General features: G+C 42.0%; 1 protein-coding gene across 1 annotated transcript; it reads left to right on the plus strand.

The window, feature by feature from the left end:
• Positions 1 to 327: 327 nt before the first annotated feature.
• On the plus strand, positions 328 to 104,774 carry LOC123815851 (cytosolic beta-glucosidase-like). The gene is made up of 4 exons (XM_045834543.1): positions 328 to 645; positions 45,157 to 45,956; positions 46,707 to 46,830; positions 104,097 to 104,774. Exons 1-4 carry the CDS (start codon positions 594 to 596, stop codon positions 104,270 to 104,272), a joined length of 1,152 nt encoding a protein of 383 aa, XP_045690499.1. The 5' UTR covers positions 328 to 593; the 3' UTR covers positions 104,273 to 104,774.
• The last annotated feature ends 39,405 nt before the right edge of the window (positions 104,775 to 144,179 follow it).

Below are 144,179 nucleotides of genomic sequence, written 5' to 3' on the forward strand. Positions count from 1 at the left end.
TAGGAAGTGAATTTATAATTGCAGTTAGAATTATTGAAATATTAAAAACAGCTTGATGACTCTCAGGAGTCCAGGGCCCTGTTTGGAAAGCACTTCGGTAAGTGCGCATCCGCCTTCGAGATCCGACTAGATCTTGTTGGCGGAGGAAGAGAGTCAAGATGAATAATCCATTGCGAAACCAAGTGCAGGGAGGGTGGGAGGGGCGAGGATCTGCCCTTCGGTGCCTCCCCCACTTGGCCCTCCTTCTCTTTCCCTTTTACTTTCTTTTTCCTCCAGTGACATATCACCAAAGAGGCTCCCCTGCTGGAGAAAAGTTATTTGAATTTGTGAAACTTTTCCCGTGGCCTTTTTATGAAACGTAGTCATTATTCAGACAGCGTCTTCTTCAGCAGCGCCCGCATTTCGGTGGGTTAGCCACGTAAACATTCAGACCATGGTCTGAGGTGGGCTGCTTGTGGAGTTGGTAGGGGCCGGGGCTCCAATGCGGTGGTATGGAAAACAGGCTCCTTCCACCAGGGAGTTCCTGGGGCCTCTGTTTGCCGGAGGCGCCTCTGCATCCAGCCGGTGGATGAGAGGGGACAGAGGACAGAAGGATGAAACACAAGTGGCAGTGCGGGCAGATTCCAGCGACCCTGCCTGGAAGTGGTATGTGTTATATTTCTCTGCCCACACTCCTGGGACTCGGTCACGTGGTCACATCTAACCACAGGGGCTGGCAAGTGTGGCCCAATTGTCGGCCCAGATGGAAAAGGAATTAGGACTTGGCTCTTGGCTGTCCTCGCTGCAGACAGAGACATGCTTATTTAGAACTGTGCTTTTCTCCTGACGCAGGTAGACGGGAACATTTTGAATGCCAGGATTTCTGACTCTCGGCATTTCAATTTGGGAGGGTCAAAGTCAGGACTAATGGGGCTGAATCTTTATTGAATAACAGCTTGTTTTGCAGGTAACAAAGAAAGGTTTCTGCAAGGTATTCAATAGATATTACCCCAGAGAACACTGTATTTCTAGTCTCTTAGCACTCCTAGGACTTCTAGAGGGCATACCCATTGTCGAAACTATAAGGTAAGACACTTGTGTGTCCATCCAGCTTGGGCTGTGGGTGGTTGTGGCTGTCAAGGGTGGCAGCGTTTGCTGTGCCATTCCCAGGCAGTGCCCTGGAAAGTGATTTCAAAGAGATTGCCGTGTGTTCTGGGGGAGGGAGTTGAACCCAAGGCCTCAGCTTTGTACCCTGGGAGGACCCCTGTGCCTCACAGCAGAGAGCCAGGGGACTTGCAGGGACCAGGGCAGGCGTGGGGGTTGGAGAGCGGGTGTCTGGGCGCTGATCAGTATGGGCCGGTGCTGTGAGATGAGGGAACGGGGGCACCAGGCATCGTTCCTCAATGCGGTCTTCGTAAGACGGACGTTTTCTTGTACGGCCCTAAAAGGGGTTGGAGGGGATTGAAACAACGACATATTAAATTACCAGCCAGCCTTGCTGGGCAGGACCATGATATCAGACATCTTTTTGTAGAAAGAAAATAAAGAAACAAAATAATTTTTTCTTGCCCAGCATGGCGGCTGGCAATTCATGTCTTACAGCCACGAGGGCTTCTGTGTGGGGAATGTTAGCGGAGCGACATCTCTGTACGAGAGAAGGTGCCGAGGGGCGGCGGGCAGCCGTGCGGGGGCCTGCGGAGCGTGCCGGGACAGCGAAGGTTCTGCTGGGGCTCCCGAGACCTCTCGGAGCGCCCACCGGGTCAAAGCTCTTTCTGTCATGACACTGAGACCCATTTGCCTTTTTCGCTCTCATCTCTTGCTCTGTGAGTAGGCAGAGGATGCAACGCAGCACATAAGAAGCAGACAGGAACCTCCACCTGTCTCCTAAGCCAGGCACGAAAAAGATTTGCAAACATGTAAAAACTCTCCTCCCACTAAATGTTTTTTTTTTTTGTTCTGGAGTATATGATTATTTTTTCATAAAATGTTATTTATGTTCACGTTTTTAATGCTATTGAAAAAGAAGTCATCACTAAATATTATTTTTAAATCTTAGTTTTAGTTTTGAATAGAGTAAACATGGCTAAATATAACCCACATTTCATCCTGGCTGGTGTTGCTGAGTTGGTTGGGCCTCATGCCACAAAGTGAAAGGTTGCCAGTTCGATTCCCAGTCAGGGCACATGCCTGGGTTGCAGGCCTGGCTGGTCTCTCTCTGGTTGGGGTGCCTGCATGAGGAGACTGACTGATATTTCTCTCTTAGATCAATATTTCTTTCCCTTTCTTTCTCTCTACCTTCCCCTCTCTCTAAATAAATAAGTAAAATCTTTTAAAAAATATAACTCACATTGAAAAAAAATCTCTTCAAAGGCCTCAATTATTTTTACGAGTATAAAGATGTCCTTATGCCAAAACTCTTGACAAGTCTATGCTGGAGAATTACATCAGAGCTGAGAAAAATTACGTTCTCGCATTTGTGGTCAAGGAACTTCAGAGAATGGGGAACGCTGAGAGGGCAGAGTGATCTTTCTGAAGAAATTCAGTAGAAGAGCCATAGCAATTAGCTAGGGGTTGCTGGGGCAGCTGGCCCCTGGTGGGATAACTAAATCTTAGTAACACTCTACACAGCAACTTGTAAACCTAAAAAAGTTGCAATGCTGCCATCTAGTGGTCCACATGAAAATAATGTAATATGTGTTTTTCATTGAAGTTAGTAGATTGCTTCAGAACTGAACAGCTGTGAGGACTCAGCTTAGTAGTATGCCCTGTATGTTTTATGTTTATATCCCTAAACATGTACCTTTAAATGCCTTCCTCCATCTCCTTTCCTATTAACATCTTTCCTCTTGGGGTTAGGATAACCAGAGAGGATGAGATTTCCACCTCGTTGTACCTTGTTCCAACCTTGAGTTCCTGTCAGGACAGGGTAGGGTAATTTAGTGCTGACGTGGGGGAACTGAAAAAGCAACTCTTCTCGCTTTGATTTTGCCTAAATCTTCTCTTACGGGCATTTAAAAAGGTGAACTTTTTCACCCTGGCTGGCATAGCTCAGTGGATTGAGCGCGGGCTGCAAACCAAAGCATCTCAGGTTCAATTCCCAGTCAGGGCACATGCCTGGGTTGCAAGCCACAGCCCCCAGCAACCGCACATTGATGTTTCTCTCTCTCTCTCTCTCTTTCTCCCTCCCTTCCCTCTCTAAAAGTAAATAAATAAAATCTTAAAAAAAAAAGACTAACTTTTAATTGTGGATCTGCGCTGGAGATACAGAAAAGTTACAAAGACAGGACAGTGTGGCCCTCGCCCGGTTTCCTCTGTGGCCAGCATTCCGTGGCACTCTGGGTCACACACTGTCTGGGTCCCACACCGAGTGCCTGCCGGGTGCGTCCCACGTCCAGGCACCAGACTGAACCCGCAGAAGGAGAAGCTTGGGGGACACAGCAAGGTTGTCGCATAGAAAAGGTCAGGACTGGGATTGGCATCCGTCTTCGCAAGAGCCACATCGGAAGCTAGAAAGCCAGGAATCCGTGCTTTCCAATTTCTGAGCGAAAATGCTGTCCGTCACCAAATGCCACGATACACAAACACAGATCAAGCACGATGTTGGAATAAAGACGATTCCAGAGCTACAGGGTTTCAAAAAGTGTACCTTCCACGCCCCTTTCATCAGAACGTTATGCGAGGATTTGCTTCTCTGAAGGGAAGGAGAAACAAAGAGGGGGAAAGCTCAGGAGACAGGGAAGGAGGCAGCATCCGAGGCCACTAGCTCAGTGGCTGCCGAAAAGCAATCAGTGCAGAACGGAGGGGGGAAATAGAGGCGTTTAAACAACCCGGAGATTTATAGTCTGGCCAGATTGTTTGGGGATGAATTAGTTACAGGTATAGAAAAATTAAATATAAAAACCAGGTAGTTGATTAGCCTCAGAGAAAGTACAAAGTTACATGTAAGCAACATTTTATGCACGGCTGAATTTTGAACCATGTATAGTCATAGGAATGTAAATAAGTATTTCCTTAAACAGAAAAGGGAATCTTATCCTGTTCGGTGAATGGAAAAGAGAGAGAGAGTGAGGGAGAGAGACAGAAATTGAAGTAGGATTTTCTACTCATATCTAGAAGTCCGTGATCATCATGGGAAATCTGGAAACAAATTGAGAAGCACGAGCACCAGCCTGTTATTTAAACCGCGTCGAAGTAAACACAGTGTTCTCTCCTTATCCGCAGTTTCACTTTGCCTACCCACAAGTTTATGCACAAGTTTAACTTGTTTCAGTTAGCTGCCGTCAACCGTGGCCTGAAAATACTAGGTCAAAAGTCCCAGAAGTAAACAATTCATACTTTTTAGATTACACCCCTAAGTAGCAAGAAGAAATCTTGCGACGTCAGGCTCTGCCTCGCCCAAAGGCAGACTCACCCCCTTGTCCAGCATCTTGCAGTGTAGTCGCTCTCAGACCGACTGCCGTGGTGCCACGATGCTTGTGTTCAGGCAGCCCTTGTTTTACTTAAAAATGACCCCCCAGGCAAGAGTAGCGCAACGACGCGCCACAATACCTGTGGCATCCACTTCCTCGCGTCATGTAGACTTTGTAGGGCCTCACGTCATCACAAGTGGGCAGGGGAGTCCAGTAAAGCAAGGTGTTTTGAGACAGATGACACTCACGTACTGTTATTACAGTGCATTGTTGAAATTGTTCTATTCCATAATTCATTATTGCTGTTAGTATCTCACTGTGGCTGATTTATAAATTAAACTTTATCATAGGTGTATGTGTGTGTAGTATACATAGGTTTCAGGCATCTGTAAAGGCATCTTGGAATGTGTCTCCCTCAAATAAGGGGGGGGGGCGCTACTGTACCAGAAGAAATAGTTGACAATAGTTACTACTAAGGAGTGTAGGTTAGGAACTGGCAGGAATTGTTTAAGGGAAAATGCTAGTAGGATTGTGTGGCTGTAAAAAACAATGCCCATTCATTTCATTCAAAGGCAAAAGATCCGATGACTGGGCGACCTGTGGAAGCAGGGACACATTGGCTCCCAGCCCACCCCGCTCTGTCAGGAGCAGGGAGTGGTGGCTTGGAGGAAAAGTGCAGTGGCCAGCCTGCTCCACTGGTCCAAAGTTTCTTCTCCTTAGTAAGGCAGTGGCCCATCAAGTGGGAGCCTTTAATCTGGCCCTGTCTCCTCGGCATACACAGTTGGATTCTGTGACCCTTTCCCGGGTAAGGGTTTACGTCTTGTTGGTGCAGGGGCTGGGCTGCTCAGACTTTTAAAGGGTGCAGTGCTCTCGTTGACTGTGTGTTCCAGGTTGCCAGCTGTCCTCCTGCAACTATGGCTTTCCCTGTGGGCTTTGGCTGGGGGGTGACCACCGCAGCTTACCAGGTGGAAGGTAGGAGAAGCTCCTTCTCCTTTGCAGGGCTGGGATGAGTTATTTCTAGAGGGTTCTGCCTGAAAGGGGCATGGGGTGGGGCAAGGAGGCAGAAAGAGGAGGAGGAGGATGCACAGCTTCTAACTGTGTGAAAGAAACAGAGTCCTTTTTCACACTGCAGGGGCTCACGGTCTGTGGTCCTCTGGTGAGCCCCAGGGTGGTGGCGACGCGGGCTGAACCCCAGGCTGCTGCAGTGTTTCCGCCAGTCCAGGCGTCCCCTCAGACATCTGTGCGCATCTGTTCGCCGGCTGCTCTGGATGTCAGTCCCTGGTTTCTTCCTCACATGTGCGCCGGCGCCCCTAAAAATAACATTTTTTCTATTGGCTGGAAAAATGTTGGGTAATTAAAGAGGCTAGCCCTCTAGGAATGAAAATGAGAGAGACGACCAGGAGAGAGGTCAGGCAGATCAGAGAGGGGGGTCACAGAGAGGAGAGAGAGAGAGCTGGGGGGACGTGAATAGAATCGGGTTCTAGAAGCAGTGCAGCAGGGTGACAGTGATGATGGGCTCTGGAGCCAGACTCCCTGGACTTGGGGTCTAGCCTGACCTTATTATTTTTATTCTCACCCAAGTGTATGTTCGTTGACTTGAGAAAGAGTGCAACAGAGAGAGAGAGAGAGACAGAGAGAGAAAGAGAGAGAGAGAGAGAGAGAGAGAGAGAGAGAGAGAGAGAGTGACAGAGAGACAGAGAGAGAGACAGAAATGTGAGGGAGAAACATCTATCAGTTGCTGCATCTATCAGTTCAAACCTGCTGTTGTGCTGCTTACCCTCTATCAGCAGCTTCTAGGGAGGGACTTGAGCCCACGTGCCTGCTGTCTGTTAACTCACACAATGACTTTGATATGTTTGCCTGTTTCCCCCTCTTCCCTATCCTTTTGTTCTGAATCCCAGCTCAAGCACTTACTCGCTGAGTGACTTTGGGCAAATAACTTATTCGTCTGTTTCCCTATTTGTAAAATTAGGGAAGTGGTCATATCTGCTTGTTGTGGAGATCAAACCAGTTAGCCTGTGTAACTGGAGCACAAGAATGCCCAGCACCCAGCACCCAGTAAGCAACGACAACAACATCATTATTATTAACTCTAGTACTACTGTAACTATGACCAATAACAGTATTATTGTTGTTCTTTTTGCTGGCTAGAGTCTCTCCTACTCTGCACTGACAGGTGAGTTATTTGTCTGTTCTACTTTGTGCAAATGCTCATTTCTGCTTTGGATTGAAAATCAGAACATCTCCTTCGTTGCTCCTTCTCCCAGCAGCTGCTGGGAGAGTTGCTGTTTCAATCCCCTTCCACCTTTGCACAGACCACACATGCAGGGTATCAACATGTGGCTTTGTTAAATCGATGCAGCCTGGGAATCCTTGAGAATCTTTGAACTTTTGGGCCACCTTGGCCTCTGAGAGGCTGCAGAGTCTTTGGAGGTCCCAGACACTCAGCAGAACTGAGGACCAAACATGAATTGTACTGGTTGGAAAGCAGAAATATAACGTTATGGTGATGTGTGACAATAATGTCTTATAAAACATTATCATGCATCTTTTCCCACTGATTTGCAAAACACAGTTGTCTGTGTAGGTATCTTTGTTTGCAAAGATACCCTCTCCAGAGCCCTGAGTGATGAACTAGCATGCTCCACTACTTCCCCACTCACCTGTGTACCCGCACCACAGCCCTGGAGTTATCTGGGCTCCGTCATGAGGAAGAGGACGCACCGCCAGGGTCTTCACGGGTGGGGCTGGCTGAAAGGGGCAGGACAGAGTCTTCTGATCATTGGGTCCCCTAACACACTGACCACTTGGTCGCGTAGACCCATGGTTCTCCAGACCCATGGTTCTTCCTTCTTCCTGTCCTTGCTCATATCCTTTCTGCCACCACGCAGGTGACCTCTCTGTTTACAGTTTTAAAGATGAGTTTCACATAATGCTTATTACATAAGAGTTCTGTGTGGGACCTTGAGCCTTTTGGAGGAAAGCACAATATAATCTAATAAGTATTAAACACATGGTATAAGAGGAGGAAAATTACATGTTTTAGGTGGGTTGTACAAAACATTGTAAAACCTGTAAAAATCTATTTATTAGATTAGGAGACGGGGAGAAAGTGCAGATAATCATCATTTTTATAGAAGTGAGTCTCATGTAATATTTCAAGGTACAGAAAAATTCCCATGATTTTTAACCCTTGGCAAAGATGACTCCACCTCTGCTTGTGGCTGGAGGGTATGCGGGGCACAACACAGCAGGTAGCTCAGTGGCATTTTATCTACTTTCTCCTTGGTAAGCCAGGGAGGAGTTACGAAAATGACATTTAGGACCCAATTCTACCGCCCTTGTGAGCTTATAACTGCCAGTGATGACAGGAAGGGCTCCAAAGGGTGAAAACGCTCTGCAGATCTCCACAAATCCTTCACAAAGTCTCCGCTACCATGTCGGCACTTCCTGGTGGAATCTGGACTCGTGGTTCCCAAGGAAGCAAAGCCCTCAGTTTTATGAATGCCATTGTCAACCTCGAAGCCGCGGTGGATACCAATCTCATGTTTGGACTTTGATTTAACTTTGACTTTGGCTTTACATGGGCAGAAATTGGGGTTGACCTCAAACTTTGGCTATCTATCCGTCTTGGTGTGCCAAAGATGAAATTATATAGTTAAGAAATTTAGGCTTAATTTTGCACTGAAAAATGGGAGAAGAAATAGGGCAGCTGAAATAGTTGGTTTTGGGTCCAGTCTGTGGTGATTCCATTGAGGCGGTTTCTTCCCTGGGGCCTGTTCCAAACTCAGCCGGCCGCCCCAGACCCGAGCTGGAGGCGCACTGCACCCGCCTGCAGTCGCTGTCAGCACGGGCCTCATGTTTCTCCAGGCTGCTTCCTGTGTGCTTCTCCCGTTCAACCAGTCTTGGCTGTGCTTCTTCGTTCCTCTACTCTGCTAAGCCCTTTGGATTTAACGTCCCAGTTTGGGACTTGATCTTTTGGCTACCCTTGGTAGACTTCTCGAACAGGGCTCACCTATTCTTTGTCTCAACCGCCTAGGAAAGAAGGAGGGAAAACACTACGAGCATGGTGGGCAGGGAAAAAGAAAGAAGAGAGGTCAACATTTTTTTTCCATAAAATTTCTCAGAGCCTTTAAAGTTGCTATGGCGGAGACCACCCTCATTTCTCCCCTCCAGCTTCAAATTTGAGATCCACAAAAAATCCTCAAATATCGGCCCCTTTCTGATTGTGCAATGAAATTATGTGGCTTCATTGAAAGAGAATGGGCTAAAGCAGGGATGATGTTTAATATCTGTCAACTGATACAATGACCAATCAGATGCCAACTGCAAACCGTAGGTGTAGAGTAGATGCCAACTGTAAACCCGCATTGTTTAGTGAGGATGGATGCCCTCTGTGAACAGCCCATACGGGATAGGCTAGCGGACCCACTGGCGGAACACCTCTGCATCCTTACCAGCCACCTTCAGTGTGAGAGTTTATGTTGTGATTCTTTGTTTTACTTTATCAGACAATTCAGTACTATGTTCTTTCAGTTATCTAGAAATTATTTAGTAAGTGTGTTCTACTGGAACTTTATTTTTTTTGTTTTCTGCATTGCTGTGGATTCTTTAAAAAAATCACTGCCATTTCAATGGCGTTGTGAGAAGGAGAAGAATGAAACGTGTGTACTCTGTTCCCATCTTGAACTGGATGTCGTTGTTAACACGTGAAATGTATGGAAGTGCCTCATGAACCACGAAGTATTATTGAAAGCTAACAAATGAACCCTCCCCTCTCTTCTTACCATTATCATCCTTCTGATCATCTCTACCACATCCATCCTCTGGATGTGAGACCTGAATGTTCTAGTCCTATGCTTTCGGAAGGGGATAGACAACATGGGATTTCAGACACTGTAACAAGAGAAAGGGGGATGTTCAGACAGCGAGAGGAAAGCCACAGTGAAGGGAGCCTGCGATGACCGAGAAAGACGGCGTGTCCAGGCATCTGCTTCTGAGGTCAGCTGCTCTAAGCCATCTGCACTTTTCATCCATTTCTTGCCTCCTTTAATTCTCGACACGCAGACTCTCCATGTACCACACGTTCCCGTATCTCAGCTGGCTCCCAGGGCAGTGCTGAAAGGCATCTACTGCCAGCACTATCATCAAACGTGGGTTCTTCATCGGTGAGGGTCTCCCTGCTATGTGTCCATTTGTATCGGCACAGTTCTAAATACAAAGTGGATACCACATATTTGGAAACAGTGTTTGTATTATGAAGGCAATTCATGATAATTGTACAATATTAAAAACATATAAACAAAGAAGAAATAAAATTTAAAAACTAGCCAGGGAGGTACTTTCAAATTTTGAGTATGTACTTCTTGTCTTTTTCTATGCCTTCACAGACTTGCAGGCACATATACCCTTTTATTTTTGATTTCTCTAAGAGGAAGATCCTATAAGTGGTCTTCTTTTCTTTAAGATACTCATAAACATCTCAAGAAGCTCTAACATGTCTGCCTCCTTTCTATTCTTCTGGGGCCCATTCTCCCTTACCTGTCTCTCTATAGTTACACAAGGATGTGACATGAAAAGCTAAATGTGAGTCCATATATTTAACTTTGAAAAACAAGAAAAAAATCTTCCACCTCTCAGTAATTTGGAGTGTTGGCTCTATGTATTGTCCTATGGATTTGTACATAACTGGTTTACTTACCACTAATTTCATCAGCTAAGAGAGGACATTTGTGTATTTGGATATGTGGCAACGTTATACTGGGAAACAAAAGGCGTTACTTGGGCTGGTCCTTCCCGGGCCTATGCACCTGGTAGGGTTGCTTTCCAGGTAAGTTCACAGATGCCCAAGGTTGAGTGATTCTTTAAAAGTTATCAGGCAATCACATAATGCCTAAGCTAGAAACATGGACTCTTGTTAGTCTTTTCCTCTTATTCCCTCCTTTATTTAACCAATGCTCTTATTCTATGTTCTCTAAAACTCTTGATTATATCCCTCTTCACCATTACTATTGATTTCCCTTTAGTTCTGAAACTCACCATTCTGTGGGTTCCTAAAGTCTGCTTCCCTCCACTCCACTCTGCTTCCGTCTCTCTGGCACACTGCTTTGAGCATGGTCTTGCAAAATTCTGACCACATCCATTTTTTGAGATAGAGAATAAACCTTGAAATGAAACAGACTAGGTCAGAACCCTGACTCCTCTACTTGCCAGTTGGGTGGTCTAGAAAGGTATCCAAGCTTTGCGTGCCTCAGTTTCCTCATTTGTAAAATGAGAAGAGTAATAGTGCCTATCGCAGGGTTGTTGTAAATATTAAATGTGTTTATGAACATCTAATGCTTGGAGCAATGCTGGACAAACTGTATGTATTCAACACATTTTAATGATCATTAAAAAAATTATTTTCTTCTTGCATGGCATAAAAAAAAACCCTCTTTTACTTCTGACTACATCCCAATTTTATGTCTTGCTTCTTCTCCATCTGTTCTTTCACCAAAACGAAGTACATGTGGTTCTTTAAATGTGCTGTGACCTTCAGGTGCTGTCACACACACTGCCCCCTCTGCCTGACTGCACACGCGGCTGTCCGCCTGAGCAGGGACCAACAGCGGACTGAGATCCGTACCTCCTGACTCCCAGGCTGAGCCTTCTCCTGCTCCAGCACACTGCCTTTTGCATATCTGTCCTTCCTGCCACTCCTGAGTGTGTTCCTGTGAGCTCGGTAGAGGTACTAGGGGTTGGGGGTGAGGTGGGGCCAAGGGAAACCCCAAAGAAGCATTCAGTACATGTGAACAGTCTATTCTTACCTTAACTATTTGGAACAACATGGATAATGTGCTTTTTCACCCGAGGGCATTTGGAGGTAACTCCACGCTTCTAAAGATGACTCATATCAGCAAAGGGGCTGATGTGGACATTGTAGCTGAGCGTCCGTGTTTTGGATGTCATGGGTGGTCACCTCAGGCAGCAGCTGGGGCTCTGTTGTTTTCCGGCTGCTGTGCTACAAGGGCCTCTGCCTGGAGGGGCCCTGAACCAGCTGAGCAGGTCCAGACTGGCTTGGGCTCTTTCTCCAGGTGCCTGCCCTTCCTTTCATTAGTGTGAATAATCAGAGTGTGATTGTCAAGTATGCCTGGGCCAAGCACAAGGGCTTTTAAAATTGTCTGCTGTTTCCAACGATCCAGGCCACTGATCCCCCTTCCTTAGCATGGATAATTGAGAGTGGACTGGGCTGAAGAATGTTAAGCAGAACCAATTGACAAAATAAATGAGATTTTAAAAATCCTTTACATTTTAATAATAGAAAAACTCTAACCGAGTGTACTTTTTATTTTACATCTAAGAAGCCTATTTTATATTTTGAAACTGTAAATTTGTTTAGTTTTACGTTGATTCAAAGGAAGGATATGTTTTCTATGATGCAGCCATTTACGACCTATTTAAAATGTATACTAATTACAATATGTAATTAATAGAGGTAGGGGAAATTTTCAAATATAGACAAGAGGTTGGCCAGTTTCACATTCAATGTCAAATCTTCTTATGTTTCAACTAGGTTAGCAGGAGAGGATAGAAGTCACTTCAAATTCTCACAATTTCTGTCTTGTTAGTGGAGATGACAAATCTTTGCCCCTAATGAGCAATCATCATGAGGAGAAGGGCATTTTTTGAATGTATATATATGATTAACAGGATCCTGATTCCTGGGGATGTCTGATCTCATTCACTTCTCATTTTCGTCCTCTCGTCTTTCTCCATGTGTCTTTGGATGCAGGGAGAGCTGTATTTACATGGCACTTGGCTGGGGATCTAGGGAACGTTTTGTCTAAGGACCAATCTTGTAAATAGGAGTAGGTATCACTGAGTGTCCTTCAGGTGTGCACTGGGATAAATCACTTTGGGGTTTGGCTTGGGAAATTGGAACAGATTGTAAGACACAATGGTGAGTTTGTGGGCAATTGACTCAGAAACAAGGCTTTTGAAACATCACCTATTTTTCTGTTGGGAGTTACCAACCTAAGGCTTAAAGTCTTCCCCAACACCCCTGAATAATCATTTAAATACAGGTGTTGAGACGGGGAAGAAAGCACCCTATTTACTGTAAGGACAATGGCCTTCCTGTGCAGTCAGTGCAGTCCATCCTGCAGATGCACACTTGGGGGCCGTTGAAAGAGTAACATTTTCTTGGGACGGTCTATTCCTTTATATATCTTGTAAGTTACTATCCAGGTGTAAATTTCAGGCACATGTGGGCATGCACATGGGCCCCTCCGTCTACGACTCTATCACATGGGGAAATGTTATGAATGGGCTTGAGCATTGCCTACTGTGTTTGTGTAAAGAGCAAGATAAGGGGGTGGAGCTGATGGGGACTCTAATGTACCCTCTGGGTCCTCACCATGCCACCAACTTGGCAAATGTGGGCACACAGTAAATTCTTGTCACCCAACTGATTTGCTGAAGTGAGAATGGGGGGTTGGTTCTCAGCATAGATACTACACAGCTGAAGCCAAAACATCTTCTAGAGCCATTTCAGGACATTCCCTTTGGCTCAAATAAAAGCCAGGTACAACCATACTAAGACTATGGTATGGTTGGCTTGCTGTTGATGATGACTTTTCTCTTGATGGGAGAGAAATCATGTAAGATTCAGAAAAGGTCTGTCTCTATGTTGCACTGGAAGACCTGGGTTCTCTGGCTTGAGTTAATAAAAAAATTCAATGAATGTTTATTTGAATTACTACTATGTAGCTCATCCTCATTAGGTATTTATTTCCTGTGGATAATAGAGCCTGGTGGTATAAGAAGTAAATAAATCGATCATTGGAACTCAATATTCTAGTGAGGAAGACTAAGATATAATGTAACAGTTCTAACAGTAGACAGTCAAAATGCTATCAGAGGATATGTGGGAGGGGTGAGGATACAAGAATAACATCAGGGGTATCTTACGGGCATCAGAGTTGGGCTTTGAAGAAGTTTGTTTTGTTTTCTTCCCAAGGAAAGACATAAGGAAGGGCATATATGCAGAGGAGACATTTTGAGCCAAGGCACAAAAGCATGAATACTTATGTTGTATTTGCAGAATGATATGGTCACCTCCAGGGAAATGATTTGAATTCCTATACTTTAAAATGTATTAGAATCACCTGGAGCTCTTGTTCAAGTGTAGATTTGAGGGGCATCCTATGAGGCTATGTAATAGCGGTATTTACAGATGGGACCTAGGAATTTACATTTTTTTTTTTACAAGCGCTCTGTGTGGTTGTGAAGTAGATGGCTCTTGCTCTGAGGAAGCCTGCCGCAGGCCTTGTTTTCTGATGACAGGGAGACTGGCAGGGTTTGAAGGTGGAGAGATAGAACAGGTCCAAATTGTGATGTATGTAAGGTACCAGGCTAAGGAGATGATATTAGGACATGTGCAAGAAGTTCTTGGTAGCCATGAAGTATTCTTAAGCAAAGAGAATAATATGATCAGGTCCGTATGTTAGAGTTTGCCTGCAGAGTGGAGGATGCACTGAAGGATGGAGATGGGGAGGCTAGGGAACCGTTCTCAGGTGACGGCAATAGAGGAGGCACACAAAGATGAAGGTCAGCACTTGGGTGGAGGGAAAAAAAAACATAAAGAGGCATCACTGAGGAAGAACCAGGATGTGTTCATGAGAGCAATGCAGGGTGTGAAGAAAATAGGAGGAAGACTAAGTGACTCTTGTGATCATAAGTTAGGTCGCTGGCCGGCTGACGGTGCTATGAGCAGGAATAAAATACCCTGGAGATGAAGCAGGTTTGGAGTGTGTGTGGTTAGGTCCAGTCTGGTTTGCGGTTCCCTTAGGGCATTTAAGTGGAAATGCCTGGGAGGTGGCTGGAAATTTACATCTCCATTCCTGGATGGATCTGCTGGCAGTCACGTTTCCAGCTGAGAGTCGAAGTGAGAATGGAAGACAACACTTGAACTAGGGTCCTAGAGGAATATGAAAAGAAGAGCAGAAGTTGCAGATTCTGGGTTAAAAGCTGAAAAGAATTGAAAGACTCAGAAGGAACCCACATGAAACCAACATTCTTTTAGGATATCGAAATGACTAGAAAGAACTTTAGAAACCTTACAGTCCAGTGACTTGAAAACCTTTTTTTTTAATCCGTCAGACCTAGGTTTCCAAGGAACATGTAACTCAGATCTCGAACAAAACAGATGCAAATGGAGCGTCTGTGGCTGGAGGGGAGGGCAGCAGAACTTGTGCCCATTCCCCCAGCATTTCCCTCTCTATCGCTTTTTTCCCATGTGGCAATTCTCAAGTGCTCTCCAGGGAACATGGTTTCACAGCATGGACACACTTCCCTTATTTCATAGAGGCAAAGTGATGGATTGACATGATCGACGTCACGTAACTTATTAGTGACAGAGGGGCAACATGATGTGAAAAGCCTCACAAGAAACAAAGCAACAAAAGGCAACATGGGACCCTCAGCCCAAATGAGTGGGGCAGAAAATCCGGGCTTCCCAGGGAGGGGATGATTCTAAGTAGTGCCGCCCAGGCAAGGAGTCACAGGGGCGCTCAATTTTAGACGCAAAGGGGACATTTAGGGATTCAGTTTCTGGCCCATCTAAAAGTCAGAGCTGAAGGTTTGGGCTGGGTTGAGGAAAGAGAGTCTTTTCAACTTCTGTGAAGTGGAGGCAGTGGTCAGATGTAGTATATCCCAATTACCGCTCAAACCCCATCCAAATTCCAGAAGGGGCACTTGAAAGATGGGGCAAGGGGAAAAGTCAGAGTGAAGGACAGAGTAGCTTTCCTTCCCATGCAGGAGGGACTTGTGGGACGGCAACTTGTTTGGGAGGCAATATCTTGGTAACTTGTCTTACAGTTATATTAGCAAAGCAAGTATATTCTTCTCCTTAGAATGCATATTTATTTAAGAAAGCTGCTTTGTTTGGGGAGAGTTGTTGATGGAACACCCCTCTACACTGCCGGTGGGCATACAGTAGAAAACTATTGGTACCTATCAGTCAGTCTTTAACAGGAAAAGTCTGGACAACTGTATTTAGGGGGTTGTTTTGAGACATCAGCAGAAATCTGCCAAAACTGAAGATGGACCTGGTGATTCTTGGGGGACCTTGAGGAAAGTCAATTCATTTATGCTTCAAAGGAACCTCAAATTGTTCTAAATGGCATTTGCTGTTATCAGAGAGTTCTGCTCTTGAATCACCAAACTGCTGCAAGTTCCAAGCTGATGTTCTTTCTTAGAAAGATGCATATGGGATATAAATCTTTTTAAGTGCATTTCATTGTACCAATTGTTTTGTTTAGAAAGAAAGCCCATTAGGTTGTTATTAAGTGGGCTATTTAATAGTGTCAATAAATTCTAAAATCGGAGATTGGTATTGTTATTTGGGACGTTTTAATGGTTCCGATTGTCTAAGTTACTTGGCTTTGTCTTGTTTGACCTTTGTTTGTTTTAATGGCTTGGAAAATTTCCCCAACTAAACCAAGTTTATGGAGTGACTCTCCATATATGTGATACAAATACGGAAAATATTTGAATAAGTTAACTAATGGTATTTGAAAGATTGGATCAAACCGATATAAGCAAAGTGAAATAGATAAGTGCAAATTTTAGAGGAACCAAAAAGTTTAACTAAAAATTTATTTAAAAAAAATGCTTAACTTATGATGTTTATTATTTTAAATATAATTATAACCATGTAATAATGATTCAGAAAAGAAGACTGGAAGATTAGGCTGTAAAATGTTAATAGAGTGGTAATATCATCTAGTAGTTGCTAGCACCTACGAACAACTACTGTCCTAGGAAAAACAAGACTTCTAATTTGACTTTCACAAACAATTGATCTTGATTTTTTTACTTACTTTCTCTATGACTTACTTCCCTCTACCTTTTAGAGGTTATTGGGAGTAGAACATAGAGTCATTTAAACAATGTCTTAGCAGAAGGCCTGGAATTTTTTTAAGGAACTCAATAATTGTTAGTCCTTCTTATCATTATCCTCACCACCATCACTGTCACCACGACCCTTGTCATCACTGTCATCACCATCATCACCATTAGGTGGTGTGTTTGTCTGGGTCTATGCCAGGATGAACCCATGCCAGGATGACGTTGGACATGCATGTGTATCAGGGGAAATGCCCATGAAGAAACAAGCGGGAGCCAGGAGAGGCTGGGACGCAGATATGACGAGGGACGAGAGCAGAAAGGGAAAAAGGAAGTTGGGGGGAGCGTTTAGACTGAGGCACAGTGCAAAGGAAAGTTCACAAGGTCTTTGGGGGAATCCTTGATCCAAAGGCACCTGTCAGAAGACTCACAACTTCCCGGGACCGGCTTGTCCTAGCAGCTTTGCCATGCTGGGCGCTGGCTGGCATCAGCCCGGGGAAGTGCAGCCCTGTGAGCACCCTGGCACTGTCACGATTTCTGGGCTCTGAAGCTGGGGCCATCTGCCAGTGACACTCCCCGAGGTTGGGGGTTTGCGATGTGTGTTCATTCCTAAGTCTGTCCCGGGGGTGAGCGATTTTAAAAATCTTCTCATTTTTCAGTATTTTGTTAATTTTCTATATTTACCATGCATCCTGTCAATATTTGGGGGAAGAGGTAAAATGAATTCAAACTGTATTCTCTTGCTTGGACAAGCTGAGCCGTTTGAGACCGGCCCAAATCTCCCAGCGATTCCCTGCTCATCACTTGGCTTAACTGTGTTGCTCTGCTGTTACTGCCATGAAAAGTTTCCCTTTTCTGATCCAACTTTCATTTCTACTTAGAAAATGGATTTGATTAAAGAGTAAAAGTTTAAGTGTTTGTAGCGGGATTCAATTAAAATAGGTCATTCTTGGGGCTCCGAGAATGGTAACTGGCCTTGGGCAAATTGGAACAAAAGTGATAAAATTCAATTGGGTGCATCACCAACATTTAACATCTTTAAGGGGGACGGTTTGCCTAATAGATTCAATTTGGAAATATTTAGTGCAGGTCATCAGCATAAGCAGCCAAAAAATGTGCTTGTTTGTTTGCTGCCCCCTTTAAGTTGTAGCCAAGATCACGGCACCTGCACTCTAATCTGCAAAATAAACAATTTGTCGTGGGACCTTGGAGAAAGTCAATTAGTTTCTGTGACTTTACCAGTAGGTTAAAAAGGAGATTGCAATATTGGTGAATAATGTCCTTAGAGATGTTTGCATAAAAGATGCGTTGCCATTGTAAAGTATTACTGAATATTTATGGTCTACCAGACTGAGCCAAATGGCCCAGAGGAAAGAAAATACAGTCAGATTTATGTAAACCTTGTTCAGTGCCCCAGATACTTCAGGATGGGTGCTCTATATATGAATGAATAAATAAACTCTGTAAACATTATTTTAAATTTCGAAGGTGCATCAATATTATCTGGGGTGTTAGCCAATGTGGCTGACCTATGGCATTCAAATGAAATGTCTGCCTCCAGGCCACTATTTCAATCTTCTAAATATTTTTAAAGCCAATGGCATTGACAGCAAGTAATGTTTTCCTCGAGTTTGGTGTCTGCAAATAAATGCAAATTGTGTCTTTATCTAAAACCTCCAAGATATTGTCTCTCATCCACGGAGTTGCTCTGAGAATTCCCAGACTGAAATTGTGTATCTTACGCTTTTCCTTCCCCATTTTTTTTATAAAAGTGTTTTCCTCGCTGTCTGCACAGTAGTTTTCTCTCACTTTATTGTGAGAAAGCTGAGCCTCAAAGAAATAATTAAAAAAAACAATAAAGCATTAGCCGCGAACACCGCCGGAGGACTTCATGGATCTCACCGAGCCTCACAATGCGGATGTATTGGGATGTGAACAGGGGGTAGGAGACGAGAGGCGCAGAAGCAATTCGTCGGGATCGGGTCACTGCTTAGCCCAAATGGGTTCTGCAGGAGAATTCGTGGAACGTGACGGTGGGCCAGGAGAAACGCGCTGTGACATTTCAGATTCCCCCGCCTCTTCTAATGAAGCATTTCAAGTATATAAGGAAACGTAGATCGCATACAGATGGGTAAGACCCATCGGTACCGCGGGCAGACCCGTGTGCGGGGCATACAGGGTTCTGCTCTCCTCAGGCTGGACTCTGACTCAGCAATACCCCAGGCTGGGCGCTTAATTTCCGTGATACATTGATCCTGAACAGCATTTTTTCTAAAAGACAAAGACCATAGCAGAGTGGTCTTGTGACATAGCCTGTCATTAAATGCATTTGGATATATGACACGGATCTAAATATACCTTAGCAAGTCTCAGAAGGTATTTGAAAAGGTAAAAATTACGTATAGGAAAAGCTTGCTATCATAGGAATGAAAAGAATAATACTTCCCTGGCTGGTGTGGCTCAGCGGATTGACTGCCGGCCTGTGAACCAGAGGGTCACTGGTTTGGTTCCCAGTCAGGGCACATGCCTGGGTTGTGGGCCAGGTCCCCAGTATGGGGCATGCAAGAGGCAACCACACATTGATGTTTCTTTCCCTCCCTTGCTCCCTCCCTTCCCCTCTCTCTAAAAATAAATAAATAAAAGTCTTTAAAAACAGAATAGTACCAATAGCAATGAAAGCTGCCTTTTTGAACAACTACTATTTGCCACCATGCCAGATATTTCACCCATTTCCTATGTAATTACTCCATTTTTACAGATGAGAACACAAGATTCAAAGGCGTGAAGTTGTCCAGGGTGACTTAGTACGTGGGAGTTCTAGACATTTTTTTTAGTTACAGCAAAAAATAAACCCCCACATCCCTGATTAGGCAGATTGTCAGGGATCAGTTGGTGGGTTCAGAATCCTCTAGGTGCCAATATCTGGATTTGACCCACCTCTCTTTGGGACAAGCTCTCCAGGTCTGATGCACCCCTAGATGGTCTCACTTCTCTTGGGAAATGGGGACAAGGATTCAAACCCCGGAACCAGGCCTCAGGATCTGCAACACGTGTGATCCCTAAATACGGTTGGGAGGATAAAAGCAAGATCCGCTGACTCTGAAGCCTGTGATTTTCATTTGTCAAAGAAGGATGTCATTAGCCCATTTTCACAAATGCCAAGTTTAGAGAGGCATTCTAGGAAACACATCAAGATGGAATTCATTAAAGTAAAACATTTGAATTTCCCTGACAAGCAGAATTGATTTTACCTGGCCCAATTCATGGAATAGATGCAGGGAGCTCATGTTTTGGCTTAGTTATGTTGTACAATAAAAATCTGTGTTTTTTGGTTGATAAGACCAAAATGAAAATCAAATTAGCGTTTATAAAATTCTGGGGTTGATTTGCCTCTGGAACCGGGCCAGGCAAATTCCCAGGAGTTGAGGAGTTATGGAGTGTTCTCCGTCTCACGTGATGTCACTGGGAAGTCACAGATTAACCGCATGGCACTCTTTGCAATTTTCCTGTAGCGGAGGGAGGAAAGAGTTAAAGGACTTAACTCAGAGGGTGTTTCCTCTGGGCAACATTGGTTTGGATGCAGGGCATCTTTTGCACTTTAAGCACTGACGTTTGATCTCTTGTCCTGTAGTTATCAGAGAAAATTATTATTGTTACTTTGAAAGGGAAACAGACAAAAGGCCACAGAGAAAAGTACTTGCCTCTGGGGGACGGCTTTGACAAGGCGTTTTGTCCAGGGGCCATTTGTTCCCCACTCCAGGTGCAGCCAGATTGACTGCTGAATGCCGGCCTCAGGGGAACCTGGGCCCTGTGTGTGCACAGCTCTCCCTGGGCCCACCCAGCAGGTCTGGGCGGTCCGTGGCCTGCAGAGCCAGTGCGGGCAGCTGGTCCAGAAAAGAGAACCAGGGCTATGGTCCTCAGGGAGGCCAGGAAGACCCAATGCCTTTCTGAAAGGACTAGCTCCTCTCAGCTCTCTTCTTAGGGGAGACGGTATAGCTTAGAGGAGTAGATACAAAACCTTTTTATCACCATCAACACTCTGCACTGCCTCCTAGCGAGTCCATTCTAAATGCATCAACGCCAGTCACGCATCCAGTAACTCTTCTGTACAACTCTGCCAAGAACGGTTAACCCAGGTATTACTGTCATTTTCATCTTGCAGATGTAGGAACTGAGGAACAGAGAGGTCGAGTGGATTCTGAAGGTCACAGGTACAGTCAGGTAGAGAAAGAAGTTAACAAGTAGAAAGGGCCATATGATGTAGTTAAGAAGAGCGCAGTCCCAGTTCGGTTGCAACAACTTACAATGTTAGCTTCATTGGTTACCAGTGCTTTGAGTTTTTCCAAACCCTAAACTCAATGAGAACTCAGATTCCTTCATATAGAGACGAGGGTGATATTAATAGGAATAAAATGCGTGATGGGGCTCAGGACATGGTACCCCCAAAAATGCACCTTGGAAGCTGAAGGAGTTTGAGAACACAGCAGTAACAGGAAGGTCACTGTGATCCTCACCCCACCCTTCTCCCTCAAAACAGGTGATAAAACACTCATGTGAGAGGTGCCTTCTGTGTCCCAGAAGGAAAGGAACATTCTTAGCTCTGACACACAGAAACACTGAGAAGAATCTCAATAAACAGGCCTTACTAAGCCTCCCCCCAGTTTACTATATTACCTAGTGCTCCCTGCCCTATCTTATTCCTCGTGACTGCCTGCTCTCCATCACCTCTGGCACGAAGTGCACAGATCTAACTATTTCTTTGAGTCTTCATTCCCTGATATTAAATACATTTGCATGCTTTTCTCCTGTAACTCTGTCTTTGTTAGTTTAATCTGCAGACGTAGCTGGGAACTGTTAAGAGGGTCAAGGAAAACTTTTTTCTTCCCTACACATGGAGAGTGCTTGTAAGGCCTTAATCAATGATACCTATTATTACTATCATGAGGCTTTTTCCAGTATATGGTTCCATCCTTTTAAGTGGGGCTCAAAGGAGCATGGTGGCAATCAGAAGCTGAAGGTCACTTAGATTCACACCATGTTCTGATGGATGAAAAGAATAGGAGAGGTTCTCATTAAAAGATCGAGGAGAGTGATCCTGTGCATTCACGGCTGCATGCAAAGAGACTAATGGAAAGATAGAAGTAATTGCATCAGAATAGAAAGGCAAGAGCCATAGGACAAAAAGCCACAGATGTTAAATAGGACTGGAGTCCCTGCAGAGGGACGCTGAGAAGTCTTCGCAGCTGAAGATACCGTGGTCGTCAGAAAACGGAAGACACAAGCACAGGGCTGGTGTCCAGGAGGTTGAGTCCCAGAACCAAGATTGAAGTATTTCCTCCCACTCTTCATTCCTAAAAGGACTGATCACCTCTCTGAATTGCTAAATCAGTATTTAAATGATAGTCACATTCTGCTATATTATGACCGTGCAGTCCACGAGCAGAACACTCTGTGTTTGTTTACCTTTCACTTAGTGGGGTCAGCTCCCCCCTGGCCCATAGGAGGAAACACCGTGGAGCTCTGTTTCCCCAGGGGCCTTAAGTCTTACCGTATACTGGATCTTTTCTATTTGCCCATCCAGACCCACTCTCCACTTTTCCCTGCCCTTGGCACTGGCCAACCTATGTGGGTAGCATTGTCCTTTGGCTTCCGTTTGGACGTGATCCATGGGAAGCATTAGCCGGAGATAGTACAGTTGGGTGGGAGGAGAGAGAAGCCAAAGTATTTGTTCTTCTGGTTCCTTCCCTGCTGGACTGCAGTGGTTTGGCTGTGTCCCCCCATGAAGGACTCCTCTCCCGCCTGGCACCTCTCAGCAAGCCACTGCCGGCTGGAGGTTTTGGAAAGATGCCGCTCCTCGCCCCTTCGTGGGCACTAATGGCTTCCTGCTGCTGCCAGCCTTGAGGTCCCGCACCGTCCCTTGTTGCCACCCCCAAACCCTCCTTACGCCATTGTAAACAGTCCTTTCATGAACGTCTCTTCAGTTTCCCAGGGCGCGTGCCATCTGTTCCCAGCTGGGACCCTGGCTGACACATATGGCTGCTTCTAGTTGCAAAGCACAGTCTCATTTTTGGTATTGAGAGTAATTAATCTATGAAATAGTTAACTCCAACTCTGATCTAAACTCCAAAAGGGGTTGAGCCTCTTTCTTAGATCTATTGAAGGAGAGGGTGTGGGCTGCCCTCTTTCTTTCCCTGCGTTTCTTTTTTCCACTTGTTTACCAAGGCTTCTGACCTGGTTGAGACTAGTTCCCCTGGTTGAAGGTGAGGTAATGACAAGTTCTGAGAGCTGTTTTGTTACCGAACAGCACTTGGGGTTCTGCTGCCAGCCACCGCCACCCTCTAGGCAAAAATTCCAGAGGCAAAGATTTGGTAATAAAGGAAAGGAGTCTTTATTCAAAAGCAGCTACTTAAGTCTATCAAGTCACAGCTTTAATCACTTAAGCCTATCCATTAAGGCTAAACTCTTAACATCTGAGTTCGAGCTTTTCCCTGTTTTTAGTTATCTTGTTTCTATAGGGTTAGTTAACAGGCTAAAAAAAATAATATACAAAAACGACGCAATTTTGGAAGAATGGCAGGCTTCTGTCTCAGAGCCTGTGCCCTCTAGAACACCTAAAGAATAAGCCTGCCACTCTCTGCCAGGCTGGCCTGATCCTGGCTGTGCCCGGAGTTCCTTTCCGTCCTAAGTACTGTCTGGTGGGAAAGGCAGGCAGCTGCAACATGATCCTCCTGGAGTCCTGGGGGGCGTGGGGGGGGCCGGGAGAAGAGCCTGAGCTTGAGCCTGAGGGAGAGCCAGCGAGCCCGCCCTCTTTTTTCTTTTTATTTCCATTGGCTCTGGGGCTCTCAGCTTCTCAGCCAATCCCGGCCTAGACTGACCACAACTGCTTCGGCAAACTCCTTCTACTTCTCCCCTGTGATCTGAGTTCTGTTAATCAGATCTCTTTGTATCAGTTTCACGATGTCGGAGTTTGGCAGATATTGAGAGCTGATTCTTTTTCTCAGGAACAAGTCTGAGAAAGCCGCAAGTCTGTGGCTTCTTCAGAGAGCTCCCCGTTGCTGTGTAGTATCCCCTGGATGCCTGGAAAGCCGTCTCCTCCAGCGTATCACTTCCTCTCTCTAGCCATTGACCTCCACCTCCATCTGCGGGGGGTGGGGGGTGGGGAAGCTCATTTCCAAGCATTTAGCTGCATGAAAGATGTTGGTCTTCAGGTTCATGCCTTTTTCTTAAGATAATTTTTAAAACACATTCTTCCTTAAAAGTCTTTCTTGTTTTTATTTTCTATTTATGCCAAAATTTAGTTAGAATTTTTTAAAAATATCAAATGATTAGATTGGCTTATTGTTAATCTCCCCTCCCTCCTCCTCGCCTCTCCTTCCTTCTCTCCGCTCTGCTTCTTTGTTTAATCATCATAAAATGTAGCTTGTGTGAATTCTAACATTTGTGAATACTTCAAGGTGTCTGAAAATAAATTTTTGTTGATGAGTAACCATCTCTGTCTCTCTTTCATCTGTGTGGGTATCACATGGAGATGCACACATACATGCATATATCCCTATGTGTATGGAGTCATACATGCACATCTATCCACAAGAGGAAAAGCTTATAGAGCTATGTTCATCAAATTCTCTGTTTCTTTGCTGGTTTCAGAGTCTCTCCCTGTGTTGATGGGGTTTTCCATCTATCTGTGCATTCAGGGCAGAACTTTTTCTTGTACATTTAAAACTATATTGTTAATGCACCAAAGTCCATGGTTACTATAAAGTATTGGGAAGCCGTCACTTTTATTAATATGAAAATTTTACTTTGTTTCATTTAATGTGTTTTCTTTGTATTCATTTTTATGGAATAACCAATATTGCTAAATTGACTATTTTTATCAGTATTTACATGATAAAATATTTTTCCTCTTGGCCTTTACTTTTGTTTCAACAGGGCTATGATATAGATTTATGATTTTTATGAATACCCACCCCTGTTTTAAGTTTAATCTGCCATGTCATTCTTAGTTATTTTTAATGCAGAAGTTTTGTTTTGTCCCCCAGCCTCTTACCTCCGCACCCCCATTGTATCTGCACCCTTTCTCCGCTCTTGTCCCATCCTCCACCACAGAGTTTCCCAGTGCAGGCGCGGCTGCCCTCGGTCTGACCGCTCCTGGTTCTGTGTGGTGGCTCTGCACTGGCCAGGACCTCAGGGTTGGCCCTGCTGCTAAACGTCTGTAGCGCCCCAGTCGTGGGATAAACAAAGCAAACTTGCTCATTTCCGTACTCTCCTTTGGGCGTCATACCACTTCTTTTTTTTTCATATTTTATTTATTAATTTTTAGAGAGGGAAGGGAGGGAGATAGAGAGAGAGAGAAACATCAATGTGTGGTTGCTGGGGGTTATGGCCTGCAACCCAGGCATGTACCCTGGCTGGGAATCAAACCTGGGACACTTTGGTTCCCAGTCCGAGCTCAATCCACTGAGCTACGCCAGCCGGGGCTGCATCATACCACTTCTGACCTTAACCCAGAACTTACTAGTTTGGGACTATGCCTACAGGTTCTCTTCTCTTGTGGTTATCTTTATTTTTCTAACTATGAAGGAACTAGTAAAAAGGACACATGGACAATAGCAAGGGGGGTTGGAGACGGGAGGGAGGTGGGAAGGTCTGGGGGGATGAGCTGGGATTGGGGTAAAGGGCAGAAAACTGTACTTGAACAACAGTTAAATAATAAACTACATATTAAATTTTATCTTAGTGACATATGTGCATAGTTTAAAAACTCAGATAAGTACTGTGAGCTATAATACCCAATTACAAAGAAAGGTTATTCACTCCACTCTACTTATTATTTTCCTCAAAGACAATGCTCTTAAGTTTTTTCACTATCTTTTTCTAGTACTTCTATGTTTCCAAGTAGCATGGATATACAGCTACTATTTGATATTCTAGTTGAAAATATAAAATACTGACTTCCCATATGCAAGATGAGATTATAAAAGCCTGCTTGCCGCCTTATACTCACAAAGCAAACTTCCTTTTTTCTCTTTTTCTACTTTGGTTACTTAACAAATTTTGTTTAAAATGGTCATTCAGTGTTGACGTCACTGTTTTATGTAAACACTGTGCACAACTGGGATACCTAACGCTTTTGCTTTGCCTGAGAATTGATACTTGTCTGTTGCTGTTGGTTCCCTTCCAGGACTGCTTCGCTCATTCTTCCTCACGCTGTCTGCCAGAAATGCAAATTGCTTCTTCACGTGTTCAAACACATGAGGCACTGATAGGTTTTTGCCCCCTTGGAGACGTTCCTTCTGGAACCCACCCTTCTCCCGTGACACCGTAGTGCAATGTGTTTCCATGAAGTTGGGTGGTTTTTCTTGTCACTTTGGGGGCCCTTGTCCCTTTTAAACTGTATTCAGGTGCAGAGGACTCCTTCTAGATCAGGGTACCTTTGCTCAGCACAACCTCAAGTTTTCACCAAGAATAGTCATGTCTAATGCACTTAATGAATGCTAGTGATAAAAATAAATATTTTTGTCTGAAAGCACACCAGGTCCTAACTCACAAATGGTGATTACTTGAGGTTTTAGGCACATTTCATCTCTAAAATACAGAATGTGCAGTCACTTACAAGCATGAAATAACTTCTATCTCTGTGAGGCAATGAGACAGGAAACACTATTATTCTTATTTCATGGTAGGCACATGACTCAAAGGATTTTAGTCAGCATGTACTATTTCCATATACCAGTCTCGCTACTGGAAGGACACAGATAAATGAGAACAGGTTGGCCTGTGCCTTGACAGACCTCCAAGATATTTTAAAAGACGACTCTATCACCTTGTGTTACTTGTATATAACCAAAGAAGGCATGATTGTGCTGGAGACTCAGAAAGTGCTGCCAAAGAGGCGATGTGGTACTATTGCTTTGGGGCTTTGAAGACAAAGTCTACACACACACACACACACCCACTCATACCTTTATTTATTTTTCATTGACGTGATGTGCTCGGTGCAGAGGACTGAGGTCTGTTTAGGTCTGCATCCTCTCAAAGGACATATCGCGGGAGAAGGGAAAGGGGCGGGACACAACTTGGAATGACAGCTTCTAACTCAGGGAGCTGAGGGCCCCACATGCCAAGTCACACAAGCCCAGACACTTGACCCACGGTCTCAGGCAAGTTTGCATGCATTTTTAGAGTATCTTCTACTCGTGTGCTCTGGTGGGAAGCTCTGGCGGGCTACAGCGAGAAGAAAAAAGAGCCGCTGGCCGTGCTTGTGTAAATGTAGTGAGTGTTCATTGCATTGAATCTAGAAGAGGAGAAAAGTAACACCTGTTGAGCACACACCATCTGCCACGTACCCCACTAGACACTTCTGCTTTTCCTCAGATGATGTTTTCTAGAACCCCATGAGGTGGACGGTATCCTCCCATTTAATATACAGGGAAGTCAGGTCGAGAAAGGACTAAAACTCACCGGTGCTGGAATCAGGAGCATGGACTCTTCCCAAAATACTTTGCAGCCTTGCAAGTCTTTGATTGTTAGCTTTGTAACAAATATCAATATTTTACATTTTTTGTGGGAATGTCTTGTATATCTTAGTATAGTGAGAATTCAGAGGTAGTTTTATTTTCATGCAAATTACTAAAAAATAAAATACAGGAGCTTATCATTTCTTGCGAAGAATATGGCAATAACCTGCCAACTGGTCTTTGCACCCCCTTGTGTCTGCCTTCTGCAACTCACCCTCGGCATTGCCACTGAGTGGCATGCTTGCTTGCTCTTCCCCTTACTGGGTTCACTGTGACAACTCGGACTCACCTTCCAACACCTGCCTTAACATTTTTCTCTTGCGCAAGTCTGTCTGGCTTCCAATGACAGAGTAACTCTTGAATGCTTGCTTCTTGATGCACCCATAGTATTTTTACATGCTCTTAATATAGCTCTTCTTAATGTAGTCTAAGGCTTTATTTGTCTGATATTAACTAGACTGTGAAACCCCCAAAGTGGACAGGCAATAATTATATATGAAATGTCTAAATGTGGGGTAAAACATTAATTCACAAAGAAAGATTTCATTTAGTCTGAGACTCACCTAAATTATAAATAATGGACTTCACAGAGGTTAATCTGTTGGTGTCAATAAGGGTAGGACTGCGTGTCACGTTTTGATATTCACAGTTATTGGCTACATGATACGCGATCTTGGGAAAGTGAATCTTTATGAGCCATAGTTTCATTTGTTCTTGTGATAATAATAGCAAATCTCACTAGGGATATTGTGGGGAAGGCATGAGGTGGTTGATACAAGTTATCAGTACAGGACTGACAGCTAAGACTCGATGAATTGTGTTTACTATAAACAATGGAATGTGTTATAAAAATAGATCAAATAGCAGTTATAATTTATGTTTACAGTACAACAAATAAAAATAATATCCACCTACGCATCATTTTCTAGAACCTCTCTCAAATATGTTCTCATTATCCCTCTTCCCAGAGGTATGAATTTTGCATTTATTAATTCCTCGCTTTTTGTTGTGGTCTTAGCACATGAAAATGTATAGCAAAACAATGTATTATTTAATTCGACATGTTTTGGACATGGTATAAGTGGGAAGGTACAGTGCGTATTCTTTGCAACTCGCTCCCTGCCCTGTATTGTATTTGGGAGATTTGTCCATGTTGATCTGTGTGGATGATGTTCGTTCATTCTTCCTCCTGTACAGTCTTTCATTATATGACTATCCCATAGTTTACTTATACTTTTCATTGATCCGTTGTCCTAACAAGGGTACTTTCGGCAGTTTCCAGTGCGGGTTTTGTTGTGGTTATATCCTGGATATACACGTCTCCTGGTCTACATTGTAGGAACAGGTGAGGCGGTGGTGCATGCATCAGTGGGTTTCGGTATATGTGCTTTTTCAGCTTTACTAGATATTTCCATATGGCTCTCCTTTCGATGGTGTATAAACATGCCCGCCATGCAATAATCCCTCTGATGCTTCGTATTGCCCAACTTTTAAATGCATGCCAACTGTGTGGGTGTGGGATGGTATCTTGTGTTTATTTGCGTTTCCCAGGTTTTTAATGATCTCTTACATTTTTAAAAACGTTTGCTAGCCATATGTTTCTCCTTCTGTGAAAGAACTATTCACATCTTTGGTCCATTTTTCTGTAGTGTTGTTGGTCTTTTTAATTAAAATATCTGTATATAATTGTGGATTTGTCTATTTTTTTTTAGCAGTTTCCATTTTTGCTTCATGTATTTTGAATGCCCATTATTAGGTACATAAACATTTAAAATTGTAGTCCTCTTGATAATTTGACCCCTTTAATATTATGAAATACTTTTCTTATACCTGGTAATGTTCTTGCTCTGAAATCTACGCTACTATTGATAGAGCTACTCCAGTCTTCTTCGATAGTGCTAGCATGGAACATCTTTTTCCAACCATCTCTTTTAACCTTTTATCTTTATATTTAAAGTGAGGTTTTTTGGTAAGTAGTACATAGCTGAGTTTAATGTTTTTATTCCATCTGATCATCTCTTTGGTTTGGGTTGTTTGGACTCATTTGTATTTAGTGAAATTATTGGCGTGGTTATGTTCACATCTACCATCGTTCTACTTGTTTTCTGCTTGATCCGTCTTTCTTCTCTTTTTACTCTTTCTCTTTGTTACATTAATTATTTTTATAACTCCATTGTATATTTCTTCAGGCTTATTAGCTATAACATTCTTTAGTGTTTTCTGTAGGATTTGTAGTATACACCTTTAGCTTGTTAAAGTCAATGCTCAAATGATATTATACCACTTAGTGTCCAATCCAAGACTATTTTTAAACACTATATTACTGTCCTTTGACATCGTCGAAGACTCAGAACAGCAAACTTGCATTTCTCCCCTCCTGGCCTTTTGCTGCTGCTGCTGCCATCACTTTGTATGTACATGTGTTATCAGCACTATGCTACATTATTATTCGCTTTCCTCTAAACAGTAAATTATGTATTGTTATCTAAAGTTTTTTATTTTGATGAAATGAAAGCCTACACAAAGTCTTACATATGTACCCATGTAGTTACCATTTCTGGCACTTTTTTCCTTTGTGTACATCCACACTTCCATCTGGTATCTCTGCCCGAAAGACTTTTTAAAAATGTATTATGGAGCAGGCTTGCAGGCGATGAATTCTTTGAGCTTTCGTATGTCTGAAGAAGTCTTTAGCTTTTATATTTGAAACATACTTTTACTGGATTTAAATTCTAGTTGGGCAGATTTTTTTCTTTTATTATGTTAAAGATGTTACACCACTGTTTCCTAGCTTGCATTATTTTTTGACAATGGATCTACTGTATTTTTATCTTTGTTCCCCTACATTCGTTTCCTCTGGTGGCTTGTGAGATTCTTCTCTTTCTCACTGGTTTTGAGCAATTTGACCTTCGTTATGTGCTTTGGCATACTTTTTTTTTCCTTTGTTTTGTGCTAGGGGCTCAGTGATTTTGAATTTTTGGGTTTATAGTATTTATCACATTTAAAACAATTTCAGCCATTATTTCTTGAACTATTTTTCCGTGTCCTTTTCTTCTCCTTGGGAGAGTCTGATTACGTATTTATTAAGCTGACTGAAGGTACCTCACTGGTCCTCTATTTATATATATATTGAATCTTTTTGTTTCATTTTCAAGAGTTTCTACTGCTGTGCTTTCAAGTGCACCATTCTTTTCTTCTGCAATGTTTAGCCTACTATGAAGTCCACCTAGTACATCTTTTATCTCAGGTATTGTGGTTGTTATCTCTTGTAGTTTAATTTAGATCTTTTATTTTTTAAAAAATCTTCCATGTCTCTGCTTACTTTTGTACCTATGTTTATGAGTGACACTTGCTTTTTGGAGGGCGGGGTAGGGCCCTTTTCTTGGTTTTGGAATCAAGGGCATTCTAGCCACATAAAATGAGTTGAGAAATTTTTCTTTTTCCTTTTTGGACTAGTTGTAAGAGTTCTATTAAACATGTTTAATAGAACAAATTTAGAACCAATTGGCATAGCATTTTTTTATGGAACATTTTAACTGGTGGTTAAATAGTTTAAAAGATCTTTCAAGTTTTTTTTTTAACTTTTTCTTGAGTTTATCTTGATGTTTTAATTTTCTAGAATTTGTGATTTCCATGTAACTTTCAACATTTGTTTATATAAAGTTTTAAAAACAATACACTCATTTATCAGTATAATTGTTGTAGTTTAGCTGTTTCCCTTTGCATTACTAATACTTTATTTTTTTCTCTCATTTAAAAATTTTATTTTTGCAGCAATTTTTCCTATTTTGTTAGACTTTTCTAAAAACAACCATTTGCTTCTGATAACCCTCTCTCTCCTGCTGTGCCTTCTCTTTTATTATTCCTGATCTCACCCTACTCTTTTCTCCTGTCTGTGTCATTCTGTTTCCTCCTCCCCTTCCTCTTCCTCTTTCCTCTTCTTCACGCCTCCTTTTCTTCCTCCTCCTTTTCTCTTTCTTTTTTCAACTTTTAGTGACATACTTGGCTCGCTAACTCCAAGGCTTGCTTCTGTTCTAATAAATACATTAAAGCTTTCTCTCTAAGGATCTTAAACTAGACGCCACAATGCTTTAATATTTCATTTTTGTTAATTTAATACTTTCTGGTGACCACTCTTACACCTTCTTTAACCCTTAAGTTATTCAAATGTACCTTTCCAGACATCTGAGCTTTGGAGTTTCTGATGTTCTTTCAATATTCAGTTCTAATCTAATTTATTAGATTGTCATATGCATTTCTCCAACCTTTTAAACTTACGGAGTCTTTATTTGTAGATCGATTTGTGCTCAACTTTCATAACGGTTTTGTCTGCTTGAAACGGATGGAGTGTGTTCTTCAGCTGCCGTGTTCACTATTGTGCAGTGTCATTTATATCAATTAGCTCGAGCTTGTTAATATCTGCCACCCTTACTCTCTCTTTTCTCAGTTACCGAGAGAGGTCTTTTTGTATCAAGGTTATTCTCGCTGCATAAAACAAGTTGAGGAATTCTTCCTTTTTCATTTTCTGGAATAATTTGTGGAATAGTCAAGTTGTTAAATGTTTGGTAAAGCTCACATTAATGAAAGCCTCCCATTGGGAGGTGGGTTTGTCGATGCCCCTTTCGGGTTGTGTCGCGTATTTTGAAGCCAGATTCCAGGTGCACACGCACTTGAAACAGCGCTGTCATTATGTACATCACCCTCATTACTGCTTTCCTCCTTGAAGTCCTTTGCTTTTTGGGGAGGAGTGCAGGGGCATCTTTTGTCCATATTTTGACTTTCAATTGTCTATATTCTTATGTCTTAGGTGAATTGGTAAACAACATGTCACTGAATTAAAAAAAAATCTAGTCTGACCACATTTCTCTTATATCTGGGAATTTTAGTCCAGTGACTTGTATTGTTGTAAGTGATAACTGATGCCTTCTCCTAATATCTTTGTTTATGTGTGTATTTTTCTTACCATGTATGTTTATTTTTTTTTCTGATTTTCTTGTTCTCTTTTTGACCTACTTAGTTTTTCCCATCTGGCGTAATGGTGAAGAGTGTGGGCTCTGGAAATCAAATGTCATTAGTCACCTAATTTTATCATTCCCAGGCATGTTGCTATATATTTACCACACGTGCATAGGTTCAAAGCTATGTGGGCTGTCTTACATACTTTTAAATATACCAAACATAGTCAATGTATAGTATATTTATTTTCTTTTTGATTGCAGACTGAAGTCTATTATCTTAGAGCAATTTTAGGTTTGCAGAAACACTGAGAAGAAAGTACGGAGTCACCAGAGAACCCCTTCCCCGTTTGCCCGCTGTTAACATGTCCCATTAGTGAGCGATGTGTGTTGTGATTGATGAAGGAATATTGATACATTATTAACCTAACTTCACATTCGTGGTTTTGACAAATGTATTATGGCACGTATCCCTCCCAACAGTACCATAGGGAACAGTTTCATTGCCCTAAAAACTTCTCTACTTCACTTATTCATCTCTGTGTATATTCTTTGAGTCTTGATTTTTGTTGTTGTTGTTGTCATTTTTTAACATTATACTTTTGAGGGCATCTTAGCATACTCGGGCTGCTGTGCTGAAAGACCACAGCCTGGGTGGCTTAGATACAACAGACATGTATTGCTCACAGCCCTACAGGCTGGAAGTTCCAGATCAGAGAGCCAGCATGGCTGGGGGAGGGCCTCTGTTCCCAGACAGGCTTAGGGAGCATAGTAGGACCTCTTCTGTAAAAGCTGCCATGCGCTCTGTGAGGGCCCTACCTCCAGACCTATGCCTCCCGGGGACCTACCTCCTAATCCTGTCGCATTGGGCATTAGGACTTCAACACACAGGGATTAGGGGGTGCAAACCTGCAGACCATAGCAGAGGGTCATCTGTCCCCTGATTCGTGCATTTTCACTGCTGATGAGTGTGTCCTCTCGTTGGTACCCCTCAAATTAAAACCTGTCCTACTGTGGATAGGATATACGTTGTGTCCAGGGTTTTGCCGTTACAGACTTTTCTGCCTCATGCCATCTCTTTGTGAACATACGTGAGTGTGTGTGCAGGGTACGCACCTTATAGTAGAATTAGGGGGTCTTGAAAATTTAAAAATGAATCCTTTATACCTTTAAATGGGTTCTAGCAACCTCTTTAAACAAAATTTCTATATGAACAGATATTCCAAATCTAACATTATTTTTACTTTTTGCTCCCCTAATGTGCAACATTCTCTTGCTTCTGAGCTTAACTATCACATCCTAACTATTTTTTCTCTGTTCTCCCGATTCCCACCTCCAAGCAGTTCACCTTGATGATTCAACTTTGCCTTTACGTTTTAGTCTAGAAGTCACTCCTGCAAGAGACTTTGGACTGGGGCTCACATCTGGGTAAACGCCACTCCCTGGTTATCTTGCAAAGGCCTTTGGGTTGGCTGTCTCACCATTGCCCACAGCTCAATTCCCAAAAGACCGGAAGCACATCAGAGTCCCCGTCCCCCTCCGCCCACCACCGATGTCCCCTGTACTCAGCATAGTGCCTGACACATCACATTGCGTGAATGGCTGAATGAAGGGTACCAATGCTATGTCAGCAATGGTGGGAACCGGCACCTTACCCACCAATAGGGGACCTGGCCATCACAGGCTCTATTGTTACATAACAGGAGAGCGGACTTCAAGTGGACAGGGCCAATGATAAGAACTCGGGACTCAGTCATGCACATCGAAAACAAGGCGTGTCAGTCACGGCCAGGAGAAATGTTCACGAGGCGATGTTTTCCCCTCAGACACTGTAAGCCAGAGTGTGCCTCTGTTGACCAGCCGAGAGAGAGATCCTCAGATAATGAACCATGAAATCCTGCTATGCAGCAGCGCTGTGTAATAATTTTTCATTTGCCACCAGTCAGCTTCGGGGATCAAGGGCAGCAAAACACATAACCCGCTCATGCATGTTATTTTAAAGGCATATTTTAAAGTTATAAATATGGTACATTGAGTTAATGAGGTATTTTCTTTGGGCGACAAATATTTACATTCCACGTGGGCCTCTTGGTGTCAAGAGGGTAGCTGCTTGGTTTTCTTCCTTTTCTCAGGAGGCTGGGATGCAGATGGGAAAGGCCCCAGTGTCTGGGACACATTCAGCCATTAGGGAGGAGAGAGAGTTTTCAAGAACCAGACTGGTGATGTAGCTTGTGGCAGCTACACTCTGTGGGAGGAAGATTTGAAATGTATCAAACAGCTTGGACTGACTCATTACTGCTTCTCTCTTTCCTGGTCACGTCTGTTACCTGATGGGGCGACAGGTTTCATCAACCAGAAAGGCAAGTGTTTCTTAAAAATAGAAGGTTGCAGCTCTAATTCAAGGTTATTGCAGCAGCCTGGCATAATTAATCCAGTGTGCTATTCTGCAGTGGAGCTTTGAAAGTGCAAGTGTTTTGGAGTGATTCTGGGATACACTGTTTGAAATGGGCTTGCATTAGCTTTCTCGGCAATATTCTTTTTCCCCTTAACTGCAGATCTCTGTTGGGAGGGAGGACATCGATGGGCAGGGAGAGGGTTGGAATAAATGTTTTATGTATGGTATTGTTTGAGTGTTAACCCGAAGGTGAATTTTCAAAAGTTGTGTATAAATTATCTTCAGTCGTGTTACACTGGGATGAGATAGGGAAAGCCCTGGAGAACTCGAGGTGATTCCAAGCATCTCAATAGGAGCTGAATTAATGGTGCTAATTGACTGGCACTAGGGAATCTGGAGTCCACTTACTTGGGGTTAAGTGACAGCTGTGTGACTCCTTATCTATGTAAGCACCTCTTGGTGCCTCGGTTTCCCTACAAGTACAGAGGGATACTGTAAATAGTCCCTATTTTAGAGAGTTGTTGGAGGGTTAAATAAAATAATCTTTGTGGTCTTTACATTTGCTGGTATACCATAAAATCATTCAATAACTGTTAGCTATTATTTGTATTATGCCTTGTGATTCAAAAGATTACACCCAATTTGAAAGACTGTTATTGATGAGGCATTTCACATACATTTTCTAAGAGGCAGAATTATCACATTTTACAGAGGTGCATGTCCAAATCCACATATTCTGTGAATGGTGGGTCCAGAAGTTAAATCCAAGGTCTGACTGCCTCTTCCACACAACGAGGGTGGCCAGTGATGAGCTCAGGAGGACCACGGTTGACCTGCCACCCATTCTTGTCAGTAAAGTCGGGTGGCATCAGAGTCATGCCCAGTCGTTCCATGTTGTCTGTGGCTGTTTTCCCACCACAGTGACAGAATTGACCTCCAGCTGGGGCTGAGACCTACAGGCTACAGAACCTAAAATATTTATGAGCTGTTTCTCTACAGGGAAGTTTTGTGACCCCTGTACTGCAACATAATGGCTTCTTAATAAAGAACCTTTATGGCCACTTTGTCTTGGCAGAGATCTTACGCTGTTCCCAGAGGTGGGACTAGGTGAGGCCAGGGAGGTGCCTGGGTCACTCATTCAGGCTCAGGGGATCAGACGTGCAAGACGGGCCCTTGCAGGAACCCGAGGGAAGGCGCCTGCTTGCCTCAGCACACACCCAGCCTGAAGAGCCTTCATGAATACTAAGGGCTTCTCTCTGAGTAAGTGACCTGACTTCATACATATTAAGAACAACACAAAATAACCAGTTCTAGATAGACACATGCGCTGGCAAGGCTCATGTAATGTCAGGTGGGATCTCTACCTTGTGACGTGGAGCCACGACTCACAGACTCACCCTTTGCCTCCAGCCGATGGGAATGACACAAGATTAGCAGGTTCACTGCTTGATTCTAAAGACCTTAGTTAGCCCTGTGACTAACTGCTGTTGGTCAGATGTCTGCTTTCTTGACATCACTGGCCAGTGTTATTGATTGTGAACAGAAGTTAATTTGCTGTTTAGTTTTTATTTTTAGATTTTATTTATTTGTTTGTTTGTTTGCTTTAGAGAGGGAGGGGAGGGAGAAAGAGAGAGAGAGAGAGAGAAAGAAACATCAATGTGCGGTTGTTGGGGGCCGTGGCCTGCAACCCAGGCATGTGCCCTGACTGGGAATTGAACCTGCAACACTTTGGTTCGCAGCCTGAGCTCAATCCACTGAGCTACGCCAGCCAGGGCTGCTATTCAGTTTTAAAATGAACTCATACTTTCCTACCTTCCCGGCCCATCATCTGTACCCTCTCTCCCCTCTGGTACCACCGTACCCCCAAGGACTGAACACTAAGAGAATATTTTCTTTGCTTTCTCCATCTGTTTGGTTGCTAAATATGATCCATTCTGCTCATGCTTCTTTAACTTCTCTGCTCCTGGCCATCTTCTCTGCCCCTGCCCTAGTTTAGGTGTTTACCCTTCTCATCAAGGGCTTTTTGATATACCCTTGATAAGTCTATTTGCAGTCAAACCTCGGATCTCAAATGTCTCCCATCTCCAACAATTCAGTTCTTGAATTGTTCATGGAAAAAAAAAATGTCTCGGTTGTCGAACAAAACTCCGACTCCTGAGCTGACAACCCTTTCATACTGATGCAGTGGAATCTCGGTTCTCAAACTTAATTTGTTCAACTTGCAATTGAAGAGATACAAAAAGAGGGAAGGGAGGGTATTCCTACTTCACTGATCAAGGAAATGCTTGGGAGATGGGGAGAAATGCGAAGTTTTATTGAGAAATATCACCCTGACACAGAAGTAGCAAACCGTGCAATAAACTTGTTCAATGACAATGCGGTGTTTCACTTCAGGCAAGTGTTAAAACGCAGGCAAAAACAAACATCACTGGATAGGTTCTCAGTGAGGCAGAGGCCCAGGGAGCCTGAAGCAAGTACTCGTGGAGCAGAGAGACAGAAGAGAGAAGGACCCCCCGGAGAGCAGCTACCTGACCTTCTAAAGGAAGGGGCTGCCCTTCCGCACAGTAGCATCTCTCCATCCTTCTAGCCCTGCTCCCCCTCCTCCCCGTATTCAGCCATCGGCAGCTCAGCATTAAAGGTTCGTTTTAGTGTGGACGTAAACGTTCATTTTTGACTGTACATTTTATTTCCTTTCTGTTAAATTTTCATTTACATTTCATGTCCTTTTTGTTTTTAAAGGGTTTATTCATAGATTAAACAGTACAGCAGACATGTACTGTGTGTAAGAAAAGTTAAAACAGGGAATCATGTGAGGGGTCTGGAACAGATTTATCTAATCCATGTCATTTCCAATAGGAAAAATTGATTTTTTTCCCAACAAATCGCTTCTCAAACAGCCTTCCGGAATGAATTAAGTTCGAGAACCGAGGGTCCACTGGACTTTTATTCTCTTTCTTTGTCTTTTAATTCTGTATACAACATGCTACCACAGCAATTTTCCTAAAGTCATCTGGCTTATATCATTTATGTCATTGCTACTAAAAACAAACAATCTGAAAAAAAACATTGAGTCACCCCAAGCCTCAGTGCACAGTGTGCACTCCTTTGTATACCAGAATGTTATGTGAAGGCATAACTCACCTCTGACTGCTTACAAGCTGAAATCCCCCCCATGCGTATGACCCATGCAATTCCCTGAGCACACAACCCACCACCTGTTCAACGTACTACGTGAGTTTCCACCTCTGTCAGAATGTCCTTACCCTCTTCCTTTGGCCTGGAACGGCTTTTCCTGAACTCCCAGCGATACCCTATGGATGTCTACCCTCCTGTGAAAACGTAGCACAAATGTTTCCTCTTTTAAAAGATCTTCCCCTATTCCAAGACAGAAGAGATCTTGTTCTCTATTTTCATAGCACTTTGTAAAACTCTTAGGGAGTTTCTCACGTCCTTCCCCCATAGTGTTATTGTAGTCCCTGTTAGGGACTACATGAGTTGCACACATGAGTTGAATTCCATTCAACAAACCTGTATTGTGTTTCTCTGTCAAGTGTGCTGTGTCCTCACAACATAGATGTGAGACAGTCTCTCCAAGGGCTTATGGTATCATGGGAGGTAATTCTGCCTCGTTCACCCCTGTGAGCCGGTCCAGTGCCTTGCAGGCAGGAATGCAGGAAACATTTACTGCATGTAATTCAATTAGGTCAATGGCAATCACAAAATCCAGTCTAGGAATGGTTGCCTTTTATTGAGCGTGTACCATGAGCAACTCATGGTGCTCATATTGGACATGGTTTTGTAGCTTTAATTTCCCCAATAGCCCCATGAATGAGGGGGCTCTCTAAACAGAGGCTGTCACTGGGGGTAGGTCTGGGCATACGTTTGCTAAGATGACAGGTTTTGATGGGGCTGATTTAGCCCACGTCTGTCTGATGTCAGAAACCTAGAATCTGCTAGTCAGGACCCATTTCCAACTTCACCAAATGACTTGTATCCTTTGTGAGGCTGTTTTTCTGTCGGTAGAATGAAGTGGAAAACGATCCTTCACTACAACTCTGTCCGCTGTTCTAGCCCATGATTCCAAGAGTTTGACTTTTCACTGAACTTACATGTGGTTGGTAAAAAACAGAAAAAAATTACAGACAGAATAAAAACATAACTTACCAGCTCATAACATAAGCCCATAATTCCTTATCTGACATTCTAAAACCCAAAAGCCTCCAAATACTGAATCCTTTTTAGCGAGTTTAGTTTTAAAACTAATTTGGCAGCAAACACTGACCTGGAATTGATGTGGAAGGTTTTTATCACCTCCGTTTCTTCTGCTCAATGATATTTACCGTATATTTTAATGCGGGAATAGTAAGGGACACTGACTCAGATACCACAAGGCATGGTGGACTTAATATATGGTGTTTCCTTTCTAAAATCCAAACATTTTGAACACACCGGCCACCCAGATTTTCAGATAAAGGACTGGGGACCTGAACCAGTGTCAACAGACCAAGCTATTTAAAATGCACTGAAGGTGTCCAGGAGTTCACAGAACACGCTACCACTCAGCAGGCCAAGGGCAGGAAGCAGACGAGCTGCAGGGGGCGCTGGTGGGCGGGATGGAGTCACAGGGGCCCCTGAACAATGTGGGGAAAACACTCACGCAGATCTCACGTGGGGGTCATGTGCCCCCAGCCCTGAGCTTTTTCTGTCCGCCCAGCTTTTGTAAAACCATAGCTGATTAATATCGCAGACTTTTCCATGAACGCGAGGACACTGGGGGTCTTTCCAGGAGGCTGACTCTCAATAAGCAGTTGCTCATGCTTGTGCAGTGATCTGTGGAAGCCATTGGAACTGTTTTAACTCAGAAAGGCCATCATTTGGGTTTTTTTTTTTCTGTTTAAATATTTCCTCAAAGAGCATGTAAAGAATTGGTAATCCCTTGTCACTGTTCCTTCCAAGGAACCTCTGTTGTGTGTGTGTTTGTCTTTCTGTGCGAAAGCTTGATGGGAAGGTATTTGGAAACTTATAAAATCCTGTGTTCCCAAATTGGAAACGTATTTTACAAAATGGAATTGTTACACAGTCTTTCTCTTTCAAATGTCAAGTTTTCAAGGTTTAACAAGGAGAGGGTGAGCTGGCAACTGAAATCACGTATTTCTGTGTTCTCAAGTGCTCAGATACCTTTCCATATCTGCCACAGATTCACGTTGCAGGTGATGAGTAGGAGACCCAGGCACTGGAAATGAAAGAAGAAGGAATGCTTGTGTAGAATTTCTTGTCCACTTTAAGGTTTAAAATACGAGCACACTTGGCAGGAATGTTGACGAAATAAATGAACAACACAAATCTTATTAATCTCTTACTCTGTGTTGGGCAGTGTAGCAGCCCCCCTCCCAAAGTTTATCCACTTCCTAATTCTTAGAAACTGTGAATATATTACTATCTTATCTGGTAGAAGGGACTTTATAGACATGATGGAGTAAAAGAATCTTGTGATGGGAAGATCATCCCAGATTACCTGGGTAGTTCCAGTGTGATCACGTGATCATCCTTACAAGAGGATGAAGGGAAGAGAGAGGAGATCCAGGGACTGAAGCCCAGCCTAGGAAGGAGAGAAGATGTGCCGGTCCTGGCTTTGCAGAGGGAGGAAGGGGCCCCTAGAGGCTGGCAAAGGCAAAGTGCGTGAATTCTCTGGGAAAGCCTCCAGAAGGGACGCAGCCCTGGTGACATCCTGCTTTGAGCAATGTGAGAACCGGTTTGGGTATCTGATGTGCGGGCATGTGAGATAAAGCATTCTCGTTGTTTTAGATGCTGAGTTTGTGCTGCCCTGTTACAGCAGCAGCAGCAGCAGCAGCAGCAGCAGCAGCAGCAGCAGCAGGGAACGAGTACAGGCAGCGTGCCGAGGGGACCTAGGGCAGTGGAAGACATCGGTGGGCTGAGTCCAGAGAGGGGCGGGCTTACAGAATCATATGTCTGACCCATGACAGCCTCTCTGTCACAGTTAATTCTACACTTGTACATTTGTAGTTTGCCTAGGAGGATTCCAGTTCAGTTATTTTCTACACCGAGACGTCATTTTTGCAAGTTCCAGCCACATTGTTTTCCTAGGAAATGTCCCCAATTTCTTTGTTCTACACAATCCTGTTGCACTCCTGGCCACGCCTGACTGTAGGAGGGAAAAGGCTTCTTTGGGACTTTTCATTTGTGTAACTTCATTGAAAAAGAGCATCTTGCCCTGTTGCTTTGTTGTCTCAGGGATGTTTGGAATTAAGGAGCCAAGAGGCGGAGCTGATTGGTGGTTGGCCTTGGCAGATGGGGTGGCCATTTCGAGGCCACAGCCAATTGGAGGCACAGAGAAAGCTGGTTCTGGGAGAAAGGCATGCAGCAGGTGTGTTGAGAAAAGCTGGGGCAGGAGAGACCGGAATTTCCTTAGACACAAAGATTTTCTCAGCTTCTAGCTTCCAATCCCTTGAGTTCGGCTTGTAATCATTCTCTGTTACTGGGTGTATGATTTCTCTAGGTCATTTCAAAGAATGCTCACGGCATCCCATACCGACCAGATACCGGTCCCTACTACACCTTTATATTTGGTTTAAATTGAGTGTTTTTTTAATACCCAAAAGACCTTCAACTCAAATATACTTCATATTTTCAAAGATCAAACAAAAAGAAATAGTTTTCATTGAAACAAAGAACCTGGTAGTAACAATGTAAGAAGGCTATGAAGGTTTTCATTACTTAAAATGATCAATCCTCTACTAATATCCAGGTGCAGAACAAGGTCCGAGTGACAGCTGAAGTTTCAAGATCCCTAGAGTGGTAACAGATGATCATTTGAAAGCACACATTTATGCAGAGAACTGCTCCAGTCTGGTCAGGCTGAAGGACCCTCTGATGATTTTTCCTCTTTGATACTTCCTACACTCACGGGGTGGCACTATTCATATTCCTCTTTTGCAGACGAAGAAACGTGGCTATAGAGGGGCCATGTGTTTTGTCCATGATCTTTTGACCGAACTGTCTGACTCTGGAGCTCTGCTCTTAAAAACCTTACTCCACTGCATCATGGGAAAGTTTCACCACAACACCAAATACACGGTGCAACCCAGAAATACAACGCTTCATCCCAGGATGTTAAATATTAACTGTGCAATGCTTTGTTGCCCTGACATGCCAATAAATGAGAAAAAACTGACTTAATTTTTTTATCTTCAATTCAGTTGAAGATTATCATGTTGTTTGAATGACAATGATTGCCATCATGAATGGTTGTGCTATATCTAATGATGCCTACAGAAGATAAATCATCGATTCCTCCAAAAAAAAAAAAGAAAAGAAAAAAAAAACTGATGTTATGAGTCAGCTCTAAAGCGTGTGATTACGAAGGCTGGTGAAGGAGCGTCACAACAGTCCCGGTTCTGAAACATGAGCAAACGGGAGAAATGGAGGGTTGTGCGAACACCCAGGCTGTGCAGTAAGACAACTTGGGTTTCCATGTTGGCTCTCTAAGTCTAGTTCTAATTCTCTCTGAATCCCAGTTTTCTCGTATGTTGATTGAGGATAAAAATACCCACCTCTTGGGCTTAAGTATGAATGCAATAAACGAAAGCTGATATTTTAATATGCAGAGCCAGTGGAAGGAATTGGCCATGTGAACCTTAACACATACCAATTCCAAAATGACTCCACTATACCATCTATGAATGTGCCATTTTACAAATGAGGATCTGGGGGTTCACAGAGGTCCAGAGACAGCATGGTGGGGTGCTCTTCCACTGAGAGAGGAAAGAAAAATTTTATAAATTTTGGTGACTGCATTAGTTTTCCATTGATGCTGGAACAGATTACTATAAGCTTGGCTCTTTACAACACAAACCTTAGACCCCTGTCGGTCGAAAGTCTGACCCAGGTCTGGCCAAGGTGGCTACAGAGCTGCATTTCTTTCTGAAGGATCTGGGGGAGAGCCAGTTTCTCTGCTCATGCAGGTTGTTAGGAGGATTCAGTTTCTTGTGGTCACAGGACTGAAGTCTTCACTTGCTGAATGGCTGTCAGCCGAGGACCATTTTCAGAACTGGAGGCCACCTACATTTCTCGGTTCACGGCTCCCGCCCTCCATCCTCAAAGTCAGCAATGATGGGTTGAGCCCTCCCCAGCCTGTCATCCCTCCCGTGTCTTCTGCTGTTACACCTCTCTGACCCACTCTTCTGCCATCCACTTCCACGTCTAATGATTCGTGTGGCTAGATTGCGGCCAACTGAACAAACTGGAGAAATCATCCCATCTCAAGGTCCTCAACCTCACTCATTTGCAAAGTCCCTTTTGCTGTGTAAAGTAACCTACCCACATGTTCCCTGGGTTAGGGCATGGGCATCTTTGGGGGCAGAGGGCATATTCTGTCTACCAAGTGAGTAATAGCATTCGAGTGGGTCTTCCAAGTATGGACTTGTTACCCGTGATTTATATTATGGTCCAGTTGGCAAGGTAAGTGAACCGTTGTTAAAAATACCCACTTTGATAGACAGACAGGCCGACAACACATGACTTCGCATAATTTGGCTTCTGTTTACCCTGCTTACCTCTCACCATTCTTATTCTTCCTCGCTGAGCTGTAATGCTCTCCTTATACCAAACTGTTAGTTCCCAGAAAAACCCACAGTATTTCAGGGGAATAAAACTGCAGATGCACAATAGCCCAGGCGTATATGATGATAGAACTTGTACCCACCTAAGAAGCCCGGGCAGGTGAATGAGATCCTCTGTGGCAGTCACCCCAGAAAGTCAGAACTGGCTCTGCAACTGCCAGTCTTCTCTGTTTGTAGGCCCCCCGTCCCCAGCTTTCAACTGAGGACCAAGCAGAGAAAGCCAGATATGCCCCCCAAACTGAGATGCCCCACTTCTGCCCTGTGCCAACAACCTCCAGTCAGCACGTGCGTGAAGGTCCCCTCTGCCCCTCTCCCCTGACAGCCTTTGAGTGTCTGCCGAGTGATGACGGCTGATTCCCTCACTAGAGCAAGCTCTGCTCACCTTGGGTGTATTGTTTTTCTTTTTCCTTTCCACACCTTCTTTGGTCTTTTGACATTTGCTTTCCCCTTTTCCCTTCCTAGATCACTCTTTCTCCTTGCCTTGTGTGGGTCCTTTGCATTTATCTTTTGAGTGTCAGCTTAGATGTCATGAATAACAACAATAACAGTTAACAATGATTGTGAGAATGATAGCTACCTTATACTAAACCCTTATCTTATGCCAAAAAGTGTGCTAAGAAGGTTCAATTTTTCAACTCATTAAACTTTCATAGTAATTATTCAAGTGGGTTTCTATTATTGTTTACATTTTACAGAAAAGGAAAGATAATTCAGAAAGATAAGGTCACTGGCCCAAGGCCACTGAGAGAGAGCTGAAGAGCCGGCATGGCATTGATGTAGCTTGGCATCATTGTTCACTTTTGCAATGGTCATGATACATTGCTTTCAGAATAAATTTCAAATGCCCTCGGTTTGGGATGGGTATTCTCTATCAAAGTCTTAAATAGCATTCTGTACTTCATCTTTACTAATAATACTCTGTTGTAATGGTTCATGAATTTATTGAGTCCCCACTAAATTTTAAGCTCCCCGGGGATGAGAGTAGTGTTTATTTTAAATATGTTTGGAAATCCAGCATACAGTAGCTTTTCTATAAATGTGCATTTAAGAAATGAATAAGTGAATGATTGACTAAAGGGGACACATAAAAAGTCTGGATTCTCAGGTTTTTTAAAATTGGAGGATAGTAAGTTAAAAAAGGGGAAAGGGACCCTATTTCTATGCAAACTTTGAATGTAACACAATGGCAAAATGAAATTATAATTGTTATTCAGGAAAAAAAACTCTCAAAAGAGAGCACAGCTTATCTCTTTTAAGCTTAGATTGCCTCTATACTCATAGACTGAAATGACACAAAGTAGTCCTGTCTGGAAAGCTCAGTTGGTTAGAGTGCCATCCCAATACACCAAGGGTGCAAGTTCAATCCCTGTCAGGACACATACAGGAATCAACCAATACATCCATAAATGAGGGGGACAACAAGTCAATGTTTCCTTCTCTTTTTCTCTCTCAAAGCAATAAAAAAAAAATAAGAGCACACAAAATACTAACATCAGCCTCTCCTCAGAAAGTCTCTTCCAAGTTGAGTCGTCATTAATTTGGACCCAACATCTGCTAGGCACTGGTTCCTGAGGGAGAGCATCTCTAACTTAGTAACATTCTTCTGAACTCCGCTGTGATCCTGACCACTGTCTCCCCACCCCCATGCATCGCTGGGGAATCAGCTGAGAGCCAGAGCCAGGGGCGGTCTGTGTTCCCAAGGACAATGTCAGAATCTCAGAGCAGACTCCCCAACCTGGCGTTCCTTAGTGTCCTCGCTGCCCCGTATCCCACACTCTGGGGCACATGCCGAGCTCTTGGTGTTGCTCAGTGTGTCTTTTCCCCTAGACCTTTGAGACTGATGGTTCTGCAGAAGCACTAAGGCAGTTACCTGGTTCCTTTCTTTTACCTTATATTTGATACCATTGAAATTTGTTCATTCACTCAACAAATGTTTATTGAGTATCTACTAAATTTCTGGTACTGTGCCAGGATTTGGAAACTCCTGAGGTAAAATAGATAAACAAAGTTTTCACTATTATGGGGTTTGTATTCTAGTGCAGTCAATAGGCAAGTCCTGCATACAAACAAATAAATAAGTTGACCTCAGTGTGTAGCAATAACACCAAGTTATGTGATAGCAGTGTGCCCAAATGCACCCCTTTCTCCCACAGACACATCACCCATCGCTCTCCCACTCCCAGATCTGCCAGTCTTCCTTGGAATTCTTTTATATTTCCTCTCAGCCTTTGATCATACGTAGGAAGTATTAAACCTTATTTTGAACGAATTTTATTTAGGAAATTATTCCCAGCCTTCTCCTCTTAAAAGTTATTGTCAACATACTAAAAGTAACTTTTCTTCTTATATAGCTTCGTTTTTTTTTTTTCCTAGGAATTGACTACTACAACAAGATCATCGACAATTTGTTAGCAAACCGGGTCACGCCCATCGTGGTGCTCTACCACTTCGACTTGCCTCAGGCCTTAGAAGACCGAGGAGGTTGGTTGGCAGAGGCAACCACTGAATCCTTTGATGAATATGCCCGCTTTTGCTTCAGTACGTTTGGGGACTGCGTCAAGCAGTGGATCACCATCAATGAGCCTAATATGTTTGTCCTCATGGCATACGAGTTAGGTACGTTTCCTCCCGGGGTGCCTCACCCAGGAACTGCAGGCTATCAGGCAGCGCATTCTTTGATTAAGGCCCACGCGAGAGCCTGGCGCAGCTATGACTCCTTATTCCGCAAAGAGCAGAAGGGCACGGTGTCCCTCGCATTGTTTGCTGGCTGGGTGGAACCAGCTGACGCCAACTCGGTGTCTGATCAGGAAGCCGCTGAAAGAGCCTTGGCATTCCACTTGGATTTCTTTGCTAAACCCATATTTGTTGATGGTAATTATCCAGAAGTTGTCAAGACCCAGGTTGCCTCCATGAGCCAAAAGCAAGGCTACCCATCATCGAGGCTTCCACAGTTTACAGAAGAAGAGAAGAGGATGATCAAAGGCACGGTTGATTTCTTTGCTGTGCAGTATTATTCCAGTCTCCTCGTCAAGCACCAGGAGAACCATAAAGGAGAACTGGGTATTCTTCAGGATGCAGAGATTGAAATTTTTCCAGATCCGTGTTGGATAAGTTTGGATTGGGTCTATGTGGTACCATGGGGAATCTGTAGTACCATATTGAAATACATTAAGGTAAATGCACATTTGTGTCCCTGTACACCCAAATATGTGAGGATGGGAAGATAGGCCTAGATACATGTGTATATGGACTGGAAAGAAAGAGTGATTTTAGGCAATAGCATATGCAATATTGTTGGCCCAGGAAGAGAAGATTAAGATATAAATCGGTGAGGGGTAACTAGCTGAGAAAAGGCTTCAGAAACCATGGTCAAAGTTAGGACTCACTTTTAAAATATACTTAAAAAAAATAAAGTCAGCCATGGCCATAGGAAAAAGCTTGGATATATTTTTCAGGCTGGTGTCAGGACTGTGATTATTAAAAGGCGTATTAAGGTGGAAATAGCTGGGTCCTTTTGGAGTCTGTGTTGTGCTGGGTGGTATGCAGGTAGCTGAAATTAAAATGTCAAGTTAGTAGTTTTCAGGACCCCTTCTGGGGGGAGGATAGAGAGTGTAGCTGCTGGGGGCACAAAAGGGTTAAGGAGCAGTGACAACCAGCAGATGCTGAGGGAAGAAAGATATTTCTGTCTTCCCATTAGAAGAGGAGTCATTTGACTCTTTCATGCACATTTGCACAGTTTTGCTTTTCCATTGTTAGTCATAAAAGATCAGTGCGTGGAAAATTAAGTTAATAGGGTCAGTGCAATTTGATGAAAACTAGTTTGGGGCTGTAGCTTAGAGAAGATAGAGGATAATGCACCTGATTTTATGAGCCATTTTTTTTTTACATCTGTTTGGAATAAAACTTTTGCTCTCTTGTTCCAGGATACGTATAATAACCCTGTAATTTACATCACTGAGAATGGGTTTCCCCAGGGTGACCCCGCGCCTCTTGATGACACTCAGCGCTGGGAGTATTTCAGACAGACGTTTCAGGAACTGTTCAAAGGTACCATTTGGAATGATGAAAGATCAATTGTGCAAACTTATGTGCCTATTTGCATTCAGCAAAGACCAATGATTTTGAAAGCTGAAATTCATGCAAATCAGAAGAAAGCCATGTAATTAAGAAAGAGGAGGAAAAGTATTTAGGAAAGAGTAGGGTGAGGTTTTTGGCCTAGCTTCAACCTCCTAAAATTTAATCAAGTAAAAAGCGACTGTCTTCAGCATTTTGTGACTCCTGGGTGAAGGTGACATGAATAGGAGGAGTGGTGGCTATTGAGAGAGAACATTAGTTATTGCACAAAGATTAGCACTGATCAACTACAGCATGCTTATTTGCATATTTTAATATCCTAACCACCAAGAAAGGAATTGATAGAATTTTTAAAGGACAAAAATTAAGCATTTGTGTAATATGTTTTAAGTGGTGTGAGTCTTCAATCAATGTATGTTTCATTTAAGCTGTAACCAAGCAGCCCCGTTGGGACCTTTTCCTTTTGTCCTATGGATTTTGTAAAATTTATTTCAAGACCATGTTATTATTCTGGTAACTTCTTTCCCTCCTGGAATTCTTTTCATGTTTGAGAGCAAATGTGGAGTAATCTTTAACTGTTAACATAGATTTCTAAATCAGTGAATTCCTCCCTTTTAACTGCCACTTGGGACACTATTGCTTTATCAGTTTAATTTCTCCTCCTATAGAGGAATCATGTCATAACAATGAAATGCAATGCAAGATGAGACTTTCAATGTCTTTTTTTAAAACATGATAGGCACACTTTTTCTCCTCATTTTATTTGAAAAGTCCTGAAACTTAAGAAAAATATTTATTTATTTATCTATTTATTTATTTATTTTTATTTTTAGACAGAGGGGAGGGAGGGAGAAAGAGAGGAAGAGAAACAGAAATGTGTGGTTGCTTCTAGAGCGGCCCCTATAGGGACCTGGCTCACAGCCCAGGCATGTGCCCTGACTGGCAATTGAACCAGTGACCCTTTGGTTCGAAGTCTGGCACTCAATCCACTGAGCTATACCAGCCAGGGTGAAACTATTTTCTGAAAAACGAATTAGTAATATACTGAGATCAGCCAGAAGGCATTCTGGGAAGCAGCACAAGTGATTTCTTTCTAAAACTTAAAATATGTTGACTTGACCCCTTATTGAGGTCTGGAGTTTATGGTCAGAGTACAGTTGGGTCCCTACAATTTAATCCAAGCATAATGATCCCTTTGTCTTCCTTGCACAGAAAACATTCTTCCTCTGGGTGGGAATTCCCGTTCTGATAAGAAGGGGAAGTATCTTGTTTTGTGCTTCTTTCACTTCTCCCTGTGAATGGGCCTATGCATACTTAATCCGCTGATGCTCCCACATCCTCTCTGAGAGACAAGTAGTCTAGGAATGACCACACAGATTTAGGAGGCTGCGGGGATCACAAATGACTTGGCAAAATTGTTCAGTGTATTTTGGGGAAAAAGGGAAAAACAGGAATTGTCTTTTTTCACCTCCAACTTGGAGCAATGGTTAGTGATAACCATATAAGATCATTCAGTTGCTCTTTGAAATAGTTTCCAGTACTGTATATGGTCCTTTAGACCTTTAACGATAACATTTCAGTGGTGGGCTCCCAAAATTAAAGCAACTAAAGACCAAAAAGTAATTGAAGGCAAGAGTAGAAAAGTGAGAAGATTTCAGTTTCAGAAAAGTGAAAAGGGACAGGAGAAAGAGGAGAAGGTAAGGAAATAAAATCCTATATTAAAACTTGTTGATTTTCTATTGTCTTTAAATTGATGGAGAAAGTACTAGGTACCTAAAACATAAATGGTTCACAGCATCTATGTTCTCTTCTGATTTTTAACATTAGATGTTCTATATTCATTATAATTAGCACATAATACTGTACTTATTTTGTTTTTTAAAATACCACCTTTCAAAATGTGCAGAAATCTATATATTGGCCAAAAAAACCCCATAAAAACCCATACATATGTGTGGCTATTCTGGACTAGGTGCAGTGATAACTATTTCTCATATATTGTTGCAATTGACACCAATTATTTCATCTGTGGTGAAACTCTTTTCTAGTAACTAATCTTCTTTCTTCTACAAAACACCCACCTCTCCCTATCCTCAGGCTTACCATAGAGGCAGCATGTAAGTAGAATAAAATACTGTGCCTTCTCTACAGATAATTGATTGGTTTACACGTAGGCACATGACATGAGCTGGGCCAATCCCAGTGCTTCCCTGGGATTCAGAACTTGGACCAGTTTGTCTCTTAGCCTGGGTTGAGGGACATTGGTGGCTGTGTTCTGCCATGTCAGCTTAAGCCAGGGGTGTCAAACTCATTTTCACTGGAGGCCACATCAGCCGTGCAGTTGCCTTCAAAGGGCTGAATGGAATTTTAGGACTGTATACATGGAACTACTTCTTAACTAGGGGCAAGGAGCTCGGCTCTGCTGCTGGGTAGAAACAAGGTGCCAGGCCGGATAAAACAAGGTGGAGGGCCGGATTTGTCCCTCGGGCCTTGTGTTTGCCACCTGGGGTTAAGCAGTGGGAAGGACCACCGCAGGTGCCTCCGGGGAAGCAGCAACAGGAAATGGAGAGAGATTCTGGATGACACGTGGGCCTCTAGTTCTAGTGTTTCTCAGACCCAACTGTGTGTGTGTTTCTGAGAGACATTACTTTTAATTAAGTGCTCTTTCTACTTTGCCTGATTCTGACTGGGTTTCTATCATTTGGAGCAAAGAGAGTCTTCACTGAGACCATTTCATTTTGTTTTCAAAGCGGTAACATGATGTCACTGCTCCTACTTTACAGAGGAGAAAACTGAGTTATGAAAAGGCTAAGTCATTTGTTCAAGGTCACAAAATCACTAAGTCATATCTGCTGGAACAAGGCAGAGAATGTGGGTATTATTACTACCACTACTGCTACTACTGCTACTACCTCTACTGTTCAGGTGTTTGATAAGGTCTGTGAGTCCAGGGCTTTCTGACTCAGAGCACTTGCTTGTTCCATCCCACAGAACCTTTTCCTCACCTTTGGTACTCTGGGCTGACATAGATTCTTTGGTTTTTGGTTGTTTCTTATTTATTTTTTTTATTGTTTAGAGAAAGAGAGACAGACAGAGAGAGAAAAAAACCATCAATTTGTTGTCTGACTTATTTACACTTTCATTGGTTGATTCTTGCATGTGCCCTGGCTAGGGATCGGACCCATGACCTTGATGTATTGGGGCAATACTCTAACCAACCAAGCTACCAGCCAGGGCTTATGTAGATTCTTTGAAAGTGCTTCATGCTGCCTCTGCAAGGGCCGCCAGGTCCTATGACCTCGGACAATGCTCAGACATCTCCCATCCTGCCTGTTGTCAGAGGAGTAGCGTTGTACTTACTAGTGGAATTCCTGAGATTCCTCCAAGGTAGCACTGATAATCTTGGTTGCACAGTACTTTCCCAGTAAAAAAAAAAAAACAACACCACAAGCAATTAAAAATAATATGCCAAGGAAGACATTTTCGAGAAGCGCTGCAGGTGAGAACCCGCCAGAACAGGGGAGCTGCGAACAATCCCCTCTGACATCACGCATACAGACAGGCACATAACAACACTGCATTGGGATGGATGGCGTCTGCTCAGAGGTCTTGCTGATCCTCCCAGGTAAAATCCCACAGCATTAATCGGGGAGAAACTAGTAGGCTAATGTTGTTGTCTCCTTTTGGGTAAAGAAAAAAAAAAACAGGAACGTGTCATTTCAGGGGGGAAAAAAGAAATCAGCTGATGTCTTTTTAATTGTTGCATTATTCAAATGCCTTTAAATTGGTTGTGTTTTAATTAATGTAGGTATAGATAAGAGTAAAGCAACACAGTGCAGACACCAAAACCTTGAAATAACATATGACTAGGGTTTCACTCCAGTTCTGCTGAATATTCAATGAGGGGCATGTGGCAAATTGCTCAGCCTCCCAAACTGTTGCTTAGTGCATCTACAAAAGTGGGATTACCACTTCCCTAGCACGGCAGTCATGAAGATTTCATTTAGTGAGCTATTGTGTCGCCTCCTGCTAGCAATGGCCTGGCACATAGTGGGCCCTCCACCAATGGTAATAATTATTATTTTTATAAAATGTGTACTCTTAAGAATATACTTATCACCTCAACTTCTATATACATTGTTGTTTTAAAAATGTCATGTCAAGACTTTCTTTAATCTTTCTCCCACCCCCAAGTCCCTAAGGTATAGCAGAATATAATTCCTCATGTCAGCCTGTTTCTCTTCACTTTTTTCTGGGGAAGCTCGAATAAGTGTTGTAACATTGACGGTTGAATACGGTGGAGGAGAAAGCAGCAACGCCTCCCTTCATTCATTATTTCCCTCAGAGAGGCTGCCGGATTAGGTGAAAAATCAAATCATTGGTAGCAGAAACCACTGTCAAGCAACTGGGTAGCCGGATCGCTCTGCCACCTAAATTTTTGTAGGTGTTCAGGGGGCAGCGATCTTCAAAGAATTCAACTTTGCTCACATCACAGGACTCTCTGTTCTGCCCATAGAAGGTACAGCAGGCCTTGCTGCTGCAGAGCCAGCAGGCACGATTAAGTTCGTGTGTACACACACGCCAGTGGATACCTCGATAATCTGAATGTTTGTAGAGAGGCGAGTAGTGTGGGAAGGTTATTCCCAAGGGGCAATTCTCCAATCACGGCCGAATTCTCCCCAAAGGGCATTCGAGCCCGTGTTCAGCCTGTTTCTCAGACCTCCCCTGCATGCACCTGCCTTTCACTTGGCCCGTGATCTCTCCTCATCCCAGAGTGCCCCGGTCTTTGCCGTCCGCCTGGCCCAACCCTCTTGTTTGGAGCATAGGAACTTGCTTCAGGTCACACAAGACATGGGTTGGAACCTGATTCTACCTCTACCAAGCTCAATCATTTAGGGAAAATGGTTAGACAACGCTTCAGCCACCTGATCTTTAAATTGGGGTAAGAAGAACATACCACTCTTTTTCTTTATATTCTAAAGAGTGGTAAAAATAAATAAAATAATGCTTATAGTGCCTAAATGTAGAATCTGGTACATGAGGAAGGATTTTGGAAATGATGGGTAATTTGGGGGGAGGGGCCCTGCACACCCTCCCACAGCTGGGGCGGGGTCTTTCTCCTAAGAATGTCTTCAGTCCTGGGCGTGAGTGCTGTCAGGTGGTAGATGTCCTACTTACGTTTGTTGAATTTGGTTGTGTCTACCAGAGAAGACTCCGTTCATGGATAATGAGAAATAAATGACTAAGAGATGGGGAACTGTTTTTTATTTCCCTAAAGAAACACAGCCCACATAGGGGGCAGGAAAAGAAAAAGCACCTTCTGGAAAGTTTCTGAGCGAGCCCAACTTTCCAGGCAGATCCATGCCTGAGTTAGCACAGCGGTAGATGATTGCAGAGAAGGTTTGTTAATGACCAGCTTTCGGCTTTTAATGACAAAACCCCTCAGCAAGATGTCATCAAAGTTATTGAAGACTTCACTGAGAGTGTTGAAGCTGATGCATTGCAACAAGGTGGTTATAAATCTTGCAGCTCGGGTATACCACCAGGACAAGATGCTGAGCACAGACTCACCCTGCTGTTGCCTGTCAGCATTCTCCTCCCCTTTCCGCTTCCCCTGCCCCTGGAGAGCGGGTAAAGGAGAAACACATCCATTCCCCGCATGGCGCGGAACTGGCAGCCACCTGCCTAGGTCAATTTCGTATCACAGAGGCCCATTTAACTGGACAAAATGTGTTAAGCACCTGTGTTTTTCTAAATGTGCACTTAAAAATTCTAAGAATTAAGGGAAGATCTCAAAGGTTAATACATTGACCTTTTAGAAAAACTAACCGATTAAAAATCCATTGGAAGCTCAGAAAAGAGACCCAAGTACCTGAATATTGATGCCCGCTCTGTACTAACTGTTTCATGGCTTCTCAAATTGTCAGCTTAGACTCCGTGAAGCAGCAGTTCATGCCACAGCTGGAGGATGGCTCACTGCTTAGGGTACTGGAGGAGGGGGATGGTGGAGTCCCTCGGCACTGGTGCCCCTGGCTGGACTGGATGGCAGCCACCAAAGAGGAGTCGATGTCAGAGCAGAGAAGGAAGAAGGAGATTCAAAGGCTATGCCCGACAATTATTAGTGTGTGCTAGTTTACAGACTTGTGGAATTTGAAGTTATGGAGAAAACAATGTCCAATATATTTGTGTTTCACCAACCTACATACTCACACTACACGGCCATCAGACAGCCAGAGATTACAGAGTTCACCTTGGATGGACATGCCAGATGCCCCTCCCTGAATCCCTCTCCTTTACTTCCCTGCCGCAGCTAGTTACCTCTGCCTTCCGTTGCCCCTATTATGAAGCGTGGTGGGGCGAAAGGTCTGCAGGGCTTGGAGCGTGGCACCGGGGACTCAGTCCATGCGCTCTAGGGGTGTGCCTTTGGGGAGTTATCATTAGGGCTCCCGGAGGGTCAACTTCCTCACCTGTTCAACAGGACTGATGCTGACGGCTATCCTGCCTGACTCGGAGTTGGTTGTGAAAATGTAAGCTAATTTACGTCTGTGTGTGCTCCGCACACCTTAAAATGTTAAATAGTATTTTCCTATTTGATCTATTTACTTTGCACGTTCCGTATTCTCTCTCTGGCCAAAATACACGATCTGGACCTCAGCGCTGTCCTGAAGGGACGGAATTGGTGCTCATTGTTCTTGCACCATCTGCAGTTCCGCAGTTCTCAGATTCTGTATCCTTTTCTGCACAGTTCTCAACCGCTCTAACGGTGCGACCAGTTTAGGGGTCTTAGGGGACATGTGCTATGACCAGGTGACTGGTGCAGGCCTTGTCAAAGCTCGTAAGCACACACACACGTGTGTGTCATCGTTGAGCTACTTCTTCCAGGCGCGGCTCACGTATTGCTATGATCAGGGACACACACCGTTTAGCAGGCGCACCCTCTTAGAGACGTAGGACCTGGTGCCTCGCTTTCCTGGGAACAGGTGTCGTGGGGTTGTCATGGGAGACCAGCTGTGTCTCAGGTCAGAGACCCTGCCCCTGTGCTTTCTGACTGGAAGCTGTTCTTCACCTCCACTTTCTGCAGCACTCTCATATAGACGCGGTGCCCCTCCGGACCGGCATTCCCTGGGGCTTCCTGCTCCTCCAACCCCAATTTCTCCGAGGGGAGAATTACTCAAGGTCCCCCACCATCCCAAGCCCAGTGAATTGTATGATTACTATAAAGTCTCTTTTGGGAAAAAAAAAAAGAATTCAGACCATTCCAACTATACCCTCCATTTTTAATGACAATCTGTCTAGTAGTTTTTGTGCGATGTAGCGGCGAACAGAAGCTCAGTTTTATTTTTATAACTTAAAAGAAAACTGTAAAATAATTGAAGTATAATTTATCAGAAGAAAATCTACTTTTCCAATCTGAAGGGTAGACTCAATGGAATTTTGTTAAAAAATGGAAAAAAGGGGAAAAATTTGATAATGACTTTTTAAATTAAATATACTTGACATATAACATTGTGTAAGTTTAAGGTATACATGTTTATTTGATGCATTTCTGTATTGCAACATGATTATCACTCCGTGAGCACCTCTATTATATTACAAGGTTATCATATCTTTTTTGTTGTCAGAACAATTAAGATCTTAGTCTCTTAGCAACTTTGAAGTTTATAATACAAAATTGTTGACTACATCACTATGGTGTATGTTAGCTCTCCAGCAATTATTGATTGACTAGTTCCCAGTTTGTACCCTTAAATAACATGGCCCCAATCCCCCCACCCCAGCCTCTGGGCACCATCATTCGGCTCTCTGTTTCTACAGCTTTGGTTTTTTCCAGATTCTTCATATAAGTGATATCATGCAGTGTTTGCTTTTCTCTGCCTGACTTAATTCACTTAGCCTGATGACCAAAATGTCCATCTGTACTGTTGAAAATGGCAGGATATCCCTTTTCCTTCTAGCAGAATAATATTCCATTGTGTGTATGGATATATATTATATATATATATCATACTTTAGGATTATGGATATATATATATCATACTTTAGGACTATGGACACACACACACACACACACACACACACGTATACCATACTTTAGGACTATAAGATTCACCAGACCATAAGATACACCTAGGCTTTAGAGGAGGAAAATAGGCAAGAAATTTTTGAAGCAAAAAATGTGGTAAAATATTTAATAACCTGTGACCCCACTCCCCCCCCACAGTGAACCAGGTAAGCTACATTCAGACTATAAGATGCACCCCCATTTCCTCCCAAATTTGGAGGGGTGCATCCTATAGTCTGAAATATGGTGTATGTGTGCATATACACACACATGTAACAACTTCTTTATTCATTCGTTGATTGATACTTAGATTGTTTTCATTATCTTGGTTATTGTAAATAATGCAATAAATATAGTAGTGCCTATATGTCTTAGTTATTATCAAGGTCAGTGTTGGCAAGATGCAGAGAAAGGGAACCCTCATGCACTATTGGTAGGAATGTAAATAGCCTCAGCCACTATGGAAAAAGTATCAAGGATCTTCAAAACATGAAAACTAAAACTAGCATCTGATCCAACAATTCCACTTCTGGGCATATATTCAAAGGAAATGAAAATAGGAGTTTGAACAGATCATGATGTTTTTAAACCTGTTCCAGGAGAGAGCAACACTGGAACATTCAGGTGATGGGAGGACTATAGGAACTGAGAGAAGGTGAACTTATAAGGTTGTACCCATGGTACAACCTAGGTGAAGAGGTCCTCAAGCATCTGCCTACATTAGCTCTTATTTCCTGATGTCCAAAACAACCTGAAAAGGACGACCTGTCCTCTTAGTTATCTTGAGAATTAAAAAAGCACTGTCTGGGAAGGAGGCTAACGGAATTTGTCTCAGTGTGATGATCAGCAGGGGTTGCCTGGAAAACTGCGTTAGGAAGGATTCCATTGGGCAGCTGTGGAGTCGTGGAGAGAACAGGGAGAAGTGGATGGTCAGGTGTTAACCATTCCTTTTCAGGAGACTTAACATGAGTTTTCCAAAGCTTGGGGAAGGATATTTTCCATTATAAATTAATACACCGACATGGTGTTTTGCAAATTGACGGCTTGCACATTCATCAGTGAGGATTAGCTTTGATTGCACAAAAAAAAATGTTTTTGGAGTTGTGGTATTGACAACCAGACCTCAAGCAGTGTGAATCTCGCTCGTTCTGTAGCTTTCCTGTCTAGGGTCTTCTTATCTCAACTGTTAAGTCTCGGTCACTCTACAGTGGCATAACTATTGTTTCTGCCAGCCTTGCTAGACTCATTACTGGGTGAGTTACTGGTTAATCATGCCCTATATTATCTTTCCAGCAAAGACCATGATACCTCGTAGAAGAAAATCAGCCATATTATGAATGGAAACATTAAAAACTGGTGCCAAAACGGATTCGTGGGCCCCCTACACACCCGTAGGCCTATCACAATTAAGTGCAGGTTGAATAAGGCAACTGAATAGCTGAAACTTGAGAGACATTTAGACTATTGAAGATAATGGCCACTATTATCCTTGAAAGGAAGGAAAAAAATCATTTTAGGAGAAAATGGAAGTTATTAAATGGTATAAGTACTCATAGGTAAGAAAGTGTCTATAAAGATTTTATTCACTAGTTTTTGAAGACAAAATTTCAACTAGGGTACAGTTTTGGAGTTTTGAGCTCTATACATAGCATCAGTAGGAGCACAGTAAATGTTTAAGGAGTGACTAGGTGACTGAGTCTAGATTGGCAGGAAAACTGAATTACTCTTGGGAATTGTAATGAAATATTAGATCCACTCTACCATTTTGGTTTTTTTTTTAATTTTTGAAGATACGGTGCAATAGATTGCTTTTACTATTATAAGAATGATTTTCATGCACTGAGATTATTCATGGGTGCTAATTGTACCCTTTTGATATTAAACTTGGGTTTGTTGTGACAATAGTTAAAGTATAAGCTAAAGTTTTTAAATGTTCTTTATGTAAATACAGTTAGCTTCTCTGTGCCTCAGTTTCTTTATCTGAAAAATAAAAGTGTTGAACTAGCTATTCTTTGGGGATGTTTCCAGTTTAAGAATTGTGTGGTCCTCTAAATATCTGTTTTAGGCATTGATATCAAGAATCACATTTTATTAGAATCTTTAAAATTTCTTAGGCTATAAAATTAAGTTTAAGAAATTATAATTAATAGTCTTATTTTAACTTTCATCATTCTTCTCATTTAGCCACTTAATTTGATATTGAACACCTTTCTTACCTGGTCATAAAATTAGACCTTGGTCTTCAATGAACTATTTCTATTGATATTGATTCAGGTTCCCGGTGACATTTTCTTGACCTTCAACTTGGGTGCTTCTTCTGCTATTTCACCCATACTGAAAATGAATCTCACTTTCCTTCCTCTGAGAGAGGTATCCCTGGGAGCTCAGAGTCAGGAGGGCCATCTCAGATTCGGGTTTAACAAAGTTACTGTAGAGAGCATAAAATCTCAAGAGAGGAAATTGAATGAACGAATGAGTCCAAAGCACTGGAGGAAAACCCCAGTTGAACAATGCCACGGCAGTTACAGTCGTGAGCAGTGAAATCCCCTTTCAAAACACGGTCATGCCAAGCACCACCTCATCTATCAAGTTTTAGGGCAGTTAAGGATGATTTTCAAGCTTTGAAATAATGTGTAATTTGATTTAGTTAGGCAGTCGGTCACTTGAACTCTCTTTAAATTTAACTTGAGCGTGAAACTTCAGTCTGTGAGCGAGATCCTGAATTAGAAGGTGGGGGTCAGGCTGCAGCATTTTCAGAATTAAAATGCTTCCCGCCGTAATTTTGTGTCGAGACTTCATAGATGGGCAGTCTCTTTTTCTATTCTGTACTTTTTGAGCAAGAAGTTCGCTCTCCTTGGGACTCCTTTTATCCCAAGCTACTGTTTAGGTAGTTTTTTCTTCAATACAATAAAAATATTAGCTTGGTGCTAGAGATGGAAATAGTTTCTTTTGGAATAGAAAGATTCTCACGGCTTATCTGGAAATGCTACGTGCCGAGGTGGGGGAGGGAGGCCTGTCTCTCTGAATAGGGTCACCTCGGCCACGGCCAAGTCTCCTGTGTGTGAATGAGATTAGCTAATGAAACAGTATCATGGCCTGAGATTACGTTGTGCCATTCTACAGCTGAGCCGAGTTGCCCCTCTTGTTTGTGAAATTCCATTATAGGAATCGCTGCCTGCTTTGGAGATAAGTGAAACCGTTATGGGTGGAGGAAGAAAAGGCATTTGAGTCCTGCAGAGCTTTAATGGGTGCTGGTGAGTGAAGGTGAATGAGAAGCCGTAAATGGTCCATGTGAACACGTGAAGGAGTCTGGTTTTTCCTCGCCTAAGAGGCCGTTTCAGAAACAGCGCCCACCTTCTAGACAGCAGCCTTCTCGGCGGCTGAGCCTGTGCGAAGCACCCAGAATGTTTCAATGAGAAGAATATACTCTCTGGGTTCTGCCGCGGCCCAGACAGTGTGGACTCTTTTCCTGTTGTGTGTTTTGATTTTATTGCCCCAGAAACTGGTTTTATTTAATGTACCCAGGTCTTAAGTTTTCCAATAAAGAAAAAAAAATCTACAAAAAATAAAGAAAAAAAAACACCTGAAGGAGTTTGGGGCTAAAAGGCCGATGATGAGATCAGCTATTTCACCTCCGCTGACGAAATAACTCCCCCCCTCCTAATTAAGTGGAATACATTTCTTTAATGGATTTAAACCCAGCCTAAAGTTTTCAATAATTTTAAATGACCAGAGTCTTTTCTAAGTAGTAGTCAAATCCAGTGTGTTTTATAGTTAAAGATAAGTGGAAGGGCTCAAACACTAGATCACAGCATAAAAGTGAGTAAATGAGTACATGATAAGTGTATGTTTATCCGTCAATCATGTTGTCATGTGGCCAAGGCTCTGCTGGTTTAGTCTCTTAAAACATTTTTCTTCCAAAGATGTTCAGGCTATGTTCTTGATTCTTTGAATGAGCTGTTGGCCTTTCACTTAGAAAAAAAGAAAAAAAAACTTCAAAAACAGTTTATGGACAAAGTTTGCCGGCCTCACGAATACATGGTAGCAGTCTCAGAGATGGCTCAGAGAAACACCTTTAGCAGAAACACAACAGCATGACCCACTGAGTATGTGTAAGTTTTGTAGAGGGAGCCAGTGAATCTTATGAATACTTTTACACAACAAGGGCTTGCTTGTTTGCCACAGTGAAAGAGAATATTCCTTAAAGAGGTCGACATTCAAAACCTGGCTCTGATACCCTTTCGTGTTGTGTGACCTTGGACAACTTATTCTAACTCTGTGAATATCAGTTCATCATCTGCGAAATTTTATTTTTGGTGAGGATTAATGACATACTTCATATCCCAGCAAAATGCCTAGCCCATAAATCCCCCAAATGATAACTGGTGCAGTGGATTCTTTGTTACCAAGCATCTATTAAACAGGATTTTAGAAAAACCCTGACTTCCTGCACAGTCATCAAGCACTGATAATTTATGCTTCTCTTGATGACCCTGAAATGCATTCTGAATAATTAGAGAAAGATTAAATTATAATCAGTTTAGTTTCAGTGTTAAGTGTATTTTAATTTATTCTCATTCTTTAAAAATTTGTAATCCTTCTGCATGTGGTAACAATTAACAAAAATATTTGATTAGCTGAAGCACTTCACTTCCTGACTATCTGACTAATAAAAAGTTTATTGTATAGGGTTGAACCCCCAATTCTGCCCTGTGGATAAACTGGACGTTTGCTGGATGAGTTGACTTCACACCAATTCTGCATCCATTCTTGGGGCCAATGTGTTGACTTATTGCCTCTTGAAAGTTCTAGAATTAGTCTTTAAACATCCTTAGACAATAGTCTTAGCCTACACGAGGTCCTCCTTGCATATTTTTGATCACATGGTCATAATGCTGGTCATGCCATCTGATTTTGTGCAGAAGAGTAACTAAATCTTCTAGCCTTTAAGGTTGTCTGATTTTTTTAAAATGGATTTCTAGAGATGGTCATCTCAACTGACATTAGTAATCAATCTGTCTTGGTGTTTTATTAACCTTTACTCTTGTTAAGTCATGTTTTAGACTTATTTTCACAGGGTTCTTTAGGCTAAATAATCTTCTTGATGAAAACTTCACCATGCATTTTATCATCTTTGTGATTCTTCTTTCCCCCTACCGCAGTTTCTCTCCTCTTGGCCCCACTCCCCCACATAATGTCATAGGCTGCTTTAAAATGTGGCTTAACAAGTAACTTGTGTTAAAAATAAGTCTCTTCAAAAACGTATCAACATTATTGTCCCTTTGTGATCTCAATACGTTCATTTTCAGACAAACAGATGGACTTTAGTGGTTTAATTGATCACCATAGGACACAGTATTCATTAATCCTATTTTTTTTGGTCCAGCCTCATTCTGCCATCTCTAAAATCTCTGCTTAGCCCTGAAATCCTCTTTCTACCAAATAGTCTTCTCTTCCATAATGTTGTTCTTCACAAGCCAGCTGACATCCCCAGTATAGAGGGTGCAGTGGTGGCAGTAGAAGGAGGCTGATTGTTCCCTTTAAAGGGAGAGCAAGGCCAAGGGGAAAAGAGCTGGAGAAGAGTTACCTTTGCTTTCCACGCCCAGGCAACACTTCACCCTGGCATGGAGGCCATGTTGGCTAGGGTGCTCTGGTCAAAATGTACAGGTCTTCTTTGGTGATGTCTGGGTGGGTGCTAGGTGAGGTTAGGGGGCCTGAGTGAATAACCAGAAAGCAACAATCAGCATTCTACTCCACTCCTGTGATTTATCTAAGACTCAGCTTGCTAGGTAGCTTTCCCTCAGTTGATAGATAAGGTAAGCTGTCTGTTGCTGCTGTTGTGTGTAGTTTCTCCCCAAAGTGATTTTTTTCTCATACAGATAGATATTACAAGTCAGCAACTCAATGGTATCAATATCACTGCTTCTATAGCTACAGCAAACTTATACCTACTTAACTACTGAAAACACTCTTCATGTTTGACAAACCACATTTACATTGTATGACTCTTGAATCTTCTGGGAACCATGATTTTGAACTTCGGTAAATTAGAATGGTCAAGCACAATGCTGGGTAGGCTTCTTTAACAAGTATCACATTTTAATTAATATAGCATCAGATCACCTGGAAGGACAAATAAATTTATGTTAAGATAAAGTGATAACTTAGGAACTTTCACAAAATGGACATTAAGATATCTTCACTCGTTTTCTGTACCAATACATTACTGGTCAAGGAAATGTTGTACTGCATATATTTGTCAGTAGTTGATGGAAGTTAATGTCATGTTTCTTATCTTTAACTTTTTTTAAAATTAATTATCATCTTTTTCTAAGATTTATTTATTTATTTTTAGAGAGGGAAGGGAAGGGGAGAGAGAGAGAGAAAAACATCAATGTGTGGTTGCTGGGGGCCATGGCTTGCAACCCAGGCATGTACCCTGGCTGGGAATCGAACCTATGATGCTTTGGTTCACAGCCTGTGCTCAATCCACTGAGCTACACCAGCCAGGGCATTATTTTTAACTTTTTTTTTATGAGAGTTTTATTGCTGTTTAATTGACATCTAAATTATATTATTTTAGGTATACAACATAATGATTTAATATCTGTATATATTGTGGAATGACCACAATAAGTCTAACATTTTTTTTTACAACTTTTGACATTCTTAAAGTTGAGGTCTCTTTTTAATATATGTGATTACCTTCACTCTAAGTCACTTATTGCTTTCCTTTTATTTAAGGAAGATTTACTTATTTAAAAAAGTATCCTCTTTTTGTACTTCTTTTTTAAAAAGATTTTTTTTTGTGTGTAACACAAGCATGGTTAGATTTGTTATCCAGAATAATGGTAAGGAGGACAGTTAAGAACTGTCAGTTTACACTTGTTGAGAGGTATTAATTTTTGTCGATTATTGAAGATGGGCCATTTGATTGTATTCAGGTTCTTAATAAAAAGAAATATCAGCCCTGGCTGATGTGGCTCAGTGGATTGAGCACCGGCCTGTGAACCAAAGGGTTACTACTTCAGTTCCCAGTCAGGGCACAGGCCTGGGTTTTGGGCCAGGTCCCCAGTAGGAGCCACATAAGAAGCAACCGCACATTGGTGTTTCTCTCCCTTTCTTTCTCCCTCCCCTCTCTTCTCTCTAAAAACAAATAAATAAAATCTTAAAGAGAGAGAGAAAAAAAGAGAAATATCAGGTGGCATACTAGCCAAACACAGGAGGGGAAAGGAGAATGCAAATGACCTGACCGTAGAGGTTGACATAAAGCTTGAAAAGTGGTCCTGGCCTCCCGGCATTCAGGTCACAAGGGCTTCACCGTCAGTCACATCAGCGGTTTTGCGACTGTGCTCTGTGAAGCCTTGGGTTCCATGGAGATGCCTTTGGGGACACTGTTAGGTCGCATAGAATGAAGGTGAGAAACCAGGGCTCCAGGGTACCTCCACTTTTACTGGTTGTATGTATTAGGAATCCATAAACATGTTCATTTGAAAGGAAAACTCCGTTGCTTAAAAAAAATGAGAAATGTGGAAAGGCACTGAACAATAGGATCTCATTATCAGAAGGGAAGAAACATAGTATAAGTTCTATTCTCTTTTACCTAAACAACATCAACAACAACAACAATAACAACAACAACTTATCTCAACAAACAGGAAAATACAGGTACCCATATAGTTGTGACTCAGATTTAATACATGTTTTGTCACATATATTTTACATTGGAAAAAAGAAATAAAATACTATCGATCCAGGTGAAACCCCGTGTACGCTTCCCCCATGCCTTTTCCTCCCTGCCATAGCTGGGATCACCACGACCCAGCCGCTGATGAGCATCGACCTAGCACTAGATTGATATCTTGATACAAATGCACGCACCCATCAGCTATTTGTATATTTATTGTGCATTTTACTATTTATATAAGTGATGTCACACTATGCATATCCATTTTCGACACTGCGTTCTTTAAGATTGATCGATGCTGATACTTTCAGCTTTAAGTCACTCTTTCTAATGGATCGATGGTGTTTTGATACATGAACAGACCACATTTATTTATCTGTTCTCCTGCTGATGGACACTTGGGGTCCAAATGATGGACATTTTTTCACTTTCACAAACAGTGCTTGATTGAATATCCTTGAGTAGCTTCCATGTTTGACAGGCACTTTATACACGGGAGTTTATAAAGCAGCCCTACAGTTAGCCCACATGGTGTCTTTGTACCATTTAGAATGAGGCTTCTGTTCCTGAAAACACTTCATATTTTCAGGAAATTGGTCACAAAGAACTAAAGAAGTCTACAGTGACCTTATGACAAGGGTGTCCTCCAGAGGCGGGTGAAGTAGAACCTGCTTAGTCCTAAGCAGCAGCCCTGGATGTAGGGGGCTGTGTAAGTATGAGAACCCGTAGCATATATAGACTTTAGGTGAGTTAGTGTGCTTAACAGGTTAGCCACTGGAATCTAAAGACAATATGTATGCTTATTCACATGAGGCTTTTCTAGCTGATGGTCCAGGCTGGCAGGGCCAAGTGAGGATGTGAGGGCGTGTGACCAATCAGTTTCCCCCTTGCCGGAACACTGCCCTCGAGCCCCTTCTGTGTGTGCACATGTACAGTACAGACTTCCGCTAGGCCTCATCTGCTAACTCAACCGTGTGCTCCTAAGGAAGAGCAAACTCTGCCCCTGCTCTGGGCAGGGAAGTTAAGACTTGTATTGAGCTGAGGTACCACGCTGTGAGCCTCCCACTGCCGCTGGTGCTGCAAGTATCAATACGTTGGAATGCGTTCATCTCAGGTTCCTTTGGTCCTCACTGGGTGGCTTCGCCTGGAGATGAAAACCCCACCACAGGCAGTGCGACGCACCCTGGGTTGTTTACGGGAGTTTAATGATGGAGAGATTTTGCCCTGCTCTGGGAGTCTCGAAAGCCTAATGTTTGCTCTGCAAAGCCCTTGTGATGAGATGTCGCACAAGACAGTTTGCCAGGGAACTCTGTAGGTGCCTATGGTTTCCTTCTTCTTGACCCTGTCACAGGCGGCATTTTAATCAATGATTTGGGTGTAGAGTTGAGGGAATGTGTTTCAAATTAGCAAATGACAAAAAGCTCATTAAGGGAGTGCCTAATGCCGCTGCAATGATGGTGGTCTGTTCATTTTCATCACATGGGTCTTCGCTTAGATTCCACCTTCTCACAGATGCTTCCACTGAGGGTCTGACTAATGTACGGCCTCCACGTCTGATTAGCTTCATTTTTTCCTTAGCCTGTATTTTTAACCTTAGTTGCTTCCTTTTATTTTCAGTTGTTAACCTTAGATGTCAACCTATGTTTTTAACCGTAGTTTAGGTTTACTTATTTTCTGGCACATCTCCATAGACTAAAAGCTTGATGAGAGAAGGGACCAGACTTCCCTGCTCATTTCTGGAACCCCAGGATGTAGAATATTCCTGGCACATAATAGGAACTTACTAAGTTCTTGTTGATTGAAGGAAAATTGTGTGGGATTCATTGAGGAATATTAGATAAAGAAGTGACCTGATCAGATTCCCGGTTTGGAAATGAAACTTCGAAGGACTTGCGACTAGACGCCTGGTAGCCATTGTTGACTATGCTTCTGGAGGCAAACATGTCTGTATGGTCACTTAAGCATTTGCCTTGCTTTCGTTCAGGGGCAAATCTACTGATTGTAAAATGAGAAGCATCACTGTCAGTTTATATCTGTAATGTTCCCTTCCATTCATGACACCACTGAGTATGAATAATACTACTAACAATTTAAATTGAACCCAGAAAAGAATGTCTGGGATGAGCTCTTCTAGGGATAGCCCTATTCATTTTTTTTTAAATTGTTAAAGAACTGTCAGGTAGAAGAGTAAAGAGACTCATTTTGTGTTGTTGGGGAGGGCAGAACTCAGGCCAGTGGGGGCCCATTACATGAAAGCGAGTTTCAGTTCAATGTAAGATAGAGCTCTCTAGCAATTAGTGGGCCTGAGTCAGAGAATGAATGTCCTCAGGAGATCATTAGATACCTGTCAATGGATGGCGTGGAAGCAGATGCCAGATGCCCATCTGTCAAAGACACTGTTGGGAGAGTGTCTGCCCCACGTGGGGGGGTCATTCACAAGTATGGACAACCACCTAATATATATTGAGTGCCCGTGGTGCTCTTGCTTCTGGGGGGGAATACAGAGATATATAAGGCACAGCTGCTGTCTGGACATGATCAACTTCTAGTCCTAAATTCTGTGGATCTCAGGGAGTTTTAACCAAGGCTCTGATGTAATTCTCACAAATTCCACATTAGAGCTGTCTCAAAACACTGCCAACCTATTGGTACTATACTTAACCTTTCGCCCAGCAGGAAGAACATGGCATGGAATACCACTTTGTAGCCAAATCCTGCTTTTGTCTTCCTGTGTAAGCTTTGGCTTTGCCTTTTGGCTTTATTAAAAAAATGGAAGTATATTTTATATACAACATTTTGTAAATTTAAGGTATACAACATGTTGATTAGGTACATTTGTAAGTTGTAATATGATTGCCATTGTAGTAATCATTAGTATCTCTATCATGCCACATATTGTCATTTCTTTTTCGTTTTGGAATAGTTAAGATCTAGTTAGTGACTTTGCTTTTGTGACATGGAAGTTTATAGTATATAAAAGGTTAGTTTCTTTTCTTTGGTTCACTTCTCTTCTGGCCTTGAAAGTGAATATGAATGTTGAACTCAGGATGATGTGTGTTATTGGCTTTATTTAATCAAACTCCGTTGAAATAAATATTTTTTATTAGGCTTGGATCTCTGTGATTCTCATTGGTGACAAAAACATGAATTATAAAGTAGAGACTTTATGGAATTATAAGTAAGCACACTTAAGTCACATCTGCTCCAATCAATCACAAAGTGACTTAGAGACATCTCTCAGTGCAGCAGAGGGCATTAATAAATAAATATCTTTGTGAAACAGTTTTGGGGGTCAGATCTGGATATCAGATTATAAACATGACATTTGGGTCTGAATCGTCTGATCTATACTAAAGACATGACCTTGACTGTCTTATGGGTATGGCCTCTCTGTCTTTCACACACTTCAGAAACAACTGTGTTAGAATCTCATTAATATATAGAATATTTCTGCAGCCACCGATCCACTTTCCATCACAGTGACCTGAGGAATCAATATGCTCCCTTAGGCTACTTCATATAACATTGGGGAGCCCTTTGACCCTGAGTAGAATATAGCCCCAGACAGTTCATGTTTGCTTGTATTATTATATCAGTAAATATACAAGATACTTGAATAGCCTTTAAAAATATTCCTTTGCCAGATAGTCTGGAGGCTGAGTTATTCTCTCTACTGGCTAAAGTCTCTTTGTATGTGTCTACTTTTTGTTTGTTGACCTTGAATTAATCCAGTTTAAAATTATGTTGTCCAGGAGCAGTTCAGGTTCATGTGTTCAGAGTAAGGAACAGGGTACAGAGGAAGTCTGTGACAGAGACAGCTTTCCCAAGCCATTGCCATGGAATCATGGAGGGGGATCAGCCAGCAAGGCCCACAGTGTCCATACAGCAAGTATTTTAGCAGGATCTTAGCTGACAAAGCAGTACATTTGGGAAATCGCAAATATTAAAACAGAAGTCTGTGCGCTCTGACTGAGAAAAAAAAACATTACCCCTACATTACTCCTCTTTAGAACTCAATGCTCGTTCTACGTAGAGCAAAGATTTGGAGCTTCTGATTGTTGACTACATATGTTGGAATAAACTGGGGAGATTTAAAAATACTGGGAGCTACCCCGGGTGATGGTAATTTTTTTCCAGCTTTAATAAGGTATAATTGACATAACATTGTATAACTTTAAAGTGTACACGGTGATGTTTAACTACCTGTACACATTGTGAAATGATTATTAAAATAGGGTTAGTTAACACCTCCATCCTCTCACGAACTTACCTTTTTTTCTTTTTTTTGTGTGGTGAGAACATGTAGGATCTATTCTCTTCACAACTTTCAAGTATGTAATACACTGTCGTTAACTACAGTCACCATGTTGCATATTCTATTCCCAGAACTTATTTATCTTATTCATGGAAGTTCACGCCTTTTGAACAATATCTCCCTATTTCCCCCATGCCAGCCCCATTCTACTCTCTGTTTCTCATGTTTGGCTTCTCTTTTTAGATTTCACATATAAGTGAGATCTTACAATATTTGTTTTCCTCTATCTGACTTATCCCACTTAGCATAATACCTACAAGGTCCACCCATGTTGTGGCAAATGGCAGGATTTCCTTCTTTCTCATGGCTGAGTGATACTCCATTGTGTCTATTATCTGGCTGTCATCCCCCTACTATCTTGTATCTTCTGCATCTGTTCATCTGTAGCCATTCAGGTTGTTTTTCTCTCTTGTCCATTGTGGATAATGCCACCATAAAAGTGGGAGTGCAGAAGCAGATTCTAATTTAAGTGTTGGGGTTGTGGGCTGAGTCTTAGGAATTTCACCAGCTCTCCAGGATATTCTAATGTGCAGATGATACTGTGAATCACTGGTGGAAGGGCTTTGATCTTCTCACGTTAAAGAGAAATCTCACCCTGGCTGGTGTGGCTCAGTGGATTGAGTGCTGTCCTGCAAACCAAAGTGTAGCGGGTTCCATTCCTAGGCTAGAGCACATGCCTGGGTCGCAGGTCATGTCCTCAGTACCAAGTGCGGGAGAGGCAACCCCCCCTCTCTAAAGATAAAGAAATAAAATCTTTTTTAAAAGGAAGACAAATCTAAGATTTTTCATGTTATTATTTGTGAGAAATAGCATTTGCATAGAATGTTGACTATCCGGATCTGGGACCTGAAACAAGACCCAGTTTCTAAGAGATACTTCAGGCCGGTGTTCTCCTTAGTGTTCAATGACCGCAGAGTGCCAGGAGGTCTTTGAAAAATATCTCAGGAAGAGATGTATGCAGGTGTGACGTTCGCAAAGCATTTCTGAAATGTGCTGTTTGAGCGTGTGCTACTATTTCCCTTGCACCGGAGTAGCAGTCGGGATGTGCCCAGAGTCCTCCTCCTGCTCCCCATCCTCGTCACCAGTTCTGTGCTGAAGTCAGGGTTGGATCCCTTTCCTGCTGGATGTCAGGGTTGTGGAGGCAGTGTCTGCAGACCGATTTGTGTGTCTTTGCAGGCGATCGAGCGACCGAATGGGAAGCTTATGAGAATAGTCGTTTATTCTTCCGATGCCCTAACAGATGATCCCTGTCTCTTTATTAACGTAGCCTGCCGGTAGCCATTTGCAACAATGGTTCCAGGTTTGTCTTAAGCTTGGGAACATTGTGTGCTGTTGTATCTCTACCATGGCCTCTGAGTGAGGCCACAGCCTCTAATGTTTACATGTAGAGTATTGGCGCTTCTAAATTTGTTCTTCATGTCTTTCTTTTTCTCTTACAGTTAAATCCTTTTTGCCTTTCTGGGCAATTTGGACAGATTTTTGATCATGTCTTTTATTTTACTAATTTGACTTTCAGCTAGGCCCATGATCTCATCTCTGCCACCATGGTGGTTTCTGATTCAGCAATTTATGTTCCCCATGTGTTCTTTCCAGGTGACCTCAAGACCGCCTACTTTAGTTTCATCAACATAGTAAATGCTCATGTATTTTTAGGATGAAAGGACAGAAATTGTCTAAACATTCATAGTTTCCTTGCAATAAGTCTCTTTTACTGTGAAGCATGTTCTCTCATTTTTAGGAGATCTCCCATTCTCTTGTGACAGGCAATACCTTTTCAGGGGTCTACCTGTTTTCCTCTTCAGCTGTGAGGAATCCAGGCTGTGGTCTTCCTGCTGATGGTGTCTACCTCCTGCGGGTGAGTTCTCTACTTCCCGTCCACACTGACCTACCCTCCGTTCTTCCTTCGGTCAGATAAGAAGGAAGACCTCCTTCTGCCCTCTCCCTCCGGCAGACAAACCAGAAACTTTGTATTCTTTCACAGATGGAACCAATCCTTTATGGCTTCCAGACCTCATGCAGGGCTGGCCTACTGTCTATTTTGAAACGTTTATAGGAGCAGGGAAATTGGGAGAGTTAGATGCTTTTGCTCACGTGAACAGCTTATATAAATCATTGGAGTACATTTTTTTTACCCTGCTTCTGTTGATGTCCTTAAGATAGAATAGTTCTAGGTGAAAAATCACTGAGTCAAAAGTGATGCACTTTTAAAAACATTTAGATATATATTTTCAAACTGATTTCTGAAAACACTTGTCCTTAATACTTTTTAGGATACCTCTTTTGCTACACTTCACCAATACCAAGTATTATCGCTAAAACCCACACGTACACCTAACATACAGTTTGATAATTTAGTGTGACATTAAAACTTGCACACATGTTTTCATTTGCACTTATTTTTAATTTCAGAGAAGGCTGGCTGTTTTATTTATTTGTTACTCGAATTTCTTGTGTGAGGTATCTGTCGTGTCCTCTGAACATTCTATTGTGGTTTTTTCTCTTTAGCACGTGTTTTCAGAAAATAATTGCCATTATAATAACGAAGTGTCATTTCCCCCATCAATCCCCAGAAAGTATGTAGGGACAATGATGGCTTTTTTCTTCTTTATTGTATTTTTCCTGTTACCATTTGGTTCCCTTATATCCCCCTCCCCCCAGCAATCACTATGCTGATGACTTTAATATATGGGGTGAAGTCTTCAATCTTATTTATATTTTTAAACACTAACTCTATTCATTATAATCTGAGTGGCAGTTTAACACACTTTTAAAGCTTAAGATTTTAAGAAGTCGTTATATAAAGGGCGTCATATGAAGGTATCCAAAAGAGGATAAAGTGAGGGGGAGGTGGGGGAGGTGGGGGAGGTGAGGGCGTTAGAGGGACAGATGGGGTAGCTCTTCCCTTTGGACTGTGGCCCTGTCGTTCCATGAGGCACAGTTTAAATGCCAGTTTAGAGCCTTTCCCTTTGTGTTCACAGTCATAAAACACTTTGGTATCATTTCACTGTAACTTCATTTGCCTTCAACGTCGGCGAACCCCCACAGCTGCCTACTGCAGCAGAAATACATACATACGGTAGGGACGCCCATTACGAAGTTAGTGATGATGATGGAGAAAAACAGGCTACCTGTTCCCTCCTAATTAAACCCAAACTTGTTTTTATGACTCCTTAAATCTAGGCCAAATTTCACTTCAGTCTCCCCGACATGTTCCAAATCCAAGGCAAACATAAATATATGGCACTTTCTTTTTCTGGCTGTGTATGATCCTGTCTGGGTAAAAACTATTTTCATTTGATTTTGCTATTGTGATAAATCGAAAGTGTGATATTACCACCCAGGATCGGGAACAACAGAGACTGTGAAAACTAAAGTTTCTGTTAACATGCAAGATACATTTTTAGTTGTCACTGAATTTTTTAGTCAACAGTCACGGTGCCTCAGTATAAAAAAGATGTAATAATTCTTCCCTTTTCTGGAGCAAGACAATTTTTGAAACCTCATTTTAATTTCCTTGATGTGCTTTTTCCTTTTCTTCGTTCACCTTTCTTTGTTCGCTGTGCTTCTTTTACCCTTAACACTCTTTCTATTTCAAAACGGGCAGATGCTAAGGTGTGAGGCTCTCTTCAGCCTGGCTTGGAATAGCTTTGTATAAATAAGAGAATTGTGTTATATGCTATTCAATCTTAAGGAATAAAAATGACTTTCACTTTATTGAAAAGAAGCATCACCATGTTTTAAAATTATAGGCTTTTAGAGCTGAGAGGAACCAGGGAAATCATGGAGTCCATCCTTCTTGTTTTATGGATTAGAAGTGATCGGGCAATCATCCTGTCATGGGTAAACGGCGCCCGCACTCATGGGCCGGCTTTATTTATCCTGCCTACCTGATTTCCTCAAATCAAGCTGAGCCAGAGTTAGACTAAAGTGCAGTCGTTCAGGGCATAAGTTTGAGCTTTAGACAGTTATGGGTTCAAACCAATTCTGTCTTCCAGCTCTTAGGTCTTGGGCTAGTCGTGTTATCTGGCCGAAATTCATTTTTGTTCTTTTTTTTTTCTTTTCATCTGTGAAATAGGGCTAATTGCATCAACCACATTAAGTAATTGTGAGGACTGAATTGTGTTTTATTTGTAGAATGCTGAGTTCAGTGCCTGGTGTAAAGTCAGCATCTAAGAAATGGAACTTGCCTTCGTTGCCTTTTTTTTCCTTGTCTGTCTCCTCTCGTAGCTGTGGGTTATCTGAGCCGCTGTGCCTTGTTCTTGTCTATATTCTCGTAGCTCATGCAGTGGCAGTGCCAGGGTTCCAATGACTTGAGCCCAAAGTTATGGAGTCATTTTTATCTCCTCTCTTTCTCTCATGGCTTTTGCAGCAAATTAGTCTCCAAACACCTGGGTTCAAGCTCCCATCATCTTTTCCTGGAGTAATGGAATAGGATCTTAACTGGTTTCTCATTTCTCTCTCTTACAGCAGCCACTTATCCTCTTAACATATAAGACAAATCAGCTCTAGCTGGTTAGCTCAGTTGGTTAGAGCATCGTCCCAATACGTCAAGGTTGCTGGTTCGATCCCGGCAGAGCACATGTAAGAATTAACCAATGAATGCATAAATAAGTGGAACAAAAAAATCAATATTTCTCTCTCTCTCTCTCAAATCAATAAATAAAATAAACATAACAGAAGTCATATAAATAACCTGTTCTGAGCTCTTCAGTGGCTTTCTGTTTCACACAGAACAACAGTGAAAACCCTTAGTTGATCAACAGGGTCCTACACAGTCACCTTCCTATTCAACCTCATGTCCAGTTATTCCATCTGCCTCATGCTACTCCAGCCACACCTGTTTTTTCCTGTTCCTCAAGACTCTAGGTCCAGAGGAGGCTTAGAGTCATATATTTTTTAAAGATTTTATTTATTTATTTTTTAGAGAGGGAAGGGAGGGAGATAGAGAGAGAGAGAGAAACATCAATGTGCAGTTTTTGGGGGTCATGGCCTGCAACCCAGGCATGTACCCTGAGTGGGAATCGAACCTGCGACACTTTGATTCGCAGCCCGTGCTCAATCCACTGAGCTACGCCAGCCAGGGGAGAGTCATATTTTTAAAGACAAGTGTTTGTTAGCCCATCCACCCATAGTGTATGCATTATGCGTTAAGCCCTGCAAACATTATGTAAGTATTTTTAAATGAGTATTTTATACTCTGTCTACTTGCTTTCATAAAGTAGTAGAGGGGTTGTAAAACTCTTAAATAAAAACTTAACTTGCATGATTGAAAGACTTTTTTTTTTAAACAAAGGGTTTATTGAGCCATAAAGGACCAGGTCCCGGGGATTGAAGTCTCAACCACCAGCAGCAATGCTGGGAGAACCAGGCCACAGGCCTGCCAGCCTGCAGACAATGTGCTTTTTTAATGCATCAGATAGAGGGAAGGAAGGTTGCTGTGAAAAAAGTTTGCATTGGCTACAGATAAGGGGGTGGGAGAAGGTGGAGTGGGGGTAGTTCTGTGACAGGAACACAGCCTGTGAGGAAGGAATATTTCCAACTTTTGATTGGCTCCAGGCAACAGTCCTAGAAGTTCATCTATAAGCGTGATGGGGTGGCCCGTGTCAGGGAGGGCTGGTAGAAGCCCGGATGTTGGTTCGAAGCTGTACCATACACTCAGGAACGTGAGCGGTCCTTTGTCAGCTGCCTCCAGATATTAAGAGGCTAGCTGCTCTAACTCCTTCATTCTCCTGCCTGCTATAATTTAGTTCAGAACATCTCGGAACTTTTTTCTTATTAAAACAAAATTAACATGCACGATTAGACAGATCAGTAACAAAAGTACAAAACTAAGGGAAGATGATTCTTTAGGAATCTGAGCAGGGCTGGGAAACTGATCAGTGTACCCGCAAGACTGTTTGTGCAAATTCAGCAGATTTTTGTCTTGCCTGGCCCCTTTCCTTAGATTCTGTTATCTCTGCCCAACATGGGCTTTGCTCCTATTTTATTGTCTGTAGTTTTCCTCTCCACTCCGATTCACTCTTTGTGCTGATTACTTGACTTTCCATCTCTTAGTTAGTTAGCTCTTCCCAAATGTAACGTAGCTGACCTATTACCAGACTCCCTAGTCTTCCCGATCCTACATGGTTTCTTTGCAGGCGGCTCTTTCTGAACATGGCTGGTGCCCAGCGCGGCCAGCACAGAGTGAAGGGTGTGAATAAGCCAAACCCTGGGCCAGCACAATTCCTGTGCTTGGTCACTGCTGAGTCACCTATCAGCTAGGACGAGAAGGAAAATACTGTGAATTGCACACTTTTCTTTAGTCAATAGAAAAGATGCCTGCCAGTTCTCCAAGGGAACAAACAGTGTAACTCCTGATACCAAACATATATATGTGTATATATACACATACACACACATATACATACACACACACTTGACTGTGACTTTATATCAGTAACTTACTGTGTGCCGTGCAAAAATAAGAAAGAACTCACACTGAGTTGGCAACTCATTGAGATTAAAATTTCACTAGATCTATATTAAAATTTTATATGAAATCTTAGGATCCTTACAGTAAGGAAATGGAAGACCCATAAGAAATTTTATAATTTGGTTACAAATGAGAACATTTCACCTTTAAAATATAATAAAAACTTCTGCATTCTTGTTGGAGGGATGACAAACCAATGGGATTGGCTCTACTTTTAAATTTAATTCACTTAAAAATAACTGTGAATCCAAAAGATGTGGAACTTCACCCTTTTGTGGCAAGGGTGATAACTTGGATGGCCTTTGGGGACTGTTGGGTGGCAGTGAAAGAAACTTAGACTTAAACCAAGAATTCTGAAGCTCTGTTTTAGCCAAATACACGTGGCCATCAGCAAGTCATTTGACTAATCTGAGACCCTTTGCCATCACTGGGGCAGTGAGGGCTCACTAACAGCTTTTAGATTCTGTACCGTGTTTTGACATGGCGCTACTTTGAATAGAGTGACCACAAAATTTCAGCATAGAAAGGCCTCTCTTATAACGACAGTGGAGGCTAATCCTTTGCAGTGAGGGTGGCCCTGCTGATGATGCTGTGTTGCTGAAGGGTGTGAGCAAAAGGAATGGTACCTAGAAAATCCCCGCCGACAGTCGGGCAAGACCCCTGGGAAGACTTTATCCGGCCAGTGATAACATTCATGGGATATTACATACTCTGGGAACATTCCCAGAATATATAAATACTCATGGAATGGACTCATCTCAGTGACTTGCAAGACACTGATATGTAAACCAAAAATGTCTATTAATTATGACTTGAAATACACTGTCAAGGACCTCAGATGTGTCTGTCAATTAGTTGACACGTTCTCTTTCTGGAAGAAAGCTATAAATGAAACAGAAGAAAAGCTTAAAAATGGCTTCATGGCCGTGGCACAAGAAGGACTCGCAGTATCATCATTTTTTAACCTGATGTTCCCACCTCAGTTACAATGTTATTGCCACATGGGGCAAAAAAATAATGATGCTCGTTGCTCAGGGCATTCAGCCTCTGCCTGTGCTGGACACAACCTGGCAAATGTTTTTATGGCTGAATTTCTTTTCTCTTGTTGCATCCTATTTTTAGGTATGGCCATACCTTCCTCTTGGCCCTCGCCAGCCCTGCTCTGTCCTGGGGGAACCCGTGTTGCTCAGGAGCAGGTCTGCAGCTGCCTGCTCTCACCCACAGTTAGCACAGTGACGCTCTTCTAACTCACCGAGCACTGGGCATGCCTCCTGGGTTCCCCGCACACCACACCGCATGGTTCTCCCTGCTGTCTCTGTTGGCAGCAACACAAGGAATTCTCTCCAAGGTCTGCATTCTCATGGCATGGGATCTCTCCAGGCCTAAATGTTAGGGGAGGGGACAGGAAAATTTGATGGAAGGGGATGAAGGGAAGTGTGAGGGGAGTGGCTACTCCCAAAGCAGATAACTTGTCTTTGCCTCGTCCTTGCTGGGCTCAGGCCCCGGAGGGTGGATGTTTGGTGTTTAGTAATACTCACAGTAATCTGGGACTCCCTTTTTGCAGACCTTGAATATTTTCCCCCCTCAGGGAAAACTGGAATCTCGAGAGTAAAATGAATCATCTACTCGGCTAATTAGCTAGGACATAACAGAATTCTCGGGAGGATCATCCCATCTGAGAATTTTTATAATGTATGCTTGTTTTTGCAGAGTCTATCTCTTCTCATTTTGTAGCCCGCTTGTCCTCTGGCTCATGCCTCACAGACAAGACGAAATTGTCAAGTAGGCAATTTCTCTTTCCTGTACCTTTCTGTCTTACTCCTCTTGCTCTGCCTCATAACTTCTGATACTCACAGGTGACCTGAGGCACTCAGTCCTCTCAGGTTGTCCCAGTTCTTGCATTTGCCTGCTCCATCAATTTCTCACCCACCCAGATTTACATCCTCCGCACAGCTTTCTTCTCAGCGCCTTGTACCAGGCTCGGTGCTGTAATTGGCAATCAGTGTACATGCCAGTATCCTGATAAAGAATTAACAACCTGAAATGGTTTATACCCTTTTCTAATGGACATATACTACACCTTCGGACATTGTCCCACATTTCCTTTGAGTGATTCATTTGGTCTCCATTTCAGCCATCCAATGTTTGCAAGAATGACTTCACCCTTAGGTTTAAAGAGAAAGCCTAATCAGTTCAAGTCAGAGATTCATTCTTGAGACACTCTGATTGGAGCATGGACAGGGATGTAGCCCAGTCAGAGATCAAGGGATGCAAGATGTTTGTCTGTGTTTCTACGAAGATGATTTCCCCCTCGTCCACTGGAGCTATGAGGAGAGCCCCTTGTTCTTCCTCCTCACATGGTGTGGGGAAGGGAAGTCTGAAACTCTGGCCACTGTGCTATACTCACAAAGGGGGAGCAGGGAGCTCTGGGGGCTCTGAGGGACTGACTGGGGGAACTGAGGCAGGTTTCCTGGAAGTCAGAACAGACAGATGGAGACCACCTGGATCCTCAGCGAGATCATCTGAACTGCTGGATCTACCTTTACCTTTAGCCATTATATCTCTAGACTTTTAATTACCTAGATTTGTAAATCTTTATTGTTTAGCTCTGGGTCTTTGTCAGTCTCAAAAGGAAGCGTTATGGAAGCTACTCTGTTGTAAGTTTTAAACTTTTACTGGAGTATAGCACAGTGATAACTCCCAAATTCATATTTAGTGATGGCATCGTGGCAGACTTTGTAGCATCCCTCAGCTCATAATACATATGCCACGGAAAAGGTTAGCCCTAATCATACACAAGCAGTGAGTCCTAAAAAGCATATGTCAGTCAGACCCTGTACACAAGTATACATTCGCACTCCACTAAACATCTCTTTGAGAAGACCCTAAGTCATACTGCACCCTGACCTCTGAAGCCATCCTACGCACAGTTCTGTGGTCCCCGTATTCCCCACGGTCAGGTGGTTGACACCGGCATGGGGGCGTGCAGACAGAGGTGCTGGAGAGAAGGTTTGAGTTCTGTCATTTGCTGTGTTGTCTAATCTCTCCTAAAAGTTCATTACCACATTTATGTGAAGGGAGCCTCAGATTTCACTTTCTTAGTTCCTGCTCAGTAACCTTGGACTTGGCTGGTGACATAGCAAACGCTTAATAAATACTTTGTAGATTAGTTATTTTACACTTGTTTAATGCCTTCCTTAGAAGTACTTCCAGTTGAGATTACTTCTACAAATCACATAATGCAAGATAAAATGCCCTATATATCTGTCAGTTTTCTCTAAGACTGTTTTCTAAGTACTCTATGTGCTCAGTTCATGGACTGGGTATTCATTTGCCAGAAAAACAGAAATCACCCCATTAGTCATACCTCTGCAAATTTCACATTTTATATTCGAAGTTGTGTGGTGGATGATGTTGAAAACCTTATTTCTTGTTGGTTATTGTATCCCTACAACTGTATAGTGCTGTGGACATTTTGTGATCTCGGATCGAAGGGAAATGATGATACTCCATTTTTTATCACTTTGAGCGAAGCACAGAAAGAACTTAAAGTAGGAGACACTGCTTAATTAGCACATCGGTGATTTATATTACCCAGTGTGAAATTTCCACTGGCACCAGAAAAAAGGCTTAAAACAAAAGACATCTTTTGTATTTTAAGTGCTTTTTTCCTTTTATTCAGAATTCACAGCCTTCTCTCTCTGTCTGAAATCTGTAAAACGCACAGTGTAACCTCATTGTCTCAAAGTTATTGTGTTTTACAGTATCAAGTGGAGGTACACAGCTGCTTACTGATCAATCTCTGAGGACAAATGTCCCCTGTGCCATTTTAGGCAGAGGTTTATACCTTGGTTTATGTAACGCAAGCGCTCTTAAACATCATAGGGTTTTAGACCCTGAAGGAACTGCCATCATTTTCTGAAAACTTTTTTATTCATTGATTGATTTTTAGAGAGAGAAAAAGAAGGGAGAGAGAGAAAGAGAGAGAGACAGAGACAGAGAGAGAGAGGGGGAGAGACAGAGAGAGACAGAGAGAGAGAGAGAGAGAGAGAGAGGGAGAGAGGGAGAGAGAGACATTGAATTGTTGTTCCACATATTTATGCCTTCATTGCTTCTCATATGTGCCCTGACCAAGGATAGAACACGCAACATAGGGGACGACACCCTAACCTAATCAACTGAGCCACCTGGCCAAGGCCACGATTTTCTAATTGTACCTTCACTGTATACTCATTGACAAAATTCCTAATAAAAAGGATTAGAACACTTTTGCATTGATTTATATTTTATTTGGCATACTATCAAGGTATCATAAAATATTTGCATATCTCTGTATTAGACTGAATACATTATTCCCTTTATAGATTATATATACCAAACACATCTGTTTTAATTACCAAATTAAACTTCACAGAAACTGGTTTCAGTTACACAAATCTTAACGAAAGTAAGGGAAATTATTTGCTCAAGGGACTGAAAAGTCCAAATTCTTTAAACAAACTGGACTCAGAGGCTCAAAGAGATCTACTTCTCCGTCTCTTGGCTCTGTTTTCTGTGCCTTTTCTTCAACTGCAAGACTTAATCCTTGTGATGGTTTCTAGCAGATCCAGGCTTATATCCTTGAAGTTCAAGACCAGAGGGAAGAGAACAACGTTCTCCATGCTTGGTTTAGTTCTGATTACAGTGAGGCAGGAGTTCATCCTTGGACCAATTACTGTACTTCGGTTTTGGAAAGTATTGATTGCTAAGAAATAGGTCTTGTGCCCATACTTGGATTCAGGAGACGGGGCCAGTCCCATGTAAATCACATACGCTGAGTGTGGGCAGCACGGTTTCTCCAGAAAAACTGAGGTGTACTTACAAGTGCTTGGTGAAGAGAGATGCAAGGTAGGCAACACTAACGTGCCCACGAGAAACTCACAAGTGCGTTCTCAGATACTTTGAGGGGGACTGTAAATATACACAGATTAGGAACACTTTGTTGGAACTCCTTCATGAGGATGCAGTCTCTGAGAAATGAAGCACCATAGCCCAGAATCACAGTTACAAACCAATGGGGTTGGGAGCCAGCCTAACCCCATTCTAAGGCCCTTCCTTCAGACCAGGACATTTCTTAGGTTTACAGTATGAAGGGTTTTAAAATTAGTCAATTTTTATAGTGATATTTTTATACAGTTTCAAAAATTTGGAAAGCCCCCAAGAGCAAGTGAATATAACTTTATGAGAAAACTATTAAAACTTTCTCTGTAGAATTGTTTTGAATTCAATTCTGTAAAAGGAGAACATATAAGCTCCATTTAATTAGTCTCTTATGATGACTGTTATGTAGAAAAATTTCACGGGGATATTTTCACAATTTAAATTGTATTCGTGGATAGCCATCTTTGCAAATTCCTCCATGTGATATTACTAGAATTACATTACTATTGCATGAACACATTAGGGTTAGGGTAAGGGGCTTTTCAGAATGCTTTAGCCTGCTTTCTTTTACTGACTGGTTGTCTCTCCTCCATGTGGTGGGTTCCCAGAGGTTTACCAGGATAAGTGCTCTTGGAAGAGCCCTCTTCACATTTTCACAGTTTGCTGGCCCACGAGGCCTGGCTCAGTCTTGACCCCTTCCTGCCACCTTCAGTCCAGACCACGGGCAGGCCAGTCAACCCAGGGCCTCTTGCTGCAGAGTCCCCTCGTCACTGAATGACTCTCGTGGAGCTGCTTTGCTCCATCTATCTTCTGACATCTGGTCGACCCATAGGAACTGCCTATATCCTTCCATGGGAATCCGCATGAGGGCAGGCAGCCCCCAAACCACTGCCTGTCTTACCTCTGCCATCTGGCTGCTGCCTCGTGTCCCACATCTTTGCAAACTGAGCACTCGGAGGTTCTTATCGCTCATCCCTTCAGAAAAGAAATGATCACCAGCCCCTGACTTAGCAGATGGGGGAAGGACATGGTGTCTTCTCAGTGTTACAGAAAGGGGTGGCAGAGAGGTCCAAAGGGAAGGATGCTGGCTGCTCTGCCAGCTGTCATAAGGTGCCCTCTCTCTCCTCCTGCTTCCACTCATCCTGACTGGGTTGGATGGAGGTGTTCACAGTGATCGTGGTGGTGGGTGATAAACTGAGGTCTTGACTGAAGCAAGCTCTGTGGGAAAGTGGCTGCCTCTGACTGTTGGCTGTTTTGAAAACTGCATTCGCTTCTTAGTACCGCATTCTTCTCACATCAGCCAAGTCAGGATATGATGTCACGTCTTTGCTCAGCACCCTCTGATGGCTTTCCATCTCACTCAGAAGAAGATCCAAGTTCTTGCTTTGGCCTAGAAGACCCCTACCTGATCTGACCCCACTCCCCCCTCACTCATGCCCTAATCCTGTTCTTCCGTTCTAAGTATAGCCTGGGCTTCTCGTTGCTCCTGGACCTGTCGGAATGCTTTCATGGGAGCGCCTTTGCATTCACCATTTCCTCCGCCTAGAACAGTCTTATCGTGCATTCTCAGGATCTTCTCCCTTTCTTTTGTAAGTCTTGTCCAAATGTCACTTTATCAGTGAGGCCTTCCTTGACAATTCCATACAAATTAGCATCTTCTGACAATCTCAAATCTTAGCCTGATTTCTTTTTCATTATATCATCTGTCACCACCTGATATATACATGTCTGTACTTGTTTATTACCCCTCCCACCCAGGGACTTTCTCGGCTTGGTTCATTGCTACAACCCTGCATCTAGCACAGTTCCTGGATGGTCATTCTCAGTAAACATTTGTTGACTTACTAAGTGAATGACTGATGCATTAATTAGGGTATATATGGTAAATTTGAAACAAAAACAAAGAAACTGACTTTGAAGTTTTAGTTGAGTGGTTTTAACAGAATGCAAATTTCAAATTCCCAGCAGGGAAGCCAGCTCCTCTCTTAATTTTGACACAACAGTTTTGACTGTTTCTATTTTTGTGAAGAATAACCAGGTACCTGCACAAATGCTGAGAGGCCCCATGGGCATTTGGCACTGCACATTCGCCTCTTCTTTGCCAGTGGGGAAAGTTTTACATTCCACATCTACTCCCACGCTCTCATGTGATGGCAGCTACAAGGCCAGACTAGGGAACTGGTAAAGTCTCTTTTTGCCTTAAACTGAATACTCTACACATTTTCCCCCTTCCATTTCACTCTGTATGCATTTGAGAGCAGACATTGTTCCTTGTCTCTGCATCTGCATTGTTCATCTGCTCATAACTTGCAGATGAGGCTACGGTGGTACATATTTTGGAAGACTGGCCTTAACCATAGCTTTCAAATGTGAGCTCGTGGTGGATGCAGAGGCTGCTGAGTTAGGAATATGACGCAGGTAGAGTGGGTGGTGCAGTTGTTCTTCAGACTAGGGGTCTCCCTGGGGCCATTTTCATCTTCAGAGCAACGTGAAGTTCAGGGCTCTGAAGGCCATCAACATGGCTTCTCCCTCTTTAGTTAAGTAGATTTGCTGAAGTGACTTTACAGTAAGTCTCTGAAACTATTGACAGGGCACAAGGGGATGGGGGTTCTTCTTTTTCTTTTATATCATATCCCAAGGCCTATTTATTTTTATAAATGGTAGTTTATACCTCTTGACCCCCTTTCCTGAATTGCCCACTCCTCAACCCCCTTCCCCTATGGCAACCAACCATTCTTTTTTTCTGTACCTTTGAGCTTAGTTTTGTTAGGTTTGTTTGTTTGATTTGTCTTTTGGATTCCACAGACAAGTGAGATCCAACAGGATTTGTCTTCGCCTGTCTGATTTATTTCACTTACCATAATATCCTCGAGGTCCATCCATGTACCCATAAATGGCAAGATTTTTTCTTTTTTTATGGTGAGGTAGTATTCCATTATATATATATGTATACACATCCCCCCATGTCTTCCTTGTCCATTCGTATATCAATGAACACTTAGGTTGTTCCCGATCTTAGCTAATAATATAAATAATGCTGCAATAAATATCAGGACACATATATCTTTTCAAATTAACATTTTCTTGAGTAAATACCAAGAAGTTGAATTGCTAGGTCATATGGATGTCCTGTTTTTAATTTTTTGAGGAACCTCCATACTGTTTTCTATAATAGCTGCACCAGTTTATATTCCCACCAACGTACATTAGGGTTCCCTTTTCTCTATATCCTCGACAACGCTTATTTCTTGTCCTTTCTGATGATAGGCATTCTGATAGATGCGACGTGATATCAGGTGATATCACCTGGTGTCATTAGCTGGAAGGTTTGGGTTAGCATTTGAGGATTCGTGATGTTGAACATGTTTTCATGTGCCTATTGGCTCTCTGTATGTCTTCTTTTGAAACTCCTTATCAGATATATGATTTGCAAATATTTTCTCATCTTCACTACAGGTTGCCTATACATTTTGCTGATGGTTTTCTTTGCTGTGCAAAAGCTTTATAGTTTGATGTAGTCCCATTAGTTTATATATTTTTTTGCTGTTGTTGCTTTTGATTTTGGAGTGAAATGAAGAAATCATCACTAAGACTGATGTCAAGGAGATCACCACCTATGTTTTCTTCTAGGAGTTTCATGGCTTCAGGTTTTACATTCAAGTATTTAATGTATTTTGAGTTATTTTTTAGGTATGGTATAAGATAATAATCTAGTTTCATTCTTTGTATGTGGCTGTCCAGTTATACCAACATTATTTATTGAAGAGACTGTTCTTTACCCATTATATATTCTTGACTTCTTTGTCATAAATTAGTTGCTTTATGAAATTGATTTACATTTTATTTTGTTTTATTGTTGTTCAAGTACAGTTGTCTGCCTTTCCCCCCTTCTCTCCCTCCCACCCCAGCCCTCCCCACCTCCCACCCCTGATTCTGCCCCCAAACGTGGTTTTATCCATGTGTCCTTTATAGTTGTTCCTTGTTCCTTTTAATATATTGTTGAATGTGGTTAGCTAAGATTTTGTTGAAAATTTTTGCATCTATATTTATCAGGGATATTAGCCTATAACTTACTGTGGTATCCTTGTCTGATTTTATTATCAGGGTAATGCTGACCTCGTAAAATGGATTTGGAAGCATTTCCTTCTCTTCAATATTTTGGAAACATTTAAGAGGGATAGGTATTAAATCTTCTGTGAATGTTTGTTAGAAGTTACCAGTGAAGCTGTCTGGTTCTGGAAATTTGGGAGACTTTTGGGGAGGTTTTTCTTTACTGATTCCATCTCCTTACTTGTATTTGGTCTATTCAGATTTTCTATTTCTTTATTATGGATGCTTAGAAGATTGTATGCAAAGCCTTTTTTAATAAACATTTCTCACCAGAATTTTTAGAGTCTCATTCTTGGTATAGGATTTAGTCCACTTTTGCCAAAAATCGATAGTTAAACTTGTCTGTTTCCAGTAGAATTATTTGTGGATGGATACACACACATACACACACACACACACAAATACACACACATACACAACAGGCCCTTGAATATGTCATTTTGTTATAATGTTGATGCCGTGCCATAGGGACGTAACTTTTGTTTATACCAGTTAGCCTCTGGTAAAATTGGCTTCATTATGTGTCACTTTGCTTCAAGTGTTGAGGACTTACTAAATATCTATCTATACTTACATCTATCTTTTTATATCTATAGTTGTTTTGTTTTGTTTTTCTGTCCTTAATTTATGCAGGTTGGTAGGAAGGATTTTATGGCTAGACTAACACAGTGTTTGCACTGAGTACATTCCCAGCACAGAACAGAAAACAAATAACACCACTTAAAAGAACGAAGTTTCTTTAGAAATATAATTAACGTGTTTTGAGCATGATAAATGTCATAATTTTCAAAGGTTTGTTATAGAATTGATTTCTTTTTGTGTGTTTCTGGTGGTTTAATTTGATTGACATAACAAAATACTATTATTTGATTTGGGAGAGGTTATTTTAATGCACAGAGCTGTAGGTATAAATTTTATTTGCGTTAATAATGTTGAATAAACAGCATTGATGTGTTGGTTTTATTTCTGGCTACTGTGCTGTTGCATAATTTGATTGTTCCATGTTCAGACATGGATTTAAATCTTTATGTAGCTGGCAATTAGTCACATTGTATTTGCTTCTGCTTGTGGAATCAGGAAAATGATCCCACTTAAGAAAGGAAGTTATTTCAGGATTTTCTTCTCTTTTTAAAAGAAAAATGTTATTTCCAAAGGAACTTGATAATAAAGAGTAATTTAACTTTTCCTAAGTCTGCCTGAATGATACATCTGAAGATATACAGTTCTGATTTTACCATTCAGCTGGTACCTACACTTAACAAAAGATATGACTTTTTCTAATTTTTCCTTTAAAAAACCAACATATTATTCTTATGCTTTTAAAATAGATTAAATATTAATAATTGTCTTTTTACCACATTATGACATTATTTTCAATATTTACCTTAACACCTATAAATATTCATCAAGTACTCACACCCATAAAATGGTTAATAATATTGCAAAAATACCATATTTTTTCATGTATACTAAGCTATACTTAAAATTTTGCACACCATAAAACTATTTGATCAAGTTGGCATAATTTTAGTGATAATTACAGTAATTCAGGCAGAACTTCAATTTGCTTTTCAGTGTAGTCTACCTTTTTGGGCTAATTTGGTCCAACTCCAGTGGAATTAAGACTATGAAAGCTTTAGTATTCACCTACTTTAACACAACTTTATTATGAAGCCCTCATAAAATAAACTGCCCATGGTTCATGTGCATAAGGCCCTGCCTTGGTTTATTTTACCACTCTTGTGTTCTGTGGATCTAACCGTATGTTTGTCTAATTTGACAACAAAATATGAATGGAGGTGAAATTGTTTGAGATCTTTTCATCTCAAAGAACTAAGCGTTCTTGGGTAGTAAAGTAACTCACCAATAGTCACGCCAGTTTTCATCAGGAATGGCAGGAATTTCCTCAAGGATATCAACCCACACACAAATGTCTATTGAGTGTTTGGATGCCACTGGAAGGCATGAAGGTACGTGAAACATGTCTTCAAGAAGCATAAGATTAAACTGATGAGACCACTGATGCTCAGGGACATGTAGCGTCACGTGGTAATACAAACGGTAATACAAAATAACAATAACGGGCATGTTAGTTGCCACATGAAGGGTATAGTGGACATCACAGATGCCCTGGGTACCTTTATTTACTCAACCCTGAGTAAATTTAATCTTCCTCTTCAGACTTTTTTATCAAAAATTCCTTGGACTGAGGTGCTTTGTTCCACGTAAAGAGGCTAGGGAAGTAAGTGGTAGTAGCTAACGTTATCGAATAGTGCCTACGTGCTGGACATTGGTCTGTTACTTGAATGAGACCCCCAAGTCCTATGATCTTCCTTTCCCTGGTAAGGAAACCGAGGACAGAAGAACTTGCTGAAGGCCACATGGCTGCTAAATACCAGGGCTGGGGTCCGATCCAGGCAGCCCAGGCTTAGAGCTGGGGCTGGACCACTGCCCCATCCTGCCTTTTCTGGCACATCTGGTTCTGAGATGCCGCAGAGAAGGGCATCTGGCCTGGGGGTGCTGGCTTCTCACTGTGGGTTTCCTTTTCCAGGGCTCCAATTAGTACACAGAGAGCTCATTTACTAAATGGGCTCTGAGTAATTGGCTAATGGCCTTTGGTGAGTAGTGTCCTTGGGAGGACCATTTCCACAGCCTGACGCATTGGGCAGTCAAGCCCACGGTTGTTTATCCTGCTCCAGGATGACGCAGCCCAGCACACAGAGGCTGCTAGGAAACATTTCCTTACTAAAAACTCGAAGCCAGGGGTGTCCAACTCATTTTCAAGGGGGGCCACTTCAGCCTCGTGGTTGCCTTCAAAGGGCCGAATGGAATTTGAGGACTGTATAAATGTCAGTGCTCCTTAACTAGGGGCAAGGAGCTCAGCGCTGCTGCTGGATAAAACAAGGTGGAGGGCCAGATTCGACCCGTAGGCCTTGTGTTTGCCACCTGTGCTCCAAGCGGAGAACTGAGCCTGGAGAACTTTCAGGAGGCCAACCCTGCATCTGCACTTGCACACTGAAGGGATTGGGGTGAGTGTGTGGTGGGGGGAGAACAGCTCCCATCTTTTATACATGGGCTAAAGCAGTGGGGGCCACTGTCTGTATCTTTCCTTAGCTCTTGGGCTCTGAAACAACTGTGGCTCTGGTATGTAACACAAAGGTGGTCTTCTGTTTGCCATGGCACCAGACCCTCCCCACAGGGGAAATGGTGACAGGTCCATTTTTTGCCCCAACTGGTACAGCTCATTGCTGTCACCGCTTGGTGCATTTGTTTCAGTTCTAAGATGGAGATAATAGTACCTACTACTACGTAGGGCTGTTGTGAGGACTGAGTGGATAGATATAAAGTTCTTAAAAGAGGGTGTGGACATTCAACACACATTAACCAATGATCATTATTATTTTGCTGCTATTATTCTGAGTATCAGATTATGCAGGGGCAATAAAATGAGATTTAGGAAAGGTTCCACTTCTAGTTCTTCCCTCTCTTACTTGTGGGGCTTAAATGAGTCACTTCATCTCTGTACTCAATGGTCCCATGTGAGATGAGGATGACACCCACTTCATGGGGGTGTTGAAAGAAATAATAAGACAATATCTTTCAATTTCACGGGTAAATTTTAAAACCTCATGTTTATTATCATCATGAATTGCCCTAACCAGATCCTTCTATTAAATTCTCTTTCTTATTAAACCATACAGCTATATTTAGTACAGCTATAAAACTGAAGTAACCATAAACTCTTCCAATTTGTGGCCTGTAAGATTTGATTCTTTTCCTTCATATTTTTAGTATCTGGCCCCTCCCACTGCAATTTCCTTAAATACCAGGCCTCAGCAGCCTCCTAACTGGCCTCTGCACCTCTAGTCCCTGAGTCTGCTGGCAGGATGATGGTGCTAAAGTGCAAATTCAGTCTTCTCATTCCCTTACTTCAACCTCCCTAGTGGGTTCTCATCGCCTTCAGCATAAAATTCCAATTTCTTAGCATGACAAGCAAGGTCCTCCCATGACACGGCTTTTTACACACTTCTTACCCACCTCCCCCGGGTCTTTCTGGCCCCTTTGCCTTTATCGATGCCTTGTGTCACACCAAATTAGATGTAGTTCCCAGAACATGTCCTTGTCTTTTCTTGTGCTTTCTGGCCTTTTACTCCTCATTATCTTCTCCTTGCCCTTCAAGATTATTTTAGCATCACCTACTGTAAAGGAGCCTTGTCTGCCATCCTCTTTCCCGAAGAATTCACCGAGCTGGAGCCTCCGTCTGTGGCTCACGACACCCCGTGTTTGTCCTGATCACATGGTATCATAACTACGCTTTCATGTGCCTCTCTTCCTTGTCAGATAGAGGAAGCTTGGGGGATTAGAATCATGTTTGGCTTGTGTCTGCATTCCCAGTGTTTTAAAACAAACACAGTGCATGTTGATTGAATGAAAGAATAAATATTGTACTCAATGAAATGGGAATGTTGTCATCAGTCAAATATCATCTCCAAGTTGCCAGTCCATTCCACTCTACATGGGGCTTACGGGAAACCATGCTGGAGATGCACTATCCAATGCATGACCTTAGGCATATGCCATAGTCTCCCTGGGTCTCATTTTTCTCATCTTGTGAAATGGCAATAAGAGTTTTCACCTTACAGGATTGTTAGAAAGAGCTAATGAAATATGCATATAAAACAGTGCTTGGTATCCAGTAAACACTCAGTGAATGCGAATTACTATTCTCTTATTAGCTCCAAAATGGGAGTGAATTCACCCTGTCCTTCATTCAGGAACATTGCTTTTGGAGGTGGTCAAAGAAAGATTGAATGAGAGAGGTGGTCTGTAAATCTCTTTAACTTCAGTAAAGTAGCTCATAAAAGAGTGGATTTATGAAAATCCAAACAAAGCCAAAGTTTATCAAGAAAAGCAATAGAATTCTAAAACTTGTAGAAGACCTGGCATAAGCCAAAGAAAACAAAAATCTTTGTTGTTATTCTGCCCTGCAGTTCACAGTAAAATATAAGGTTTTTAACTCCCACACATATTCCCTGCTCTATTTCCCTTTGGTTGATGCTTTTAGAAATGTTTTTGTCTTTTTAATACTGAGTCAGAAAAGATGAACTGATATATGAGAGACAACGCAGTCAAATAAAGAGACACTGGTTGGGTGCGCCCCTGTCAGTCCCACGCTCAGGGCCAGGCACTTGTCCAGAATGTCTTGGACGCTCATCTGCTGTGGCCCCCTACACAGCTGTGATCAACAGTATTTCAAGGGATACATGCAATGGAGAAAAACAAATCACGGTTCTTTACCTCCTAAGCAGAGGTGTGAACTCCCATGAAAACGAATCAGGAAAAGGTCATGATAAGGTTTTGGAAAGAGGATGGACTTCGGGGACAGACGTCTGGGTTTCAATTCTTTCTCCATCACCTGTTTTTTTTAAATTGCTTTGAACACGTCTACTTCCTCTGAACTTCATTTTTGTGTCTATATAATGGACATAATACCATCAATCTTTAAGGGTTGATGTGAACAACATGATTTTGTATCAATAATTTATAGCTGTGCCTTTTTTTAAATGTACCTAAGCAATGTCATGTGCCATCTTTTGGTAACATCTCTGCCTTTCAAGTCTGAAAAGACTTGAAAGATGCTCTGGCTACACATTTGTGAGCTATTGTTGGGAGCCTGGAGAGGAACATAGTTTAGAGAAACTGTTGATTGCAGCAGGAAGATGTTTCGAGCTGTCTTCCTTCCCCTTTTCTTCCCTTTTTCTCTTTACTTCTTTTCCTTCCTTCCTTCCTTCCTTCCTTCCTTCCTTCCTTCCTTCCTTCCTTCCTTCCTTCCCTTCCTTCCTTCTTCCTCCCTCCCTCCCTCCCTTATACCCTTCCTTCCTTTTGTGCCTTCATGCACTTGTCAAATACAAAGACTTGGTCAAAGGGACTCATCTTCTAGCATGTTACTGATGGCATCTTCGGCACCTGTAGGAAGCCCCAGTTACTTCTTTCACGTGTGTCCTGGTCTATCATCTGGTTTCACAGTGAAAGTCTTTATTTCTTCTACCATTGTTGGTCATCCTACAGCCTTCATTTTGAAACTTGAGTATAATATAATCCTTCCATGTTACAATCAAAGGCTCTTTTGATGTGGGACCATGGGGTCAAGAATAATAAGACAGTATCTTAGCTGTCAAAACTTAAACACTTCATCACTCTGTATAATGGTTAGGCTAAGCCATCTTACATAAAATACATTCCTAAAATCCAAAGATGTACCACTCTTGCCCTGTTTTGGGGGGGGGGAGAACTAAGAGTTCTAAATTTCATATAGATTCATAGTTTAGGAAGAACCCTAGAGAGATTTTAATGCCAATAAACCCGTAAGATCATCTAATGTATACCAATCACTGGATCATATGAGCAACTTTGGACACATGAGTCTCGCTCATGCATAAGCCAATTAGAGGCAGAGATGGAAGCAGGACTCAGAGCCTCAAACTGAATCACTCTGCTCATGGCCTTGGAAGAGGCCATTCACATGGACACATGGACAAAGTTCTAACTCTGGCTTGGCTCGTATCTTCTTTTACTTGGTTAGCTAGTGAACTCTTAGTTATCTTTCAAGTTTTGATTCAAATGTCTGTTCCTCTGGAAAGCTGTCCTTGAACTTCCCAGGAGGGCTAAATCACCCCACGGTGTCCTTTTGTTTTCCCAAACAAGTGCTTTTGGGTCTGTCTTCTCAGTGAGACTCAGCTCCTGAGGGCAGAAACTGCATGCTGTTTACCTCTGAACCACCATGCCTAGCCTGGAGTCTGGTCCATAATAGTAGCTCAGTGGATATTTGTTGAGTGAATAATGAATAAACGCGGCCTCTCAGTTACTGGAACCGGATGTGGAGCCACAGAGCTCACCCATAGAAACCTCACGCCCCTCCTCCTCCTCTGCCATTTCGATGGTTAAAGCTCATCTGAAATTCGTGTCAAATGCTCTCCTGTCTTTGCAGGGCTGCATGATTGAATGGCTGCTTTCTTTTATGCCATAATGTTGGAATCCCCAAAGTTTAGGAGGAGAGATATTTCATGGCCTTCACTCTGAGGTCTATAAGGAATTTTATTATCTGAATAAGTATTGATCGCAGCTTACAAAATACTGCAAACCTGTGTAATTAAAAAGAATGAGACCAGCCATTGGTGGGCAGTGCATGGCTAAGTGTTTGAGAAGACAAATTCTTCAGGTGCCTGCAATTTTATAATTGCACTAGCTTGGGAAGCTTATTAAAGCCTTGCAGGTGCAATGTTTCATCACAGAGTAGTGAACCTTTGAAAGATATGCATAATAAACAGAGTTTGAAATATGTTTTTATTCCAGGCCATATGGTCCTGTCTGGAGCTTTCCTGGATCTTTGGGTCAGTTCACTGTTGAAAGATAGGCTTGCAAGGACCCACCTCTCGGAGCAGCTGTCAGAGCCCTATCAGAACAAATCTGCTTTTGCATGATTATTTATTTTATGTGGCTCTCTGCAATGAACCCAGCCTCACTCAGTAGCTGAAATGTGCTGAGCAAAGTCTCTTCCCTGAACAGCTTGTGGCCATATCACCAAGCAGTGTCCTTCCTTGTCCTTAAAAAGCAGACTAGCGAGACTTGTACAGTAGGCCAGGACAGGCAGTCTGGGTGAAGTGTACCCCACCTGGGCTTGAACTCGGTGCCAGCAATGTGAAAACTTACACGGTAGCATTTTAAAGAGGTGCCATTGTTCTTTCTTCTCAACTCTCTGTTACTCAATTTCTTCTACTTTTTGACCCTGTGCAGGTACAGTGGCTGCAGTAAACAAGCACTGGAAGTGTTTTTTGTGGTGTTACTGTGGCGAGGATAATGCTAACGCTTGCTTCTTCTCCCTTCGTCATTAACAAAAGGTGTCATTGACTCCTCTGAGGATGGCTTTTTAAGGAGCATCTAATATAATTTATTCACCATTTGTTGTATATGTATAGGAATATCAGTAACTGACAAGGGACATGATCTTGAAGTCAAGTGATGCTGGAAAAATATTCTGGCATACAAAATGAGCAGTGAGCTGGTCAGATCGGCAGAAGATATTTCTTTCTCTTCATTTGGACAAGGTGAAATTTGGAGTTGAATTTTATCTACTTGGTCAAGAAAATAGTCTTGCCATCTTTAGAACTACCTTTCTTTATTCTTTTCACCCATAGGCTCAATATTCTTTTAGCCTATTCTTAAATTGCTCACATTATGTTCAGCATTCCATATTTATTTGCAGTTATTAATTTATTTAAGCAGCATGCATTAAACACCTGTTCTTTACTAGCCACTATGCTAAGCTTTGGGAACATAAGATCATGTGCTTCTTGGCCCCTTGGAGCTTAGAGTCTGGAGTACAAGGCAGGCACTGAACAAATAGTTAACTTCACATCTTATTCACCTTATGAAAGGGAAGTTAAAGGTGTTGAATAGAGGCACATAGCAGGGAACCTCGTTTTTCTGCTTGGCTACTTGACCTTGAGGGCAAGGTCTACATTAGATTTTTTCCCCCCTGTGAGAATCACTCTGCCTAAAACAATTAACTTGAGTGTAGTAGATACTTAATAAAGTATTTTGTAGTTGTAAGGAGGAATGAAAGAGAGAAGCTAAGAGGAAAGTCTTACTATTAGTCCATTTATTTAAGGATACAGTTTGACAAATTACAGTTCTAAAGCCTTAGAGCAAAATGACACATTTTTTCTTTGCCCTCGCATGTAGTTATGCCAATTTTTATTCACCCATGGTTCATATTTTTCCGCTGACAGAGCCATAGAACCCAGAACTTAGTCTTTCACCTGTAGAAATACAGGACCCTGCTATTTCCATCTGGGGCATCAACTACTTTCTTTGAGGGTTATCCTTAGGTAGCTGTAGTTACTAGAGATTGGCTCTTTGTAGATACAAATGGATTGATATTCTTATGGCCTAAAAATGATAGCTATTCCAAAGTGTGTACCTCAGACCTAGGGATGAGGTTATATGGTGGAATGTTTTCTTCTGGAACTCTACTGTGGTGGCCAAGGGACTTCTGGGACCAAGGGATCAAACTCAGCACCATGTCCAGGGGAGCAGAATGACATGGTGCAGTAGTATTGAGAGCATCCAGATCTCTCAGGAAAGGGGTAGCACTCAAGAGAAATACCCTGGAAAAGCAGCCAAGAATCAAACACAGGTTCTTTGAGATATATCAGAGATCAGAGGTAAAGACCGGTAGCAGCAGCGGAGACTGTGGAGAAGCTTTTGGGAAATATCAAACAGTGGGAGGCCAGCAGAAAGTGATGGGGAATCTCAGATCTCGGTAGATGGAGAGTTGGAGTACCCAGGTTGGGGCTGGAAGCAGAGGCTGGTTTCCTGTGGAATAGGGCCAGCCCAGAAATGTACTAACAGGGAATCAGGCCTGGGTGGGGACTTGGAGTGAATGGCTTTTGAAGTCTTGGTTGTTGAGCTTGGAGATATTAGGATTCAAATACCCAGATGGGAATCAAAGGAGAAAGTTCGAGAAGAGTAAGAAGCCCAGTGTGTCTGGAGAAAGGCAAGTGGATGGCAGGGAGGAAAAGATGTAGGAAAGATAGGCAGATGCCTGATCACATACGTTATTAAAGGTCATATAAGGATTTGAAATTTTGCACTAAGTGAAACAAGAAGCCATTGAGTGGGGGAGTTACACAGAGGGAGGACATAGCTGAAATATTTTTTCAAAGATTTACACTTTCTAGCTACAATTGTGTACAAGGATTGTGGCAGAGAGGCCAATAAGGAAGCGATTGTGCTCATTTATAGAGATAGAAGAGTGGACAGAGGAGGAGCTGGCCACAGAAGGGCAGGGAATAGGATAAGGAAAAGGGAGAATCTAGCATGACTTACTTGTAGGAATTTGTTCTGAAGAGCCAGTTGGATGGTGCCATTTATTGGGACTAGAAAAGCTAGAGTAGAGGCAGGTTTGAGGAATGGGTTGAAAACCAAGAGTTCTGTTTTATACATACATTTTATTTACTTATTTAAAAATTTATAATTAAAATTTTAAGTGTTAAATTTAATTGTTAAAATTTGAAAATTAAAATGCCTTTCAAGATATTTAGGTGAACTCTACCATTTTAACCATTTTCAAGTGTACAGACCAGTGGCGGTAAGTACATTCCCTTTGTGGTACAGCCATAACCTCTATCCACATCCAGAACTTTATCATCTGCCCTAGACTGAAACTTGGTACCTATGTAAATCCCCCTCTGTTCCTGAGAACTATTATTCTACTTTCTGTTTCTGTGAATTTGACATTCTAGGTAATGCAAATAAGTGGGACCATACAATATGTGTTTTATGTGTTTGGCTTATTTCGCTTAGCATAGTGTCTTCAAGGTTCACTCATGTTTTAAAATTATCAAAAATGTTATTCTTCTTTAATACTGCATAACAAGTATTCGATTGTAGCTACTCACCACATTTTGTTTTTCCATTCATCCAATGAGGGACATGTGGGTCATTGCTATCTTTTGGCGATTGTGAATAATGCTGCATTAAACATTAGTGTATAAATATGCATGTTAAATTTTAAATGTCATTTACACCCCAAAAGAAGAAGTCACATAATCAGTTATTTGCAGGTTTCTGTAGGCTAGAGAAATGCCAGAACTGAAGATAAAAATGTTTGAGTCATCATAGAGTATTTGAGTAGAAAACTCATGACCCAAATTTTGCCATAGCTGCATCATATCTACAGCAACCCCGCACCTCCAGTGGAGAAATATACACTAAAAAGACAAAAGAAGTAAAGTAACACTTGACTGTTAGTTGGGTCTTCGGTCCTCAAATTGTCTCCAGAAGTCTAGTGAGCTTGTCTAAACCACATGGCATTTTAATTGTTATTTATCTGTTTATGTGCCTAGATTAGAAACAAGCTAGAATTAGTCTAACACCCAGAGTTAAAACAGAATGAAAAATCCATCCACAGTTTCCCCTAAATTCATCTTAGGAGTTCTGAACTTATCTTTCCAATAAAATAAAAAGTCACACCATTAGACTGAATCCCAGCAAAGGGAACCAGAGCAACGGATAGCAGCCCACTAAGCCCACTTCTGTCCTAGGCCTAACCAACCCAAGAGGCTTTGGGCCTGTCGACAAATAAGGAAAAGAGAAACTTTAAACCAAGTGTGAGCATCGGCTCCAAGGGGGAGAGACTGGGCCATTTTACCACTGACTTCTGGACTGCATGAAAGAGAGACCCAACCCCTTTCTGCTACACCTGAATAATCTGACCCCCTTTAAAACTATCACCCCAGAAAAACTTGGTAGAATTACTGTCCTCTAAACGGAATACTGCTCTTTCTCCCAGGGGGGCAAGTTTCTGGTTTTGATCCTGAATTTTTCCTGGGGAGATGTAAGAGGATTAGCGAAGGTGAGGAGGAGCCTTGAGCATTTTCCCTACATTTCAAGGCCCAGATTTTGCCCTTGGGGGATCGATGTTAATGGTGCTTCCCTCACCTCCGCCCACTTTATGCCCTCCACGTGGTCTTGCTTGTGCTTTCCATGCTGGCTTTGACCCTCTGGTGTTACCCTCAGTCATAGATTCCCAATCTTTCTAGGTTTGCAATCTTGCCATGTTATTCTGATATAAGGATTGTGAACTTGGCAGTCAGGCAGCCATAGGGTTCCTTTCCAAATTCTCCCCTTGTAATGAGTGACTTTGGTCAGATTATATCGACAAAAAGTGTCACCTGTGATCGTATCAGGTCAAGGACATAGGACATTTCTGGCTGTCCTTCTCAAGATCTTTTTTCAGCTTACCTACTTATCTTCAAATGATGGGATACCATAAGACTTTCACAAAAGTCTTGTTTTCTTATTCTATAAATTCTGTTCAATGACTATGACTTCAATTACCATCTCCGCATTTCCATCTCAGACTCCAGTTTGCACTCTTTACTTATTCATTCAACTATCTTTTCGCCTCTCCATTTGGAGGTCAAAAATGGCACCTGAAAGTCATCGTAGCCAAAGCTTGACTTATTATCTTCCATGTCTTCCCCCCAACTTGTCTATGTTGTTTTCTCCCTCAGAGACTTACACATCATCTATTAAATTGTGCTAAATGTGCTACCTTGTCTCCTTCACACTGATCACCAGTGGAATGTTCAATCCTGTCGATTTTATCTGAGTATCTGTGGAATCCATGTGATTCTCTCTGTCTTCACTTATGCCACCCCAGAGGAACACCCATCCTCTCCCTGGAGCTTACTGCAATCACTCCTCAGTGCTTTCTCAGGTTCCATTCTTGCTATACTCAGATCCATTCTCCACAGAGGTCACAGTAATCTTCTAAAAATGCAAATTAGCTAAAGTCACTCTCTTGCTTAAATCCCTTCAATGACATTTCATTGCTGGTAAGATAAAGATCAAAATCCTTAAAGTTCATAGAAGGATCTACAGTCTCAGCCCCTGCCTTGTGGCCTTGTCCTGATAATTTGTTTTTTACCTCCAGATTTTTTTGGGATATAATTGACATATAATATTGTGTAAGTTCCACAGTCAATCCCCGCCCCATCGTCCATGTCCATGGGCCCTTCATATATGCTCTTTGGCTAATCACATGGTTTCAAACAAGTGGGGGTAGGTGGGTGGGAGGGGCAAAGGGGGAAATAATTAGAACAACTGTAAAACATAAAAATAAAAAAAATTATGTAACTTTAAGGTGTACATTGTGTTGATTTGCTACATTTATATATTGAGAAATGATTCCCACCATAGCATTAGCTAACACCCTCCATTCCCTGATGTAATTACCATTTATTTCGTGTGGTGAGAACATTTAAGATCTAGTCTCAGCAATTCTTCAGTTCATAATATAGCATTGTTAACTTTAATCACCATACTGTACATAGGTTTCCCCAAACTTATCCATCCTAAAGCTGAAAGTTTGCACCCTTTGAGCAACATCCCCCCTTGTCCCCCACCTCCAGGCCTTAGTAACCACCATTCTACTGTCTGTTTCCACAAATTCCTGATAATTCTTTATGATCCATTGAACTACCTTCTTTAAGCTCCTTACATGTGCTGTGAACTTTCCCATGCTTGATCTTTCACGCATGCTGTTCTTTTTCTTGGAATCCTCTTGCCCTTCTTCAGCTAGTGAAAAAAATCATATTTTCCAGCTGTCTAGCACTTGTTGACTATACTTGCTACCTTTGAGGAATGTCCAGATTTAGGAGTTTTGTCTAGGCAAGGATGACATTCTCCAAGTTTCTCTGGAGCAAGAATACAGACATGTGAGCCAGCCTCTGCCAATCAGACTTTTCATGTGAGAATTTAATTTGAAAGTGATCAGCTTGAGAAAGGCAGACCCTATTGTGCTGAGTATGGGCAGCACCCAGCTCTTGAGAATGACAGTGGTTGCCATGTCTAATTTCTGGTGCAGAAGGAGCCAAGAGGGTGGTGGCTGCTGTGGTTGCGGGAAAGGTGGGTGGGTGTCGACCGCACTGTGAGCCATAGGACCTAGTGCTCATTAGGTTATTTGCAGGTAAGGCAGTTTCTTGCACCCACCAGTTCTGTGGTGTGTTTTTGAGCATGGTTCCTGAAAGCTTTATTTGAGCCTGTTCTTCACCTTGACCCCTTCTATGCTTCATCAGCCAAAGTCAGCTTCTGTTACTTCCAGCTAAGAAAGAACTCTGCCTAATAGGTGTAGAGAATTCCAACTAATTCTTGAGCTCTCAGCTCTAGTTCATCCAGGAAAGTGCCCCATTCACCCCATTCTCCCACCGCTGCTGATTAAGATACACCTTCCACTACAGCATGCTGTCAAGACTCAGTAGTGTCATGGCTTGTCCTGCAGCCTCTGTTGTTGACCTACCTGGGTTCCAGTGTCTCAATTCTCCTACGTACTTGACAGACAAATTTTGTCCAGGTTACCTCACCTCTCTGTGCATCAATTCCCTTTTCAGTAAAATGGGGATAATGGTACGATTTATCTAACTCATAGGTTTGCTGTCAAGATCAAATGGGTGCATGCATACATGAAACCTTTCAAGTGGTACCTAAGTGCTCAATAAATGTTAGTGAATATGTTTTTTATCTCCCAGTTCCCACTTCTTTTCTTTCATTGAACCATGCACAGATTGTCATTGAAGGCTCACGGGATGGTAATTTGATGAGGATATATCTTTCACATTGGCTGCTAAGCTCTATAAAAGCAGGGGCTCTTTAATTCTCCTACCACTATATTCCCAGTTCCTAGCACAATATATATGTGTTGGATACACATAGGGTGGTTGTTATGCAGGACCCCAGAAACCTGGAGAGATGCCCTCTCCACGGCCGACCACTGTAAGCAGAGGGGCTTCAGCAGCACCCGAGTTCCTGGCAGCCCCACCCTGAGTCCCTTTTCCTGAATGATTTATTTGTCATGACCCACAACTGACCCATTCCCACGGAGCACAAACCCTGCCCCAGATGCTACACTTTCCCCTGATGCCCTGATTTCTCTGGTTCTCAGCACTGAGCATTTTATGCTGACTCTACACCCTCGGAAAGCTGTTGGAAGCCAGATGGGAGGAGGAGATAAAACAGGGTTCATTCATTGACCTTCCGGACTTTGAGAGAAATTACAACAACAGTAAGAGCAAGTGGTGCACACCGAGTGCTCACTATCAACTGCACACTACTCACTGGGTTTTATACATATTGATTTATTTAATATCCACCACAATCCTAGGGAGAAGATACTAAGACCTTCATTTTATAGAAGGGAAAGTAAGTCCCAGAGGAAAAATGGAGGAAGGAAGGAAGGGAGGGAGGGAGGAAGGAAGGGAGGGAGGAAGGGAGGGAGGGAGGAAGGAAGGAAGGAAGGAAGGAAGGAAGGAAGGAAGGAAGGAAGGAGGGAAGGAAGGAAGGAAGGAAGGAAGGAAGGAAGGAAGGAAGGAAGGAAAAGGGGAAAGGAGGAAGCTTTCCTGATGGAAGGGAGCTTCCTTTGCTGAGAACTTTGGTTCCCATAAGAACTTCTCCCCTGCAGCAGAAATAGTTGCAAAAGTAATATTGGTGGGGAAATATAACATGACACTGAACGTGTCATCTATCCTCAGATTACCTTTATTACTCAGGTGTCTTTACATGATCCCTTGCAACTGCTTGCTCTTTGCAGGGTCTTTCCTCCAAGGTCTAATGTGAGTAATAGAGACAATACAGATAATTAAGAAATCCATACTGCTTCCTTCTGGTTATTTGGCATTTGCCTATAAAATATTTAAAAATTAGCCTTTGGTTCTCAGAGTCACTCTTTTCAGAAAGTCACAGTTCTCGCTACCAAGAGCTGCCAGTGCAGGCGAGGCCTCCCGCATTGGGATTATTCGGGCGTTTTCACAGGTGCTGTCCAGCCACTGAGATTCACCTGGAGTTGGGGGCAGGGGCGCTTATGGTGCATTTTCTATGTTTAGATCTTCCTGATATTGCTTTATTTTCTTTTTCTCCCAAGAAAGGGGGAACGGCCCACGTGCCATCTCTCTTGCAGAAGCGGCATTCAGCGAAGACTGCCCTCCAGTGGTGGTGCCCTTGTGTGTTTTACCAAATTTAGAGGAACATATTTTAAAACTCACTGTGGGGGGGTTATCTGGAGCCCTGCTTCAAACCGTGTCCTGGGAAGGCCTTCTCTCTCTGGCTTTGACAGGCCTCAAGGGAGATTTCCCTAAGGCCTCAGCAAAATCAGGTGGATGGTTTGGGACTCACACAGTCTAGTTGGCAACTGCTGCTGCATTTGTTTCCTATGGCTGCCTTAACAGCTTGCTACAAACTTGGGGGTTTAAAACAACAGCAATGTGTTCTCTCCCAGTTCTGGAAGCCAGAAGTCTGAAATTCAAGCGTCTGTGGGATCGGTCCTTCTGGAGACTGAGGGGAAATCTGTTCCTTGCCTCTCTGCTGGCTTCCGGTGGCTGCCTTGGCTTATAAACACATCACTCCAATTTCTGCCTCTGCCTCCCCATTGCCTTCTTCCCTTCGCTTCTTTATTTTTAAATTTTTTATTTTAATTGTTATTCAAGTACAGTTTTCTGCCTTTTACTCCCAGCCCAGCCCACCCCCCCCGCCCTTCTTTTCTAAGGACATTTGTCATTGGGTTTAGGACTCACCATTAACAAGAATGATCTCACTGTGAAATACTTGACTTAATTACATTGTCAAAGGCCCTTTTTTCAAGTAAAGGTACATGCCCAGGCTTGGCACGGACAGATCTTTTGGGTGGTTGATCAACCAATGCATCGCACAGGATGAGTTGAGAGGATTTCTCATGAGGCCTGGAAGAAGGCTAGGCTCTGGCTAAGCAGTAGGATGAAAAGGTAGTTTGTGTCCTGTCCCTCTTCCTGTGCATTTTGTGTCTCCACCTCAGCCTCTCAGTATCCATCCATTTCTGAAAGGTGGTGTGACCTGGCTTGCACATAGCTGTGTCTCTTTGCCCAGATCTCCTCTGCCTACCCACCTTAGGGAGAGGGGCCGAGGGCATTTCTCCAATATTTATAAGACTGTGTAGGTAAGCCTCTGGGGTTGGAATCTGTGTTCAGAACATCTAGTGGCCTATCAGAGCTTATTCTAGAGTTATGAGTCTCAACATTGATTAAGTATAAAAATCACTCAGGGAGTTTATTATACATAGGAATTCCTAGATCTCCGCCTATACTAGTTTGCTAGGGCTACTGTACCAAAATGGCATAGAGTAGATGACTTAAACAACAGAAATTAATTTTCTTACAGTTCAGGAAACTGGAAGTCCAAGATCAAGGCATCAGCAGGTTTGATTTCTTCTAAGGTCTCTCTTTTTGGCTTTTGGATAACCACCTTCAGGCTGTGTCTTCAGTGGTCTTTCCTCTGGGAAAATATACCTCTGGTATCTCTCTCTCGTTAGAAAGACGCTAGTCATTGTGGGTCAGGTCCACTCCAATGACTTCATTTTCATTTAATCCCCTCTTTACAGACTTTCTGTTCCAACAGGGTTCATACACTGAGGTGCAGGAGGCTGGTGCTTCAACATATGAATTTAGCCTATAATATAACCCCAACAGGTTCTGATTTTAGTACAGTGGTGCCAGTGAACATTTTAAGCTATGTCCCAGGTAATTGCAACTGGTTTAGGTGGTCAGAGTCTACACTTTGAGATGTTTTTGACATTTGCTTTGACTCTGTCTTTACATCATCCTGATTCTTCCACACATTAATAATAATATATACCACACATTAACAATAAATTAATGCATATAGAAGGTTCTCCATGACTCTTTGTCATCACTCCCTAAGACTTCTCGTAAATTCCTGTGTCTTTGTCTCAGATATTTCCTTCATATTTCAATGACTTCAAATTTGAGGTTGTTTCGAATCCTGTCTTCTGGACTTGTTAGGACCATGACTTAGACACACGCTACTTACGGATTTGGCTCACACCCATTCTACTAGTTCCTTCCATCTGGGATAGGATTTGCTGCTCAAGAACTGATTTCCAAAATGCACCGGATCAGCTAACATAACCCAGGTTTCAAGGCCTGAACACATGAAACTCAGTGCTTTAAGGGGTCTCAGGACTGCACCTCAGAACTCAGGTAAAAAGCCAGGCCATGACTTGGGTCTGTCACTCTGGGGAAAGAAAGGAGTCTGTCCGCTGATGTAAAGAGCCCTGTTTTCAGATTTACATAGTTTGTTAATCCCTGCCCCTTCACCCTTAAATTCACCTCTCTCAGTCTGAATGTTGTCCCTTTTACACGGGCCAGGATTTTCATGTGAACCCCACTCCTGCTTTCTCAAGATGTGTTGGCTGTAGGGGAGGACACGTCAGAGTGTATTTTTCCTGTGGATTCTGCGTTCTCCTATGGGGTGGCCAGAGTGGGAAGCAACAGAAGCCCATCGTGGGCTGGGTACCGCGCCCGGGTCCATGGTCTCTCGTTTAATCCTTACAACACGAGAGAAACGAGAGATCCCTTCCATCTGTAGCGCTGCAGCCCCTGGGACTCAAACCCCAGCGTGTAGATGGTCCTCTTCCAAATCTGCTGCGTCATTTTTTACGGTAGCCAAACCTCCAAGGTGCTTCAGGTTAGTCCCTATGGTTCAAACATAGGGAACATGGTTATTTTATAGTGTGGCAATGCTAACTGAAATCTTCGTGGGTTTGTTCCTGTTGTCTGTTCATTCTGGGGATTTTTTTTAATGTCATCATTTTCCATGTCTGTCTGGTTATATTTCTCTATATGCTGACAGTTGCACTCAAAATATTTGTAATGACAGTTGGAAGTTTAGAATATAAGTATATTTCTTCATAAATAACTTAAACATACATCTTTTGGGCACTTGGGGTACTATCAGTCTGGGACCACCTCCACCTAAACTCTAGATTTATTGGCTTCTGTATCACCAAGGTGACCTGCGACTTTCCAATGACTGGTTTGCTTCTGGCTCGCCCTTCTCCTGGTAGTTTAGTCTTCGGGGATCTTCGTTTTCCGTGTGTGAGGTCTCACACTAGGTTTTTGACATGGTCTGGCTCTGTGCTTTGACACCTATCCTCACTCCAGAAACGAGAAAAAGGTTCTGATTTCCTGAGATTAGAAAATCCCATCAGGCAAAAGTAGCTGCCGGGTCTGCCAATCTCAATGTCACTTTCCTCTTTGGCATGGTAATTCCCTGGGAAATTGTCAGCTTTCCATTGTTGCGAAGATTTGCTTTTAAAGTTTGATACACCACGTATACTTGTTTTCATTAGACGGGTTGTCTCGGATAATGCAGCCTGACATGACCTGAACCCCCAAATATGGAGGCTGTTATTTTCTCCTTCTCATTTATTCCTGGGCCTTTCTCCCTCTCATTTCTCTTCTGCGAGGTCTTCTGCCTTTTCCATGGCCCTGAACCTCCCCGCTGGTTCTTGTCAAGGGCTTGGCCCTGTGGATTAGTGGTTTCTCCGACGGGTTCACAGTTGTGCCTAGGAGGGCAGACAGTGGGCACTGTGTGTGCGGAGCCCCTAGGACCCTGCCCTGGGTGCCTCTTTCCTTGGCGGATGTTCATCTGTATCTTCCCTGTAACAGTCCGTAACTGTGAGAATAACAGTTTCTGTGAGTTCTGGGGGTCCCTCTAGCTCGTTATTGAAACCGAGGGTAGTTTTGGGAACCCTCTGAACTACCATTGGTGTTCAAAATTGGGGCAGTCTTGTGGAGGACTGTGCCCAACACCTTTTCAACTTGGCTAACACTGGGCAGTATCTATACGTGCACATGCGTAAGTATGCATGTGTGAATCTGTGTGTACACTACAACACTGACATAGGGTTCTTATTATTAAAACTGCCTCATCATGGCTATAGCACATGAGCAAGGCTTAGATACCTTTATCTTTGCATCTTTATGTTCAACCCGCTGTGAGACCCTTCCCCTGGCCTTTTGGTCCACACCCACCTCTGGCTGTGGTGAGTGGCATTTTCATCCCTGTGAGCTTTGTATCCACCTACAGTTCCTACAAGTCTGTGTTTCCTTCACCTCCAACTCTGGTTAAAGGAAGAAAGCGAGCCCACAGAAGTGGCTTTTCCCTACTCAAAGTTAGAACCTCATAAATCACAGTGACAAGAAATGTGATGATGGTCTCTTTCTGTTCCTGAGATTGGAAGAGGAGAGGCGTGCCGGTTCCAGCATGGTTTTGTAATTTCTCCCAGTGGGGGCACGGCGCAAAGGCATCCAGCAGGCCAGCTCTGCAGCCCTGACTAAGTAATTCCCCACTTGAATTGTTCCTGCACTGGCAATGCAGAGACATCCACCAGTGTCACTCGGGCAGTTTAGTACCTGCTGCGGAACTCCTGGCAGTTAACAATGAAATTGTCGAGATTTCCTTTTTTGTCCCCTTCCAAGTAGGCAGGGCATCGTTTTTATCCCCTGGTTTAGCACATGAATCAATCCTTTTGTACATGATCAGTGGGACTGCGCATGTTCTCAAAAACTGTCTGGCTGTATACCTGGCAGGCGTGCTTGCTGGGCAGTGGTTCTGCCAACGAGAAAGAAAATACACAGATCCTCCCACGTCCCCAGATTGAAATGCAGGACGGTCAAAGGAGGTAGCTGTTTTCTGGCCTGATATTTGCCTTTGATTGCTTGGAGTCTTAAAGATACACTATCCAGAACTTGTTAGATGTTTAAAAAATATTATTTTTAAAAACTGGTATTTTGCAGATTGTGGTTGACAGAGAGGGGAGGAGACACACATGGCAATGGGGACAGATAGGAGAAGACGGAGTATCTAGTAAACGCTTTAATCCCTGCAAAGCTTGATGTGTTTGCATGTTACATAGTTAATTTTCCAACAACAATGCATTTTAAAAGAGCCAATCCAGCTTGGCTTAATTTCTGCCTGGAGGCCATTCACACAGCCCTTTCTAAGGTCAGCACTTTTCACGCCCCCCTGCACAAAGGTAGAGGGGTTATGCTTCAATTAACCTGTCAGGAACCTTTTGTCTATGAAATTTTGGAGACCAACACATATGTAGTTGTTTATGCATGCAGTGCTTGCAAGAGACCTGAAAACTATAGATTTACAGTAAAGAAAAAATTAGAGGGTGGATCTTCCTTTGCCGAAGCTAGAAGAGTCCCTTTGGTAGAAAAGCAATTCCCGGCACAATTAAAATTTGACTTCTTATATGATTGTGCATTTTCACCCAATTTATTTCAGAATATGTATATATTATAAAGCAAACACTCCTTTTAAATGTAGTTTTTGAAATGAGAAATGGATATGCATGCACTCAATAGATACAGTTTATTATTTTTATTTAAAAAAAGAGAAAATACTCAATGCAAAGATCTACCCAACCTCCGAGTTTTGCCAAACTTAAAATACTAATAAAAATGAGGTCAGTTCTGTAACCAAGGTGATGGACTCACTATAAAACTTAGAGAATTATCTATATTTCCATGTTTTATATGGAATCCATAGATGGGCTATGGGACATTTATGAATGAATTAGAGAATTACATAGAATGTTGTGTTTGTGCATGTGCATATTTGGGGCTAGTCCATTGCTCTGGCTCTTTTCAAGGGACGTAAGCACTACTCTGAGTTTGGATGTGGGGCACAGGAGATGCCGTACCTTTTTCGTGCCCACTCAGTCTGGGCTACAGGCACAGCCAGTGCTGTGTGCTGACTCATTTCATTGCGGAGGTTCTGTTTCCACAATTGTAAGACGTGTCTCCGTATGCTCATGGACACACAAGGTAAGTGCTGAGGCCTCCTCAGTCATGCTATTATCATCTCTTTGAATTGACCAGTGGGCTTTCTCGATGACCTGGAAGTTACACTTAGATGCTGTGCAGCGCCTTTACTGAGTATAATGCTAGGTGCTAGGAGGAATCTCTGTGTGTTTCTATGTATTTGAAAAGTAGTATATTGAAAAGATGTGTAAATGAATGAATGAACCCAATTGTCTTAATGAGTAAATAACCAAATAATTACAATACTATGTCATTTGACTTCTTCAGTGAAGTCCCTGCTTGGTTAAAACAGGAAATTGGAGAAGGGGATTGAGAGGCTTTTCTCTGTTCCCATGGTGACCTCCTGCCCAAGAAAGATTCCCACACTGGTCGTCAGGGATATCATCTGTGTTTCATAAAACCTTCCCAGCCATGGTCACTGTTCCTCTCTTGTTTTTTTTTAATTTCAGCTATCCAGTTTGATAAAGTGGATCTTAAAATGTACTGCGCATGGTCCCTTCTGGATAACTTTGAATGGACCCAGGGGTACAGCATGTGGTTTGGTCTCTTCCACGTTGATTTTGAAGATCTGGCGAGACACAGAGTCCCTTACACATCAGCCAAGGAGTATGCCAAGGTCATTTGAAACAATGGCTTAGAGTGACATCCATGGACACAACTGCTGGGCACGTCAGCTGGAGAAGAGGCCTCTGTGTTTGGAAAGGAAGTCCACTTTGGTGATCCCGCCACCCACCTCGAGCTGCCTTTGTGATCAACAGGTCCTCCCAGCCTGTCCGCAATTGTGAAGTCTGAATACGCAGTGCCTGGGGAGGTGTTTAATGATGGCCTCTCCTCCACGTGCACTGAGATCAATGAGGCTTTTAAAAAAACAGAATGGAAAACCAGTGAAATTGATTTTTATATTAAGAAATCAAATAGACTTAGAAACTTCTATTTAAATTCTTTAAATCGCTCCCGAAAAAGTAATGCAAAATTTATTATGATTTGCAACTCTGACAACAGACCACTTATTATAAGAATTCTTGTTTTTACAAGCCTATTTTTTTTTCTGGTTACACAAGCTATGATTTTTTATTAGATTCATAACTTTTCTAATAGTTAATCTAATGTACAAAATCAAAATTGAAAGTTAGTCACATTATATAGTTACGAATTCTGTTCACCAAAGGGATTAATTGATAACATACTTAATAAAATGGACGTGTTGATGAATTTGGCATATATTTCATTTATGCATAATGAAGTACATCTTTCTGTTGCCTGATGGACTTTGGCAAATAATATATTAATAAAACAAATTAGACTATGAATGCCAGAAATAATATTTGAATGTTGATGCTTAGCAGAAACTGGATTCTGACTCTATAGTGACACCAAAAGAAAAGCAACATAAACAGCAGGGTGTGGTCTTGACTTTTGAGTATTTAAAAAGAATTTAAGATCCAGACGGGCATTGGTGACACCCATGGACACGTGCACGGATGGCTTGAGCAGGAGCATCCGCAGAGGGCAGGGCCACTCATTACAGTGGCGGTGGAAACATCTGGGATGACTGTGGAGTTGAGTGCAGCACGGGTTTTTCCGAGCTCCTGCAGCAATAGGTTCAGGGCCCCCTCTGGACTCCATGTCTCCCCTGCAGCTAGTTCACATCTGTGGAATTTGGACGCTCCCATCCTTATTTAAGTAGTATTCACTAAAAACGTTCATTTGGATGTCAGGTTTAAAAGTAAGAGGTAATTATTATCACTCCATTTTTCAGACTGAGAAACTGAGGACTGATGTGCATCTTCCTGAAGTCACATTAGGGCATATTTACTGGACCTACTTCTTTGCAGCAGCTCCGCACTCTGTCCCATACACTGTGGGTTGGGTGTCTTGGAAGTCTGCTTTGCATCTTTGGAATAGAGGCAGGGAAAGGAGCAAAGGTGTGGCGTTGTCTTATGCAGGGGGAGGTGGGTGGGTTAGGTGGTTTTCTGTGTTCTCAGTCTGCTTACTTGAAGAAACTGCTCACGAGACTTTTGGCCCTGAGCAGACACTATGTCATTTTTTTAAAAAAACTGTGGTCAATTTCTGGATCGTTTTCATTTTTATAATAGAGAGATTATTTACAGCAAGGAACACTGTCTCAGTAACTTTGGACAGAGTGAGAAAGAAATGTCATTGTAGTTCAATAAACGTGGATGCACTGGGGAAAATTATATGAAGATTAAAATGGTCTACATAGGAAATTCTATTACATCTTTTATGCTGGTTTGTTATTTTTATTGTTCAATGAGACATTATCTCACAATTTGTGTTCATTTAAAAAGCACATTTCCAAATCTTATTTCATTCCTCTCCTATCCAGCCTGTCTTTTTCATTTTTACCATGTATCTTATTTACAATTTATGTGCCCTCTTATATTATCTTGCAAGACAACTGAGTTTTCCTTTTAATTAGGATGTTGCTTTGAATATTACTTATCCTACAGGGCATATTTACAAGTTTTACAACAATACCAATGATCACTGTATTCTGGATACCAAAACCAGAAAATGAATATCCGCACTATAAATCAAAGGACCTGCCACGGAGCGTCCGTCAGGTGAAATAAACATTACGGCTGCAGCTCCCAAGCTCCCCTCCCGGTGTGGTGGCCTTCTGCAGCTCGGGGCCGGCTTCTCGAGGCCAGCTTTTCCTCCCAGAGGTGGATCAAACCAACAGCGCTTCCCTAATTAGTCCTGTAAATTAGGATTGCCATGAGGTTAAGCTGAAGGGAGACAACAAAATCCACCCGGCCCCAAACCTAACAGCCCCCGTAGAGTTTTAATTAATGTTATTTTTAATTGCTTATATTAGCATTTGAAAACGAGATTGATTGGCTTTTGCCTGTCAGGGAAACAGAACTTGGATTCTTTCAGTGGAAAAACAGGAGTTGTTAATTATACTTAAAAATCCATAGATAGTGTACTTAGATGTCTCGAAGGTCATCAGAGGCTTGTAAAACACATGTTTTATGTCTGTTTTATCTAAGGAGAAACCTGGGTATCACAGTGATGGATGGAATCTCCTTGTATTTCTTCCTCTCTCCCTTCCTTCCTTGCTTTTTTTTTCCCCCTTTAAGGGAACCTGAACACATGTTATTAATATCTGTGGATCACTTTCAAACAACTTTTAAATAATTGTTTTTGTTTTAGGGCCAGTCATTTCTGAATTGCTAAACACTTGCAGAGGATAACCATAGCCCATTTTCATTTTGATATGTAGGGCTTTCCTTTTATGATTCCTGCAAACGCCCCCAGAAAATGTCCACCTAAGTCCTTTAGTGAACGAGAAGGCATGAGTTCTCATTAAGAAACCCATAAACTAAGAAGCTGGCAACCTTGGTATTTGGCAGTGGAGCTCCAGTCAGGCTTTTGTGCTCAGGGAGTTAGTGTTTGGCCCATAGCTTTTAATTATTTTTATGAACGAGGGAATAATGAATACATTTGTAATATATTGAAAAAATTCCTCAACACTGACTGACCAAAAAGCAGATTTATATGATAATCCTTAAACACCATTTCTATGGCTCAGTGCTGAGCAGAAAGAAAATAAAATACTGAGCTTCATTACTGAAAGAGCAGAATAAATCAAAACTGATGGAATTAATACTGTTTAATTACTAGCAATACACCTTACCCGGAGAACGCATATTCATCACTGATCACAGTATTTTAGGCTACAGTTGTCCTGGGAGGGAGATAGCACTGAGCACAAAGCATGATGAGCCTGAAAGAATGAAATTAGAAGACATTTTGACGTCGAGACACTTTATGATGGCCTTTAGAATTATGGCAGCATGAAGGAGAATCAACCTTCTTAATTATGACCGTGGGGAAGCCAGGACGATGTGGAAAAGCTCTGGGTTAGGGTCACGGGGAAGAGCAATCCCCAAAGGCCAGGAGAGTTCATGAGCGCTGCTTGTAGGAGCAGCCAGAGCCTGTTGTCTCAGGTGTTCTTGGTGTCCACAAGTGTCACCTGACCCATGACTGGCTAAATATGGCCTTGCCTGAGTGGCTATTGGTATCTGGTCTAAGGCAAATGTAATGTAATCATGATGAATACAGGCTCTGGAGCCAGTTCACCTGGATTTAAATCTTGGCTCTCACACTTAAGCGATTTACTGAATTTCCCTGTGCCTCAGTTTTCCTCTCTGTAAAATGGGCTCCTCATAAGGCTGTTGTGAGAGTTGAATAAGCTGATGGTTACATGCTTAGAATAGTTTCTGGAACATGGCAAGGGCTCAACTAGCATGAGCCATTATTTTTAACTCTCAGACTTGTCCGCGGTGATCCGAGAGCAATTCATCAGTTATAGTCCCGATGGTCCCTACCTCCATCCCTGCAGAAGTGTCTACTCCGGGGAGTCATAATTCGCTGTCTCTCTAATTTTTGTGGCAGCCATTTTCCCCATGATGTCAAATCTCCGATCTGAGAAGAGCTGTTAATTTTCAGTTTGTTCAGCTTTTTCTCATTAGGGAGCAATGTCTTCCAAGCTCCTTTATACGAGTGTATTGGACCAGAAACTGGAAGTCACTGTTGTTGTTATAACCATTGGGATGGAAGTTTCCCAGCAGCCTCATCAGGACATATTTATTAAACTAAACTGTGCAGTGCCTTGTACAGGTGCCATCCTGCAGACAAGATAGTGCTTGTCCAGAGAGGGTCAGGTCTCACTGGGGAGCTAAGATAGAGACACCACGCGGTAGACAATGAATGGTGGGTGAATTTTCCATGCAGTGACAGGAGGAAGAGCTCTCGGCTTGCTGGGGTGGGCAGTAAGCCTTCATGGGCAAGGAAAAACCATGTAATATGAAAATAATGTAGAGAATATGATGATGACATAAGCAATATAAGTAAGACTATGGAAGTGGAAAGCATAAGGCCTGCTGGAGGGGAAGAGCAGCACCCAGGCCACTTCCCCATAGCGAAGAGAGTGAGCAGGTTTGGACTAGACTACTGAGATCCTCTGATGTTCTTCAGAGATGCTTGGTTTTGTCTTAGAGCAAAGTGGAAGATTTCCGAGCAGCATGTCAAGGTCCGAAAGTAACCTGTTGAAAGATGGGAAAGAAAGCAGTCTGCAGGAACCAGATGGAGAATTTCTTGTAGCCGAATACCTATAGTGGATGTGGTAAGGGCCCCATTTAAGGTGAGAAGTGCATGCATGAAGACTTACTGTGTAATTTATGCATGGAAAGTACCTAGGAACCTAAATGCAACACTGTCTACTGGGTTGGGTCCTAGAACAACAAGAACAAAAAGGACGTTAGGAGAGAACTGGGAGCTGCAAGTGGTCTTTAGTTTAATTGATAGCGCTTACCTATGTTAATTTCTTAGCTTTGATAAATACATATACAATGGTTATGTAAGATGTTTTAGGGGAAGCTGGGTAGAGAATATATGAATGCTTCATTTTTTTCTTCGCAACTCATTTGTAAATCTAAAATTATCCACTACCCAAAGTTTTTAATATGTACTTGGTAAGACTTAATACTCTATTCAAAGAATGTATTAGAGACATATGTTATATTATATACATACAGAGATAAAAAATAGGAAAAAATAATCACTGTTAATGTCCTGATATTTCCTTTTTCTTTCTCTCTGGGTTGTGATATGATAGCTTTTTGTTAACTTTGTAATTTGCTCCCAAATTTTCCTTACGTAGCTTCTGGTTTTATTTTAATTATTAGAACATATTTTTAAAATCCAACTTGAGCAGTCCAGGTGATTCCTGGGCTGTTGGCACAGCGGAGAGAGCTAAGTCAGCAATGGCTTTGTGTGGGAACAACGGTGCCATTGACAGAAATTGGCACGTACACACATGACTTCATCTAGGTGATACTTTAAACACGTCATGGCAACAAATATTTCTGAAGTTCGTGTTACTGTTTTGAGATATTCAAAAATTAATTGCTACCTCTAGTCTGCAGTCACTAATGTAGTACACCTCTGTCACACCTGGTGCTCATCTAGATGGTGAGCAATTGGAGGTCTTATTCATTGTCATAGTTCCAGTACCTAGCACGGTATCTGGCAGATCTAAGCAATTTGTAAATGTGTATTCAAATATTGATGCAGTGGACGTTAGGTAGTCAAATTCTTATTTGCAATAGAAACTTAAGACATAGACAGACTCATTGAATCCTTACAAGAACCCAATGAGGTACAGACGAGTGCACGGAGGCGGCAGAAGGTCATTTGGCTAAGCCGCAGGGCCAGGGAGTGGTGGAGACCCCACTGCAACCCAGGCGGCCTGTTTCCAGACACCGAAATGCTACTTCATGTTCTTTCCTCATGAGGTTGTGGTAGAACAGGCCTGGCCTGGGGCACCCAGGTTTTATCTTTAAAAATTTGTTTGTATTGAATTCATTGGGGTGATATTGGTTAATAAAATTATGTAGGTTTCAGGTGTCCATTGCTATGCTACATCATCTGCATATTGTGTGTTCACCACCCCAAGTTGTCTCCTTCCTTCCGTCACCATTTATCCCCCCCAACCCTCTTCCACCTTCGCCCACCCCTCTTACCCTCAAGTAATTGCCGTACTGTTGTCTGCGCCTCAGTTCTTTTTTTGTTGTGTTGTGGTTTTCTTTTTATGTTGTTGTTGTGTGTGTGTGTGTTTTCTTAATCCAATTTGTTGTCCCTGGGCTACCCTGACACATGATTTAGCTGTATCGCAGTATTTTAGCACAGGGTCCTCTGTGTCTCCAAAACTTCAGCTAATTTCCCACACTTCCCAGCCAGTCACTTCACAAAGTAGCAGTTGTGTAGTTTCTTTCCTCTGATGACCCTTGTCCACACCGTACATTATGATCCTTGTTTCTGTGTTAACCAGGCCACTTTGTTCTCGAATCCTATCTTCTAATGAGGTAATTACTCTTCCCAGCAATGACATTGACAAAATGAAATAATTCCCTGGATAAAAGTGCTGCACTTCCAGCCCCCCCCCCCCCCCCCCGAGCAGATGTGGTGGTTTAGCCCACAGAGCATGTAGTGGTTAAACCCACGGAGAGGGTGAGGTCATCCACGGCACTTATGCAAGGTGCAACCTCCAGCAACTTACACATATCCCTGATTTTTATTTCTCTCACCTGTGAAGTGTGAAGTCAAATAAAACTAGCAAGTTCATAGCACTGCCATGAGAATTAAATGAGATGATATGTGCAAGGTAACTTAGAACACCATCCACTTAGCAGTAATTGCAATGTCCATTAAGTGGTAGCTAGCTATTATTATTTTTCTCTGTTAATATTTGTGCAAAGACTCCATAATTATGGGGGTTATTTTGGCAATAGACTCCTGCTCCATGCCTACCTTGCTTCCTCATTCCTTCCACCAGCCCCAGGTAGTGGATTCGGTGAGGGGCAGCCACCTGCATCTTCAAGACGATGGCTCGTGCTTCTTGCAGGGGAGGCTTATCCTTCCCTGGCCACAATTCCAACCCGATACTCAGTTCCTCCATGACTTTCCCAGGCCCACACTGCCCAGCAAGTGGGCGCTGCCGTCTAGAACACTGACTGCCTCCCCACGCTGCTGCCTGCTGAATGATGACTTAGAAAGGTTCCTGCAACAAATACAATTCTGGGGTGGGCTCCATGTACCTTCTGTGGGCTCATGTTCCGTATCATGCAGAACCGAAAACATTTTATCTACCGCTCACATAAACAAAAAAGATGGATGGAGAAATGACACTCTGTTTCCCATTCTCCAACAAGTGTCTTTCCCTATTTTTTTTTCCTCCCCATAAATGAGAATACACGGTTTTTATTACTTTGCTAGACCACAAATTTGTTCATATGCAAGATGGAACCAGTCAAAGAATCTGGCTGAGGATACAGTTTCTTCTCTTTTCCGTGTTTCATTTTTACAGTAGAATGCATCTCTGAAAACCTTCCAGATTGTCTATTTTCTGATCATACTGTCTATTATAATTCTGCCCGATGGCAAACTTCTCCTTATTGACTCTCAATTACATTTAATCCTGTTAGGATCTCCTTTTATTGAAAGGCGTGCATCGTGATGGCATTGACAGGAGTCCAGAAGCCAAGATGCCCAGCCAAAGGAAAGGAAACTCCTGGAGCTTCCTAATGCTTGTCATTCTCATGCTGGGCCCAGCTGTGCGGCCTCGTGAAGGATGTAGAGGATTGGGGTGTTCAGTGCAGATAACAGTGGACTCCCGGGCGGTGTGGGGAGCTCTCCACTTTCAGAGAATAATCTTTTGAGCCCAGTGGACTAAGAACCAAAGACCATTTTGAGCTAAGACAGTATAATTCTATTAGTGCAAAGCCCTTGCAGAGGGAAATGGCCTGTGCTAAAATCTGTGCACAAATTAAAATAACAGGGCTAAGGGGAAAATATCTCTATAAAAGGCTTTATGGCTCTACTGGATAATAATATTGTTGTCACATTAGGATCTGGGGACCTGAAGATATAGAAGCTTTTTTACACAGCATATGGGCCTTCTTTGGTCAACTTTAGCCTCTGCAGTAACTCTGTTCTTGGGTGCTTATTTCATGAATTTATACACTGTGCCAAAGCCTACTTCTGTTCTCATCAAGGAAAAGCAAAAAATAAGGTCTGTGCACCCTTGCTGTGTGTTGACACCTTCTAAGATGGATGTCATCTAAAAGCCCCCTTTTGGCTAAATGTATTGCATGCGTGAGTTCCCTGTAATTTGCATGGGATTCTGTGGCAACAGGCACTGTTAATATGGCTGTTTTGATAGGTGTGTAAAATTTATTTAAATGTGTATCTTGGTTTAGAATAGATTCATTAGAGAGGGGTGAATTGAGGGGAAAAAAGCTGTCAGCACAAGTGCTGTTTATTTTCCAGGGTGACAGAAATCAAAAGTCCCAGGGACTGTGACTGTTGAATAGCTAACGTCGTGTGTCACGGCGCTGCCCACATTGTGGGCGCACCTCGCTGATTGGATGGCCCTGCACACGTAAAGCGTATGCTACATTGCCCTAATTCCATGGCAAAGACAACGTGAGCAATGGGCTGTCACACTGCGGAAAATGGCGCCATATAAGTAAATAAAGACACAGTTCATAATTCTATAAAAGGATGATGACAACATTTATTTTAGAATTAAGCAGTAATGACACACGATTCTTTGAGCGGTGGCAATAGAGTAGGGAGTTTAGTGCCAATTCGTCTCCTTCCCAACCTCAAGTAAAATTAAGATAGCAACAATTGGTTTTATTTCCTCCTGCCCTCCCGCCCTCTCCCCCTCCCTTCCTCCTCTCTGCTCCCCCTTTTTCTTTCTCTCACCTTTTCCTCCCTGCCGCTTTGTCTTTTCTCCCTCATTCTCTTCCTCCTGCTCCATCCACTCATTCACTTACTCACCAACAGTCTCACTCTCTTAGTCTTCATCAGTCAAAGGCATAGACACAGACAACAACAGTATGGTGATTATCAGAGGGGAAGGGGGTTGGGGGGTGGCAGAAGAGAGTAAAGAAGGGGGGTACATGGTGATGGAAGAAGACTCAACTTGGGGTGGTAAACACACAATACAATATACACATGATGTATTGGAGAACTGTACCCCTGAAACCTATATAGTTTTATTAAACAATGTCACCCTAATAAATTCAATAAATCTTGGGTCAGGCATTATGCCGGCACTGGGACTGCACTGTGACACAGACGGATACAGCTTTGGTCTTCCTGAAGCTTGCAGTATGAGAAGAAACAATGCTGGGTTATCCAACATGAGGACCCACCTCATGCTTAGGGCACAGGCAGGGGTGGGGGGTGCCTTCCTCCCCTCTTGCACAAACTAGGCTCCATCTGTAATATTTGGAGTGAAGTCTTGAAGCCATCATGATGGGAACTATGGGACCCTTGTTGGACATCTTAAACTTACTTGAAAGTTTTGACTTTTTTCTTAATTCCAAAATCCATATGGTGTCGGAGGAGACACCATTATCTTGTCAGAGCTTAGGGCTTCTAAAAGTCTTACTAGACAACATGTGGGGACCGAGTAATTAGACAGTGACACTGAACAAGTAATTAGAAGTGTGACGCGCACTGTAAAGGAGAGTGCTCTGGAGCATATGACGGGGGCCTAACCTTCTATTTTCTCGATGAAATCCAAGACACACACAGTTTAAATTACAGTGGGATAAAGACCTTGAAAGAATTGATATTTACAGTTCTTGGAGTGGGTGCAGGTGGGAAAAGTAATCACTCTTCCTGGCTGCCCTTGAATTGGGTAAGAACACTGTTTGGAGAAGGTTAAGAAAGATCTGAAGACTCTTAAGAAAGGACTTGCATTAAGATCACATTTTTTTTTTTACTCTAATAAAATGAAGTTGTTGGAAGGATCTTGCGTTCAGGAAGTAAAAACCCTTTTCTTTATCTCCAAATGGTCGAGACAAGAGGAAGAGAAGGCAAGCAAAGGCCACATCCCCTGCATTGTATGGATAGGCCTTCACCATTGTGTTCCGCGTGGCTTTGAGGTCTTCTGGGCGCTTACCCTAAGGACGACTGCTAAGGGCTCCAGGGATTGCTCCTGGGATGGCTTTACCATACTACACGTGGGAACATGTTGCATGGTCTCGGGAAGTTTGATATAAAGTTGGATATCAGTCACAGCATCACCTAGGCTACTATGTTCAGCATATATCCGTGGGCATCCTCCTCACCCCGAGGGCTTGTCAAAACACACTTGTCAAAACACGCATTGCTGGGTCCCAGCACAGACTTTCTGACTTAGCAGGTCTGGGTGTGGGGTGACTGAGAATGTTCATTTCCTTTTTTTTGTTTGTTTATTGTTTTTTAAGTATAGTTGTCTCCATTTCCTCCCCACCCTTCTCCCACCCCATCAACAAAGCAAACAAGCAAGCAGACTATAACGGGAGACATTGAAATTAAGAATCTGCATTTCTCATGTGTTGCCAGGTGGTAGTGCTATTGCCCACTTTGAGAACCCTTGGGGCATATGATGAGTTGACCTTAATGGTGGGGAGGTGGGAAGAGTGTTGGCCTAGGAATCAGAAGACCTGAGTAGGTTTCCTCCCCACCATGTAAATGGCTTTCATCATCATCTTAATCTTGTTGTACTTCTCCAAATCTCGTCCTTCATCCATAGAATGCATGTTTTTATAGCAAAGTTACTACAAGGGTCAGATTGTACATCTGAAAGCATATTGTCAACTGAAAAAGCCCTCTGAGATGGAAAACTTTTTCTAATTCTCACCACGATCATGCATCTCTGTCTAGCGCGTCTGGTGAACAATGGCTCAAAGATTGGGGAAGGCTTCCCAGAGGACAGGGAGAGCGAAGCGCTGACCTCGAACAATCGCAGTTACAGGAAGAATGCAGCATAGACTATGGATACGCTATAAATCAGGCATAACAGAAGAATCGAGTGTGACCAATTCTGTGGTGTTTCCATAAATTCCTTGTTTGTTGCATTTGGTGATCTGTCCATTTGGGAGGACCCAGAGTTGTCAGTTTTCTCCATCAGATCGGATTCTGGGTGAGTAGATGAAGCCTGTTAGCTAAGAGAAGCTGTACCTCCTTCAAGAGTGATGGAGTGGTAAGAAAAAACGGTGTAGTTTAAATACAGTGCTGTAAAGAGAAAAACAAAAATCAGAATCAGGCAACAAGCTATTTTGGCTATGTGAAGAAACTCATTCTCATTGGCTGAGGAATCCCAATGTCTTTTTTATTTTCTGCCATGTTGACTATTGTACAGTACCTTTTATTCAAATTTATTATTAAGGCTTTATAAAATTAGACCTCAAATGAAAAACCCTTCTGTCCCCATGAGCTGTACACGAGGCCCCATATTTTACCAACTGTCTCGGCTGAGCCCTGCCGGTGCTGAGCTGTGGCAAGAGAAATGGACGAGTCTGAGCCGTGGAGACAATTTGAACATCGACGCGTCCTTGAAGCATATCTGTGAGGTGTACAGGGAGCACAGCAAAATTGAGAATCCCCTCCATGGGGGACCCAGAAATCCTTTATTTGGCCATTAAACTGTTCATAGAACTTATCACTTTCATGCGGTGACAGAAAATCATTGAGGAAGGTCCCTCCTGTTCAGCAATGACAAAGAAAACATCCCCGAGTATCAATTGTCCTGGTGGTGGTTGTTCTGAGCTCTGGGTACGTGCCAAGTGGCTTGCCAGGTAGCCTCCAGCTTTGATTTGAAATATAATTTCCCTCAACCTTTGCGGGGGCGATGGTGTAGATGTTTACTTGTGTTTTTAATAATTATGGCTGGAAGATTTCCTGTAGGAGGCTGGATTGTTATTCTATAGCATTTCTGAGGGAGAATAATAAATGAGGGAAGAAAACATTGAAAAGAGTCCAGCACTGCAAGATGAGCAGGACATCACTGAGAGGAGTCCTGAGCTTTCAGAGCAGGGAAGTGTCAGCAGCTGGAAGATTCAAGTCTACGTGAATAGCCTGGATTCCGGAGTCAGACAGATGGGGTTAAACTCCTGGCTCCGCCACTCCCTTGTTCTCTGACCTTGAGTAAGTAACCTTCCACAACCTCACAGATGTGTGATTGGAGATCACATGAGAGAATGTCTATTAATTCCAACTAGATTACATGTTCCTTCAGAAAAGAGAGTAAGATCTTTTATCATGTATTCAAATATCTTATATTAAGCAGCCACAGGGTGCTGGCCACTGGGGATATCTTCTTCCAGTATGCCCATTTCATTGTGTCCAGCTTCACACTTAGCATGCTGATGACACTTCAATATACTTGCTGTATTAATTCAATAAAAATTTCCCATTTTACTTCTTTAAAAATGGTATAATGTGGGTCAACTCATTCACCTCTCACACCCTTCTTAACATATGTGCAAATTTTAATTTGGACATCCGATTAGTAAAAAGTTGGAATGGTAAAATCCCTTCCTAGCTCTCCCAAGCCATAGTATTTCCTGGGGACATTGTTGGCTAAAATTAGACACAAGGAACATTTTACTTTATGCAGGATGAAATGTATGCAAAGGACCATGACTATTTTGCTACCATAGTTTATATTTTTGAAGTTTGGATCTAATTTTTGATTTAGGCATTTTGCCCCCAATGAAATATTATATGTTATAGTGTAGCCACTAATAAGATCTGATACAGTGACTTCCAATTGAATTTCGTTAAAAAAAATAAGAGCATAAAATGTCTTCCTAATAATCTTAATTAGGGAAAATGGAAGATCATAGTAGTTCTATATTAATACACCAACTTAGATAATTGGGATAATATGAAATGCATAGTGAGAAAAATAGGAAGTTTGGAAGCCAAGGGAAAAATAACCCACTACTTCCAAGTTTCTAGTATTTTTGTTTTCAGTCCAAGGAAACTCACCAGATGTTGGGCATAATGTCTTAAAGTAATTATCCTCTTTCATGTGTACAAGTCACTATTGTCCTCCTGCAGCCCTTGTTTCGTGGTGACGACTTCCCTGGGAAAGGCATTGTTCTGAATCTCACTGCTTCGTAACAACTGCCACTTGTCCTCCTGATTAGGGCATTGTATGAAAACCATGCATTCATCGCAGGGTTCTTACTAATCTCTCTCCTTTCATCCAGAGCCTCCCGGTTTCTCAGACAGCTCCGCCTTTGCATTTCTAATTGAATGTTCCTAAAAGTTGATATTCATGTATTCTGCTTGCCTGAAATCTCTGTTCATACCTCACTATGGCTGTCTTATCTCTCGCTTTTATATTTCAGCCTGGTTGGGAAGTGAAATTAGTCTTGACTCCCTAATTGGAAACCACATGGGGCATCTGCATGATGATAACTGTATCCAGAACTCAATAGCTACCCAGCACGCTGAAACAGAAGGTCACCATTTTGTAAAACCATAGAAAATGCCATTGGGCCTTTTACAGAATTGTCAATCAGGATAGAATGGACACTAATTGCTTCTCCCACAGCTGTTAACATTCCCTTTTAGTGACCAGGCAACTCTTAAGACAGATAAACTCTCTCAGACATCTGAAAATTTCCCAGAAACCTAAGTATAGGTTTCCAAGGTGACACCTGTGATGAGTTGTCCATTTATTAACATAAATAAGGAGCTAACACTTCTGAGCAAATACAATATTTCAGACAAAAAGGTCTGATTCTATTGAATGACACAGTTATCGGATAAATAAAATTCTGTGTTCACAGTGTTAGGAGTGTTTGTATCATTACTATCACAGTATTTTCCAGAATAGATGTAGACACATCAAATGATAAGTGACCCGGTCAGGCAGGGTCCACACCTGTACCAGGTTATTAAAACTTTTCTTTATCTAAAATTAAGGAACATGTAAGCTTTAATAGCACATAAAGTAGAAGTTTGCAGGAGTATATGTTTATTATTCATAACTAAATATATATGTATAGGAACTGCATACTCCAACTTTTATTTTTACAAATCAGAATATGTGTTAGTTACCTATTGTTGGGTAACAATCATGCCAAATACAACATGTTAAAACAGCAATCGTTTACTATCTAAGAATTTATATGGGTCAGGAATCTGGGTGTAATTTAGTTGGCTTCTTCCAGTTCAAGGTCTCTCATGCATCAGAAATAAGACTGTTGGCCAGGGCTGTGATCACATTTGAAGGCCCAGCTGGGGGACAATCTGCTTTAAGCTCACTTTCTTGGTTGCCGGTTGGATTCAGTTCCCTGTAGACTGTTGGAATAAAGGTCTTAGTTCCTTATCACCACTGGCTGAAGGTTTTTCTCCTTTCCTTGTCTTTTTATTGATTAGCTCACAATATGGCAGCTGGCTCCCGTCAGAGAAGGTGGGTGAGAGAGGGAGAGAAAAAGTCCGAATCAGAAGCCAGTCTTTTTAAAACTTACTTGTAGAAGAGGCATTCTAACACTTGTTTGCATTCTATTCAGCAAGCAAATCTGTAGAATAGAATAGAATAGAATAGAACAGAACAGAATAGAATCCAATCCAGTCCAATCCAATCCAATCCAATATAATACAACAAAATTGAAGTGAGCTGCTAAATCTAGGCCAAGCTCAAGAGCAGGGGATTATACAAGGACTTGAATACAAGGGATGTAGGGACCTTTTCTAAAAATATATATATATATTTAAGATTTTATTTATTTATTTTTAGAGAGGGGAAGGGCGGAGAAAGAGAGAGAGAGAAACATTAATGTGTGGTTGCCTCTCACGTGGCCCCCAATGGGGACGTGGCCTGCAACCCAGGCATGTGCCCTGACTGGGAATTGAACCTGCGATGCTTTGGTTGGCAGCCCTAGCTCAATCCACTGAGCTACGCCAGCGAGGGCATGCAGGCATCTTTTGTCAATAAATTAGAGGGGTGCTTTACACAGAGTGTATGACTGAAAAGTCTGGACAGAACTTCTTTTTCTGTTTTACTGTGGTTCAATTACAGTTATCCCAATTTCCCCCTGTTGCTCACTCCTGCCCCACCCACCCTCTTACTCCCTCAGTCAATCCCCACCTTGTTGTCCAATACTATGGGTCCTTTATACCTGTTCCTTGACTATGCCCTCTCTCTTCTTCCCCCCATTATCTCTTTCTTGCCTTCCCTCTGGTCACTGCCAGTATGTTCCTTATTTCCATGTCTCTCATCCTATTTTGCTCATTTGTTTGTTTTGTTCATTAGATTCCACTTATAGGTGAGATCATATGTATTTGTCTTTCACCGCCTGGCTTATTTCACTCAGCATCATGCTCCCCCATTCCATCCATGCTGTCTCGAAGGGTAGGAGCAGACACCACTTCTTTTAGAGTGTAATTCTGCAAACTCTTTTGCAAAGATCCAGATTATAAATATTTTAGGCTGGATGGATCACATAAAATCACTGTTGCATATTTTTTTACAGTCTTTAAGAATATAAAAACCAATCTTAGCCTAACGTGCACAAAAAATGAGACATTGGCCAGGTTTTCCCTGCAGACAATTGTTTGCCAACACCTGTAATGGACTGTGAGGAAGATTTCAGCTCAGATTCCAAAAGATCTCTAGAAATTAAAGCTATCCAATAATAAAAACCTGTTTGCTCAGAAAAAAATGGGATGGATTAGTCATTCATAGAGTTATTTAAGCAGAGTTATAAAATCCTCTTTGACTGGGTGAGATGCGATTGGGACTGAGGGATAAAGCTCAGAAAATGTACTGGTTGAGCCCTTCCCAAAATGAGACCAGTAGTTTCATAAGATGTGGCTCAATAAAAGTGATCCCTGGTTGCATACGGTTGGAGATGACATGTACTGTATCTGATTTTGACAGAAATACAAAATTTTAGCATACCAAAGTCTCTGAGAAGTGAAGAAACTTGTTTGATTCTGTTTCCTCAAAATTTATTACATAAAGAAATCTACCAATCCCCTTTGTTTCAGCAACATCCATTACTTTTAAACCATGGAAGAACAAACTTAGGAAACATTAGTTTCAATGAAATATAAGATCTCTTCCAATGTTTTCAATTCATGATTCTAGACATGTAAGATATTATTTGGTTCTCTTCCTTCATAGTTTTGTATATATCTACCTCCCTAGAAGGTTTAATTTCCTTTAATATTTATCAACTACATATACTAGTCTGAGCCCTCTTACTAGGCATGGAAAGATAAAGATGATATAGCACTTGCCCTGAAAGAGCATATTAATTTCTTTCAGGCCCTGAAATTTAGTACAGTGCTTTCCACACAGAAGGTCGTTAGGAAGGTTTGTTGGATAAATGAAGATTGAAAAAACAAATGGGACCCTTTGGACCATTTGGGGTTATGGACACATAAGGGAACCAAACAAATATATAAATGAATCAATGAATTGTGGGTGAAAAACAACTGCATTTAGTTATTCCGATATTGCTGTAAAGCTGGATATATGTTCCTAAGCAATCAAACTAAGTTTATCACCGTTGCAAATGAAGGAGCTTAAGGTAAAATTGTAACTCCTGCAATTTAGATTCACATTCGAATCTGCCACTTTAAAAATAACCCCTGCTGATTCAGTTTGACATCGTTTCACTAGATGGTTTGATATGACTGTGGCTTTCATCTTTGTATAATAGAGCATTATTTGGTTACAACACATAATTCAATTAACATTATCCTTTCAATTTCTCCATCCTTTGTTGAAATGCTTAAATGTATTCCTCTTTTATCCTTGCTTTTCCTTTTGCAATCTTAAAAACTACTGTCATCCGTTAATCTATAGCTTTTGAGGTTATCGCTTTACCTTGGCTAGGAACCATTTCATTCCTATCATCCACAGAGCTCTGGCTTGGGCTCTTCTTCTCTGTGTTGTGAACTACCATCAATATTCCATCCTTATATATTTTTAAGTTGTATTATCTTCAGTTCTGGTCAGATAAAATAAATGTTCCATTGGATATGTAAATGATCCTATAAGTCAGATGAATTAGGAAGTTTCACCTTTAGTGTTAGAAGAAGAGATCTCTATCCTTAAATGAGACATTATGGAAACAAATGAAATGTTACATGCTGGCATATTATGAAATGCTAATTTTTTTACCTCCCCATGAAGAAAAAGATGACATTTGCAACTCAGGCTCTGTTCTGGAAAGTGAAGTCTTTTCATTTATTTACAAAAAAAGGAGCATCAGGGACACTTAGAGAAGCTTTCGTTCTTGCTCTCTCTTTCTCCAGCTGTCAGGTTGCAATAGCATTGGCCTCTGCTTACCTGGGCTTGCAGCAAATAGATGCCCCCAAAACAGTCTGGGAAATCAAATCTCAGGATGTTTTAACTGGAAGCAATGTGAAATGATATCTGGTCAACCCTGTTCTGATAATAGAAAAAACTGGGACTTGAGATTTTTTTTAATGTTCTTATCTTTTTGTTGTTCTGATGCGTGGGTCACCGGCCAGCAGTGATCACGGAACGCTGTGGATGGCTCGATGAAACATGTGAGAAAAAACATGCACAGAGATAGACTAGTTTCTGTGGAGAAGTAGGGATGGAATGGCCACCCCCTCTAGTGGGGAGCGCGCTGATTTACCGTCCAAACCTGCTTTTATTGGGCTCGTTTTGCATCATAATTCAGGTAAAGTACAGTACTCATTAGGGGGAAGTAAGGAACAATAGATAACAAGGAACTCTGCTGGTCTATTTTGAGTCAGGGTCAAAGAGCTGTAAGACTTTGAGGAACAAACTAACTTCCTCCTTGGACCCTTCTCATTCAACTGAGAGCATTCTAAACAAGGGAGGTTTTACAGTAATTTACATGTTCTTTCTTAGGCCTGATCACCCGGGGATTCCGCCCTTTTCAGCATAGAGCTGCACCACCCTGTCATTGTTTCAGGCTTAGGTGGAGCAAGGGAACTAAGGCAACCAAGAGATGAGGAGATTTTCTCCCAGACGCTGAGAACTCAGGCTATGTCAAGGCCGAGGAGCAAGGGTCCATCACCCCCTTTTGCTGCAGCCCCCAAAGTCCTTCTTTTGGGGGGCCTCCCACATGATCGTGCCTGTCTTAGATCATTCCCCCCTTGGGGAATCTTACCCATCTTTGGCTAACCGACCAAGCTTTGGGGTTCAGTTATGAATGAAGCAGCAGAAGCAGCGCTCCTGCCAGGGAGATAAGCTTTTGTCTCCTTGCTGGCTTATGGTTCCAAGGGTGTTCCCTTAGCCTTAGCCTAAGCCTAGGTGGGGGTTTCAGCTTCTGATACCAGGCAGGGCGGTTCCCAACATTGTTTGAGTACAGTGGTCTTCATTTCCACCCTCCACCCCACCCAGCCATCACTACCCCCCACCCTAGCCACCACCACCTCCCACCTCCGATTCCACACCACCTTGGTTTTGTCCATGTGTCCTTTATAGACATTCCTGAAAACCCTTCCCTCCTTCCCCCCATTATCCCCTCCCATCTCCCCTCAGTACTGTCAGCTTGTTCTTAATTTCAGTATCCCTGGTTATATTTTTCTTGCTTGTTTCTTTTGTTGATTAGGTTCCACTTAAATGTGCGATCATACGGTATTTGTCTTTCACCACCTGGCTTATTTCACTCAGCATAATGCTTTCCAGTTTCATCCATGCTGTTGCAAAGGGTAGGAGCTTCTTCTTTCTTTCTGCTGTGTAATATTCCACTGTGTAAATGTACCATAGTTTTCTGATCCATTCATTTATTGATGGGCACTTAGGTTGCTTCCAGTACTTAGCTATTGTGAATTGTACTGCTATGAACATTGGGGTGCACAGGTTCCTTTGGACTGGCGTTTTAGGGTTCTCAGGATATAAAGAGATTCAATGAATTATTAAGGTGATACAGCTCTCAGGACTGTACTAGGGGCCACTTTTCCTGACTTCCAACTCAGTGCACTAGTTTAATTTATCACATTATGCTACCTTCTCTTCTTCAAGTTTTGCTGAATAGTTAAGTGAGGACTTCATGAACAAATCAGTACTTCATAACAGATGTCCACTGGGTCCCCAGGTGGGAATGTCAAAGCAAAGAGAGCCTTAAAATAATTAAATAAATGGAGTTTTAGCTTTTGACTGGGTGATCTACAGCAAAAGCAAAAATATGAGCATGCAAGTTAGTGGGTACACAGTGTTGAAATAGCTAGTTGCACAGGAGATAGTAATGGAGTCTGCAGGAAGGGAAAGCATAAGTGAAAGAATGTTTGAAAGTTTTGAAGCCTTTGATGTTCCTCTCCAGAGGCCTAATCTATTTCATTTTAATTGCATTTTAGAAAGACATTTGAGAATGTTTAAAGAAACTGAACAAATGATTTGAAAGTAGGCATATCTGAAGGGTACCTTCTTGTGCTATCTTGAAATTTATTTATTGAAGATCTGAGAGAAAAAGTCAGATGATAAAGGGAATATAAAACAAAACCTATGAAGATCAGCAGTAAAAAAATTAATAGAAATCATTCTGACATTGAGAGGCAAAAACAGTAACAAAAGATTCAGATTACAACAAAAGCAATAGCTTTCATTATGATTAGGTGTCCATCAAAACTCTGCTTATGATTGTAGGCCATAGTCTAGTTTCTGCCACCTTATATTTCAAACCCTGTTTCTTCCCCAGTACCTACATACGTCCAGTTATGCGTGTCTTAGCTCATAATGCAATATGGCCTCTGGCCTTGCACCTGCACGTAAGGAGGTCAGATTAGTCTGTAGAAGGAGTTTCTTAAAGCCATCCCTACTTCTGTAATGCTATCAACAACTTAGTTCTACATAGAAGTGACTGTGAATGGACCCATATAAATCTATCCCCCTAAACCCAGAGTAGTTTTGTCCCCGAACCACTTGCCCATTAATAGAGAAAAACAGAGAAAGACCTGGGAAAGATAGACAGCAAGGCTTTGCTCCCCAGCTGCTCGGACCTGAGACTGGAGCCCACATCTCTTACTGAAGCCTGGTCACGTTTCTCCCACTACATTTCGGGCGCCCAGGCTTTTCCTGGGCTTCCGGTGGCACTTCCTCTGGGCACTGGGAGGAGGAACAGATGACTCTTCCCAATTCTCCACGTGGTTGATTGGCAACACTTATGAAAAACAGATTTTCATCATACTCTCTAAATCGACTATTATCACTGAATTCCCATAACTCTGATGGTGAAATCTCAGGAAGATCCCTCTTCTTGGACATTTAATTTTTCACTCTGGCTCCTGCCTAGCTCACCAGTGTTCTCTCTTGCCCTTCTCCTAGGTACACTACAGATTTCCTTTCTTAAGGGATTTTTGCGGTCCTCTTATGTTTTTTCCCTTCCGGCTTTTATAACTGTGTTTCTCTGTGTGAAATGCCCTTCTGCTTTTTATTCCTGCCTGGCTAATTATTTCGAGGTTCAGCTTGGGATATAGATGAGAAAGCCATATATCCCTCACCAATTTTTTTCCATTTCCAGCAATCCCTGAAATAAATTGTATGCAGCACCACGTGCCTGCAAAATTACCTTCAAATACAACAAATGGCTGCATTAAAATATCACCTCTTAGCCCTAAGATGAGACTGTACAAATATTCCAGAGGCGGTTTGTAGTTTGTTGGCAATACAGTGCAAGCCAGCTCTCGTTTTTAAATGTTATGCCCAGAAGAGATCTTTGAAATTTTATAAACAGATGGATTCTTTTTGCTTGATTCAGTAGTGTTTTACAATTAACTAATTAACAGGTTTATTGCCAATCTTGGCAATAAAAAGTGTTCAGGAGCTTTGACCAAAGTGGTCTTCTGCAATTACACAGATACCAAAACAATTTGCATGAGAGTTTGAGGCTAAACGTTGCTCACATCCCAATTTCACCTGCTGTTTTCAAATAAAAGTTGACAAATACGAAAATGAACCCTGCAGATTTCCACACTCCTTTCATACACACAAGTCTCAGCCTTAATTAATAATAATTACAGGTAGCAAACTATGGTGAGAAGGCCTAAAGTACCCAGATGGTTTTCAAGTGTGCAAAATTGCTTAGCAAACATAGTTCTGAAGAACTCCGGAACCACTTCTATGCAAAGTCCATCTGTCATGTTCCAGCTAGCAGGGCCTTCAATAAGGTCTTCAACTTTAGCTCCTGCTGTTCCCCACTGGGAGAGTCAGGTCAGGGCCCTGTCCCGTGGGTCATCATGGCACTGCATCTTGGGTCCTACCCCCGTTCCTCTCAGTCACACCCCAAGCTACAGCTGTACTCAAATCCCTGTGGTTCCCGGAACATGCCACAGTCTTTTGTTTTGGCAGGAGCTATTTTCTGTCTGGAGACCTTCCAGTCTCCATCACGATGTAGTTTGGGCATCCCCTTTTGGGGCTCTATTTCTCAATCAATCCCCTACTCCTGCCTCCAGAAGAGGGAGTTAGATGCAGGAGGAAGGGGGCAGGGTACATTTCCTTCTGGTGTTCCTTTATCAAAGTGTGACCAACTCACAGTGAAGGAATAAGTTTTTGATTAAATAATAATAATTCCAGGCTCAGCAAATGTCTATTAGAAGGAAAGAAATACTGAAAGAACTAATGAGAAAGGGAAGAAGTGAGGGAGCCAGTCTCTCTATTCAGAATACCCCTTCTTCCCAGAATCCTTTAGCCCACAGTTCTCAGTTCATCATTCAGAGCCCCCCAGAAGTTTCTTTTGTACCATTACCCCCTAACTACTACCTTTTTAATGAACACCGTTTTAGACTGTTACTTTTTTCTGACATGAAAAATAAGCTTTATCAATTAGGTAATAAGTTTGTTGAGCTAGAGAGCGGCAGAAATAAAACCTCAGTAACCAAAGGGACTTAGCAAAACGTGCCCCTTTCCAATCCCCATCCCAATTTCAGAATCCTATTGGATTCTGGCACAGTTCTGGCACTCCTGAAAATTCTCTGGAAGCTTCTTTGGTGTCTAATCCTTGACAAACATTCTCTAGGCATGATTAACAAATTACACATTCCTTGTGCCTAACAAGATTAAATGCTGATTAAATGCTGTTCTTATGATTTCATTGATTGATTAAATTGATTGCTTTTATATGTATGCTCTGCCATGTTCCCCAGACTACACACCATTGGATAAGAATCAGTTCTGATCTTTGACCACTCCGGCGTGGCCTGAGCAGTGTGTTAAAGAACAGCCTATGTTTCCTGATTTCTTCAGCTCAGCTCAGCTGACACTTTCTCCTGGAAGCCTTCCCTGACTTCTCTACCATGCGGTAGATTGCCCCTCTGTGTACTTCCAGAGCATGACTGTGCACACCTTTATCACAACGCAATAGTCTCTGTATAGCAATGGTCTGTCCCCAGTTGACCTGCCTGCCACAAGGCTTCCACCCTCTGGACAGCCATGACAGTATCTGTTTTTGCGTGGTCACTAACACAGAGCCTAAGACTTGCTGCCCTTCCCTGAATCCATCCTCTCTTCTGCTTTAGAAGTTCTCCTTCTTGTAGAAAGAAACCTGTACATGTACTCCCCTGCAGAGAAACCTCTGAAGGTTCTATATCTTCTGTAGGAAAAAGTACTAGCCCTCTGGTTTGGAATAGCTATCTTTCCTAGTATGGCCCAACCGACCTCAACCAGGTACTCTGAACATTTCATGTCCATTTTCCTCTGCATTTCCTTAGTTTTTCAATGGAAAGAAAATCTTTCTTTCCTTGATCTCTGCTAACTGAATACTTCTCTTCTTGGAAATGTCCTGTCCTCCTTTAAAAATTCAGCCCGAATATTAACCTACTCCTTGGTATTCTGAAGGCACTTTGACCCAATATACGATATCACCATAATTCAACTCACATGTCAGTGAATACCTACTAAGAGACAGAGAACCAGGACCCGAGGACTCACTACGTGAGCCTGGAATCTCTTTGCTTGTCTTCTTTGCTCACTCTGGCCAAGCACAGTGTCTGGCCAGTTGTGATGGCTTAGATGAACACATTCTTGGGTGTTTTTTGGTTATTTATTCATTACCAACCTAATGTCAATACTGCATTTTAACGAGCCAATTTTACATATCATTTATGAAATTGTAAATGACTACAGGTAGAACTTCCATGAGTGAATTTTTTTTCCAGAGTGCTGCATTAGAAAACTCTTTGCATTAATTCTAGAAGCTCATAATATCTTCTTGCTGCCATCTTTCTAATCTTTTCATTTAGAATTCCCTTCTTTCACTTTTGTACTTTGCTGTAGTTAATTTTTGCATTAACATTGTCTTTGACATTGTATTAGATATAATGCTTTAAATTTTATCATAATGTATGGAGAATTAGGTATACAACTTCTCTACTGATAATGGTAATACTGATAATGGCAGTTTTAATGTTCAAACTCCTTGCATATTTTATTAAAATGTACATCATTATTTCACCCAAGTTTCTTCAGGGAGCTGAGCAGACACTATTCAAGCAACTTTAGAAGAAATACAAGCCTGATTCACTCCCTCCTTTTTTTTTCCTGTTACACCATAACCTGTTGCTATGCTTTTCATGGAAGAGCATACGCTCTATAGAAAGAGACAGAGCCCACAGAATGATATTCAGGATGCACACCATACAAATGCAGTTGACACACACAGGGTCTTAACTCTTGCAGTGAGACAAACCTGCCCCCAAGGTTCAGAGGAGTTTCCAAGAGACTAAACCAGAATCAGTGAACAAGACTAGGTCTTCTCCTTCTCTTCCCAGGGGAGCACATCCACGTGGTTTTTCACTCTTGGCCTGGAGCCGCTCCTAACTGGTCTCTACTTCATTGAATTGGTGGATTCCTATTTTTAACATTTAACATATCTGATGGATGGATTGATTGTATTAATTGCTACTCTCCATTCCTTCTCTAAAACAATATATATGCTGGCAACCTAGACTCACTAACACCCATGATACTCTGAGGATTCAGAGTTAGTGGGCCATGCTTTTTTAAGTTGGTTACCTTGTTTGTGTACTTACTTTATTATTTATTTTTTCAGCTTTATTGCAGCATCATTGGAAAAGTCATAATATATGTAAGGTGTACAGCATAACGATCTGATACACATCTACATTGTCACAGCATTTCCCCAATCCGGTTAGCTCACATATTCAACTCACATATTTATCTTTTAAAGATATATTGGTATTTGATAAAGTATGTCATGCATACTAAAGAAAATTGAAAACATTTCTGATTCCTTTAAAAGATAATAAGGAATAAATACCTCAGTGCCCACTAGCCAGCTTTAAAAATAGACACCTCGGGGCCCCTCCGTCCTTGCATTTCTCGTGCTGCTCCCCCTCCCCCTGCACTCTCCCCGGGGCGACCCCTGTGCTGAATTTGCTCTAAATGTCCTTCATGGCTTGTTATATACACCTAAAAATATACTATTTCATTCGGATGCTTTCTAATATAATCATATTATTATACTTATAGGTAGTATACATGTAAAATAATCTCCTCATTTTATTTTTTCCTCTGTATGTTTGGATGTTGTGGGCTCAGTGTATTTTTTTTACTATGGCACCTTTAACATATTTATATAACCATCACCATCACCACCCCCTCCACTTTATTATCCTCCCAGAGAGTCAAAGACCTTAAATAATTTAATCGTGATCACTTTTCCCCCCAATTTAAATCTAGTTGTTTTTCTGTGTTTTAATTCTCCTCCATTTTTTCTCTACCATTCTATCTCAATTATTCTATCAGTGATCATTTCCTTTCTGTATAAAGCACATTCCATGGATGGTACTCTAGAGAGTGTCTGTACCAGGTTGAGATTCTCATATATTATTTATCTGAAAGTGTCTTTATTCTTTTTCTTGAATAATATCTCAAATTTTTTCTCATACATGGAAAATATTATTTCATGACTATCTGGTTTTTATTGTTGCTGTTGATAAATCATCGTGGGTCTAATTTCCATTCCTTTGTGGTCAATCTGTCTTTTAAGACTTTCTCTTTTTTCTTGGTGTTCTTCAGTGTTATTCTTATGATTCAGGTGTAGATACTTTTTATTTAATCCCTTAGGGTTATGTTTCAATTATTAGTTCTGAGACCTGGTGTCTTTAAATAGCTTTGGAAAATTCTCAACAATTGTTAATTTGAACACTGCCTTTTTTCCATTCTCTATTATCTCTGTGTCAAACACAATGCTTTGAATGTACCAGGCACAGAACAAGATTAGCTTATCTAGCCTCCCTTTCAATTAGGAATGATGTGACCGAGTTATGGACAATGGGATGTGGGTAGAGAGGATTTCTGTCCCATCTAGGTTTGGCAGATATACAAGCAGTGCCCTGATCATCAACTTTGTGGGGCCAGAAGAGTGACCTCCTCAGGTTCAAATATATATTGATTTATGGGAAGATGCAACTACCCTGGACAGTGGGTCAGACATCTAGAAAGAGAAATATTAGATGGCCAGGGAAAAGATAATTAAGATAGAGGCAGAGGGGTGAGCATATGAGAGTGCATGCTAGGTGTGAAGACCTTGGTAAGACATATTAACGCCCATCAGAAAGCATCCTCTGTGGGAGAGGAACAGATAACTTGGCTGATTGACATTGGCCAGCCTCTGTCACCCTGGTGCTAGATAATGGACAGGTGAATGAGATGACCATAGGACAGAGATGGTGCCATGAATGGTCTTGATAATATGGACTCACACTCACCAAGCCTGATGTAGCTACTGCTGCTGCCAAATGTCTAAATAATCAACACCAGGCACCAAGGACAAGGCCCTGACACAGCACTATTTCATGAGGGTCCAATAGCCACTTTGGTGGCAAGTTGACTACTACAATTTGCTCTGTCTACCATTGACGGTCCAGTGATAGGTTCTTACAGGAATAGACACATAGTCTGTGTACACATTTTTCTATGTTGCCTGTAGGGCCTCACCTAGCACCACAATTGAGGGACTCACAGATCTGTGACCACTGGTCCATCCCATGTAATAGTATGTTGGACCAGGGGATCAAAAAATTATGCAAGTGGGTCATAGATTTTATCCTACGGAAGAAGATCGTAACATTGAATATCAGCTTTGGCCCAGATACCATCTACAGTAGTGGGGCTGCTTTTTGTTCCATTAACCTTCCTCTTCCAAGTTCCCCTCCCCTAAAAGAGAGGCCTCCTGGAGCCAGGAAGAAGGTGCTCCTCAAAAATAGTAAGAAGTGTAGTGGAGACACACAAAGGATAACCTGTGATGGACAAGGAGAGGTGTTGCCTAGATTTCTATCCACAGAAGGACTCAGTCCCTTGTTTCTGATAGTTACATTACTACAACAGCTTTTTCACAGAAGCCCTGAGCTGCAGACAGCCATCTGCCCAAAGTCACAACCTTCCTGGTTGTGACTAGTCCTGGTTGTGACTGTGACCTAAACAGATGTATAAACAGCCATGATTTGGGTCCCAGTCGTGACAGTTTTCTTGGACCACCTGAGCTCCTCAGTTCCCCGAGGGTTAGGCAGAGGCTGTTACTATCTTCTTCACATCTCAGTTTCTCCCTCTCTTCCATCCTGCCACCGTCCTCTCCCTTTGACAGGAGCGGACCCCAAGGTCATACCTTAACAGAAATCCTATACATGGAAACTCCACGCTGAAATGCGCTTTCTGGGAAACTCAACTCGTGACAATGTTATAAAAATGGGATTTGCTCAGGAGACATGGGGCCAGTTTGCAAGCACAATAAGAGGAAATAAAGATATTTTGGAAAGTCAGAACTTTACAGCACAGGCAGCAAACACAAGGCCCGTGGGCCGAATTTGGCCCTCCACCTTGTTTTATTTGGCCTGGCACCTTGTTTCTACCCAACAGCAGCGCTGAGCTCCTTGTCCCTAGTTAAGGAGTAGTTTACATTTATACAGCCCTAAAATTACATTTGACCCTTTGAAGGCAACTGTGAAGCTGATGTGGCCCCTGGTGAAAATGAGTTTGACACCCCTGTCTGACAGAATTGAGAACATCAAAAGATCTAAAAGTTGCAACCAGTAAAACCTGTCAATAAATAAAATGACCCAGGATAAAGCCACATGATAGGTTTGGCGACCCCACTCCTTACTCCAGATTGTTTGTATCTGCCAGCAGATCAAGAGACAGGGGTGGGTGGGATGGGAAAACAAAGAAATCATATCTGAAAACAATGTCTCTAAGCGTAGTTCAGGTGTCATTATCAGCACATGCAACTGACTGAAAGCAAATAGATCAGAGGCTTAATACGTTTTGAGGAAACCTATATTGACAAAGAAATCATGGGCATGGATTTTTTTAAGACACAGATGGTATTTTTTGTTTTTCAGATTTAAAATAGCCTGTCGGTTCCAACTTCCCATAAACAGGAAGTCAGTCGTGAAACCCGGGCAGACCACAACGGGTGGCTGACTCCCCAAGCCCACTTCCCATGTGGCCAAGGCTAGTGATGAAAAGGAACAGCGTTACAGAGAGTGGCACCACAGACATGAAACCAATGGACAAAAAGCCTTCCCCAGGAGGGAATCAGGGCTCACTGAAGAGACTCGTTTCTTGAGTGAGGAGCACATGCAGCGTGTGCACTGCAGACTTCAGCGACTCGTGTCAGCCTCCCACTCTTCTCCTCTCGGAATGGGAACACTTATTGTAATGATTTTGTTCTTGTTTCACCGTGGTTGATTTGGTAGCCTGGGGATTTATGGTAACTTTTTAGTTTCTGGCTCTTAGGAACAAGAGGTGCTCTGTTCCTGAGACTAATCTAAATATGACTCAGAATTCTTGGGTTTTGAACTGAGGGGGATGGCTAGATGGGACTTTGGATTGGGGCTGAGTGTGTTCTATGTGTGGGAACAAAACCAAAATGATGTGATGACTGAAGAGCAAACGGAGGCAGGGATAATGCTGTGTTTTTGCCGTACCATTTCTGCTTATTCTGGGACCCCTCCAGCTTGCTCTTCTCTTTTGGAAGCAGCTGCGGAGACCACTTGTTGAGCGGGAAGGGCCACAAAATCCCTGGGGCACCCAGGGGAAAATATTTCCCTAAACAGTTGCCTGATTTGCATTGGACTTTGTGTGAGTAAAAAATACACTCATTTTGTTAAGCTGGTAAATTAGGGGCTTACACTGTTGCTGCACCATAGATTAGCCCATTCTGACTGATGTAATTTTTCTTTCTGAGCCAGCAGTTATGTTTATGCCAGACATTATCCCTGTGTCCCCTATGTCGTTTAGCTTCCTTAATGTTTCAATGACTTTTCTTTCTGAGATGATCCTACGTAATTTATCTGGACCTATCGTTTAGCTTCTCACACCCTTGGCTGTTGTCTTTGATTTGTTATTTAATTTACCCATTGCATTTTTAATTTTAATTAATTAGTTTTTATTTCCAGGAGTGTAATTGGGATCTTTTCCAACTCTGTTTAGTTGTTCTCTTTTTAATTGTGGTTCTATTACAGTTGTCCCAATTTTTCCCCCATTGCTTATATTTTCAAGCTTATCATTTCTTAAAACCATATTGAATTTGTATATTTTATGTTCTGCATCTGATATTGTAGTTGCTGAGGACTTTCAGTTCTGGTATTGCCATCTCTTGGTATGTCCCGGCTGTCAGCTTTATGTTTCCTTTTGTGTTTTGTTATTTTTGGGTGTGATTTGCTCATTGTCCTGGGCACTTTATCTGTGTGTAGTTGGATTCCTCTAAACCACTTTTTTTGATCTGTCCAGGTCTTTTGACAGCATTACCAAGATAGAATTACTTTGCTGTGGGATTTTTTTTTACCAAAATGGAAATATAAATTTGTATTATAAGCTTCTATAGTGATTTCCCATTGGTAACAAATTATCAAGTGATTTTTTTCCCTTTTCACTGAGTGCAGAATCAGTAAATGCAATGAATTGCTAAATGCTATTTCTCTTGAGTCTCTTTTTACTGTGAGGATGTTGCCCTTGGGGGCTGAGCCCTGTGAGGTTTGTCTTCATAGGCTCCATCCTTGGGCTGATCCTACACGTTCACTCCGGCCCCCTGCATCTTTCACAATGTTAAAGTACAAAGTTAAGAACAACAGGACTTACCAAAAATCTCTACATATAATCTCATTTTGGTATCCTTCTATTTTTCAAGGTTTCTACTTCACCTTTTCTTTTTTTCTCCTCTGTGAATTACTTTCCTTTGTGCCAACTCAACAATACTTTTTAGATGATTGAAAAAAAATATATATATACACATACATATGTTCTATTCAATATTTTAGCTCTTTCTTTCAAGAAGTTTATTTAGAATTGTCTAGTATGCCATACTGCTGGAAATAGATGTCATATTAGGTCACCTCAGGGACCCCACTCATGCACATACACCTTTACCTATCAAGTTGTATGCTTACCAACATAGAGGTATCTGTTACTTCCTATCGTTTGCTACAGACTTTTTATTATAATCAATTAATTTATAGAACTATTATGCTGATTAAGCAATTAAGATAGCTTTTATTTATTGTTAATAATGATGGCAAGTCTCAGTAAAGATCAGTTGTTTAAGAAAATAACATTAAATTAAACCTGGGAGAAACAACAGCAAAATGTTTGAAAAAATTTTAAGGATCTAGAAGGATTCTGTACCCAAATTACTTTGCAACTGTCTTTAATTTCTTGTCCCCCTACAGAGAAATAGAAATAGAAATTAATGCTATATTATAGTTAGGGTTTAAATAAGAAAGATAATGGGAAAGCTAACTGGGAGGACTTCACTTGGTGAGCAGGCATTGGATGGAAATACAAAGATTAGTAGAAAAACATTTCAGGTATGTATGTAAACTTTCTATAATTCTCCAGTCTAACCTTTTTTTTAAAAAAATAAATTGGCCCTGGCTATGGGAAAAATGAGAGCTACTAGTAATCTTAAATCCATATATACATATTAGTTCACACACTTGGTACTAAACTATGTGCACAGCAAAGATTTTAGAGGTGTTTGTTTTTTCCCCCAAATTTTACTGAGGAAGGGTTGACAAAAAAACTGTGATACCCTTACAATGTATCATGTGGTGATTTGACATCATGTATGTCATGAAGTGACTCCCTCAGTCAAAGTGTTAGTGCATGCATCCCAGAGGTGTTCGTGTTGTAGTTCCGGAAGCAGGAGGAGGGGTTGCATCTCAACATCGCCCAGCAAGGGTCATTTTTATAAGAGATATTTTTATTATGTCAATGTGAGGAATGTCTTCAGTCCTACTAATTACAAAGTATGCAATTTAAGATAATTATTAAATACAAAATTTTCACAAAAACTTTTTTTGTCGAAATTTGCAGATCCAATTTTGGTGAGCAGGTAAGGAAAAGCCATTTTTATATTTTCCCCAGTTTTATTGAGGTATAATTGACAAATAAAAATTGTATATATTTAAGATGTACAATGTGATGATTTGATTTACATCTATATTGTGAATTTAATTAACATATCCATCACCTCTCATAGTTACCTTTTGTGTGTATGTTGATGAGAACATGTCAGGTCTATTCTCACAGTAAATTTCAATTACACCATACAGTGTTATTACCTATAGCCACCATGTAGCAAACAACTTTTATGTTACTGTTTCATATCCTTAATTCTTTTTTTCCCCCATACTGGTGTTGTTATTTAAATGGGAAAATTCTTTCTGTGACTGCATCGCTAGAAAGAGGGCATGCATATTTTTAATTTATAATTGAATTTATTTGGGTGACATTGCTTAATACAATTATACAGGTTTCAAGTGTACAGCTCTGTAACGCATCATCTGTATACTGCATTCATATCCTTCATTCTTGGAAAAGTTGTTGGGACAGTTTCTTTAATGACTGTTGTTTGTTGTTGTTGTTGTTTGTTGTTGTTGTTGTTTGTTTTTTGTTGTTGTTGTTTGTTTTTTGTTGTTACCTATCTCTTTAGTAGTTTCTACCTTCTAGAGTCTTTCCTCCATTTTCAGACTCTGGTCTGGGGTTTATCTTTTTACAGTCAAATATGACATTGATATATTTTACTTGACAAAATACAGTTCTCAGAGTAATTTTGTCTTTGACCTTAAAAAAGCACTATCATTTTTTTCTTTATGACTTTTCTTTTGGTAATTTACGTCATGCTATTTTAAGTTCCTGGGTTCTTTTATGTACTCTCTTATTTAAATTCACATAATGACCCTGCCAAGGGGTTATTATAATCTTCATTGCACTGATAAGAAAATCGAAGACCAAAGAAATTAACTTGCCCCAGGCCACACGCTAAAAGTTGTTGATTCCATGTGGAAACTGGGGTTGCCTGAGTTTTATGCTCAGGCCTTCTCATTATAGCATCATATTACCACCTACCCCCCTCTTGGTAGCACTTGAGCTTAAACCTGTTAGGTTTAGCTCTAAACTACCAGTGTTGTCTAATTTTTTTCATAACCAAACTTAACGTAGCCCAAACAACCCACTTTTCCTAACCTTCTCTGGGAGGATTTTGAACTAGTATTTTTTTTTCCAACCTAACCAAACTTAATGAAGCTTTCTCTAGAATGACTAGACATTCAGCTCTCTCTTTAGCATGATCACTAGCCTATTAGTTCCAAGATGACAGTTTTGGGTCCTTTTTATCTTCGAATCTCTAATACCTTCCCATGTGAATGACACGTAATGGGCATTCATATTTATTCAATTGCAGAACTCACTTTCTTGTTCCAGTTCAAGCCTTCCCTGGACTTCCTCTCCAGCGCTCACTGATTCCAATGGCCATCTGCTGGGTGTCTGGATCATGTTGCATGACATGGCTAACTTAGACGTTCATAAACTTCTGGAAAGTATTTGTCTTCAGTAAGAAGAAGTTATTAAAGGAGGAAGTATTAGAAATAACAAATGCAAATTAAAATGAAAAGTGATGTTCTACCTCCCAAATTACCAAAAATAGAAATAATGATAATACTCAGTGCTGACAAAGTTGCAATGAGGTAAAACAAACAAACAAACAAACAAGTTCATATATTGTTCACATATTGTTAATGGACTGTAAAATGATACAGCTTTTTTGAAAACTAGTTAGTCGATATGATCTGAAACTTTAAAATATTCTTAACTTTGACTCACTAATTCTGTTTCCTAAAGTAAGAAAAAGCATTACATGTGAGGTTGATTATTATTACTTTATGTGTAAGATTAAAAATTATAAACACTCTCAAGTTCCAGTAATATTAAAGTTGGTACACAGACTACAGTAATTCATTTTAGTAGACTATTATACAACCATTAAAAATATGTTGTGAATCATTTATAATACTGTATAAAAATTCCATCATTTTAGGCTGATTTCCCAGGAAGCAGAATCTGAGACAAAAGCTGGTGTGTAGGTTGTGCCTTTGGGGTGGGGATTCTGTGCCGCAAGCTGGCAGGACACAGGGTGAAACAAGGAGAACCCAAGCAAGGGTGTGTTTTTATGTTGTCCGTGGCGAACATGCTCAGTCCCACCGGGGTTTGCAAAAGGGTCTTCTAAATACAACTTAGGACCATGTCCCTCAGGAATGAAAAGAGAAAGCATTTACCCACTGGCCCCTGCCTCTTGTTGGTCAAGGCCAATAAGAGGTCATAGCTGCAGGCTGTCCATAGGGTTCCGTGAATGTCCCTGTTTGTGGAATGAGGGAAGCTCTTAGGCTGGAAGAAAAGTCCATGCCCCGCATCCTCCAGCTGCTCTTGCAGGAAGCTTATCAAGGCTGCTGAGAACTACGGCTCTTACGGCACTTGGAGTCAGTGAAGGGATTGCAGGGGCCGTGTGGTGAGACACAGGTGCGCTCACTATACTGCCATCACATTAGGAGAGAAATGCAAGAGCTGAAGTGACACATTCAATAGAACCTCAGTTATTTGTGCATTCAGCAACCCACTGAGTGTTGAGCAGAGACTAGAAACAACTCTTCCCTTGGGAGCATAATTTTTACAAGAGGAAGAGGGTTTGAGGTCAGTGATGGGGGTGACAGACAATAAATAAATAAGCACAGTATTTAAAGGTTGTGATTAGGTCTAAGCTAGAAATGAAAAGCTGTAAAACAAATTGACCATATAATGATGCTTAGAAAAAAATTAGGTAAAAATGCATCAAAATGTTATTAGTGGTGGTTTCTGAGTAGTAGCACTTACTGCATACCATCTCTGTATGTTCCCCATTTCCTATAATGGGCATAGATTTCTCTCAATAAGCAGAGAAACGGCACTGAAATTACTAGTAGAAATTGTTAAAAGGAAATGAAGTAGTTCCTCATCACTTGGGTGGCCCTTGGAAGTGATTTCATATCCTGTGTTGTACTTGGGTCTTTTTCCTGCATAGCTCTGGGCTTTGGTTTCCCTTCCCACTTGTTTTTCACAGCCTTACAGACATTTCACAGAAGGGAAACAGATGCGTGGGTCTGTGTGGGTGGATGTGGATGTGGATGAAAAGCAAGTCCCTGAAGGCAAGGACGTTTCCAAAGTTGCTCTGCCCTTAACAAGAACTTGGTGAGCCCGGGGCTCCTGAAATATAACTTACTCCATTCGCTCTTTGTTAACAAGACCAGCGATCCATGAAGTTGATTCTTTTTTTGGGTTTTGGTGTCTGAGCATTTAAATTAATGGTTTGAAAGGGAAGTCGATTACTGTATGCAGCATAGCCAGCAATTGTTTACATTCGGGCTAAACAATAGGTTTAGCCTTAGGTTCTCAGGTTGCAGGGTGCCCACTGAGCACTGCTATTGGAGACTCAACATTGTTTTCGCGTCCCCCCCTTACAAGGTGCCGCCAGAAACACAGATCTGTAAGGGGACTCTGCCGCTTACCATCTGCTTGACACTCAAGGTCTCCGAATGGCCCCAAAAGGTGGCTGCTGTGCTCAGTGCTCGGATTTGAATCCCATTAAGTGGCAGTCTGAATTTTCTGTCTGGCTGACCTCTAAAGAAAGGCAGAGGAGACCCACGCAGGCGTCAAGTGCCCGGCAAAGGAACCTTCCGGGACGATTCTTGCTCCCGTCCCGGATGCCAGTGTGACCAATTCAGCAATTGTGTCTTTCCCCAGGATAAAACGAATATTGTGTCAGTGAGGCTGGAATCAGAGAGTGATGATCTGAGGAGCAGTGAGAAGGAAGACGTTGACCTTGGAGAGGTTTAAGAATGCCTTACGAATAGCTATCCAGAACATAATTAAAGGCATTTTAACATCATAAGCCTTGAAGAATGCGAACCATCACGACTGCACGCTGGGGAGTAAAAGATATTGCTTTTATAGCTGCAGAGCTTATGGTCAGAAGTGATATGAAATATTGGAAATGTGACAGTTTTATAATAATTTTATTCTTGTTCATTGTGATAATTTTCATTTGCAGCTTTTTTTACCTTTGAATATCTCGAACTGCGTTAAGGCTTCCTCACTCCATCCTTGTCCTGTAATGTGAGAAGCTGCAGTTTTTAATCTGAGGAATTATAGCAAATGCTACAGGCACAAGCAAACAGATAATGGTGTTTACAACGCCTGTTATTTGAAGAATTAAAAGTTCTGAGTGAATTTGTCTCCCAGTTAATAAAAGCAGTAGACCCCCGAGTGAAAAATTGTCTCTTTCTTCTTGTTATAATATCACTATCCCTTTTTATATCCTGTTTCCGAACTTAGTTGCTTTTTATTTGGGGTGCAGAAGGGGAAGGCAGAATCCTTTTTTAAGATTTATTTTTAGAGAGAGGGTAAGATGGGGAGAAAGAGGGGAAGGAAACATTGATGTGAGAGAGAGAAACATTGGTTGGCTGCCTCTTTCAGGGGACTGAGCCAGCAACCCTGGCATGGCCCTGGCATGGCCTTGACCGGAAATTGAACTGGTGACCTTTTGCTTTGCGGAACGACACCCAGCCACTGAGCCACGCTGGTCAGGGCAAGGCAGAAACCGTCTCATCAAATAATTGACTCTCTTCTGTTTCTGTTTCCCCTGTCAATAGTTTTCTTTCAAATACCATATGTTTTTAGTGAATAGTCCAAACTAGAATTAGGTAGAGGTTATTAGCTAGAGATTATTGGGTTTAAACATTTCCATTTCTCAGGTGAGGACACACAAGATCACGTATGTCTCCTGACACAACAAGAACAATAGTGAACGTTCACTGAGCATTTGCTGAGGGAAAGGCAAAGCTCCAAGACCTTCACAAGCATTAACTTGTATGTGTGTGACTGTGTGCGTTTGCTCTAATGAAAAATTATTTATAAAAAGCAGGTGGTGGACCAGATTTGGGCTGTGGGCTATAGTTTGCCCATCCCTAACTCTTTTAAGCTTCAGAGTGTCAATATGAGATGGATCCTTCTGTTATTGTCAGTCCCAGCCACAGAAAAGTCCACTGAGGCATGGAAGAGCCAGGCAACCCACCTAAAGTTATATACTTAATGAGCATGGAAATTGGGCTGAAGAAATGGGCTATTTGACCTTAACTTACACGGTCCACTATAGACAAGTGTCTGAAGATCTTCTCCAGGTTCTTTCCTTTCCCTTCATTCCCTGGGTTCTTTCTTGGAGAGAAAATGTCTAGGTTGGCAGGTAGAATTTCACACACATGTATGTGCCACAGACTAATTTTGATTTATTTTTTTTACTCATTTTCTTTCTATGGTTGACAATGGTATTTAATATCATGCTTGGTCATCTGAGGGGGATGTAAAAGAAGACTTTGATGTGGTTCTGCATTTGAAAAGGTTGACATTTAATTGTGAAGTCAAAGAAATTGAAATTAGATAAAAGTTTACTAAGCACTTACTACATGGGGTACAGAGTCCAACTCTTCTTTAACTTAAGACCCAGTCAGGATCCAAAAGGCTGTTGGATGGCTCACTTGTTCTTGTTGGGAACCGCCCTGACTGGTATCAGAAGCTGAAACCCCCGCCTAGCTAAGGCTAAGGGAACGCCGTTGGAACTGTAAGCCAGCAAGGAGACAAAAGCTTATCTCCCTGGCAGGAATGCTGCTTCTGCTGCTTTATTCATAACTGAACCCCCAAAAAGCTTGGTCGGTTAGCCAAAGACGGGTAAGATTCCCCACGGGGGAACGACCTAAGACAGGCACGATCACTTTGGGAGGCCCCCCAAAAGAAGGACTTGGGGGGCTGCAGCAAAAGGGGGTGATAGACCCTCGCTCCTCGGCTCTGACATAGCCTGAGTTCTCAGCGTCTGGGAGAAAATCTCCTTATCTCTCAGTTGCCTTAGTTCCCTTGCTACACCTAAGCCTGAAACAATGACAGGGTGGTGCAGCTCGGTACTGAGAAGTGCGGATTCCCCAGGGTGATCAGGCCTAAGAAAGAATATGTAAATTACTGTGAAACCTCCTTTGTTTAGATTGCTCTCAGTTGAATGAGAAGGGTCTTAGGAGGAAGTTATTTTGTTCCTCAGTCTTACAGCTCTTTGACCCCGACTCAATAGACCGGCAGAGTTCTTTGTTTTCTATAGTTCCTTACTTCCCCTAATGAGTACTGTACTTTACCTGAATTATTATGCAAAATGAGCCTAATAAAAGCAGGTATGGATGGTAAATCAGCGCGCTCCCCACTAGAGGGGGTGGCCATTCCGTCCCTACTTCCCCACAGAAACTAGTTTGTCTCTGTGCATGTGTTGTTTTTTCTCGCGTGTTTATCGTTGAGCCATCCACAGCGTTCCATGGTCACTGCTGGCCGGTGACCCACGCGCAACATGTTCTGAAGTCCCAGGATGCTTGACAAGCAATCTCTGCCAGCACATTTGTGTGAAGTTTTGGAAAAGAACGTTATGTATTTAACAGTTCTGATTTTTCAACCCACAAACAATTTCTCAAATGTACTGGCATGTTCATAGTTTTCTTTTGTATTGCAAATAAGTTGACGACATGATACTGCTTCAGACATTCAGTTAATTAATAAAAGTCCCGATTGCCAAGTCTCAGGGGGCCATTCCCAACCATCTGTTGATGGCTGGCGGATTGCTTCCCTTTGCCTGAGTCAGAATTTTTGTCTCTGTGAAAGTTTGTAAACGGAATGTTTGGAAGTGGAGAGCTTTTTTGGGATTATGCATTACAGGTGATACAAAGATTACAAAAATATTCAAAACTGAGTTGTTACCTTTGAAGAACAGAGAATCCAGGTCAGAAGACAAGGCATAGTCACATGTCTAAGATGCTTCTTGGTTATTCTGTGAATTCATGCAAGGGTCCCATTCCTTTCTAATGAGCGTAATTATTCACTGTCTGTCAACAGGTGAGCTGGCTAATGAATGGCATAGGTGTGACCCATGTGATCACAGTGAAAGAACTGCCTGCCTAGGTGTCAGGCAGGAGTGTGTTTGAGTTGAAACCTGAAAGTGGGTGTGGTTTAGAAAGGTGGATAGGGATGAAGGAAGAGATTGATCATTTCATGCCAGTGTCTAAACCCATCATCACATGAATCCTAGCCAGGGCAAACTAGGACTTTCCACCCACCACCACTACCCTATCCCTTTTGTACTTCAAGGAAGCAGTTGCTAATACAATCAATCAGATCAAAGCACTCCTTGGGGGCCATGCTGGTGTCACAGGTGTGCTTACAGTCCTTAAAGGTGGCAATGGAGCCCTGGCTGGCATAGCTCAGTGGATTGAGTGTGGGCTGCAAACCAAAGCATCGCAGGTTCGATTCCCAGTCAGGGCACATGCCTGGGTTGCAGGTCATGGCCCCCAGCAACCACACATTGATGTTTCTCTCTCTCTCTTTCTCCCTCCCTTCCCTCTCTAAAAATAAATAAATAAAATCTTTTTTTAAAAAGGTGGCAATGGCATCTTTCTCTATCTCTTATGATTTTACTTCATATAGTAAGAAGATCTGGGCAGGGCCACCATCCTAGGGAATCATAGTAACTTATCATTCAATATCTCTCAGCTTACGATGGGGTAGATAACCCAGGGCAGGGCCTGCTCTCCACGTTTGCCCACTGATTTTCTCTCTTCTTGTGCTCTCCCTCTGCCTTCCATCCCTTTGTCCCCTCCACCCCCATAGATTTGATCGTGTATAACTGTCTAAAAAGACAGATTTGCAGAAAGAGGAAGGGAATTTGATGCACCTCTTAGGTGTCCACCAGAAGCAAACTTGCTCTGATTCTGCCACGTAACCGAGTCAGATGGTAGGAGGACCTTGTGCTGCTCTTCATTTAGTGGTTCTTTTGTTCTAAACATTCTACTTCTGCATTTGGAGATATTTCTCTCAGGAACTTTATGGGGAGGTAAGAGTATTTATCAGGGCAAGATTTGAGAATTTGGAAGTGCTTGGGTATTGAACCTTTACCCCAAGTTTCTAACATTAACATTAACATTAACATTAACATTAACATTAACATTAACATTAACATTGGGTTTATCCTGGAAGAAAGTGCCTCAAGTTTATTGTCATCCTAGTGTATACAAAACTACCAGGACACTTGATTATAGCAGTTCTTGGTGGTTTTGAAGTGGTTATTTTCTTTAAATTATGTCCCTGAAATGCTTGCTAATTTGTCCACTAAGTGACGGAGATGGGGCACTGTAACAGCCCTGCCTCTGTCAAGTCACTAGGCCGGGGGGTGTGTGTGTGTGTGTGTGTGTGTGTGTGCACACAGACCTCGAGCCAGTCAACACAGCAATGGCCATTGATTGTTCTGAGATCCAACCATTGCATAACTTAGCCTATGTGATTTTAGTTCTAAAGGAATCCATTTTCAGACCAGTTGCAACGTTACTTGCAAAGACTCAATTTTATCATTTAAAATTGGATAAGTGGATGATGGCCAAGCAGGGTCTAGATGAATAATTTTCAAATTATAATCTGTGTCAAATTATAATCTGTGTCATACGGTCTACCTGTATCAGAACTACCTGGGGCCTATGTTACAAATAAAGAATCATGTACTTTAAATTAGACCTGTTCACTACACATTTTAGGGTAAGATAGAAGAATCTGTAAATTTAATATGCTTGTTATTTGATTATGACTATATCCAAATTTGAGAACAAATGATTCTAGGCCGTTTATGTTGAGAATAAACATTTGTAAGTGTAGCTGTAGCCAAGACAGGAGACCCTGCACATGCTGCATGGTAAGGAATCTGTCTGGTCTCATTGGACCATTCTTTTAATAACTTTCTCCACCACACCCCCAGCAGGCTTCTGCCAGATCTACAACGCGACAATTTGCTTAAGAGGGATAGGATGCGATGGTGACAGGTTTTTAAAAATATTTATCGAATTTACTGCAATCATATTGGTTAACAAAATGACACATTTCAGTTGTACAATTCTCAAGTACATCATATGCATATTGCATTGTTGGTTCACCACCCAAAGTCGCGTCTCTCTGTGATGGTGACAGTTTTAATAAAGTCTCTAAACACTAATTCCTTAAACTCAGCAGATTTAAAGGCAAGCCCCGGGCCCAAAGTAGAATGTGCAGCAACTTATGCATTGCAAATAACTGGCAGAGTGTACAACTCAGCAGTAAATATTTAAGTCAATTAAAAGAACTCTGAGACTTTTTGATATGTCCCAGAATGGTCCTGGTGAATCAACCTAAATTCTTGACTAATGTCTCATTTCCTAAGGAATGGTTGGTTTCTTTGACAGGAAAATGCCAGATATGTTTTAGTTTTCTGTTGTGTTTTCTGTCACCATGATCAGAACAGATTTAAATCCATAGCTAAAAGCTAAGCCAACACTTTCTGTAGTTTGGCCAAGGTAATAAGATGTCTGCTTTCTGTAATGTTGATTCTTGAGCATATTGAAAATTGATTCACAGTGCCTTCTATCATCCAGCTTTATTTTTATTCATACCAAAATGCAGTGTTTTGGAAGGTAACAAGCAGATGACTAGCAATTTTCAGAAAGCATGCTTTATTAAATGATATAATGTGTACTGAGCACTCAACGCAGAGCCTGGTGCCTGGTGGAATTGAATTAAATAGTAGTTACAAATATTTCTTCAAAAAAGTAATTAACCCTACCCTATTTCCTTTGCAATACAAGGGGATAACTCAACAAGAGGCAGGATATAAATAAGCACATTTAGAGAAGCATTTCAGCACTAATCTGCCTGCAGGAAAATGACAGAAAGTGAAGGAGGGTTCCTGAAAAGGTGGAGGACACCATTGCCAGACTGCATTTATTTTTCCTGCAGAGCTCACCTCCCAAAGCCTACAGAGGCTGAAAATGGTCAG

The sequence above is a fragment of the Phyllostomus hastatus genome, unplaced genomic scaffold (assembly GCF_019186645.2).
Source record: "Phyllostomus hastatus isolate PE091 unplaced genomic scaffold, TTU_PhHast_1.1 phas_contig_196, whole genome shotgun sequence".
NCBI classification, from domain to species: Eukaryota; Metazoa; Chordata; class Mammalia; order Chiroptera; family Phyllostomidae; genus Phyllostomus; species Phyllostomus hastatus.

Excerpts from the sequence above, each read along its gene's own strand:
- LOC123815851 (XM_045834543.1), top strand. The coding sequence starts at position 594 with ATGAAACACAAGTGGCAGTGCGGGCAGATTCCAGCGACCCTGCCTGGA. Across the intron at positions 646-45,156 it reads AGCGACCCTGCCTGGAAGTG|GAATTGACTACTACAACAAG; the intron begins GTATGTGTTATA and ends TTTTTTTCCTAG. Across the intron at positions 46,831-104,096 it reads GTTTCAGGAACTGTTCAAAG|CTATCCAGTTTGATAAAGTG; the intron begins GTACCATTTGGA and ends TTTTAATTTCAG.